Genomic DNA, 107859 nt, shown 5'->3' with positions numbered 1-107859 from the left:
CAACATATCCCAGAATGCATAGCGCGGCGGTGGGTGTGGATAATTTTGCCGAAAAAAAAACGGAAGATGAGGGGCGGCCGAAGAGTAAACTTTAAGTAAGTACTGAATATTATGTCACTTATTTATGTGCAAATGTTTAATAACGAAGAACATTAAAACATTACTGTTGGCCACATGTCGGCAAAGTCATGTGACATCAGTGACGTTTGTACTAACTTGGTTTTAAAGCCTTTACTTTAAAATATACGCCGTCCAATAGCTGAGCTTAATCTCACAGAGAATGATCAAAGCTCATGTAGAAACAAACAAATGAACAAAAGATTTTCTCCTTCATTTCTGTCAAACACAGCTGTATGACACGTTTCCAGCTGTTAGTATCATGGTTGCTAGGCAACCTGGGCAGCGCAACGGAGGCTAGACCGTCCCATCTCACAAGCCTTGCAGTTCCGGCCTTGGCGGTCTTTAAGTATGCGGCCCTTGAGGATCGTTGAGGCTGCGTACTTTAAGGCTGCAGACCCTGAATTGGGACACAGCCTGTATTTCAAAGTGGTGAAGCTGCATACTCATTGGGTAATGGCCAGGAACCCACTCACTCCAAACCCTCGACAGGTGGCAGTCACAGGGCGTTAGCCAGTGAGCATGTGGGTTCACAATCAGGCCCGCCCCTCCTCGCCACCTTCAAGTTTTTTCAGCCAAATTGGTGACCTTGGAAGCACCCATAATCGGGTGACATCACTGAGGCCAGACTGTATAAAAGACTGTAACATTACCTGCTGCCATGTTTGTTTCCTGTGGTGACCATATTTGGAGGACTGGGTGGAGTTGTCAGCCAGTTGTCTGCTAGCTAGCTTAGCATACACATACACCTTATCAGTAACATCCAATCAGAATCCTTAGATGGTCACAGCAGCAATCTTATTGGTCAGATAATCTCATTAAACACAGTTCAGAGGTCTAGCTCAGAGTTTCCAGTTAGCTGAGGTGAAGTCTAGCAGACACGTAGCAGCTATAGTGAGTTTTGTCACCATCCACCTGTCAGGCCATGCACCTATCAATGCAAAGAGGTGAGTTAAAAATGTGTCCTCCCTTCTGCTGAATCCAGTCATTGTGCAGTTGTTATGAAGGGGAAATTATCTACAAAGGCCAAAACATTTGAATTTTAACACAGGAGTCTATGAGGACTGACTCAGTGCTCCCTCTGCTGAATGCTGGAGGAACTGCAGGCTCAAGATCGGTTTGTTAGTTTACTCTCTGATGTGTTCAGGCTGTTTATCTCTCAGCCAATCAGCTTTCACTAAATAATTACGATGTTGTGCTCCCATTCACAGCTGCATGTCACCAATCATAAAGTCATTCATGACATCATCTCTGATGTCACTGTAGTCACGTGAGCTGAGCTGATGCTCCTCAGGGCCAACACCTGATACATTCATTAAATCCTGACAAAAACAAACATTAAGGACAAATAAATGAGTAATCACTCATCAATAACCACAAATGAAAGGCTTTAGAAGCTTTTATTTTGAAGTCTCATCTCAGCGGAAGTGATCCCTCTTATTGTGAAAGCAGCTTTGACGCTGGGTACGGCGGCTCGCAGGGTCCAGTCCGCGCGCTCCCGCTGACGATGGGCGACGTCCTGTGCGAAGAGCTCGAGGATTTGGTCCACTTCTCAGTGCACGACCTGCCGGCACGAGGTTATGTCGTCATGGAGGAGATCCGACGTCAGGGGAAACTCTGTGACGTCACGCTCAAGGTGAGCGAGGCGGCGTGCGAGGCTGACATTAGCCTCCAAGCTAACAGAGTGAGCTAAGGCATGCTAACAAGCTAACGCGGATTATCAGATAGTGACGTCATGGGCTGAGCTATGAACTGCCTGGGAGCCCCAGGGGCAAGGCGGCGAAGCGGCTTCCGGTCAGAGCGGTCAGTTCTTAACACCAGGGCTGGAGGTCAGGTGTGTAATCCACCTGGAGGAAGGTAGAAGTTGTGTGACGTACGCAGTTGAGCTCAGGCAGCACAGAAGGGGCGGAGCCTTTTAGCAGCGTTGTGGCGTAAGCAGGTGAGCAGATACGTGATTTCTCTTTGTTCCAAACATGTCCGCCAGGTGAGGGAGGGGCGGGACCTTAACCCTAACCCCTACAGCAGGAAGAAGCTCTCAGTGGCTCCACCCCTCCCCATCAGGGCCTGGTTCTATGGTAGCAGGTAATGGAGCGGGGTGCTCATTGTCAGCATCACATGATCCAGGTGTGCTTCTGAGGTGTTCAGGTGCAACCGAGAAACGTTTTCACCTGCGCTGCGTCCTGTGCCTGCAGCTCAGCATTGATCCTCTTAACGGCTCAGTAGGCAAGGTGCTGAGTCTCCCAGGACAAATGGTGTCCTGCAAGTAAAGCAGCACGTTCTCACCTGTCCACTCTCAGGTGACCTGCAGAAGTTTAAAAGGAAGTCAGACTGATTCAATGATGCAGGCAGACTTGGCTGGTTGGATGAAGGAATCTGATTGGCTGCGCGTTACGCTGAAGCTAGTGGAAACATCATCGATGGCGTCAGCTGACAGAGTTATGCTGAACCCTGAAATCTACTTCCTGTTGAAACGCGTGTGTTTCAGAGGGTGAAGGAACGCAATCACCTTGTTGTTTTACCTGATAAGTGGGGGGTGGGGCTTGCTGTGAAGCCAAAGTCTTATTGGCTGACTAGCGAGGAGTGGTTCTGTGAGTGTTTAAGGGCACATCCCTCAGATGTAGCTGTTTTCAGTTTTCTATTATCGTCATAGCGACAGGTGAGTAACAGGTGAGTGTGTTAATCAGTGCGTCTGTCCTCAGGTCGGGGATCACAAGTTCAGCGCTCACCGGATCGTGTTGGCGGCCTCCATCCCGTACTTCCACGCCATGTTCACCAACGACATGGTGGAGTGTAAACAGGATGAGATCCTGATGCAGGGCATGGACCCCAGGTACGCTCACACCTGTACAGATGTCTGAGAGCAGAATTATAACTGTCAGACTGTAACTAAGTTTAAGAATATAATCCACCCACTGTTATCATCTTCAGTGCCCTGTACCAACACAGAGCAGCTACCTGAACGCTGCTCCAACAGAGGTCGATCATCTTGTTAATAATTTCACCTCCTCACTACGTACAACTCTGGATACTGTAGCTCCTGTGAAAACTAAGGCCTCTAATCAGAAGTACCTGACTCCGTGGTAGGGCTGGGCCATATCATACCTTCACAGTAACACCGGTGTAATGTTGGGCAACGATAGGAAAATGAAACATGGCGATAGAATATGGGTAAAACGCGCATGCGCAGTGCCTTTGTTTTCATACGCACATGGAGGCGACGCAGAACGAGAAGAGCGAAAGCCGATCGTTGAATGAAACGATGAACCAGAACTGGTTTGTAAGAATGCTGCAGCTTCACTGGTGTGGAACTGGTTTGGCTTTCGTCCGTCAGATACACAACAAAGCACTATTTTTGGTAGCGCATGCTAGCGGGCCGCCGTTATTACCGTGTTGTTTGGAAAATACGGCGCACTTAAAATCAATCCTTTGATTTTTCTGAAAGTCGACAGAGCCCCTTATAATCCCGTGTGCCTTATGTATGAACTCTGGTTGTGTTTACTGACCTCGAAACGATTTTATGTGCACGGCGCTCAAAAATCTGTCAGATGTTTCAGTACGACTTTGCTGAGCTACGAAGCCGCACCGCTTGATGGATTGTTGGAGCATTACGGCTATCGTAGGCGGAGCCTCGTGGAGTGATACGTACTGTGCTTCAACATAATGTTACCGTATTGTGTGTGTTTAACCTCTTTTTAAGTTTTGTGGATGTTATACATGGTTATGCTGAGGATGTGTCGGCCAGTTTCCACTGGAAATGCCTTTTGGTTAAACTGTCAGCACGGAATTTGCACTGTTACATTTTATATAACTTTAATGCAGATAAAACAGCTGCTTGTTGAAGTGAAAATACATTGATGGGTTTTTGCACTAATAAAGTTGTGGAGTTGTAAAGCATTTTGTCTCGTGTCAATTATATCGTCAGTTATATCGTTATCGCAAATTTTCAAATGTATATCGTGATAAATATTTTTGGTCATGTCGCCCTGCTCTACTCCGTGGTATAATTCTCAAACACGTAGAGGGGTGGGCGGTATAAATGGTATACGGTGGAAACGATATAAATTTGGCCAATGGTAGAGATTTTTACTATACCGCACTACCATGATAGCGCATGCTGATGGTGTCATCGAGCTGCGCCTGTTTTGGTCGAAAGCATTGCAGCGACTGCAAACAACATCATCTGTAAATTATGCCTGGCAACAGTAATGGCAAAGAGACGAAGCACTTTTGGAATATGGGGAAAGCCAAAAACTGCGCTTCCTCCACTTCCCTACCATTGATTCATTAATGCTGAATTCCCTAACAACTGCTTTATTCCCATGCAGCAGTATATGAATGACTAACCTCGTATTGTGGATGGATTATCTCAGTTGTTCTCCTGGCTGAAGTTTGGTCCGTTTACAGCATCCTGCCATGCGACTGCATTTGTCTCTAACCATCGGGAACCCTCACGTTAACTTTTATCGAGTAGAAAAAAGTTGGCGTTCATCCTCCAGCTTCACTGTGCTAATGTTATGCTAACATAGCTGTGTCGCTAGCGATCACGTAGCACATCATTATATACCAGCTAGCCCAACTTCAGTAACCCTACAAACGTCACTGCTGTTTAGTTTTCTGTCTTCATTTATGTTGGAAGTGATAACAGAGCTGTACGTTTGAATACTTCAGAAATCTCTCAGTCAGAACATGCTATATTAAATCAAATCACTTTTATTGTCACATCACATGTGCAGGTACATTGGTACAGCACATGTGAGTGAAATTCTTGTGTGCGAGCTTCACAAGCAGCAGAGTTGTGCAAAATAATAACGTAAACAAGCAAAATACAAGAATGGCTACATCTGAAACTAATAAATATATGTACAATATATAATAGTATATGCATTTCTGGATGTGTATACTAAATATTTTTCTACGTGTGTGTGTGTGTGTGTGTATACACATATTTTACAAATTAAATAGAGTAAACAATGAATAGAATATATAAAATAAAATATACAGAGTGAGACATGTGCAAAACAGTGGTGTTACTGTACAGTATGGAGTGCATAATGTTGACGTTCCAGTAGTGAAGCTGAGGTGTCTATGACGTGTTCAGCAGTCTGATGGCCTGGTGGAAGAAGCTGTCTCTCAGTCTGCTGGTACGGGACCGGATGCTGCAGAACCTCCTTCCTGATGGAAGCAGTCTGAACAGTTTATGGCTGGGGTGACTGGAGTCCTTGATGATCCTCCCCGCTTTCCTCAGGCAGCGCTTCCTGTAGATGTCTTGGAGGGAGGGAAGCTCACCTCCAATTATCCGTTCAGAGCACCGCACTACTCGCTGGAGAGCTTTGCGGTTGTAGGCGGTGCTGTTGCCATACCAGGTGGTGATGCATCCAGTGAGGATGCTCTCAATGGCACAGTGATAGAAGGTCCTGAGGATGCGGGGGCTCATGCCGAATCTTTTCAGTCTCCTGAGAAAGAAGAGGCGCTGCTGCGCCTTCTTCACTGTTTTGTTTGTGTGTACTGACCACGTAAGATCCTCAGCCAGATGTACGCCAAGGAACCGGAAGCTGCTCACTCTCTCCACAGCAGCGCCGCTGATGGTGATGGGGGTGTGTACTTCTCTGCACCTCCGGAAGTCCACTATCAACTCCTTTGTCTTTGCGACGTTGAGGGTGAGATGGTTGTCTTGACACCAGTGGGTCAGGGCGCTGACCTCCTCCCTGTAAGCTGTCTCATCACCGTTGGTGATAAGACCCACCACTGTAGTGTCGTCCGCAAACTTCACAATGATGTTGGAGCTGTTAGTGGCTGTGCAGTCGTAGGTGTAGAGTGAGTACAGGAGAGGGCTCAGTACACACCCCTGTGGAGCACCAGTGTTCAGTGTGACGGGGGATGAGGTGATGCTGCCCAGTCTGACCACTTGGCGTCTGTCAGACAGGAAGCTAAGGATCCAGCTGCAGAGGGAGCTGCTCAGTCCTAGATCCTGCAGTTTCCTGTCCAGCTTCGAGGGAACGATGGTATTGAATGCTGAGCTGTAATCTACAAACAGCATCCTCACATACGTGTCTCTCTTCTCCAGGTGTGACAGGGCAGTGTGTAGTGTCAGGGCTATGGCATCATCAGTGGACCTGTTGTGGCGGTATGCAAACTGTAGAGGGTCCAGTGAGTCGGGTAGTGCAGAGCAGATGAAGTCCCTGACCAGCTTCTCGAAGCATTTGCTCACGATGGGGGTCAGGGCTACAGGTCGCCAGTCGTTCAATGAGGAGATGGTGGAGGATTTGGGTACAGGGACGATGGTGGCCATTTTGAAGCAGGCTGGGACTACAGACAGAGAGAGGGAAAGGTTGAAGATGTGCGTGAACACTCCAGCCAGCTGAGCCGCGCATGACTTGAGGACGCGGCCGGGAATCCCGTCCGGACCAGTAGCTTTGCGTGCGTTCACCTTCCTGAAGCACTTCCGCACATCCTCCTCAGACACAGTGTGCGCACTGACGTCATCCGCGGTGCGCACACTGTCCGGTCTCATGGTGTTCGCTGTGTCGAATCTAGCGTAGAATACGTTTAGATCCTCACACAGAGAGGCCGTGGTCTGCGGTGTGCTGGTTTTCCCTCTAAAGTCTGTGATCGTGTTTAGTCCCTGCCACATACTCCGAGGGTTGTCAAACTGTTGTTCCACCCTGTCCCTGTACTCACGTTTGGCTGCTTTGATCGTCTTCCGGAGTTGGTAATGTGCGTGTTTGTAGTCCGATGTGTTCACGGAGGCAAAGGCGGTGCTCCGTGCCGCCCGAACATCTCCGTTAATCCTATCATGTTTAGATGGAAGCTAGCGAGCTAACTTCTAATTCTATTAAATTTAATAAATTCTGTTTTCATGGATGCCTGGATGTTAAACTTAATTGTTACACCTGGTAAATCAGGAACGCAGATCATCTTATTAAAGATGAAAGACTGTAGACAGTTTAACTCTCAGTAATGCCACAGTGATCATGTGACTTTGGGACCTGAAACGGACGGAGTTTAGGACCCAGATTACTCCGCAAGGCTCCTGACTACAGCAGCCGTAATGCTCCGACAATCCATCAAGCGGCGCCGCAGCAACCAAAGTCGTACTAAAACATTTTTGACAGATTTTTGAGCTCCATGTATCATATAAAATCGGTTCAAGGTCAGTAAACACAACCAGAATTCATACATAAGGCGCACTCTCGATTTTTAAGAAAATTTAATTATTTTAAGTGCCTTTATAGTGTGTCAAATATGTTATACAGAAGAAAAGAATATATCGCGATATATATATCGTTACCGCACATGCTTCAAATTGTACCGTGATATGGATTTTAGGCCATATCGCCCAGCTCTACACGTAGCCTAAAGCAGATGACTCGTAATCTGGAGAGGAAATGGCGTGTCACAAATTTAGAGGATCATCATTTAGCCTGGAGAAATAGTTTGCTGCTTTATAAGAAAGCCCTCCACAAAGCCAGAACATCTTACTATTCATCACTGATTGAAGAAAATAAGAACAACCCCAGGTTTCTCTTCAGCTCTGTAGCCAGGCTGACAAACAGTCAGAGCTCTGTTGAGCCAGCCATCCCTTTAACGTTAACTAGTAATGACTTCATGAACTTCTTCACTAGGGATGGGTATTGATAAGATTTTAACGATTCGATTCCTTATCGATTCTCTTATCGATTCTTTTTTTTTTTTAAAAAGGAGAACACTAAAGTCGATTAGCTTAGAACTGTGTTTTATATCTTCTCTTTGAACAAGATAGAAATTTAGGAGTAACATGGCCTTACAAACCCAGCAGTGAGATCTTAAGAGATCCAGCCTACGGCTCTTCAATGGGGTGTCACAGGGTCCCCAGGAAAAAAAATGTAAATGTAAAATAATAAAATAAATATTCTTCTGTAGCAATAACAAAGTATAACATAAATTATTCTGTAGCAATTACACAAGAATATCCAGTAATGTCCCTGCCTACAATTAAACACATTCACTTACCAAAGTGAAATCGGGGGCATCTGCTGTGGCAAATGGGTGGAAGCCTTTGACCACAAACTGAGTCACTGCTCGGTGACATTCGTCTATCCTGCCTGAAAGGAGACGCTACCGGTAGACTGCAGCGAGAACTACCAGCATCTGAGCCAGACTCTGTGTCTCTCATCATGGTTATCTAAATGCAACGCACAGTAATAGCAGGTTTTGTAATAAGGTAAATCGCGCTAACCTAATATGCAATGCTAATTGATTAGTTACCTGCAGTATTAACGGGAGAGGACGTGGAAACGCTACCGCTGCTGCTGGGTTGAGCTTCGCTAGTCCGGAGCGGATCAAAAACACGACATTCGTTGAAAGCAATCGCGTGTTTTTTGAGCAAATGCTTTTGCATATTCGTAGTGTTTCCTCCCTTTGATGAAATCTCTACTTTGCAAGTATTGCATGTTGCCCTGTTGTCATCCTTTCTCATAAAGTGTAACCAAACTTTTGAGCGTTTGTGCCGCTCAGGCGCCGTGTTTCCTACTGGGTAAAAGACGCCACTCAACGTGATGACGTCATTCGGGGCGACTGGAATCGATAAGGGAATCGTTTTTAAAAGTGGCAAACGATTCCAAGGAATTGAAACAGTGGGAACTGGTTCTCAACAAGAACCGGTTTTCGATACCCATCCCTATTCTTCACAAATAACATTTTAATCATTAGAGAAAAAATTACCAATAATCATCCCACAGATGTAATATTATCTACAGCTACTCTTAGTACCATTGATGTTAAGTTAGACTCTTTTTCTCTAATTGATCTTTCTGAGTTAACTTCAATAATTACTTCCTCCAAACCATCAACGTGTCTTTTAGACCCCATTCCTACAAAACTGCTCAAAGAAGTCCTGCCATTAATTAATTCTTCGATCTTAAATATGATCAACCTATCTCTAATGATCAGCTATGTACCACAGGCCTTCAAGCTGGCTGTAGTTAAACCTTTACTCAAAAAGCATCTCTAGACCCAGCAGTCTTAGCTAATTATAGGCCAATCTCCAACCTTCCTTTATATCAAACATCCTTGAAAGAGTAGTTGTCAAACAGCTAACAGATCATCTGCAGAGGCTTATTTGAAGAGTTTCAGTCAGGTTTCAGAGCTCAGCACAGCACAGAAACAGCTTTAGTGAAGGTTACAAATGATCTTCTTATGGCCTCTGACAGTGGACTCATCTCTGTGCTTGTCCTGCTAGACCTCAGTGCAGCGTTCGATACTGTCGACCATAATATCCTATTAGAGCGATTAGAACATGCTGTAGGTATTACAGGTACTGCACTGCAGTGGTTTGTATCATATCTATCTAATAGACTCCAGTTTGTGCATGTAAATGGAGAGTCCTCTTCACACACTGAGGTTAATTATGGAGTTCCACAGGGTTCAGTGCTAGGACCAATTCTGTTTACATTATACATGCTTCCCTTAGGCAGTATCATTAGAAGACATCCAGGGCTCTAGACTAACTTTTTGTCAGGGTTGCACTGGTGCACCCAAATTTTTCACCCAAATCGATGAACACCGCAGTTTTGCACTTTTAAAAAAAAATTGCTGTCCATACAGACAATATTGATTTGTAAATGATTAACAATCTTGTGCTTATGCTTAAAGTGCGTTGGCACTCTTTGATAATATTGTAGACAATGTTAAACGTAATCATCACCTCGGCTCCTCTGACGACCTGTTTGCTGGGCCGTGGGCAGAGAGGACACTTGTTTTCTGGACACACTGCTGCTTTTTCAGCATTCAGAGATTGATGGCTCCGTGTCAGAGCTGGCTATGAATTTCAGACGGATCAGGCTTTCATGAAAAAGTTACCAGTTGTTCTTTTCATCTTTTCTCATTACTCACAGCTACATCCACTTCTGTCGGGCCTAGGCTGCCCTGGGCATCATCACTGATTCCTATAATCCATTCGATTTGATTCAATTTAGCCTCAGACAAATATTATCATTCTGATCATTTATCAGTTATATCCATGTATACAAACAAAGCTGTGAGACTTCATCAGAGGTGTGAGCATCACAGCTTTGTGTCAAAGTAACTGAGGATAAAACATGAAGCAGATGTTCCTGGCCTGGCTTTTTATAGCAGATGACCTTAAAATATTCTGCAGCAGAACAAAAACTGAAGAAAACCATGAATCACCATGTGAACATGAACTGGTGCTGCTGAAGGGAAGCAAAGTTACAGAGGTTTGATCACAGACACAGCTCAGAGATTGTAATTTGGGATTTAAAAATGTTACATTTCTTCGTTATTAAACAGCAGAAACGAGACTTTCTTGTTGGAACGCAGTTAAATTAAAAAACAAACAGTTTATTTATGCAGTTTAAAAAAACGGTTGACTTTAAAAACGTCTTTTTTAAGAGTGATCTGGTCAAGAGGACGACAGAAACTGCAACAAATGCAACAATAGTTCTGTAAAAATCTTTCAAGTGGACAAAAGGGACCCGGTTGACTATAATGTAATTACAAGAACACCGTTATAAAGATACTTGAGAAGCAGGTAATTTTAAAATTTTATATATAACCCCTGTGTGATACCTGCTCACCGAAGTCTATTTAGCAACATACATGGAGATGTTACACATAAAAAACACACGGAAACACTGGAAATCGGTTTTTGGCACAACGCCAGCTCTCATTTACAAGCTGTTTGCTTGAAATAGTTTTGTGAGCTCTGACTTCAGATTCTGGTGTTTAAATACGAAATTCGATTCAGGATTTAATGAATCGATATCGCTTCATTCAAGCTACTCACCTCTTTCAATCCGCCTGCACTTTCAAACGTACACACGAAGGACTACAGGTCTGGACCACAGTCAATCAAAGAGGTCCCGCCCCGTAATGTGTGTCTGTTGTTGACCACACGGTGACTTTTAGAGTTGCAGAGACTTTTTTGTACTGAACGGCATTTTTTTAGTCGCACCATTGAGAAATTAAGTTGCACTCTGGAGCCCTGACAGAGCATACATTTACACTGCTATGCAGATGACACCCAGCTCTATCTGTCCATGAAGCCAGATAACACACACCAATGAGTTAAACTGCAGGAATGTCTTAAAGACATAAAGACCTGGATGGCCGCTAACTTTCTGCTTCTTAATTCAGATCAAACTGAGGTTATTGTACTCGGCCCTGAAAACCTTAGAAATATGGTATCTAATCAGATTCTTACTCTGGATGGCATTACCGTGGCCTCCAGTAACACTGTGAGGAACCTTGGAGTCATTTTTGACCAGGACATGTCCTTCAACGCACATATTAAACAAATATGTAAGACTGCGTTCTTCCATTTGTGCAACATCTCTAAAGTTAGAAATATCCTGTCTCAGAGTGACGCTGAAAAACTAGTTCATGCATTTATTACTTCCAGGCTGGACGACTGTAATTCATTATTATCAGGAAGTCCTAAAAACTCGCTGAAAAGCCTTCAGCTGATCCAAAATGCTGCAGCAAGAGTCCTGACAGGGACTAGAAAGAGAGAGCGGATTTCTCCTGTTTTGGCTTCCTGTTAAATCCAGAATTCAAAATCCTGCTCCTCACATACAAGGTCTTAAATAATCAGGCCCCATCTTATCTTAATGACCTTGTAGTACCATATCACCCTATTAGAGCTCTTCGCTCTCGCTCTGCAGGCCTACTTGTTGTTCCTAGAGTATTTAAAAGTAGAATGGGAGGCAGAGCCTTCAGTTTTCAGAATCAGAATCAGAATGGGTTTATTGCCAGATGTTGAGGTTTACAACATTAGGAAATTGCTGCGGTGCTTCAGTGCAGACAATAAGAATTAAAGTGCTATGTAGAAAGAAAGATATGTGCATGAGATATACATGAGATATATACATGAGAATAAGAATTATGAGTGCTACGTAGAAAGATATATACATATATTCTGTGGAACCAGCTTCCAGTTTGGATTCAGTTTGGATTCAGGAGACAGACACTATCTCTACTTTCAAGATTAGGCTTCAAACTTTCCTTTTTGCTAAAGCATATAGTTAGGGCTGGACCAGGTGACCCTGAATCCTCCCTTAGTTATGCTGCAATGGACGTAGGCTGCCGGGGATTCCCATGATGCATTGAGTTTTTCCTTTCCAGTCACCTTTCTCACTCACTATGTATTAACAGACCTCTCTGCACTGAATCATATCTGTTATTAACCTCTGTCTCTCTTCCACAGCATGTCTTTATCCTGTCTTCCTTCTCTCACCCTAACCTGTCACAGCAGATGGCCCCGCCCCTCCCTGAGCCTGGTTCCTGCCTGCTCACTGGGGGTCATGTGATTGTTGGGTTTTTATCTGTATGTGTTATTGTAGGGTCGACCTTACAATATAAAGCGCCTTGAGGCGACTGCATAAATAAAAACAGAACATGAAGCACAGGCGTCACACACTGATCTGAGGTCAGTGTGTGACGCAGGCTCAACGCTGTGCTGCGTGTTTTTTCCGCTGAGCTGATGTAACGTACGTTTGTTCTGTCAGCGTCTCAGGATGGCGGTCCGTCGTGTTCGCTGCATTCCTGCAATATTTTAATTGATTTAACAAAATGTCAGTAACTGTGTGACCATAGTAACTATAGTAACCACTGTGGGTGTGTTGCAGCGCTCTGGAGGCTCTGATAAACTTCGCGTACAGCGGGCATGTTGCCATCGACCAGCAGAACGTGCAGTCTCTCCTGATTGGCTCGAGCTTCCTGCAGCTTCAGAATGTCAAAGACGCCTGCTGCTCTTTCCTGCAGGAGAGGTCAGTCCCACCCTGCTGCACACGCTCAGATCGCACGCTCCCTAGAGCTTACGTTTAGGCGAGCTAATGGCATGTTTGCTTGCAGGTTACACCCGAAGAACTGCCTCGGCGTGCGTCAGTTCGCCGAGACAATGATGTGCACGACGCTGTACGACTCGGCGAACAGCTTCCTGCACCAGCACTTTGTGGAGGTGTCACTGTCCGAGGAGTTCCTGGGCCTCAGGACGGAGGAGTTGCTGGAGCTGGTCGGCTGCGACGAACTCAACGTGAAGGCCGAAGAGCAGGTGAGTCGCCTCACCTGAGGGCGGTGGCGTGAAGCATCAGAGAACAGCTGTGACTTCATCATAGTCACTCACACAAGGTCACAGCACAGCTGTGCAGGTAGAGCACATCGGGGGAGACGGTGACCTTTGACCCGAGTGACAGGAAGAGAGCTGTCAGGAGAGAGGAAACCAAATTAAAGAACAGAAACCAAAAATAAAAGCAGGCTGCTAAGCCCCGCCCTCGCAGAGTGAAACTGTAGGGGCGAGCAGGTGATTGGGTCACACCTGTCAGGTGTCCTTCGTAAAGGTAAACCTCGGCCATGTTTCAGCAACTCGAGTGTGATGGACTCGACCGAGCCGTTGGCGAGCTTTAGCGGCTTACCTGTCACAGGTGTGCCACATACCAAGGCTCACCTCTTGAGTCACGGCGTGAAAAATGAGCTCTTGTATTAAACACGTTGTCTTCATGCTCCCACTGTGCTCCTCGTGTGGTACCTGTGCAGGTGTTTGAGGCGGTGCTGGCGTGGGTCCATCACGACCAGGACCGCAGGGAGACGCTGCTGCCCGAGCTGCTGTCAAAGGTGCGACTTCCTCTGTGTCGACCCGAGTTCCTGTCGGACCGCGTCCAGCAGGATGAGCTCATACGCTGCTGCCACAAGTGCAGGTGAGATGCAGCGAGGCCTCGGCTTCACATCTTACCTGTGTGATCGTTTCTGGGCGGGGTTAATGTCCAGCTGTATTTCTTGTCAGGGATTTAGTGGATGAAGCCAAGGATTTCCACCTGATGCCGGAGCGCCGCCCTCACCTGCCCACCTTTAAAACCAGGCAGAGGTGCTGCACGTCCATCACAGGGCTCATCTATGCGGTGGGAGGCCTCAACAGCTCAGGTACGCCGCTCACCTGAGGCAGCGTGTCTGCACGCTCCGTGCAGCTGACAGACTCTTCTTCTCCCGCAGGCGACTCCTTAAATGTCGTCGAGGTGTTCGATCCAATTGGAAACTTCTGGGAGCGCTGCCAGCCAATGAGGACAGCTCGCAGCAGGGTGGGTGTGGCCGTTGTTAATGGGCTGCTGTATGCCATTGGGGGATACGACGGCCAATCGCGGCTCAGCACGGTGGAAGTTTACAACCCCGAGACAGACAACTGGACGCGCGTGTCGAGCATGAACAGCCAGCGCAGGTTAGTACACTGATCGACTCGCTGATCGACTCGCTGATCAATACACTGATCGACTCGCTGATCAATACACTGATCGATTCGCTGATCGATACACTGATCGACACGCTGATCGACTCGCTGATCAATACGCTGATCGACTCGCTGATCGATACACTGATCGATACGCTGATCGACTCGCTGATCAATACACTGATCGATACGCTGATCGACTCGCTGATCGATACACTGATCGACACGCTGATCGACTCGCTGATCAATACGCTGATCGACTCGCTGATCGATACACTGATCGATACGCTGATCGACTCGCTGATCAATACGCTGATCGACTCGCTGATCGATACACTGATCGACTCGCTGATCGATACGCTGATCGACTCGCTGATCGATACACTGATCGACTCGCTGATCGACTTGCTGATCAATACACTGATCGATACGCTGATCGACACACTGATCGACTCGCTGATCGACACACTGATCGATACGCTGATTGACTCGCTGATCGACACGCTGATCGACTCGCTGATCGACACGCTGATCGATACCCTGATCGATACACTGATCGACTCGCTGATCGATACGCTGATTGACTCGCTGATCGACACACTGATCGATACCCTGATCGATACACTGATCGACTCGCTGATCGATACGCTGATCAACACGCTGATCGACACGCTGATCGACACGCTGATCGACACGCTGATCGACAGGCTGATCGACAGGCTGATCGATACGCTGATCGACAGACTGATCGACAGGCTGATCGACTCGCTGATCGACTCGCTGATCGACTCGCTGATCAATATACTGATCGATACGCTGATCGACAGACTGATCGACAGGCTGATCGACACGCTGATCGACTCGCTGATCGACTCGCTGATCAATATACTGATCGATACGCTGATCGACTCGCTGATCGATACACTGATCGACTCGCTGATCGACACACTGATCGACTCGCTGATCGACTCGCTGATCAATACACTGATCGACTCGCTGATCGACACACTGATCGACTCGCTGATCGATACGCTGATCGACTCGCTGATCGATACGCTGATCGACACGCTGATCGACTCGATGATCGACAGACTGATCGACGCGCTGATCGACGCGCTGATCGACAGACTGATCGACTCGCTGATCGACGCGCTGATCGACAGACTGATCGACGCGCTGATCGACGCGCTGATCGACAGACTGATCGACTCGCTGATCGACGCGCTGATCGACAGACTGATCGACTCGCTGATCGACTCGGTGATCGACAGACTGATCGACACGCTGATCGACAGACTGATCGACGCGCTGATCGACGCGCTGATCGACAGACTGATCGACTCGCTGATCGACTCGGTGATCGACAGACTGATCGACACGCTGATCGACAGACTGATCGACTCGCTGATCGACTCGCTGATCGACAGACTGATCGACGCGCTGATCGACTCGGTGATCGACGCGCTGATCGACTCGCTGATCGACAGACTGATCGACGCGCTGATCGACGCGCTGATCGACAGACTGATCGACGCGCTGATCGATGCGCTGATCGACAGACTGATCGACGCGCTGATCGACGCGCTGATCGACACACTGATCGACTCGCTGATCGATACACTGATCGACTCGCTGATCGATACGCTGATCGACACGCTGATCGACTCGATGATCGACAGACTGATCGACGCGCTGATCGACTCGGTGATCGACGCGCTGATCGACTCGCTGATCGACAGACTGATCGACGCGCTGATCGACGCGCTGATCGACAGACTGATCGACTCGCTGATCGACGCGCTGATCGACGCGCTGATCGACAGACTGATCGACTCGCTGATCGACGCGCTGATCGACAGACTGATCGACTCGCTGATCGACTCGGTGATCGACAGACTGATCGACACGCTGATCGACGCGCTGATCGACTCGCTGATCGACAGACTGATCGACGCGCTGATCGACAGACTGATCGACTCGCTGATCGACGCGCTGATCGACAGACTGATCGACTCGCTGATCGACAGACTGATCGACTCGCTGATCGACTCGCTGATCGACAGACTGATCGACACGCTGATCGACTCGGTGATCGACGCGCTGATCGACTCGCTGATCGACAGACTGATCGACGCGCTGATCGACGCGCTGATCGACGCGCTGATCGACAGACTGATCGACTCGCTGATCGACAGGCTGATCGACATCGACACGCTGATCGACTCGCTGATCGACGCGCTGATCGACAGACTGATCGACGCGCTGATCGACAGACTGATCGACATCGACACGCTGATCGACTCGCTGATCGACGCGCTGATCGACGCCCTGATCGACAGACTGATCGACGCGCTGATCGACAGGCTGATCGACTCGCTGATCGACTCGCTGATCGACAGACTGATCGACGCGCTGATCGACAGACTGATCGACTCGCTGATCGACGCGCTGATCGACGTGCTGATCGACGCGCTGATCGACAGACTGATCGACAGACTGATCGACTCGCTGATTGATGCGCTGATTGACGCGCTGATCGACAGGCTGATCGACTCGCTGATCGACTCGCTGATCGACAGGCTGATCGACAGACTGATCGACTCGCTGATCGATGCGCTGATCGACGCGCTGATCGACAGGCTGATCGACTCGCTGATCGACAGACTGATCGACTCGCTGATCGACGCGCTGATCGACGCGCTGATCGACAGGCTGATCGACTCGCTGATCGACAGACTGATCGACAGACTGATCGACGCGCTGATCGACTCGCTGATCGACAGGCTGATCGACAGACTGATCGACACTGTTGAGTCTGCGCTTACTAAGGCTATTTTAGAAACTTATTCTCGTGAAGGACGAAGACAAGACAGAACATCTTCGGTCTTTTACTCGCTAGCTTGGTCAGAAGCAGCTGTTGGAGCTCAACGCTCCTCACCTGCCTCCAACCAGCTCCTTCAAAGAGCAGCTTCCTCGTAGCCTTTTATTCCCATGACAGTTACAGTTTACACAACACAAGCACCTCCCCTCGTAAACCCCCCTATGGTGTGTGTGTGTGATCTGCTCGCCAAAAGGATCATAAAAGCAGGAAGCTTACAACACGATGGCGTGGGCCTAATCAAACCCCCCCCAGCACAGAGTGGCTGGAGACGTGCTCAGAGACAAAGGAGTGTCTTTGATCCGGCTGCTTGAACTAAGACTTTACGAATTTAAGTAACACAATGACAACATGTAGCAGTTTGACTCCAACAGACACTGTGATCAATAAACCCCGCTGATGTAACGAGCTGTGTTGTCATCCTCAGCGCCATGGGAACGGTTGTTATTGATGGGCGGATCTTTGTGTGCGGCGGCTACGATGGAAAGTCGTCTCTGAACTCGGTGGAGTGCTACTCCCCGGAAGCAGACAGGTGAGGAGTCGTTCCACCTTAAATCCTTCGATTCTGTGTAACCCGAGCATTACGGCTAACAGCGCCGCGTGATCAGCGAGGGCTGTGTGGGTCATGTGACCCGCTGCTTCCTCAGTAGGAGTGGGTTTAAAAGTAATTCCACACAAAGACGTAAACACAGAGCGTGGATCGTTCACAGATTCTGCAGGTTTCCTCACGCTGAGCTAAACTGACTGAACCAGCAGCCAAAGAAGATCCAAAGTACGCTTCAAAGAAGAAAGCCGTCCTGGCTCACCTTGAGCATGCTCAGATCTCAGCTCAGGTCGGCGTCCTCGTTAACATGGCGGTGCTTATGTTACCGTTCTCTCCAGGTGGACTGTGGTGACAGAGATGAGTGCGAGCCGCAGCGCCGCGGGCGTGACGGTTTTTGATGGCCGGATCGTTGTCTCGGGCGGCCATGACGGTCTGCAGATCTTCAACACAGTGAGTTTTAGGGTGGAGCCTAAAACTGAGGGGTGGAAACGTTACCCGTAGTTTTACACAATTTATCTGTTTATCTCTGTTTTTGCTCCGCCCCTGCAGGTGGAGTACTACAACCACCACACTAACCGCTGGCACCCGGCGGCACCAATGCTGAATAAGCGATGCCGTCATGGGGCGGCGGCGCTCGGCAGCCACATGTACGTGGCGGGGGGGTATGATGGCTCAGGCTTCCTGAGCGGCGCCGAGGTGTTCAGCTCAGCATCTGGACAGTGGAGCCTCCTGGTGGCCATGAACACGCGGCGCAGCAGGGTGTCCCTGGTGTCCACGTCGGGGCGTCTGTACGCCGTAGGCGGGTACGACGGACAATCCAATCTCAGCTCCGTGGAGATGTACAACCCCGACACGAACCGCTGGTCCTTCATGGCACCCATGGTGTGCCACGAGGGGGGTGTAGGCGTGGGCTGCATCCCCTTGCAGCCCGCCTAAACCACCTATCACAGCCCGAGGACTCGTGATTTACTGACGGCGGCAGGCGGGAGCACACCCCGCGGCGGCGTCCCTGCAGCTTTATCGGTACGATGGCTGTGCTCAGGCTTGCAAAATGACGCCGCACCTGCGGAATCATGGGAAAAACTGTAGAGCTAGCAGCAGAGGCTAGCTGCTAACATTATTCTGTTAGCGTGTGTGGAACGATTGATTACTGATTATTGATTACTGATTTCTTACTGGATGGACACAAGCAACAGGAAGTGACTTCCTCCCAAACAAACCAAGCTGCTGATTCGGACAGGAAGTCCTTCCTTAACGGTTTCTCGAACTGTCATCGATCAGCTGTAATTGATGGGAGCGATCAATACAAAACGCCAGCAACACAGGAACCCCGCCCTCTGCAGGCTGCACAGGAAGCTCGTTTGAGGAACGTGTTGCGCCCCCAGAGATATTAATAAACTCATTCTCACGTGACAAAACATGGTTCTCCAGCTTTCCACAGGAAGTGATGTTATGTAGCGTGCAGTCTTTAACGTTGCTTTCGCTGCGATGCACAGGCGGGCTGCAGATACCTGCTGCTGCTCGGCTGATGCATCCGAAACACTCGTCAAAGGGTCACCCATACTGCAGTAACCAATGAGGGTCCGTGTGGTGGTTGCGCCGCCCCTCCAGGGCGATTGGCTGGATGGGGTGTGGCATCATTTGCGCCAGCCGTGGTGGACACGCCCCCTTACTTATTGACATCTGCATTTGCGTCAGCGGATAAGCGATGGAGCACGCTCAGTAGACAGATGTATGTTGAACAGCTGGAGGCGGAGTTTAGCGCACTCTGGGGGCATCGCACTCTGATTGGTCGCAGCCTGCAGAGAGCGGTCCAGTCGATCGTGTCATTGATCTCCGTGCTTAGAATCCGTCAGTCACTGTTTACTTCCTGCTGATCTCTGATTGGACGCTCAGCCTCATCATCAGTGGGTTTTATTTGTATTGATTAACTTATGATTGATTTGTTTTGTTGTGGATCAATAAAGAGAAGTTTGGTTAATAAAGTTTATTTCTGTCTCTTTGTTTCTGACAATAATCCGTTATTGATTATGACATCTAAGCAAAAAATTAGCACAACTTTGTGTTTTTGGGCATGTTTGCTTTTGGACAGGAAGGGGCGGAGACCAGGAAATGACTCGGACCTGTTGCCCTCTCAGTGACCTGTGGCGACGCCATTGTCAGAACGCGTTGCGTTTTAAATAGTTTATTATTTTCTCTTTGAATCAGTTATTGATCCTCAACGAAGGTTTATTCTCAGGCGGGGGATGGGCGGAGTCATGTCCTCGCTATCAGGAACCTTCTACAGAAACTTTGTTTCCTCTCTGTTCTTACCGGGGGATTCGGCGAGGCCGTCAGCCATCACTGCACCCCTGTGAGGCACCACCCTCACACAAAATGACAAGCACCACCAGGACGAGCTGAGATGTGCTCACTCCTGCGCAAAGTTGGTGTTGATGCTTCGGAGCTGTGAGCGCCGGCTGGAGGGCGGGAGCTCTGCATATAGTCAAGGGCGTTCTGTGACACGCTGACGTCATTCTCACACCTTTATTTGAGTTTGAAAGAAACAAGGAGCTCCTGAATGCACCGTCACATTCACTTTTATTAACACAGAGCAACACGAGTCTCAGGTCCAGTCGGGCTCAGGCGGGTCCTCAGGTGTTCTCGGCAGGTTCACCTGAAGACCGTTACAACACGTCACATCCACACCGAGCAGCTGAAACGCACACTGCACTTCCAGCATCCTCCACACCTGCACAGGTAGACCGGGTCAGCCTGCTCAGGCTTTCCTCTGGGGTCACTGTGCTGCAGGTCCTGGAGATCCTGGAGGGTTGCTCCTGGAGTCTGGAGCAGCAGCTCCCTCGGGCTCTGAGTGAAGATCTGAACACCTGGACAGGTAAGTGTTTGTGTTAGTTTTACCCAGAATCTCCTTTAACAGTCAGACTGAGTCTAATTCATATTTCGTGTTGCTCGCAGTGCCGACATCCTTCATCAGCTGATTCTGGAAACGTCTACATCAGTCCCAAAGTGCGGCCCCACCCCCTGCAGGTGGGCTGAAGTAATAACAGAAATTCCTGTGAGAATTTATGAACACTGACACAAATATATAAATGTGTGTTTTCTACAAACTGTAGCAGGAGGCTGTTATGCTGTGACATTACTGTGACATCATTGCTGTGACCTCTGACCTCTGCTCTGTGTTGAGGTATGAACCCTGATTTTAATCAAATTTAAGGGAAATCCATCACGCGCTCCCGTGAATGCTTGGTCACATGACCGAGTGTACGAGGCACTCTGTGACCTTTAGAGTAAGTCCCCCCCCCGCACACACAAACGCATGCATGCAGACACGTGCACATGCGCACACCTCTTATACACACACACATAAAAACATCTTCGTATCTAAGAATGCTCCATGCTTTTTATTTGTTTTTGTTTCTAATGTCTCTGTAAAGCACTTTGAATCACTTTGTTGTTGAATTGTGCTATACAAATAAATTTGCCTTGCCATGCCTAAGAAGACAAAAAGATGTGACTGCTGAGAGGATTCTGATGGGATGTTACTGATTAGCAGGTGTGTGCGCTGACTAATGACCAGGCTTGCTCTGGTAACGTCTGTGTTCTGTGTCGACGACTCACAGCGTCTCGAAGCGGTTCTCCTCGCCGTCCAGGATGCCGTGGTACAAGTCGATCTCCTGCTCTAGCCGTTGCTTGTTGCTCAGCAACGTGTCGTAGTCGCGACGCTGCTGTTCGATTTCACTGCGTATGTCGGCTAGCTCCGCCTCCAGCTTGGCCACCACCGAGCCGAGATTCTGGAGCTCCATGTCGTGCCAGTGACGGGCGTCGCTCAGCGAGTTCTCCAGACCGCGTTTCTGCAGAGAGTGTATTTAACCAGTTAGTGGGAACTCGATCAGGTTATTGATCGCTTATTGATCTGTGCAGATCTTGCTTGCCATGTGGCTCACCAGGGCTCTGATAGACTCGGTCTCCGCCTGCAGACTCTGGATCTTACAGCCGGTGTCACTGCACTCAGCCTTCAGCGCCTCCACCTGTTCCTCCTCTGGACTCAGCTTGCTGCTCACGCACTGTGCCTCCTGCAGGACACACACCGCCACAGGTCAGACACGCCCACACACACACACCTTGGCACACCTGTGCAGGTGAGAGGACCTTACTTTACAGTCCAGGTAGGTGTCAGTCTCAGCCCTGCTCTTCTCCATCACTTTCTCCCAGTGGCTCCTGATATAGGCCAAGATCTGGTCCAGACTGGTTTCTATGGGCGCGTCGGGCTCGTCCACATCACGTCCCGCCATCTGACTGTACAGGATCCGCACATCCTGCTCAGAGAAGAAGTGGTCAGCTCACATGACCTTAGCCAGCTAAAGGAAGATCACACCTGCCACACGTGCTCTGAGTCTACTCTGACTTTACTGTGTCTCCGCTGTCACTCTTCTGGCTCTACTCTGACTCTACTGTGTCTCCGCTGTCACTCTTCTGACTCTACTCTGACTCTACTGTGTCTCCGCTGTCACTCTTCTGGCTCTACTCTGACTCTACTGTGTCTCCGCTGTCACTCTTCTGGCTCTACTCTGACTCTACTGTGTCTCCGCTGTCACTCTTCTGACTCTACTCTGACTCTACTGTGTCTCCGCTGTCACTCTTCTGACTCTACTGTGTCTCCGCTGTCACTCTTCTGACTCTACTCTGACTCTACTGTGTCTCCGCTGTCACTCTTCTGACTCTACTCTGACTCTACTGTGTCTCCGCTGTCACTCTTCTGGCTCTACTCTGACTCTACTGTGTCTCCGCTGTCACTCTTCTGACTCTACTGTGTCTCCGCTGTCACTCTTCTGGCTTTACTCTGACTCTACTGTGTCTCCGCTGTCACTCTTCTGACTTTACTCTGACTCTACTGTGTGTCTGCTGTCAGTCTTCTGATTCTACTCTCACTCTACTGTGTCTCCGCTGTCACTCTTCTGACTCTAATGTGTGGCTGCTGTCACTCTTCTGACTCTACTCTCACTCTACTGTGTCTCCGCTGTCACAGTTCTGACTCTAGCTCTACTGTGTGGCTGCTGTCACTCTTCTTATTCTACTTTTTTTTTATTTAAAAAAGCTTAAATTCTAAGATTTAGTTTTTCAGCCTTTCTCTAAATGGTGACATCATCTGCTGCCGCAGCTTAAATTGGGAGATTTTTGAACAGAGTTTGGTGGGACCTGCTCATGGTTGTGCTCCAGACTGCGTAGCTCCGCCCTCATGTTCTCCATCTGCTCCTCAAGCTCCGCCTTCGTCAGGTTCGCCTCATCAATCACTTTGTACAGCGAGCTAATCTCCTCCTCCACTGCCCGACGGAACGGTTGCTCGTTCTCGAACCTGCAGGGGGAGCCACAGTCACTATGCCTGCAGCTGATGGTCCTGGTTCCTGAACAGAACTAGGACCACCAGCCGCAGGACAACATGGAGGAGAGACTCACAGGGCAGGAGGCTGGTTATTGATCACCAGATGCTCCATGTTGGGGTTGTTTTTTAGATAAAGTCTATGATCAGTGCTTAAAAATAATGAATAATGTGGTTGATGATTGTGTCTGCTGTACCCTCCAGCAGCCACACAAGGGCACCATGTGATCACCTCAGACCAAAAGAAACCATCACTTCACATTCACGCTGCTGTTTACTGACAGAAGGTCTGTCACTGATCACTGCCACATTTCAGCTCACTGCTGATCACAGTGTGAGTTTGACCTCTGACCTGTCCTTGAAATCCTCAGCGTTGGCCTGCACGTTCTCTGTCTGCAGCATCAGCCGGGCGTTGTCCAGGATGGCTTCACTGACCTGCACAGAGTGTGGGAAAACAGAGCTGAGAGTGGCTGCAGCCAGCGGGGGGCATCGTTATCTCCACGCGTTACCTTTAGTGTAACGCCCCCGCAGCCTAACCTGATCTCAGGTGATCCAATAAAAACAGCAGCAAGACTCAAACACCGAATACTTAGTTTCTGTTCTCACACCTCAGAACATGTTTATCTGTGGAGGAATCAGCTGACGTAACGTGGCTGCTCGTGCACGGCTGCTCGTGCACACTTTTTAGGTTCACTTTTTTGCCTCAGGTGACTTTTGTATTTTAGGATTTTTTAGGCGAGGCACGTGGACCGTACGCGTCACTGTCACCACGATCTAAGAAAGGAGAGGCCTGAGTTGACCTTTGACCTCAGAGAGCAGCATGCCGATAGGATGAAGGATGGTGTGGAGATGGAGCCAGGTGTTTAGACCCTCCCCCTCACCTGTCTGTAAACCTCCTCCCACTCCCTCCTGAGGGGTCCCCAAGCTCCGGCGCTCGAGGCCTTGCGGTCCAGGCAGAGGCGGATCTGCTCCTCCAGCTGTTGGTTCAGCTGTTCCAGCGCTCTCACTTTGTCGCGGTATTCCATCAAACAGCTGTTCAGTCCCGCTGCCGCCGCACCGCTCCCCGCTGCTCGCTCGCTGCCTCGGGGCAGCACTGGTGTTGTGCTGCTCCTCATCCCCTGCAGGAACACGCTGCTGATGCCCAGAGCTCGCCGTGACACCCGCGTCCCCAGGCCAGAGGGGACACTCGCTAGTGGGGTGGAGCCTACAAAGACGCCGCGAGGGGCAGAGGTGCCTGCCGAGCCCATTCTCCCGCAGGAGGCAGAGGGTGGACGCTCGGCGGCCGTCTGTCCGAGGAAGGATGAGCGGCGTCGGGGCAGAGGCATGACGATCAGCACCTGCCAGTGTCAAACCGCTCAGACCCGCTCGCTACCGGGATTTATGCGAGGATGGCTGCTCTGGAAACATGGCTGCTTTTGTTCAGCCAGCGTTTGTGTTTGGAGCTTTTGTTGAAACAAAGAGTCTGAAAGAGCTGAGGCAGCAGAGCGAGCACGCGGGGGGGGGCAGGAAGGGTCCTGAAGCCTGTCTGGGTCACATGACACACACACACACACACACACACACACACACACACACACACACACACTGTTTATAAACAGAGCAGATGAGGGTTAGATCATCACTGCTGTTTCAGATCAATAAAGAATATCTGCTGTTAAACAGGTAAAGAACTCTTTAAATAAAGTTTAGTAGAAACAGCTGCGATGAATAAACTTCCTGTTTTGATAAACAGACTTGTTCTTCATGTTTCCTGGGAAAACCCTCAAAACATGACACACGAGCACAAAAATGAAGGCAACGCCATTATTCATGAAGGTAATAAAGTTTAATCTACATGTTTAAATAAAGTTTCAGCAGCATGGTTTCTTGTTTGAAGCCAGATGTTGTCGTGGTGTCGTTGGGTTCCTAAAGCTCCAGGGGTTTTAGTGGGCGGAGCTCGGGCTGAACTGAGGCAGACGCATTCAGGTCTGAAAGGCAGCGGCTGCTCCTGAACCTGCAGGTGTGCTTCAGCATTAAGGCCTTCACAGGTGTTCCAGTTACACCTGCATGCGTGCTAATCCCCACGCCCCGCACACTGCTCCTGATTGGTCAAACTGCAGCTTCCTCCCAGCCTCATTCCACCGTAAGCTCAGAGAAGGTGGAGGAGTTCATGCAGTGGTTCGGCCTCTCTGCTGTGCTCCTGTAGAGGACGCAGTCACTGCTTCTTCGTCGCTGTTTTGCCCTCACAGTCTCTCACAGAGACCTGAACCCTTCGCATCGTCTCGCTAGCTGGCAGATGTTGGCCCAGCCGTTTTTAGCTTCGTGTAATCTTTGAGTGTTTGTCGCCGGGCCGTTACCATGGCAGCAAACACAGAGCTGTTTGTCTGCGTGGAAACACCTGGGCCGTCTGTTCAGGTTTTGTCAGATTGTTTGTGCTGAATCTCAGCAGGAAGTGCTTTGCGGTTGGCAGGAAGTGGTGAATGCCAACGCAGCAGTTGAAAGTTTCCCAGCTGCTAAAAGATGCGTTGGACTTCTGAGGGTAAAAGCCCGTCTCATCCACCCTGTAAAGCAGACCCAGTCATCACTTTCAGCTTCCAAACACCTTTAATCTGAACTCTGGTTTCTGGTGTCCAGATTCCAACCATGAATCCCTTTAGAAACCTCCTGCAGCGCCGTCCTCCAAACCTTTCAAGACAAATGTCTGCTCCCATCCTTTAGATCCACCTCGGACAGAAAGCTGCGTTTGTGGATCACGGTGTCGTACCTGGGAATATCACCTGAAGCTGGAGGAACACGTGTTTGCAGTGTGAGTGAAGATTCAGCTGCTCTGGATAGATTTGAGGAAGCTTTTGGAGATCAAACTCAGCCTCGACCTCCTAACTGTGCTTGACTTATTACGACAGCAGGGAGCTGCAGGAACACCTGCAATGGTCAGGTGGGACACGCCTTAAACCACAGTAAGTCATCATCAATCAGAGATCCAGTTCATAGGATAGTAGTTTCCAGCGTCGGACTCTTTCTGGTCCAGGTTCTGAGCACGCTCAGATCTGCATCTATAAACAACGTCAAAGATAAAAAGTCGGCGGTGGCGCCACTGAGCCAAGCACAGCAGAGCGTCGTCAGTCGTTAAAGGAAGCACCGCATGTAAGTGACGCTCGGGTGAACTGGTCCTCTCAGCTGTTTACAGCACCTGGCCGCTCAGAGCTCAGGTAACTGTGCCCCTCATGGCCCAGAGGTCATGTTTGCATGACCCAGATGTCACAAAGCACCTGACTCCTGGCCCACGTGAGGCACAGCTGCGACCGCAAGACGTCAGGCACACCCAACTGTGGCCCAGAGCTGCAGATGTGGGCCACATGTTGGCCAGATGTTCAGCAGGGGCAGTGCAGATGTATGTGCTCTGTGGTCACAGTGAGAACACACACACACTGACTGTGTTAGCGTGCACGTGTTGCGTGAGTGGGCAACGTGACTAATGAGTGATAAGAGGCAGCAGTTTCTTGGTTCAAAGCCCTCTGACCAGTGTGATGGGCGGGGCTTAGCACTTCCTCTGTGAGGGCGGCTGGCTGTTTTCTTCTGGGATCAACACCTCAGCTCGCAGCAGGATCCTGGAACAGGCCTGACCTTTGCGTTTGAGCACTGTGGCGTGCCAGTCAGCGAGCTTTTCTGGTTTTCACTTCTCTGTCTGTCACATTTTGTTTTTGTCCCAGTGACCCATGAGAATATGACACCACACAGACCTGAGGTCAGCTTCCTTTTTCTCAGCCTCCCATCACTGAGCCTCAGAGAGGATGTGATGTAATGATTTTGAGGTTAGAGAAAGAGACATGTCGCAATCCCCGCTGTAAAAACAAGAGTAAAATAAGACGATGGCGTCTCACAGATGTCTCGTCTGTTCTCTCAGACTCATTCATCTGCAGAGCCCTGAAACAGAATTGGTCCTAGCACTGAACCCTGTGGAACTCCATAATTAACCTCAGTGTGTGAAGAGGACTCTCCATTTATATGCACAAACTGGAGTCTATTAGATAGATATGATACAAACCACTGCAGCGCAGTACCTGTAATACCTACAGCATGTTCTAATCGCTCTAATAGGATATTATGGTCGACAGTATCGAACGCTGCACTGAGGTCTAGCAGGACAAGCACAGAGATGAGTCCACTGTCAGAGGCCATAAGAAGATCATTTGTAACCTTCACTAAAGCTGTTTCTGTGCTGTGATGAGCTCTGAAACCTGACTGAAACTCTTCAAATAAGCCTCTGCAGATGATCTGTTAGCTGTTTGACAACTACTCTTTCAAGGATGTTTGATATGAAAGGAAGGTTGGAGATTGGCCTATAATTAGCTAAGACTGCTGGGTCTAGAGATGCTTTTTGAGTAAAGGTTTAACTACAGCCAGCTTGAAGGCCTGTGGTACATAGCCGATTATTAGAGATAGGTTGATCATATTTAAGATCGAAGCATTAATTAATGGCAGGACTTCTTTGAGCAGTTTTGTAGGAATGGGGTCTAAAAGACACATTGATGGTTTGGAGGAAGTAATTATTGAAGTTAACTCAGAAAGATCAATTAGAGAAAAAGAGTCTAACTTAACATCAATGGTACTAAGAGTAGCTGTGTGTGTTGTACTTGTTCACTGCTGTGTGTGCAGTGAAGCTGCTGAGGTGTGTTTGCAGAACAAAGATCATAAACAGGATGAGAGAAGGAAGGATGTGAAGAAAAGAGTGCGACAGCGTTTCATCAACTTCCCCGTTTTTCTCTCACACTTTATTTTCATAACTCAGAAAACCAAAACATTTACATTGGTGTGACGCACACACACTCACACACTCACACAAACACACAAACAGGGTTATATACAGCATTAGTCACATTTCAGCTTTGGCTCAGTTTCTGTTCAAACGCAGCGAGGAGACCGGTCCCGTCTCTGATACAGCAGCTAAAACGTCACATTTAAAAACAGCTTCATGTTTACTGTATAAGCAAGCCCTGAAAAGTCCTGGAAACACCTGGAAAAGTCCTGGCTCAGAAAATGATGTGGAGGTTTTACATTCTCATTACAAAGGTTTCTTTTTGTTTTCCCCAAAACTGTAAAAGCTGTAACCAGCAGGCGCGCCCAGCCTCCACCTGTCCTGTGCTCTGAGGTGAAGGTGTTCTCAGGTGAGCGGGCTATGACTGTCTGTGGGTGGATGTTAGGGTGAAGCAGCACATGTGTTGAATCAAAGCTTCTTAAAAACTCTTCCTGCGATCGAGGCGTCTGCTGTACAGCTGCCCTGGCACAAACAGGAAGTTACGCGGTGACGGTTTCTACAGCGACAGCGCCTGCGAGGTTTCGCTGTCAGACATCACCGAGGCTCGGGTGGAGCTCAGCGGGCTCCTGCTGGACTTGGTGGACAGCTGAATCTTGGTGACGGGTGGCACGCAGCGGCAGCAGCGCAGCAGGTGCACCACGTCACGGCGGAACCGTGAGCCCACGAAGACGTAGAGGAAGGGGTTGAGGCAGGCGTGCATGTAGGCCAGACTCTTCAGCACCTGCCCCGCCTTATCAAAGGCCTTCAGGTGATCGCAGTTCGTGATGGTGATGTTGGAGGCCTGCACCGCCTCCATCACCAGCACGCTGTTGTAAGGCAGCTGCGACACAACGAACGCCACCACCACCGCCAGGATGACACGCATGGCCTTGTGCTTCTGGAAGCCCTGGGTCTTGAGCAGCGTGGCGACGATGACGCTGTAACAGAAGGCCATGACGATGAAGGGCAGGCAGAAGCCCATGCTCACCTGCAGGGACAGTACCAGGATCTTGGTGTTGTTCCCCAGGTGGGGCGGGAACACCATACGGCAGTAGTCCTGCGTCCTCCCTTCCACCTTTGCGGGGGCAGCAAATACCAGCTCGGGCGTGGCAAGGAGCAGTGCAAGCAGCCACACCCCCGCGCACACCAAACGGCTGCAGCGCAGGCGCTCCACCTGCGAGTTGTGCGCCTTTGTGGTCTGCACGATGGCAATGTAACGGTCCACGCTAATGCAGGTAAGCAGCAACATGCTGCTAAACAGGTTCACCTTGTAGAGGGCGGAGTTTATTTTGCAGAGGGAGGTGCCGAAGATCCAGCTGTGCGACGCCTCGGCCGCCCACAGCGGCAGCGTGACCAGGAACAGCAGGTCGGCCACGGCCAGGTTCAGCAGGTACACGTCGGTCATCGTCTTCAGCCGGCGCCGGAAGTTCAGGTAGATCCACACCACGGCCAGGTTCCCGGCTCCGCCCACCAGGGCGATCATCCAGAAGAGCGGTGGCTCATAGTGACTCCTGAACACCCGCACCGACTCCCGGTCGCACAGCAAGTCGTCTCCGTAGTCCCCTGAGTAGTCATAGTTGTCAGAGGTGGCCGAGGGATTGAAAGCAGACGGCTCCTGATGGACAGAGACAGCACACCTGAGCACACCTGAGCACTCTGCTGATACATACTTGGATAAATCAATAAATAATCAGGGTTCGTTACCTCTGTGATCATTGTTGTGATGATGTCATCCATGGAGGTCACATTCATGGTGAAAAGGTCATCCATCTACAAACACAGGTGTTCGGGTTAGAAAAGGTGCAGCGAGTTTCACACAAACAAAACCTCCAAAAAGAGGAAACAAAATAAAAGAACAAGCTAAAGCCGCCTGGCGCCGCTCCTCCTACGCTCGCTGGTCACATGCTTTTTGTAGTTTGTGACGTTGTTGCTGTTGACTCATGTCTGTGTTGCTTCACTTTCTGCACGTTGTTTTTAGTCAGTGTAGGACAAAGGACATATTTTTACTCTCTTTGAAGTACTTTTACTCTGTTACTCTGTTACAAACTGTATTGTACTTTTAAATAGTACTACTGAGCCCTGATCCTACACTATAAAAGTACCCCCGTACAATAGCTTTACCAAAATAAAAGCCTTGGGGTGAATATAAGTGCTGTGAAACGTGTAACCGTCAAACTCACAGACATTAAAGAACTCGTTTCTTTAAATGAAGCTGAGGATTAAAGCGGATCACGTGCTCAAACACTGAAAACTCGACTGTTTGAATGTTTCAGGCATAAAAATGAGTCCTCGGTTTGACCACTTTAAAGTTTAAGCTCTTCGTCTCACATAGGTCTGCACACAGAGTACCTAACTTTGAGTGTTTGGGTCATTTAAGACTGTGGTATTAATAATTTTACTGATCCCAGAGTACTTTAAATTCTCCAGACGTGTCTGTGAGTCACAAATCTCCTGGTCCTCCTAGGACCTGCGTCCACATATGTGGACGTCACATTTTGGGTTATTTAGACCAAAATACTAAATTTTGCTCTACAGGAGCCTGATATCCACTTACAGGACATTATGCTGCTACTGTTCTATTGAAATGTAAAATGAAAGTCCTCATATGTGGATCTCATTTTTCCCAGAAACACAAATCTGGTAATTCTGTGTTTTACATTCATCGGGTCCCAAATAGCAAAGAGAAATTAAAAGTGCTGCAGTACGAGCAGTTATTTATCGTCGTGTGCCTGTTAGAACCACTAAAACCAGAAACATCATCTGAAATCTCAGAGTCTGTGGTGAGGCGATCTGAGATCTGCTCACAACTAGACTATTATGGGATGGTTAATGATGAAGTGAAAAACATCTTTACACTGCGCTCGGAAATCAAAGTCTGCAGCTCGCCGCTTTCCCCATGAAACAAAGACCAGACACAGACAGACAGGCGTGGACTCACCGTCAGGCGTCTCGTCGTCTCTGGTGTGTCTCGCTGTTTGGCGCTTTTTGCACTCTAAGTCCGTTAGACCACAAAAGTGACGTATGAAAGCAGAAGTTACATCAGCTGTCTAAGAGGAGTGGCTACGATTTCATAACGAGTAGACAGTGAGCACGAACGCATCAACATCCCTGAATGTTAGACCCCCAGAATCCAATGATCCTGAATCCGAACCCTTGAGAATAACAACAAATATTTACTTACAGCTGGTTAGAGTTGTACAAACTCTGCTATTGGCTGATATTTCCATGTATCACAGCAACATGTAAGGAGATGACTTCTGCACAGCACTGTGGTACAAAGGAGGCCTTTTGTAGGTGCTGAGCTGTTTTGAGGAGAGTTTAAAGGAAAATGAAAAGAGAAGCTCGGACACCACAAAGAGGAAGTCGGGGAAAATCAGCTGGCTGAACCCGGGAGCTCCTAAGAACTGAAAACAGAAGCAGCGTCACACACCGGGACTCGCCCGGGCTCACATGGTGAAGCCTGAGAGGTTACCCAGAATGCAGTTGGTGACATTTCCTCAGGTTTCTGCTGCTCTGTGTCACAGACACGAAGCTGCTGCAGGTTATACTCACAGATCCGCCTGGGTGTGAAACTGATCTGGGTGCAGTTTGACTTGTACAACTTTCTACCTGAGCAATCAAAGACGACATTCACAGGTGGCCGCATGGCTGAAAGCGGCCGGCCTGGGTTTGAATCCAACCCGCGGCCCTTTGCCGCATCTCGTCCCTCTGCTTTCCTGTCACTCTTCACTGTAGCCTTCAAAATAAAGCCGCCCAAACAAATATTTAAAAACAACAAAGTCACAAAGCTAAAGCTAAACACACTGAAGAAATGATGACATTCGGCCCTGGTCTGTGCACCTGGAGGAGGGCACACTTCTTCCCAGAATGAGTGTAAGTGTTGGGGGGAGGGGTCAGATTTGTTGGGCTTTGTATGAATCATCCTGCCACGCTGAACCAAAACTACACACATTTAAATCGTTTCCTGTTTCAAACATCACTCTCACTGCCTGCCGACCACTGTATCCATGACAACAAACATTCCCTAATATCAGAGACAACCCACGACTGTCTCGCTCTGACCTAAACGCCCCCCTCCCCCCCTCGCTCCGGGCCGACACGGTGCCTCACGTCTGCAGTGAGAAGTGTTGTACCAGCTGGAGTGGTAGTAGTACTGAGGTATCTGTGGTCACACACACTGAACATGTTGTTCTTCTCTGCTTATCTCTACTTCCTGTTTAAGGTGACAAACACAGACTGGCAGCAGTTTCCGTGACTTGTGAGCACATTACCTTAAAGGGCTCCTGCACACCTTCAGCCTGTGAAAGCACAAAACCGGGACACAGTTCACGTCATGTCACCTGTGCACAACACGTGCTTCATACTGACAGGTAACAACCCCCAGTACAGAGAGATGACCCCAACATCCACACCACCCCCTCCGCAATCAGTGAGGCGGAAGAACTCCCTCTAAAACAGAACCAGGATTAGGGAGGGACTGAGCCTGATTCACTGGGAATCCCCGGCAGCCTACGTCTATTGCAGCATAACTAAGGGAGGATTCAGGGTCACCTGGTCCAGCCCTAACTATATGCTTTAGCAAAAAGGAAAGTTTGAAGCCTAATCTTGAAAGTAGAGATAGTGTCTGTCTCCTGAATCCAAACTGGAAGCTGGTTCCACAGAAGAGGGGCCTGAAAACTGAAGGCTCTGCCTCCCATTCTACTTTTAAATACTCTAGGAACAACAAGTAGGCCTGCAGAGCGAGAGCGAAGTGCTCTAATAGGGTGATATGGTACTACAAGGTCATTAAGATACGATGGGGCCTGATTATTTAAGACCTTGTATGTGAGGAGCAGGATTTTGAATTCTGGATTTAACAGGAAGCCAAAACAGGAGAAATCTGCTCTCTCTTTCTAGTCCCTGTCAGGACTCTTGCTGCAGCATTTTGGATCAGCTGAAGGCTTTTCAGGGAGTTTTTAGGACTTCCTGATAATAATGAATTACAGTCGTCCAGCCTGGAAGTAATAAATGCATGAACTAGTTTTTCAGCGTCACTCTGAGACAGGATATTTCTAACTTTAGAGATGTTGCACAAATGGAAGAAAGCAGTCTTACATATTTGTTTAATATGTGCATTGAAGGACATGTCCTGGTCAAACATGACTCCAAGGTTCCTCACAGCGTTACTGGAGGCCAAGGTAATGCCACCCAGAGGAAGAATCTGCTTAGATACCATATTTCTAAGGTTTTCAGGGCCGAGTACAATAACCTCAGTTTGATCTGAATTAAGAAGCAGAAAGTTAGCGGCCATCCAGGTCTTTATGTCTTTAAGACATTCCTGCAGTTTATGGATAAACCTTCTTGATTATGTAACAGAGAGAAGCGCTCTGAGGACCACCAACGTGGGCAAACACGTGTGTATGTGTCTGTGAGTGTGCGGTCACAGCTTGTCATGCAACACTGCACAGTGTGAACTTGCTGTCACGCTATGCGGCTGATTCCTGTTTCACTGACGTCTGTCAAACACTTCCTGTTAGACAGGAAAAAACAGCCAGGTCACGTGACCTGATTTTCTCCTCATTTCTCTTCTGCTGTTAACGCATATGGTTACCATAGAGACATGTGACCCCCCCAGCATCATCTGACATAAAAACAAATAAATGTTATAAAGATAAGATAAGATAACCTTTATTAGTCCCACACGTGGGAAATTTGTTTTGTCACAGCAGGAGTGGACAGTGCAAAAGTTATGCTGGACTTAAAAGCCAGATTTAAACTAAAACAAACAAAACTTTTGGAGCTTTTATTGTGAAAGAGTGAACTGAAGTTAATCTCATGTAATCTGATAATCTGAACAGTGTGACGTCCGACAGATTTTGTGTAATCCTGAAAACAGGGAGCCGGTGTGGTTCGTGCTCTCGCCTGAGCTCTGTGCTGTCGGTTTTAAAGCCTCCTCTGGGGGCAGCAGAGCGGCCGGCGGGCTCCGAGGAGCCGAATAAGCCGTAGAAGAAGAAATAGGAGCGGATGTAAACAAAGAGGAGCAGGTGAGTTTTAGTGAGACGCTCCGCAGTCTCACCTGGGAGCTCATTTATTGATCTATTAGTGACGTATCGATTCGTTCCTGCTCTGAAACACCGTTAGCCTGCTAGCCTTCTCCGCGTCTTTGCATTTCCCGCGCGAGCCTAGCTAAAGCGGACGGCGAACGCGCTGCCCTAGATCAGCCAATCATTCCGCTTAACGTACGTTTCGTCATCAAGCAGAGGGGTTGGTACTCTAAGTACTCAGAGTAGTCAGAGTACTGGGACTGTGGAATAAAGTAGCATAACGAAGACTGCTGCTGATATCTGGACGGATGTTCGGTTCTGCTGCGCTCTGATTGGTCAGTGTTTGAATTCAGGCGTTTTTTTTTTAGATAAATCCTATTTACACTGACTGTGTCCCAGCAGGGCCAAAGGACGGACCTCACACCGTGATGTCATGGTGATGTCATAGCGATGTCGTGGGTGAAGCAGCGGTACCGTGACATCAGCCCTGTGACCCTGCAGTTGGGGGGCGGAGCTGTGAGCTCCAGCCTGTACTGTGCTGAGGTGGAGGGCGTGGGGGCGGGGCTAGTGGAGTCCTTCCTGGTGGAGCTTTATCGCTGTAAGCTCTGTCAGTTCACCTGTGGCATCAAAGCCTCCATTAACAGCCACCTGCTGCTCACGCACCGCCCCAACGCCTATCTGGACGGGGCAGAGGCGGGGCTCCAGCAGGGAGCGTCACCCTATCAGCTAAAGGAGAGTGACGAAGATGAGGACTTCCTGCTCTACAACATGCTGGACAACCTGAGCCCGGCTACCTGTGACATCAGCAGTGAGGGCGGGCTGCAGGTGGCCCACACCTGTGAGGTGATAACCTCACACACACACAGAGAACAGAATGATTTTGAGCTTTTATTTTAAAAGGTGAAACAATATGAAGTTCATAGTCAGACGGTTATTTATGATTTAGCTTTTCAAATTAAGTTGAAATGTATTTATTTTTTGATTTATTTATCTTATTTTATTCTGAAGGTGTCCTTACACCTGGTAGCCACACCTTAATCTTGTGGTTTGTATGCAGGTCACCACACTCTTTGAGGAAGAGGAAGAGGAGCAGGAGGAGGACTCCTCCATCTTCACTCTGAAGGGGAGCACTTTATCCTCTCTGGCCGACACCCCCGCCTCCCAGGAGGAGTTGGCGCAGTCCGCCCACCTGATGACCCTTGGGCTGTGTCGGATCTCTGCAGTCAGAGCTCCTCCTCTTCCTTCTTCCTCACCGTCCACACAGCTCACGCAACCACATGACAGCAGTGCCAACAACAAAGCGAAGGCTCCGCCCCCCAGCCTGCTGTGTCTGCTCTGCCCATTAAAACTGCCGTCGCGGCGGCTGCTTGATATCCATGTCAGGTCACACCGTGCCAGCGGCGGTTTCGGCTGCGTGCGCTGCAACTGGATGGCCGACAGTTGGGAGGAGGTGGAGCATCACTGGAGGAGCCGCTGTAGCCAGAGGAGGAAAAGGAGGAGGGAGCGGGAAGAGAAGAAGAAGAAAACCGCGGTGGCGGTCTGTCACAGGAAGTTCGAAAACAGCACGCTGAGAAGCGCTCCTGAAAAACCAAGGAAACACAGTGAGTGCCCAGCTCTGTACCATCGATCAGTAATCAATAAGAACACTAACACTGATCAGTTTTCTGCAGATGGATGGAGGAGCCAGCTGATTGGACGTGCAAAGCGTAAGGAGGCGGAGCTTCTTGACAGGTAATAATAACAATAGTAATAATAATAATAATAATAATAATAATACATTTTATTTAAAAGGGACACTGTACAGCAAATAAAAGAGGCATAAAACCAGGAAATAAACGTGATAATAAAAGAAAGTTTAAGAGCATGGAGAGGTTCTCTACAGTAGGCTGTCTTGAACAGGTGGGTTTAGAAGGTGGACTTTAAAAAAAGGGAATGAGGTGATGTTTCTGAGGTCGGGGGGGGATTCCAAAGTGGAGGGGCAGAGCGACTAAAAGTCCCCCATAGAAACAAGACGAGAGGAAGGAACAGGAAGAGGAGGATCTGAGGCACCAGGATGGGATGGAGATCTGTACCGAACCAGAGAGGTATGGTGGGTGGAGAGAATGAATTGCCTTAAATGTACAGAGGAGTATTTTAAAATTAATGCGAAGTTTAACCGCCGGCCAGTGAAGCTGCTTCAGAATAGTGGTGAGTCCTAGTAATAATGCGGGCAGCAGCGTTCTGGACACGCTGAAGCTTGTTGATGGATTTTTGTGTAAGAGCGAGTTACAGTAGTCGATCCGACAGGTAACTGTGGGCGAGGGTAGCAGGCGCATGTGGAGTGAAGAAGGGGCGGAGTTGGAAATATGCTGAGCGAGTGAGAGTTAAAGGATAGTGCACTGTCAAGAATGACAGCCAAACTTTTCACAGAGGGAGAGGTAGAAACTGATGAGTTCTTGATAGTAACAGAAAAACAGTTAGCTCTGGATAGCCATCATCTGGAGCCGACCGGGAGAAGCTCCGAGTTGTTGCTGTTGACTTTAAGAAAGTGGGAGGAAAACCATGAACTAAGAGAATCTGAAATGATTAAAAACCAGTTTGAATGTCTGTCAGCCAATCGGAACACAGCCTGTGTGCGTGTTTGTTTTCAGGCAGGCCAGCAGAGCTCGGGCCGCATCACGGCCGGTCACCATGGAGACCACGAGGAAAACCACAAGGAGGACGAACGGAGACGGCGAGCAGCTGACAGCAGAGAGCGGGAAGCAGACGGGCTTCAGCTGCTCGCTGTGCCACAGGTAACCACGTTACCCATAATCCCTCACTGCACAGAGTCACGTGACCTGGTGATGTCATGGCATTTCTTCTCAGCAGGAAGTTCTCCTCTAAACTGACTCTGAGGCGTCACCTGGGCGTTCATGGGGGAGAGAAACCGTTCACCTGTCCTCACTGCTCCTACAGCAGCCGGCTGAAGGCCTCACTGCTGCAACACCTGAGGACTCACACAGGTAACACACACAGCTGAGGACTCACACAGGGAACACACACACACACACACACACCTGAAGACTCACATGGGTAACACACACACACACCTGAGGACTCACACGGGTAACACACACACACACACACACACACACACACACACACACCCCTGAGGACTCACACCGGTAACACACACACACACCTGAAGACTCACACGGGTAACACACACACACACACACACACCCCTGAGGACTCACACAGGTAACACACACACACACCTGAGGACTCACACGGGTAACACACACACACACACACTAGCACTCACACAGGTAACACACAGAAAGCTGAGAGCCCTTGTCATGTGACTGTCAGGTGACGTTGTGCGTCCCGTGTGTGATCTCAGGTGAGAAGCCGTACAGGTGTGCAGAGTGTCCGTATGCGTCCATCGATCGCAGCTCTCTGCTCCGACACTACAGGACTCACAGCCAGGAGAAACCGTACAGGTGTCAGCACTGTGACTACAGCAGGTAACACACCTGACACACACCTGACACACACCTGGTGCACACCTGTGCTCCCACAAACTCTGCTGCTCGAGTATTTCGAATAATAGAAAATTAAATTGAATGTGACTCATAAATCGAAGGGTTTATCTGTGTTTTCACGAATGTTGTTTGCAGTTTGGAAACCAATGAGCAGTTCGTCCTGAAACACCTGTGTCAGGATTCATTATTGATCAGTATTGATGTGTGATCTGATTAATCTGTGGAAAAACTGATAGATTACTAAAGCAATCGGTAGCCCTGTTTTTGTTTTTCTCAACAGCATCCAGAAGAAGAGTTTGGATCTCCATGCTCGCCGCCATCACACTGGTGAGGCGTTCCCATGTCAACAGTGCGACTACTCGAGCCCGGACCGCCAGCTGCTGCTGAGACATGTCCGCAGACACCACGCCCCCTCCCAGCAAGCTGCGTTCTGAACATGCGCTGGTGTGACGGGGCTCGGCACAAAGTTTTATTTGTGGACTTTTTTAATGAAAATAAAAGCTTAGAAAAAATAGTTTCTGTTCTTATTTATTCACTCTCAGACCTTTACTTTGAAAATATGAAGGCCTTAAACACTTTTTAACTTTGAAAAGGCCTCAATGAGCACATAAGGCTGTGACAGTCAGCTGATTATTAATCAGTGAATACTAGAATACTATTTTCATTGGAAATAACTGACCAACGTGAGTGAAGCAGCTGACGTCTCACCTGCTGCTCACCTGGACTCAGTGCTCAAAATTAGCCAGAACTGAACAGGTTCTGATTAATCAGGAACCAAAAACGTAACTCTGAGCACACGTCAGGGGGACGGACAACGAGCATCAGACTTTGTGCTTCAGTAATGTGTGCAATAAAACATGTTTTAGCAAAATCTTTTTTCAAATACAATTTAAAAACAGATTCCACTCCTCATCTGCATTTCCTGTTAGCTCACACATTAGCTTTGTTTCAAGTTTCACTTCCAGCAGCGAAATTCTGCAGGTCAAAACTGCACATAAGATAAACGAAATCAATTCAATTCAGTTTTATTTATACAGCACCAAATCACAACAACAGTCGCCTCAAGGCGCTTTATATCGTAAGGTAGACCCTACAATAATACATAGAGAGAAAAACCTAACAATCATATGACCCCCATGAGCACTATGAGCAACAGTGGGAAGGAAAAACTCCCTTTTAACAGGAAGAAACCTCCAGCAGAACCAGGCTCAGGGAGGGGCGGGGCCATCTGCTGTGATTGGTTGGGGAGGGGGAAGGAAGACAGAGATTGAATAAAGAAAATATATTTTTATTAAAAAAGTAGAGTAAATAAATACAGATTACTGAAAATGCTGTGTGGCAGAGGTAATGGTATATACATGTACAGTAACTGTAAATGAACAGTCCCATATTTCAGCAGCTTGTAGCTAACTCTCGGATTAGCTAACACATATAGCATTTCTGTGAGTCTTCTGGTCCTTAAAAAAACTGTGAAGTATCCAGGTGGTCAGATGTAAGGGGCTCTGTGATTGGTTACAGAGAATTTGCACTGTCGCTTTTTTTCACCCGGGTTATATTTATTTATTCATTTATTTATTTTGTCAGGAAAAAAGAGAAGCTTTCTAAACATCCGGCTTTAAGTCTACATTTTAGAGACATAAATGAGGAGCTTTTCACAAATGTGTTTCTATCTATGGTGTCTTCTTGTTTTTCATTCAAACTGTTTCACTGACTTCTCTTATTAAAAAATGTTTTTAAAAAAATTTGTAATCATTTTTTTTATTTTTTTTGTATTATTTTTGGTCCCACGGTAATAGATGTTCCAGCCATGTATTCCAGCCTTAAACCTAACCTTATCCATAACCCTAACCAGCAGTTAAATGGCGTAAAATAATGTTTTCCAAAGCAATTTTAGGATAATGAACGAACATGTGTAGATTGAGTCCAGAGGGTTCTCATGTGTTCTCCTTTTTCCGATGTTGTCATTTAGGAACGTGTTGGGTAACTGAGAGCGTAAAATGTTGACGATTTGTCACCGAGTGTAAAATATTACGCTTAGGGAGTGAGAACGTGTTGGGTTTCTCAAATCTAAGGGGCGCCAACCAAAATTCCTCTTTAAGAAAGAAATGTTTAATAATCACATTCTGTTTCATAAGAACTGTGCTGCCTCGGCCAAATCTAAATACTATTGTGGTTTATTCTATTCTCGTGCATGTAACCCAAAGTTCCTTTGTTTAACAATATTCCTGCATCTCCACAATTTTTTCCTTCTCTAACCTAACCCTCTCTTGTATCCTTTGCAGCTCTGTATCCACCTGCAGCTTGAGATCTGTAGTCTTTGTTTACCATTTACTAATGTTCACGTTTCACTCTCCCCTCAGTATCAGATGTATCAGTAATGATTCAAGAGTCTAAATCATCTCCCCAGGGACCCTCTTCCCACTGTCCTAGTCTAAGCTTTTCTTGGTGGTGGACTTCCAGAGATGCAGACCCACCACACTGACACCGGTGAACATCCAGGGAGTGGACATTGAGATAGTGGACTCCTATAGGTACCTGGGTGTTCACCTGAATAATAAACTGGACTGGAGCCACAACACTGATGCTGTTTACAGGAAGGGTCAGAGCAGACTCCACCTGCTGAGGCGGCTGAGGTCATTTGGAGTCCAGGGAGCGCTTTTAAAGACCTTCTATGACTCTGTGGTGGCATCTGTCATTTTTTACAGTGTGGTGTGTTGGAGCAGCAGTTTATCAGCAGCTGAGAGGAAGAGGCTGGATAAACTCATCAGGAAGGCCAGCTCTGTTCTGGGATGCACCCTGGACCCAGTGCGGGTGGTGGGAGACAGAAGGACTCTGGCCAAAATAACATCTCTGATGGACAGAGTCTCCCACCCCATGCATGTAGATGTTGCTGCAGAGCTGCTTCAGTGACAGACTGCTGCATCCTCGATGCATGAAGGAGCGTTTCCGCTTGTGTGAAATTAAAGGATTTTTCTATTCTTACCTCACTGGTCCCTCTTATTACCACCATTATTGACTCTTTTCTCGGTACTGGGACTGCTCCTCCATTATTGAAAGTTCACTTCCTGTGTCTGCCGGTTTTCCTCAGATGACACTCAGCTGTATATTTCCTCCAAACCCAGTTTCAGCCTTCCACCCATCCCCCTCTGTGACTGCCTCATGGAGGTTAAATCATGGCTCTCCTCCTATTTTCTCAAACTCTGTAGTAATAAAACTAAAGTTTGTCAGCACAGCTTCCACTCTAACCATATCCCACAGGTTTTCCATTGATAGTGGCAGCTCCTCCAACCTGCCCTCTCCTCAGGTGTCGTTCCACTTTCTGCTTCAGAATAATGCTGTCATACGTATCCCTAACCTGGGCAATCCCTGCTTGTGTGAGTCACTCCACGTTGCCGTTCCCTCTCATTCTCATGGGTCTTCATCTGCCGTTCACCCGATTGTTCCCTCTGCCCGTCTCACCACTATGGGGAAGAGTCCCATCTGTTTAAACTGGCTCACCCTCTCTGACATTGACTCCAGTATTGTTGTCCAATGCTGGTTTTTACTACTTGTCTTTTATGCTTGGTATGGTTGGGTTTAGTAGGGCGCCAACAAATAAAATGTATTGAGATACTGAGATTATGACGTCTCGCTGTGACACTGCACAGATCTCTCCTCTTCATGGTTGTGTCTTTGAGCCATTTCAGTGGAAGAACAAACTGACCTCTGAGCTCTGAACGCTGAAAAACAAAACCATCCGTTTTCCCCTCTGTCCTTGACTAATGGCATGACTTAATGATTTGGCTCATTTCTAGGACTTGGACAGGAAACACTGTGACCTATAAACGAACATCTGACTGTGTTTTCACTAAAAGCTCATTAACCTCAGAAACGGCCCACATTAACCTGCAGCAATCAGGTCATATCTGATCCAGATGTTTACTTCTTCTCCGAGTGCAGAGAGTTAATGGATCGGTCAACTCGATAATGCACCGCCATCCATCGATCAGGCCAACATAAAGAGCCGCAGCCTGACCGAGCCGGCACGCAGAGCCAACTAAGAGAGCTCGAGCCCACATCCAACCGATCCGGTTAGCATTCAGCATCATCCGACGGAAATCCTGTTAACGCCACACAGACGTCCTGCCGGCATCCGGCTGCCATCGCAATGAGTCACATCCACTCGAGCAGGAAGTCAGCTCTGTGCCCTCTGGGTGGAAACTGCACTGAGCACCATCACCAGGTTAGGATGTCTAAACTGCTCCACCTGCCTGACCACGCCCCTACACAGAGTGCTCACGCCCAGTCTCACCTGTTTCCTACCGTGGATGTCCCGGACCACGCCCACTACATCATTGGCTCAGTCATCCTGTTGGTAGGGGTAACAGGCATGCTGGGAAATGCTCTGGTCATCTACGTGTTCTGTCGCAGTCGGACGCTGAGGTCGCCCAGCAACCTGCTAGTGGTTAACTTGGCGGCCGCCGACTTCCTGATGTCCTTGACACAGTCTCCAGTCTTCTTTGTGGCCAGCCTGCATCGCCGCTGGGTGTTTGGGGAGCTGGCCTGCGAGCTGTACGCCTTCTGCGGTGCTCTCTTTGGCATCACCTCCATGATAACGCTGACGGCAATTGCGGTGGACCGTTGCCTGGCTATCACGCGTCCTCTGGCGATGCTGGGTGGGGTGAGTCATCAGAGAGTGTTGGTGGTGGTGGCAGTTGTGTGGCTGTACTCTCTGGGCTGGAGTCTGCCGCCGTTCTTCGGGTGGAGCGCCTACGTCCCTGAAGGCCTGCAGACATCCTGCAGCTGGGACTACATGAGCTTTACAGCTGCTGTACGCACTTACACCCTCCTGCTGTTCTCCTTCGTCTTCTTCATCCCGCTCGCTGTCATTGCTGCGTGCTACTTTGCCATTTTCCGGGCAGTGCAGCAGGCGGGGCGGGAAATAGAGCAGCTGAACTGTGGCGAGGTCAACAAGGCATATGAGCGTCTGCGCAGCGAGTGGCGAATGGCTAAGGTGGCTCTGGGAGTAATCCTGCTCTTCATCGTTTCCTGGTCGCCATACTCTGTGGTTGCTCTCACCGCCACCGCTGGCTACGCACACCTGCTGACTCCATACATGAACTCGGTGCCAGCTGTCATCGCCAAGGCCTCTGCCATCCACAACCCCATTATCTATGCCATCACACACCCAAAGTACCGCGCTGCCATTGGTCACTATGTCCCTTTTCTTCGCAGCGTGCTACGGCTGCAGGAGAAGGACCTGCGCTCCTCTTTCAGCTCAAGCGCCACTTCGTCTCGCTGTACCACTTTTACCAGCTCGCCAAAAGGTCGACTTAATGCCGGCGTCAGGACCAATGGCCACCAGGCTCAGAACCGCCTATCCTCAGTGTCTGACAGCAAGTCGTGCTGGATGGAGAGCGATGCTGACGGCTCGAGCAGAAGATCAGAGAGGCAGGCGTTCTCAGAGGTCACCGCTAACCCCTTGGACTCCGTCACACCGAGGCAGCACGTGGGCCACACCGACGCCAGTTCATGTGACGGTGCCGTGCTCGAGGCCAAACTTCCTCTGTGATGCTGCTCTCGTGGTTCTGCTCTTACTGGTCAAAGGTTTTGATCAGATGGAGAGACGAAATGAGATCAGGGAGTGATGCAGGCCTTTGATGGTGATGACATCACTGTGTTACTCACGGTTACGCAGCTGATTGGAAACTTGAGCTTCATGTGAATATTGATTGATTTTCCTGTGATCGATTCGGTTTTCTGATTAATTTGTCAGTAAAGTTCAGTTCAAGCTAAATTTCTTCAGGTTTTTTTTTTTACCACAGAAACATGATGATGTGTGAGGCGTGATTGAAATTTGAAATCTGCAGCAGTGTTTGAGCATCAACATCTCCAAAACTTCTAAAGATCAAACCCTGAAATGTTAAAAAAGCCGGATTGTTGTTTTTTACCTTCAAATGAACCAGGATGTGTAATGCTCCAAATTATATGCAAAAATAAAAAATGAAAGCCGCCCTGTAAAGTCTCATTATTAAGCACACACTGGTAAAGAATCAACTAGTGACAATTTGTGGATGCTATATAAATTAATTTCACAGTACTGTAAAGCATGTAGAAACTCTTTAACATGGGATCTTGAGTCAGGACATTAAGAACATGCACCACTGGGTGCGATCTTTCGTAAACATAAAGTTTCATTTCATCTATATGCTGATGATTGCCAGCTTTATTTTCCTTTCAGTCGTTCTGATAGCTCCCAAATTAGACTCCTGCTTGATTGCCTTCGTGATGTTAAGTCATGGATGGCTCAAAGCTTTTTAAATTTTAATGAACGTAAAATGGAAGCAATTCTGTTCGGCCCGAATCGTTCCTCTGATATCCCTGATGTTGACCTTGCTGCTCTGACCCCTCACCTGAAGAGCTCGATTACCAATCTTGGGTTAAAAATCGACTCTGCACTTACTCTTGATGGCCACGTGAATGCGGTGGTGAAATCATCATTCTATCATCTCAGGCGTCTGTCGAAGGTTAAACCTTTTCTTTCAAGGCGTGACTTGGAGACTGTTATCCACGCTTTTATAACCTCACGCTTGGATTATTGCAACTCCCTTTTAATAGGGGTTGGACTGGGCACTCTGACACGCCTGCAACTAGTCCAGAATGCTGCGGCACGGTTTTTATCTGGTAGAAGGACATTTGAGCACATTACTCTGGTTCTGGCCTCCCTGCACTGGCTTCCAATTGAATTTAGGATTCATTTTAAAGTTCTTTTATTGGTTTTTAGAATCAGAATCAGAATCAGAATGGGGTTTATTGCCAGATGTTGAGGTTTACAACATTAGGAATTTGCTGCGGTGCTTCAGTGCAAACAATAAGAATTAAAGTGCTATGTAGAAAGAAAGATATGTGCATGAGATATACATGAGATATATACATGAGAATAAGAATTAAAGTGCTACGTAGAAAGATATATACATGAGTGCAGGTGGTGATCAGTGCCAGACATGAAATGATGCAGTGACACAGCGTAGGGTCATGTGTTAGTGGCGGGGACAGTCATGTGGTTATTGTTCATGTGTCCAACAGCAGAGGGGAAGAAACTGTTCTTGTGGCGAGAGGTTCTGGTGCGAATGGACCGGAGCCTCCTGCCTGAGGGGAGCAGGTCAAACAGACTGTGTCCAGGGTGAGAAGGGTCAGCTGAGATCCGGGCTGCACGCCGCAGTGTCCTGGAGGTGTACAGGTCCTGCAGAGATGGGAGTCTGCAGCCAATCACCTTTAAATCTTTAAATGGTCTGGCACCTGCGTATCTGTCTGATTTGCTGAAGCCCTATGTCCCCACTCGTTCGCTCTGGTCAGCTGAGCAGCTGTTGCTCTCAGTCCCCAAATCAGAGTTGAAACTGAGAGGAGACCGAGCGTTCTCTATCATGGGTCCTGAGCTAATCTTCCTCTTCACATTAGGCGATCGACATCAGTGATGGTGTTTAAATCCAGATTGAAAACGCATTTTTATTCACTGGCTTTTGATTCAGTGGTTGACTGACTTGTATTTTATTGTTTTCACTATGTTTATTATTTTATCGTATTTATTATTCTTATGGTATCTATTATGTTTCTGTTGTTCAGCACTTTGGTCGGCCTTGTGTATTTTTAAAGTGCTATATAAATAAACGATGATGGTGATGATGTTATTTTCATTTGACGTTCATGCTGCACCACAAAAACAAAAATATCAGCAGATGGTTGCATTCAAATCACTGTAGTCCAATCATCTTCTTGCCCACCTTCTTTGAGCCAATTAGCCTCCACTCTGTGTGGTTTAAATCTGTGTGACTGTCATTAGTGCAGCCCACCTGCTCCCCACCTCACAGACGCCTCAGAGCTCTGTTTGAGCCTAGATCTATCTATCTATCTATCTAGATAGATAGATAGATAGATAGATAGATCAGTAGAGCAGAAAACATTAAACCGCTTGTCCATTTTCTCCTCCTTTCTTCTTCATCACTTCCTTTTCTCCAAATCTCTTTCCTCTTCTGTCCTTCTTTCCTGTCTCCCTCTGGTGCAGTGGTGCCCCCTGCTGGTCTCCCCTGGCCTCCTGCAGCTTTAATGTCAGCTGTGCATTTGTTGTTGATGTGAAGCAGCTGTGAATAAAGTTTGAGTGGATTGAATGCAGCCTGCTAATCTGTAAGATTAGCAGTGTGTTCTGTGTTAGCAGATTAGTTCTGTGCTGTTAATCCAGTTTCAGCCATTATGGCGGACAGGAGGACCACAGTCCTGCTCTCAGGTACGTCCAAACTTTCTTCCTCTTTATCGTAGCTTCAGAGTGTGAGGAAAGGGCAGCTCGAGACTCGAGAACCTACAGATGGATTACAGTCAGATTACTGAGCTGTTAATCTGAAAACAGTCTGAATCTGTTTCTGGTTTCAGCTGAAATCAATTCAATTTTATTGATCTATATAGCTCCAAATCATAACAGCAGTCGCCTCAAGGTGCTTTATATTGTAAGGTAGACCCTACAATAACACATACAGTCCATTTTTAAGAATCAGCTTCCCCCTGAGCCGGCCCCAAATCATCTGATCACAGATTGATGTTTGTGAGATTAAACTTTAATCTGAAAGTTTTAATTGGAGGTATTGATACTCCACGTCTGATGGAGTCATGTGACTCAATGTATCAGGTGAACGAAGGCCTGAAGTATCAGAGCATGATCAGTGGGATCGGGGTCAAATGGCCTGGAGACTAAGTTAATGGACCTTTGTTTGTGTGTGTGTGTGTGTGTGTGTGTGGTCAGTGCTGCTGTTTGCGTCTGCGGCGGCGTTCGTGGAGGAGCTCGATGATTCGTGAGTTCAAACTGAATGTTGAATTTAACTGACTTTAGGTTGATGATCAGTAATCACTAATCAGGCTGATTGATCGTCTTTTCAGCTTCATGGAGACAAAAGGAGACGATGAAATCTGGCTCATCAAGGTACAGATGAGTTTACTCTGTGTAATGTGTGTACTTATTTTTATTTGTACTTATTAATAATAATACTAAACACTACGTGTCTGCAGCAGCAACACAGAATGCAGCAGCGTTAAAACACAACCGAACAAGAAGAACCAAGAACACGAAAAGCACTGCATGGTCTCGGCGGGGTGGGGGGTGATCAATGATCACTGATTAAGAGGTTGTACAGATTGGTAATTGTTTGCCCAGGGTAAAAAAAAATATGATTAGGATCAAGAACAAAGACTTAATCCAAGTTCAGTTCAAAGACAGTAGAAATCTGAGGCCACCTGAGCATACCTGCAGATTAAGTAACTGAGGGGAAACAGATGCAAGCTGAACAAGTCTGAGGATGGAGCCGAGCGGTACTCCACGTGATAAAGAACACGTCCGCACTGACTCTGTTTGATAAAAGCACAAAAAACACAGGTGACGTTCCACCTGCATCACAGTCGGGTCCAATCAGAGCAGAGCGATTACCTGATCCTACAGTCGGGTCCAATCAGAGCAGAGCGATTTTGCTTTGAAAGCAGAGAGAAATCTGATATTGGACGTTAGTAACATCCTCTGAGACTGTATTGCGGTTCATTTCAGAGTACTTGTCATGCAATTGTGTATCTTCTGAGTACTTCTTGAGTGTTTCTGAGTGTCGTCTGCCCCTGTCGTGTCTCGCTGCAGTTTTACGCCCCCTGGTGTACGTTCTGTAAACAACTGGATCCGGTTTGGCATCAGATTGGATCAGAATATAGGAGTCTCGGCTCTCCGGTCCACGTCGGCAAATCAGATGCAACTGCCAACACCGGTCAGTCACTGTAAAAATTAAAGCACTGATTTACCAGCAAATTGTTGTCTGTGACTGTCAAAATAAAAGCCCAGAGGTCAGATGTGTTCTCTCTGTCTGAAGGTTTGGCCAAAGAGTTTCGCGTCAGAACGTATCCAGCCATCCTTATGTAAGTCCTCACTGTGACGTCACACACACATCAGATCCACTGACTGAAACCGCAGCTCCAAACACCACAAGGTGTTTCATTTTACACCATCAGATGCACCTCAGTCAGGTGGTATAACAGGCAGAGATACACCATGGTCAGGTGTGACAGGTGTGACAGTGATGCAGGCATGCTGCAGATCTTTAACCAGCTGTTTCCTGTTTCCAGGTTAAAGAAGAATATAAAATATAATTATTCAGGCGTGAGAACCAAAGATGGAATAATGGACTTTGCTAATCGGATTGCTGGGTGAGTTTAGACAGCCGACACAAAATAAGGGAAAATGATGTTTAACATGACGGTGATGTCACAATGATATCACATTGGGAATCTGTCTTATTGCTCAGGCCGCTGGTTCGATCACTTAGTAGTGTGCAGCTCTTCCAGCACGCCATGAGCCGCCATGATGTCATGTTTGTTTATGTAGGAGCCACGTCACCGCTAAAGGTACACACACACACACACACACACACACACACACACACACACACACACAACTGACCTGTGGTGTGTTTCAGGGAAACTACACGTCAGTCGCTGAGCAGCTGATTATCCACACTTACTTCTTCTCAACCAGCAGAGACGTCCTACCGAAGGTCAGAAAACTCTTTCGTCTGTTGGTCAAACGTGTCCATCACCTGATCGAGCTGACCTTATCCACATGCTGAGACAAAACTTTTTAAAACACTTTAAAAATCCCCCCTATGTCCACAAGGTTTCAAAATGTGGTGGACATCCAGCAGCAGGTGTAATATTTTCCTGGAACGTCAGTGTGTTCCTTTAAAAAGACACGTTTATACTCATCATTCCCACCCTGGAGGAACATGTCTGCGTCCAAGTCTGTAGATAATCTGAGTCTGTAGATAATACGGAGCCCCGCAAGGGACATGGGAGAAAAAAAAATTACAATGAACTTTTGCGAGAGCTCTCAAAACTAACTCTAATAATCTGTGTCCGTAGATAATCTGTGTCCGTAGATAATCTGAGTCCGTAGATAATCTGTGTCCGTAGATAATCTGTGTCCGTAGATAATCTGTGTCCGTAGATAATCTGTGTCCGTAGATAATCTGTGTCCGTGGATAATCTGTGTCCGTGGATAATCTGTGGATAATCTGCGTCTGTGGATAATCTGCGTCTGTAGATAATCTGCGTCTGTAGATAATCTGCGTCTGTGGATAATCTGCGTCTGTAGATAATCTGCGTCTGTAGATAATCTGTGTCTTTATCTGTAGATAATCTGCGTCTGTAGATAATCTGCGTCTGTAGATAATCTGTGGATAATCTGCGTCTGTAGATAATCTGCGTCTGTAGATAATCTGCGTCTGTAGATAATCTGCGTCTGTGGATAATCTGCGTCTGTAGATAATCTGCGTCTGTAGATAATCTGCGTCTGTAGATAATCTGTGTCTTTATCTGTAGATAATCTGCGTCTGTAGATAATCTGCGTCTGTAGATAATCTGTGGATAATCTGCGTCTGTAGATAATCTGCGTCCGTAGATAATCTGTGTCCGTAGATAATCTGTGTCTGTAGATAATCTGTGTCTGTAGATAATCTGTGTCTTTATCTGTAGATAATCTGCGTCCGAGTCTGTAGATAATCTGTCTTTATTTCAGGCGGTGTCTCTGTCCACTCTGCCTGCTGTGGTGGTATTTAAAGATGGGACTTACTTCACCTACAGCGGTGAGTTAATTTTGATGAACGGGCCAACAGAACTCTTTCTCGTGGAATATTAAATAACAGCAAAAAAGCTACAGCTCTGCACAAATGTCTTCAGCCACCAAAACTTGTTTTTACAAAAAAAATTGAAAATCGTGTTGTACAGCTACAACACAGTAACTTCACACAATAAAGTCAAAGGAGCTTGCAAAGAAAAGCGTCTGGACTTCTTTAAGTTGCTTGAAGACGTTTCACCTCTCATCCGAGAATTTTCTTCAGTTCTAAGGTCAAATGGTGGAGAGTCCCAGATTTAAACCCAGTGGGAGTTTCCCCCCAAAGAGGGACAAAAGGACCCCCTGATGATCCTCTACCTGATCACATGAGCCGGGGTGTGGGTCACAATCAGCCAGGGTGAGAGGTGAAACGTCTTCAAGCAACTCAAAGAAGTCCAGACGCTTTTCTTTCCAAGCTCCTTAGACTACGATGACCTGGATGACTGAGAACCTTCACAGACATACTTCACACATTTAAAACATACATGGTCCTGCACACACTTTAGCTCTGAACTGTAAATATTAACTATAAAAACAATGCAATTTTAAAATGAAGACAGCAAAGGGAAACAAGAATTGTTTAGTCAGTCCTGCCTGCTGAGTTCTGGACCAGATAGATAAAATAACACCAATATTTAATATTGTTGATGAGGGAACCGATATAACCTCCTCAGAGAAGCTATCAGGACCACAAACAAGAAGCTCAGTTTACCAGGACTGAGAACGAAGAAGTCTGAAGATCCATTAAAGTGTTCACTCAGGTTTAACAGAAATACAGCTGAGCATCACCAGCGTAGCAGAGCTGTGTCAGTGCTGAATCTCACTGTGCACCCAGCTGAAGGACACTGACTGATAGTAGGGAGAATCTGTAGGAGGAGTAATGTCAGCAGGAAGAAGTGCAGGTGTGTGACAATGAGATCCATCATGGAAGTCAGGTTAAACTAGGCTAAAAGGATCCAGGCTTGAACTTTGAACTGATCACAGTCATTGGAAGTTGTGGCAGTAAAAGCAGACTGAGGAATCCTTTGAAATAAGATGTCTCACATCTTGTGTGGTTGATGTGGTTAGTAACTCCGTCATGTGCACATGGAGCTTTGTGGTTTGTATCTGCTGTCAGCTCTTCTGAGAAAACGCTTCTGTTACAAATCAGACTGACATGGGGAATTCATGCATTTGCTGTGTGCATTTCACCTGACTTAAACAAGCTGCTTACTGTCTTTCAGAGGAACGTGACGGGGACCTGAAGTTGTGGATTAACAGAGAACGATTCCCAAACTTCTCCCAGATCGACAGCTACACTCTGTATGCCATGGGAGAGACAGGTACCACAGAACACCTGAGTGCACTGTGATGTCATCAGGTACCTTCAGCCAAAGCACTGAACAACTTTGACTTTGGAAACAGACCCATCTGTTCATGGAGTTTCCTGTCAGGGAGACGTTCACCTGAACAATAATGAAACTGGAAGCAGGCGGGTCTGTTTGGGACAAAGCACTGAAATGCCTGGATTTCACTCACTGGTTGCTGATTGGCTCAGGTGCAGTGACTCCGCCTCTGTCCTGCAGGTAAGCTGGTGCTGTTGGCGTTGGTGGAGGAGAAGCACCTGTGTGAAGAAAGTCTCAGGTAACCCCATCTGCTCTCTCTCTGTTCCCTCTGTGCAATATTCTGGTGGTTGTGCAGTTACTGTCCCATCCTTAGTGACCATAGCCCCTCCACCCTTATTTATTTATGATTTTATATTATTGTCCTTGTACACACCCCCTCAATGTTTCTGTAACTCATATACCATGAATATAGTGTACTTATATTACTTATATTGTTTTTTTCCTTTGTATGTTGTTTTCTTTACTTTTGCATCTTTGTGGTCTTGCATTCGAATTGTGCTGTGCAAGCAACTGCACAATGATAATAAAAAGTATCTAAGTACTCATCTTCAGGGTAAAATTTACCTGCAACTGTGCTCTGAAGCACTTCCTGTCACCTGTTCAGGTATAAGAGTCTGTTGGAAAGTGTGGCTGCAGAGCACAGAGAGATCTACAGCAGGTCAGACTTTTATTCTGAAAAGTACAGGAAACAGGGCGCGAACTCCGATCTCATTCCCTCTCTACCTTTCTCCGCCCACTCTTGTCTGACCCCGCCCCTTCAGGGAGATGTACTTCGGCTTCATGGCCGGCTCTGATTACATCAGCGGCCTGGTGATGGGGTGAGTTTTCACCTCTGACATCAGCTTCACTCCTCTGATTGGACGCCTCTGACTTGTCATTGTTTTCAACAGTGAGATCATTGTGCCCACATTCATCGTGGTGAATCTGTCCAATGATGGCTACTTCCTGCCCCCTGGCACTGTGCAAACGGAGCAGAACCTGCTGGACTTCCTGGACGGCGTGCTGAACGGCAGCATGCAGGTGAGTCAGGTGAGGCTCACCTCCAGACAGGAAGCAGCTGCTGGATTCTGAACATCTGTCTGCTCTTTGCCTTAGGGTCACGGAGGAAACGGCGCCCTTCAACGAGTCCGACGCCTCGTTTATGATACCAGAGTCACGCTGGCAGTAAGTCACATCATCATCATCATCATCATCCTGCTTCCTGTTTAATCAGTCTGACTGTATGTTTCTCGTACACAGCCCGTCTTCAGCCACGCGCCGCTGCTCGGCTGCTTTCTGGTCGCCTTTCCACTTACCATCGGCGCCTGCTTCTGCTACCTGTGCTTTAAGGCCCGCCCCACTGTGGTCGATGAAGATGGCACGCCACTGTTAGCGCCTCCGCTGGGAGGCCACAAAAAAAGCAAGAAGAAGTCAGACTGATGGCAAGGACTACCGAGAGGACCTGAGACCAATCCAGAATCACGGCCTAGCCGAGGACGTTTTCCTCTGATCTGTGACAACTCGGCCTGAATCCCACAGTCATCGATGGAAAAAGTTCTGTTAGAACAGCTGCAATAAAACAAAAGCAAAGAAAATGTGTTCTATGAAACTTTGTTTCATTCAGAGTGCAAACACAAACCAGCCTGTGTCCCGCTACAACACAGGTACGCACAGGAAGTACTCGGTGTTACAGGTTGGCGGTAAGATGGTGGGCACGTGTGTGTTTGTCGCCTCACCTTTACTCGCCCCGAATGTTGTTTTCTTTTGTTGAACACATCCCCAGAACCAGAAGTCTGACATGCCGACCGAGAAAAGAAGACAAACCTGGTATAGCCTCTTCCACATGTGAACACGACTACACGGAGGTTGCAGGCAGCAGTAGCATCCAGTCCACAGCTCCTGCCTTGAAGCTTAAGAGCCATGACAAAGATCCGACTCTGCTCTTGTTGAGGCTATACAAAAGTTAACTACTAAGGTAGACCGTTTTGATGAACAGCTGAGAGGAACTCGGTTATCGCTAAGCTTTTTGAAATGAATGCTGCCGCAAAAGTAAAATTCAAGCACAGGAGAAAGAAGTATCCGGACTTATCAAGTAAAATGATTTGATGCTGAGGTCGGTTTTATCAGACTGCAGAACTCGAGAACACCAAACTGAGGTTTGTAGCATAAACCTATTCGCTGGAATGTTCAAGACTATTCAACTACACAGCAAAAAGCATTGAACACCGAGCAGGCGAAGTTTCGAGTTTCTCGTGCACGGGAGAGAACCGGACAAACGCCGTTCCTTCGCTTGACCCCAGTCGCTCTCGTCCGCTCCCTCGTAACACTGCTCTTTATTGAGGTCACATGAATATGCATAGGTTCATTAACATATGACGTCTACACACACACAAAGAGTACCGTGTGTGTGTGTGTGTGTGTGTGTGTGTGTGTGTGTGTGTGTGTGTGTGTGGTCAGAGTGTGACCCCATAAAGACTTCCCTAAACCTGCTGCTCATCTAAACAAAGGCACTTAGACTTAAACAGATATACGTGTGTTTGCTATACCATATATCAGAAGAGAAGATACGACCTTGCTCATGATCCAGAGGGGTGCGTGATCTATGCCAGAACACTCTGGAGAGGAGTGAACGCACCCCCCTCTTCATGCTACACAGTTGTTACAGACCTCCTAGGATGAGACAAACAATTATATACTTCTAAGCATATACAAATATATATTTCTAGGCATAAATGACAATCCAGCAATACAAATCTGACACAAACATTTCACTCTTCTGATCAGCCAAACGCTTCTCTACAGATAACTGCATGATGTTAAAGTTATTCCATGTCACTACGCTTCCTGTAAACTGTAATAACTTGTGTTTATTTAGCTTCATATCTAAGACAGAGACAGACTCCACCCTGGGCTGGGAAACCTTGAGCTCAGGGCCCTGTTTCAGGAAGCCGGTTTAGTGGAAAAACTGAGTAAGTATACCCTGAGTTAACGAAAACTCTGGGTTTTCGGTTTCACAAAGCGAGTTCAGCTGCAGCCTGAGTGAGTCACTATGACGACACACTCCGTGAAGCTAACCTGCCCCCTAGCAGGTTTACTACAACTAACCCTGACTGTCTCCGCCCCTTTGTCGGAAACCTGACAGTAGGAAGTGTCGGACATGGCGTGCCACTTCCTTGAAGAGCCAGTAGATCGTGAAGCCCAAATTCTCCGCAGAGCTCTCCGCCGGGAGAGAGTGATCAGAGCGCGTTTGGACATTTTATCATTTCCTGATGATTTTCTGTGCGAACGTTACCGTTTCTCAGCACAATCTATAAGTTATTTGGATAACATCCTCAGGCCATATATTACGCATGTGACACATCGCGGACATGCTCTCAGTTCATTGCATATTATTTGTATTGCACTTCGGTTTCTTGCAAACGGGAGCTTTCTGTATAATATTGGTGACGCTGAGCACGTTTCCAAGGCTACCGTCTGTCGGGCAGTCAGGAATGTTACAGTTGCACTGAAACGTCTCCTGTACACGTCTGTGGTGTTCCCCGGTCACAGACCCACAAGATTTATCAAAGAGGGATGCCACAAAATTGCAGGTATCAGGATGAACAAAACTTAATTTATGATGTGGTGATACTTGGACTACTACTTAAATTGCACATTTATTTTCAGGGTTCCCAGGCGTGATTGGCTGTACAGATGGCACTCACATTCCAATCATTGCTCCTTCAGTAAATGAAGGAGACTATGTGAACAGGAAGTCTTTCCACAGCATTAATGTGCAGGTACATAGTTCCCTGTAGCATGTCAAACTAACAAATTATTTCATTATAGTAATGGATGCTAATTTGTGTTCTCTGCACTGTGAAGATCATATGTGATGCTGCCAACATTATCACAAATGTGGAAGCCAAGTGGCCAGGCTCTGTCCATGACTCACAAATATTCCGTGAATGTACACTGAGCACAAAATTTGGACATGGTGAGTTGAGAATACTTTAAAATATATAAAGACCAATTGCTTCAGGGACATTTGAACTGAAGTGTACCCTTCTGTCTTAGGAGAGTTCACTGGCTACTTGCTTGGTGATAGGGGGTATCCATGTTTACCCTATTTGCTTACCCCTTACCCTGACCCTGAACCGGGCCCACAGCAGCGATATAATCTGGCTAATTGCAGGACAAGAGCCAGAATTGAAATGACTATCGGAATGCTTAAGGCCCGGTTCCAGTGCCTGCAAAGACTCAGGGTCACCCCAGAAAGGGCATGTGACATTATTGTGGCATGTGTGATTCTTCACAACATTGCCACAATTAGAGGAGAACACTGTCCTTCTGAACCAAACATCAGCAGTGATCCAAACCATGAACATCCTGACCCTCCCACGGACATACAAGATGGAAGAGCAGTCAGAGACACCATATGTCACAATCATTTCCTTTGACCCATCACCTCAACATGTTGAAAGAAGAATAAACAGATTTTTTGTTCAACTGGCTTTATTGGTCACCTGTATTTCCTGTACACAAAGTATTAAAAGATGTAAACCTCATAAAGTGTCTCTGTTGCTTCCTCCTCTGTAACAGCTGTCAATGTTTCTTCATTATTTTCCTGTAGTAAAGAAATAGACAACATTGCTGTTCTACTGTAAACTCATAATCTGTGGAGTATTACTCACAACTGCATGTTGGTCTGGCTCAACAGGAGGCTGCACCAGATGCAGTACACCATCACCATCAACTGATAGAATATGAGGTTTATACAGGTCACTTATAACTTACAAGGGACCAAATGGCAATTAACAAACATACCAAGCACCTTACACTTCATTGTCATTATGCTCTCAAAGACAACCAAGGCTGAGGGAAGGCAAAATCAGTAGGAAAATAACTTCACTACAAAATAATCCATTATGGTAAAGAGTTTATCAAATGAATGTGTCGCACTGCAAAGGTGACTGTGAAGAAAGGATGTATGCACATCATGTATTATTTTGAATTTACCCCTTATGTAGGCACTTGTGTCTTGCGGGGTTATTGCCTCAGAGGATGTCCCCGCAGAGATGCCTTCGGCCACAGGGCGCCCACTGTTTTGGCTGAGGGCCAACTGCTCAGCCTCTGTGAGTGGTGGTGGTGGAGGACCCCCACCTGTTTTTCGGGCCTCCGCTTTTTTCTGTTGGCTATAACGGGCCACATTTGAGCATACAGAGTAAGCAAATATGTACTTGTAATGTGCTCAGATAATTTCAATAAGTGCTTACAGAAAGAAAATTAATGTAGCCTCTAACTGCAATTGATTTACATCGGACAAACAGACCAAGCACTATGGCTCATAATACAATTACACCTTACCTGTTTGGACTATATTTTTATATTTCATTTTTACTTGCTGCCAGGCACGTTTGGGGCCTGTTGGGTTGCACCTGCGCTCACATCACATCACAAAATAAAATGTATAAAATAACAAATAAAATAACATATGATAAAATAACGTGTTAAATGGGTGGAAATCCCTCGATCAATGTTTAAATTAACACTCACGCATTGACTCTGTCGGCTATGTTTTGCCATGCATGCTCCCTTTCTTTTGCAGCTGTGGCTGTGTTACTTTTTTCCGCGGAATTTGCATGTTATCGGCATATGCTGCCATCAGAATTTCGGCCTCAAGCGCTGTGAAATACATTGACCGCGCCTTCTTTCCCTCCGTCTCCATGGTGACTCGCTTAATCTGTGCTCCGCTTATCAGGGCTTTATGTATCCTCGTCCGCGCGCTTCACTTGGGGTTAAAGCAACTCCGCGTTGACTGAACTAATTGTTATCAGCCTTTCTGAAACGGAATATTCCGAGTTGGACAGTTCGGGGTTACTCAACCGTGAGTATCGTTTTTCACTCTGAGTTTTCCAAACCGGCTTCCTGAAACAGGGCCCAGGTGTTAGATCCTCGGTGCTGCAGGTAAAAACATGAAGGAAACATGAGGCTGCCATGTTATATCAGGACGCCCCCTGTATGCAGAGGTGGGTAGTAACGAGTTACATTTACTCCGTTACATTTACTTGAGTAAGTTTTTGAAAAAAATGTACTTTTAAAGTACCTTTTGTGCACGATACTTTTTACTTTTACTTGAGTACATTTATGAAGAAGAAACGGTACTTTTACTCTGCTACATTTGCAAAATTCAACTCGTTACTTTTTTAAAAAAATAATTAGTTTAACACATGCGGCCAGTGACATTTCTGGTAACTTTTTTACCAATCAGATGTGGCCATGCAGTCACATGACCAGTTTGAAACTGTGGCGGGCAGAGCGGCCCGAGCGTTTCAACGTAGCGGACACTAGTGATGGGATTTCCGGCTCTTTTTAGAGAACCGGCTCTTCAGGTTGTTTTGTTGCTTTAATTAATTAATTAATTATCAGCAACAATATAAAATTATGCACAAAAGGAATTAGTAATGTAAAAAAACATGGTTTTCTTTATGTATGTTTATATATAAATATTTATGGGGGCCCCTACAGACGAAGCACGTACAAACTCCAAAACACATTTCTAGTGTTAACTTCCAAAACAGAGCTACTAGATCACTCAAATTACACAATCGAATTCATATGTCTATTGTTTTTGTATTAATACACAAACATTTATTTATATATATATATATATATATATATATATTTCATATTCAAATAATTAAAAACAAAACTTCATTTACCTGTTACTACCACACACCCAATCCGATTGCTGGTACTTCCTGGCTTGCCTCTAGGTAACAAAAGCTCAACACGGCCCCTGGCATCCTGGAGCACTTCCGTTGCGTTTTAGTTTGTATGTGCTTTGTCTCTAGGGGCCACTGTAAATATACTTTTATTTATTCACTCCACATAAAATACACATAAAAAGAATGTAGCCTCGTGGGCAGTGTAGTCCAGCTGTAAGTAAGCTGTTAAGACTCGACTGTACACTGTGTTCGTGTTTCCTCTGAAACAATAAGTTCTGTTGGAGCAGCCTTTCATCACCTCTCTCTGTCTCTCGCTAGCAAAGTGACCCAGACAACAAAGTAAAGCTAGTGTTTGGCTACGAGCCCGACACGAACCCGACGTATCAGCCAGAGGTCCCTTTACTACGGTTCGGCGCCGCGGACCTGATTTATATACGCGCGGAATAGTTTTCTATACGAGATCGCTGCAAAAAGTGCAGCTTTACCTAATGTCCACCTACTGTTACTCATTTATATTAAGGTTTAAACATGTAGTTGGTGTTGGTGTGGAGAGTAACCTTCAGTAATAGTAATAAATCACACAGCAATAGTTCATTCATGTAGTTGTAAAAAGCTTGATAATATATGAAGTAATCCAAAGTATTCAGAATAGTTACTCTCATTGAGTAACGTAACAGAATACGTTACAAAATAAATTTTGGTTCAAGGTTCAAGGTTCTTTATTTGTCACATGCATAGTTATACAAGTATAACACACAGTGAAATGTAGCCTGACACGCTCCTCGACATGTGCAAAAAATTGGGGGGGGGGGTGTAGAGGAAGAACATTATATATATATATACATACATATAGTATATACACTGGGTGAATGTGCAGTAGTAGCAGCAAGCAGGTGAATTCTGTACATTAATATGAATAGATATCTGACTATTTTACAGGATAGACAATATAAACATATTTAAAATGAAAGGAATTGAAATGTACATTGTGCCTGGGTTTAGTGTCTGGAAGAGTCCTGTCTCAGTCAGTTATAGATGATGTGAGAGGGCGGGTGTGTGTGTTTAGGGCACGGATGGCTTGGGGATAGAAGCTCCTCTTGAGTCTCTCTGTCCTTGCCCGGAAGATGCGGAACCTTCTACCAGATTGCAGAAGTTGGAACAGTTTGTTGCCAGGATGGGACGGGTCCTTCAGTATCTGCTCTAGTCCGGCATCTCCTGGTGTAGGTGTCCTGAAGCGGGGGGAGAGCAATCCTGCAGCAGCGTTCTGCTGTACGGATCACTCTCTGGAGAGCTTTTTGGTCCTTCACACAGCTGTTCCCAAACCACGATGTCATGTTCTGTGTGAGGATGCTCTCCACAGCGCCTGTATAGAAAATCCTGAGGATCTTTGGAGAGACCCTGAACTTCCTCAGTTGTCGTAGGTGATAGAGGCGCTGCCTAGCCTTTTTGGTCTGGACCTGAATGTGGGCAGCCCATGTCAGGTCTGAGGAGATGTGGACACCAAGATACTTGAAGGACTGCACTCTCTCCACTGGAGCTCCATTGATGATGATGGGCTTGTAGTCTCTGTGCTGACCCCTTCTGAAGTCCACCACCAGCTCCTTGGTCTTGCTGACGTTCAGCTGGAGGTGGTTGTCCTGGCACCACGATGCCAGATTCTTCACTTCATCCATGTAGGCCGCCTCATCGTTGTTGGAGATGGCACCCAACACCACTGTGTCGTCAGCAAACTTCACAATGGTGTTGGAGCCGTGGGTGGCCACACAGTCTGAAGTGTAGAGGGAGTAGAGCAGCGGCGCATGTAATCTGTAATCTGTAGTGGAATACATTTTAAAGTAACCTTCCCAACACTGGACATTACTAACGATCACTGATCATACAAGCACACTTTGATCAGTTCGTATAGATCATAATGTTGCGCTCATACAGCGTTCTGTGTTCTTCATGTGACGCTCAGGGTTCAGCTGTGAGTTTCACTGCTGCTGATAAAAGCTGTAAATAAATATATATACAGGTTCTGAATGAAAAGAAAAAACACTTAGAATGGACATTTACATGATCTGCTCCGCTTTGGCTACTGCGATTATGTTTTCATGAATGGTCGGATGGACAACGAATTATGGGACGCCATTTTCTCCTCCCTTTTCATAAAGATGGTCCAGTGTCTCCTCTGCTAAAGGAGGTCATAAAGGAAGCATTGAAGCTTCTTCCCCTAGTGTATGGACAACTGAAAACAGCTCTGACTATGGCTGCAAAACTAAGGAAAACTGACCTTTGGAATCCCAGAGTGGAAAAAAAAACGTGAAACACACACAGGAAGTACCAAATACTGCACTTCCTCTAGGGTCAGCAGAGGCCCCAGCTGGTTAAATTTTATAGCAGAAATAAACATGTTTCCATTTTTAATTATTTAAATTAGAAACAAATAAAAAGAAAATTACACATCAGTGCATAAAACTGCAATACGTCACTTCCTGTCGTGGTGGGGCTTTTATTTTGAAGGTCATGGTCAGAGTCAGAGCGGAAGCTTGTGAGACGCCACCGTGCTAACAGCTAACACCGGGGTATAGTTACCTGAGCCAACAGGAGCACACACACCTGCAGCTCCGCGCGGATCGACACTCACACATACACACACACCGTCCCTCATGTTGCTGCGCCCCTGAAATAGCTTCTTGAAGCTGCCCGTGCACGCGGACATCTCCATGGCGACCGAGGAGCTCTACGAGGTAATGTGAGCTAATGCTAACATGCTAAGCGGCGGAGTTTATGAAGTTAGGAAAGTCGAACAAATTAGGCAGTTATCGACTGATCGAGTCCGAGGCAGACGGTTGGAGAGAAGTCCAGAGAAAAACTACAGCTAGTCGCTAGAGGGGCCGCACGTGAGCACAGTTAGCGCAATGGTAGCTGTCTGTTAGCCTTCCGGTCTCTCCCTGTAACTGTCCTCGCGAGCCTGCTGGGAGCTCACACTTGAAGTGGTCCGTGCCCTCCGGCGGAGGAAGTTTTGATCTGATTAGTGAACAATACCTGTAATACGTCACAATGTGACGTCACCAAAGTAGTGGCGTGATGCTTATTGTGGGCTCCGCCCTCTGTGTCCTCCAGGTGGAGCGGATTGTGGACCGGCGCAGGAACAGGAAAGGTCGGGTCGAGTACCTGGTCAGGTGGCGAGGGTACGGCGCTGAGGGCGACACCTGGGAGCCCGAGAGTCACCTGTCCACGTGCATGGCGTATGTCCACCAGTTCAACCGCCAGCACGCCGAGCGCCACAGAGACGGCGCCTTGCTGCGCTCCACACGCAGCACGCCTAACCTTCACTGGGGCCCCGTCCACAAAGCGCCCTGCAAGCCACATGCCTCTCGCGGCGACGTCGATGCGGACATCCGAAGCGGTTCGGGCGACCGTAACCAGGCGAGATCTACTCCGAGCCCAACTCAGTTGCTCCCTGCCAACCCGCCCCGCCCCCTACAGCAGCCGCTGCCGGCTGACAGCTTTGGGCTGATGTCAGCGTCTCCGGCCGGCCCCGCCCGCCGTAGCGTGGACTTGTCAAAAACAGGCATCAAGATCCTGGTCCCAAAGAGCCCAATGAATGGCCGCCCAGACGCCGAGGAGTCGCCCAGCGAGGCGGCACACAGCCTGGAGGCAGGCGAGGCTCAGCTGGTCCCACCAGAGGTCGCTCTGCTGGAGAAACCGCCGTCAGGGATCCAGCTGGGGCCTGGAGAGGAGCGAGCGCGCATGGGGACCCGACCCCGCAGTCAGAACCCACCGCCTCGAGCCCCCATCACGCCAGCTGCCATGCGCTCGCTCAGTGGCAGAGGTGAGTCCCGCCCAGGGGGGGGGGAAGCATGCTACCGATCAATCAGCCATTACCAAATGGTGTAATCAGTCAGCCGGACCACCAGATCGATCCTTAGACTGATTGATCGGTTACGAGGCGGCGTCACGCTCAGGTGAGAGCAGCTGTGTTTCTAACAGCCAGTAGGAGAGCTCCTTACAGCCTCAGCCTGATAGTGATATATGAGAACCATATTCATTTTACAGTAAACTCCGCCTCCTTCCTGGTGATTGGTCGTTGTCCCATGACCTGCTGTTTTGTCTGTGGACAGGAAGTGGGCGTTCTGATGTTCTGCATTCTCTCTAGGAAATTCGCCACTGATTGAGGGCGTCGCCGTTGGTGGGATGTCGGGTCTGCAGAGTGCTGTTGCCGGGGCGACCACGGTGACAGGGAAGCGGCGCCTGGAGGAGCGCTCAGCGTTCGATAAACGGCTTCGCTTCAGCGTGCGTCAGACGGAGAGTGCGTACCGTTACCGTGACATCGTGGTGAAGAAACAAGATGGCTTCACCCACATCTTGCTGTCCACCAAAAGCTCTGACAACAACACGCTCAACCCGGAGGTGAGGCCCCGCCCCTGCGGTCAGACTGCCCCCACATGCCCAGAAATTCACCTCTGTCTCGTCCCTGTCAGGTGATGAAGGAGATCCAGAGCGCTATGGCAACAGCGGCGTCGGACGACAGTAAGCTGGTGCTGCTCGGCGCCGTTGGCAGCGTTTTTTGCTGCGGACTGGACTTCCTGTACTTCATCAGACGCCTGACGGACGACAGGAAGAAGGAGAGCATCAAAATGGCCGAAACCATCAGGTAACACGCGGCAACGCTGAGCGGCGTCTAAGGCTGCAGCCGTTATACAGTAACGCAAACGTACGCCAACGTTTGCTTCGTTTAAACTCTGTAGCGCTCTGTCGTCGGCATGGAAACGTGGCCAAAACCAGACCTGCAGTAGAAACGTATCTGCGAGCAGCTTGAGGGTAAAAGCTATGACATCATTCAGTGGGCTGAATGATGTCATAGCTCGCGCCCGTGTTGTTGTCCAGTCCTCCTGGTTATATCGATTACAGAGCCGAGTGTTTGTGTGCGAGGCAGAAATGATCCGTCTGCAGGTTTCCTCTGACAACAGCCTCGTGTGTAAATACAGATGTTTTTACAGAAACGCAGTAGGCTGCCTTCCTTCATGGTCTCACGTAAAGCTGCAGCTCTTTAGGCCTTAACTGTGGCCCCACCCTCCTCTTCCCTCAGCCTGCCGGATATATTTGGACAACACTCTGTCCCAGTCATGGGTAGGGATGGGTACCGGTATCCGGTGCCATGATGGCACTGGTTCTGACATAAATGGTAGTGACCAGACCGAAAAGCAGCGCACATTTCGGTGCTTTATTTTCCTGAGATGTGACACACTTTAGATTCCAGCCAATCATTTTACGTTTCCGAGGATAGTAGGCGGGGCCAGGTACGTACGTTCTTTTATGCAGAGCTACAGATAAAAAGGCCCAAGGCGAAGCGGTCAAAAGTCTGGCTGTACTTCACAGCAAAAGATGCAAACTCAGCAGCAACAAGTGCTTTAAGCTGATACTGTGATACTGTCAAAGGAGGTAACACCAAGAATCCGATGAAACACCTGGCGACGCATAGCGTTTTGTTAAAAGCCGAGAAATGCGCCGTATTTGATAGCTTGCTGCGAGACCTCGCACCGAGTGCATCTACTGCGGGTGTGGTGCCTGTTATCAGACCCGGAGTTAGCAACATCCCCCACAAACCCGAAGAGGAGAGTCCTGGCCCCTAGCCCTGCCAGTGTAGCAGGAATGATGAGGATGATGATGCAGCAGCAGCCGTTCTTCTCTGCGTGAGTAGCTTAATGTTGTTCGTGTGTAATTTACGTTGAGTAGGCTAACCACGTTATTACATTAATGCATGTAAGGTGAACTAGCAAACATCATCATAGCTACATGCGGCTGTCTTCTTGTTTGATGGCAGATACTCCCTTCACCCTGGCCAAAAAGGCTAAAATGACCAAAGAAAAAGTGGAAAACAGTTAAACATGAGAGGTTTTTGGACAAAGTTTGTTTTTTCCATTGTTTAAGCTTCCAGCCAAGAGTGATACCATATATGCCCCATAGCTGCAGAAAAGGCTAACATTGTTATCTTTTTACAAAAAAACAGCTGAACGTGAGAGGTTTTTGGACAAAGTTTGTGTTCTCCATTCTTTAAGCACCGGCACCGTTTCAAAAGTACCGGTTTGGCACCGGTATCAGATAAAACCTAAACGATACCCATCCCTAGTCGTGGGATTGTTTCCCACTCACTCCTGCCGCCGGGTTTGGAATAAATATAATAACTTGGGTGGTAGATTCATTCTGATGGATTGTTTGTGTGTTACTGTATCCTCTGTACTGGTGAATAATGGCACTCGAATAGTTCTGTAACTATTTCATCTTCTCTCCTGGTGTAATCGAGTACCTGTCTTATATTCATTTTGTAATTGACCAGAATAGCCAAACGCCTGCATCAGTACAGGCACTGAGTTAGCTGGTAGTCCCAAATAAATCAGAATGCCATCAGTATAGCAGGCTAATCAGTATTCCCCTGAATATTAATACTTTGTCTTAAATGTTGGGCCAATGGTTTGACTGAGAGCCTCCTTTATAACCGCTTTGCTTCACAAAAAATCGATTTTTCAGTATTTCCTGTTATTCAGGTTTTTTTTAAAACTAATATCCTCGACTGTTGTTTTCATTTTATGTTTTTTCTCCAATTGTTTGCAAACTAGGAGCTGGTTTCACAGAAGAGGGGCCTGTAAACTGAAGGCTCTGCCTCAGACTTGTAAATACTTAGATTTATATCTTCTAAAGCAGGGGTGGGGAACTCCAGGCCTCGAGGGCCGCTGTGCTGCACATTTAGATCTCACCCTGGGCCAACTCACCTGAACCACACGATGAGTTCGTTACCAGGCCTCTGGACAACTTTAGGACATGCTGAGGAGGTCATTTAAATCAGCTGTGTTGGATCAAGGACTAAAACCTGCAGGACACCGGCCCTCAGTTCAATTCAACTTTATTTACACAGCACCAAATCACAACAACAGTCGCCTCAAGGTGCTTTATATTGTAAGGCAGACCCTACAATAATACATAACCCTCGAGGAGTTGGACGCCTGTAATCCATCCATCGATGTTTGCTTAATTGAAGGATTGTTATAACAGAGTTATAACAGGATGAAGATGCGTTTGTCATGTTCCCTGTAGTTGAGCTGCTTTTCTTTCCTCATTTTACTTCATCGGGTTTGACAGACCATTAACATTAAAAGGAAGGACTGGTATCGTGCCAGTAGTAGACCCAGTATACACATGTAAACATTACAGCTGTATAAAACATGAACTCTTTAAATGATCAAGAAAAAGACATGTGCTGACCTCCAGCTGTGGGGCCTTCAGGGGCTCTCTCACCCTCCAATAGGAAGGGCCCTCTAATGGCGTCCAGCCAGTGGCCATTGTTCTAGCAGTGTTGGTGCTCAACTCTGTTTTACTGCCTTACTGCTCGGTCAGCTGCTAAACTCTGTTTGTGTCCAGCCGACATTCCTGCTGTTAGCGTTTAAAACTCAGGCTTTCCCCGAAAGGCTTGTTTTTCTGTCTGTGCGCCCTGGCAACCGCCGGCTACGCTCCAATCAAGTCTCCGAGCGTTTGAGCGTCGCTGGTTGAGTCATGGAGCACCATTCCCTCAAACCTCACCAAAACCTCATCTTTGCAAGCAGGGTTTGAAATCCTCTCTTTCCGCCCTGCCTTTGCTCCAACATGTTCCCTTTGTCGCGTTGAAACCTCGGGTGCATAATCACGTGCAGGTGTTTCAAGCCCACGTTCCTGCCAGGCTGCCGTGGTCGTGGCGATGGGCTCTTCCCACCTGTAGCTCAGTTGAGTCCAGCTCCAGTCTTTGTGGTAGTAAGCGATCCACTGACTCCAGCGTCGACGGAGGTTCCTCCTCTCGTCCTTCTTTAACCACAGCAAGCCTCTGCCTTGGGCTGTGCCACATGACCACAGTCTCCTGACATAAGACATCCCGATAACCATCTCTGTCCCTAAATGTGCTTTTCCTGTGAACCCCGGGTAGCTCGACATGTGCGGTGTTTCCAGCTGGGTGTCGAGTGTTCTGACTGCGTGAAACGATACATTTTTGAGTCTTTATTCCACGGCGTGCTGCGGGGAGGAGCCTGCTCTGACGTTTGAGTCTGAGGTTTACTTGGAGCGCCTGACGGCTCGTTTTTGCTTCTCGTCCGTAAACTCTGCATCCTCCTGAGAAGAGCTTTGTGGTGTTTGAGTCTGAGGTGGGCACCGGCTTGTGCCATAATGTGCATAGTCCAATTTTCTGGTCCGTGTCAGGCGTTTCATAACCAAACGGTTTCCCTGCTGCAGAGGCGGCCCCCCGTTTAGGACTGAGGTCCTGGGTTTGTGTGGACTGGTCCTTCTGTTTGGAGCTGCCTGGTTCTGCCTCGTCTTCCCTGGTCATGCTGGATTCTCAGCTCCCATGAAAACATTTCGCTGTAAACGGTAGATTTTATGACACCATGAAACAAACGGTAGTGTATAATATGACAGACGTTTTCATTCGGTCATGTGGCACCGCCCTATTTCTCCACGCTTGTCGTTATCCTCTGCGGCCGAGATCTGGTCTCGTAGCTCGTGTTTTATATACAGGTGCTGGTCATTAGAATATCATCAAAAAGTTGATTTATTTCACCAATTCCATCCAAATTTTCATTTATAGCACGTTAAAAACAATACATGGCTGACAAAGCGCTGAACAACAGAAATATGGAAGGTACGATAAGAATAATAAACACGACAAATACCAATAATAATAACAAGCTGGGCTCTCGTCACACCTGCGCGGCGCCACAGACTGATCGAGCCACGCCGCGTTGCTGCGTCATTCAGGCAAAAGGAGCCCAGCTATGTATCGAGAGCTGCTCATGCTCAGACTGTTCAGTTGGCCACGATTCCTGAAAACACTTTGTTTGTATTGGTCTTCAGTAATATTCACGATAAGATGCTGAATCTGGGGTTTTCATTGGCTGAGAGAAGGAAACACCTGAAATATGTCAGTCTGTGTGGACTGGACGTAAACATCTTTCACTTTTTCAATGGAGTTGGTGAAATGTTATGACCAGCACCTGTATTTCCTGCTGCTCGTTCCTCTTGAAGCCCTTTTACCTGGAACGCCGGGGATGCGCTCTGCTGTGCCGCCATCCCACGGCAGTGCTGACGTCAGCTGTTAACAGTAATTAACATCTACACTGTCAGAGCAAAGAGAGTCATTGATAAACTGGAACCTTTTATTGTGAAAAGCCCATGTTTTTGTGCTTGTTTGTTCTGATTCCTCGATGGAATAATCGCTGCATCGGTGAGCTGGGCGCTTTGACCTCTGACCCTTGTGCCCTCTTTCTCAGGACCTTCATCAACACCTTCATCCAGTTCAGGAAACCCATCGTGGCGGCAGTGAACGGGCCGGCCGTTGGCCTCGGCGCCGCCATTCTGCCACTGTGTGATGTGGTGTGGGCCAATGAGAAGGCGTGGTTCCAAACACCGTACACAGCGTACGGCCAGACGCCCGACGCCTGCTCCTCCTTCTCCTTCCCTCGCATCATGGGGCTCGCTGCGGTCAGTCAGCTGCTTCCTGCACTGTTAAATGTCCTGCATGGTTTGCCTCGCAACTCCTCCTCACTTCCTGTGCTGTGTTTCAGGCAAACGAGCTGCTGCTCAGCGGTAGGAAGCTGACAGCTCAGGAGGCGTGTCTTAAAGGGCTGGTATCTCAGGTGCTGTGGCCGGGGACCTTCACACAGGAAGTGATGCTGCGGATTAAAGAGCTGGTCGCCGTTGACTCACTGGTCAGTTCCTATCTCTCTTTCTCACACACACACACACATACACACACGTTTCCAAGGTTACTGTATTGATTCCTGATCAGATCTGGTCCTGATTATTTAAAGCCTCCAAACAGGTTATGTGGTGGGGCTAAGGTCAAAGGTCAGCACTGAAGCGTCTGCGGTGAAATGTCACAGTGATGCGTTTCACCCCGACGTCAGACGCTGACCCTCATCAGGTGGCCTAAAACTCAAGGTGGGCGGGGTCAGCCGTGGGCTTTTTAAAAAGGGGGCCAGGCTGGTGTGGTGGTGCACACCCACCCACAGGTGCTGTCCTCTGTGACTGATGTCACCTACACTCAGATCACAGATCAGTACACAAACTCATTGATCTACTTGCTCCAGTCACAGACTCTGTCCTTCGTGGTGTCACTTCCTGTCCTGCAGGTCCTGCGGGAGTCCAAGGCCCTAATGAGGAACACGAGTCGCAGTGCTCTGGAGCAAGCTAACGAGCGCGAGTGTGAAGCCCTGAAGAGGGTCTGGGGCTCCTCACAGGGAACTGACGCCATCTTGCAGTACCTGCAGAGGAGGACCGAGCTCTGCTAGGACCACAACTGGAACTGTGACCAGGACTTGGAGCGCTGACTGAAGCGTGGCGGATTCTGCGAAAGACGCCAACATGTCCGACTGAGGACGGTGCCTCCTCTGCTCTCTGTAAACTAGCCGCAGAAGGTTAGCTGGCTTGGATCCAACTCCGCTGACGGTCATCCTGTCATGGATCTCTATGCTCCTCCCACTGTACTGCGTGTTAAATGCTCTGTTTACCTCCTGTTTCTAAGCTCCGCCTCCTCATGACATCATGCCATCGGACTGGACAGAAAGATAATAAACATGGCAATCAGACTGTGAGGGCTATAGTTTGTGCATAATTACCCCCAACTTACCCCCGTGCCAGCTGTCAGCTCATGACGAAGGATTGGTTTTGTTTATTATGGTGCTAACCGATGTTAGCAGGCACTAAAAGAAGGTAAAGGTTGCAAATGGAAGCTAACAGGAGCACATGGATGCTAAAAAGTCCTAACAGGAGCTAACGTAGTCTAATAAAAGCTAATAGATGCTAACAGAAGCTAGCAGCATCTACAGAGCATGATAATGATCAGACATAGTTTATTTTCCAGTTAGCAGGAATCTGGCAAGGACAAAGTGATGCTTGTATTTGGCCTCAGTTGGCTCCTTGTGGAAGCCAGCCTGTGACGGGTGGGGTTACCCAGTGATGGGGAGAGCACGGAGACAAACTGGGCGTTTTAGGAAATTTTAAACGTTTCAGTTCAAACTTAAATTTAGCCTGACAGACCAAACTGAGGGCTCTCCACCCGCAGAAGCCTTACTGTCTTCCTCAGGGCTCAGCTTGGCTAACAGGTTCGCTGCTTCTAGCCTGTATGCTAATTAAAGCTAAGCTAACATATTTCCTGCGGCCAGCTTTCATGCTAAGCTAAGCTAGGCTAACAGACTGATGGGACCTATATGTGGGACTGTCTCCTTACCTGAGGTTGTGTTTACCTGGGGTCATGCGGGGTCAGGGTTAACCCTAAATAAAGTGTTTCTGTCCCTGACTTTGACCCTGGGGTCAAGATGTTGTGTTGCAGCGCGCTCTTCTAGACTGTTTAGCCTGCAGGGGGCGCATACAGGTGCTACAGCGATGAATTGTGGGTAAATGGTGACCTCTGGCCGGTGGGCTGACTGTCTCAGGGTCTCCGTGTTTCTTTGCCAGAATAAACTCAGAATGTGTCACATGACGCTGTCTGGCTCTGTTTGTTACCTGAAATCAGCACAGACTGTAAACAGAGAGGGCCATGACCCTCAGCAGGGGTGCCTCTTCCATGAGAAAAGGACTTTTGACCTCAGTCAACTCACGGTGTGGTCCAAAAAGTCCATCCTTTTTTCTGTACTTATGGCATGTCTGAGCCTCCTTTCCTTGATCTAGGCAAAAATATCATTGAGGTCAAGGAAAGAAGGCTAGGAGAGTTGATAAGGAGTTAGGAAAGGATTGCTAAGAATCTGAACAACCTCCCAGCGTGGTGTTGGTCTGTTTCCTGAAGGCGCTTTAAAGAGAGCAGCCTCTGAGGAATACCAGTTACAAACAGCGTTAACGGTAAAAAGCTCAGAGACTTTCAGGAGAATAGTTATGTCACATTGTGTTTGTTCATAAACCTGCTGCTAATCAAACTGAGGCAGACTGACTGTGTCATTTAAAGGCTGCATGAGAATCCTCTGCAGGATGAACAGGTGAGTTTGCTGCACTGTGATGGGTTTACACACACACTCTTTGGCATCGAGCTAACACTACAGAAGAGGAGCAACGCTGTCAGCTCATTTCTATTAGCTGACACTTATCAGCTCAACAAACATGCAGTTTGTCTCACAGTGTGTTGCAGCTAAAGGTCCAGCTGCTGTATTTGACAGGGAGAGAAAAGACAAAGCTACGTTCACTCAGAGGTGGAGACAGATTAGAAGGACAGGAGAGGAAGAAGGACGCTCATTTAAAGCTCACATGGAAGTCCTCGTGGTTTTAAATCTGTCACATTGGCTGTATCCCAATTCAGGGTCTGCAGCCTTAACAGTCCACAAGGGCCGCGTACTCAAAGACCGCTAAGGCCGGAAGTGCGAGGCTTGTGAAATGGGATGGTCTAGCCTCCGTCGCTGCCCAGGTTGCCTAGCAACCATGATACTAACAGCTGGAAACGTTTCATACAGCTGTGTTTAACAGAAATGAAGGAGAACATCTTTTGTTCATTTGTTTGGGCCAGGAGTACCAAAAACAATTAAATAGCCCATTAAATAATTAAATGTTTAAGTAATGAATTAAAAAGGAAAGAAATAATGTAATATTTTAAATGAAATGAATGGGCATTTAATTCATAATATATGTATTTAATGAAATATTTAATTTATTTTGGCACTCCTGGTCCTCCATACTGACGAAGCGATTCATTGACCACCAAATGTATACCGTCTGGGAAGAAGACAAAGAGTGTGCTATCAGTGTGGAGGATGGAAATCAGCCAGGACAACTACAACTTAGGCAACACAATATACATGATATACATATATGTACACACGGTTCAGGGGAGGCTGACACACCTGAGCTCTGTCACCTGGTCATGGCTCCCTGATAAAAGCTGTGCTAGGACCTGAGCTAGCCGGTGTGTGTGCTACAAGCAGTGAAACAGTGCAAATAAAAACACGTGCGACTGCAAACACTGTTGGTGTCGCTCCATCAGCTCCAACACGTATCAAGCACAGAATAAACAGACTGAAGTTTGTATTCCATCTGTCATCATTGTGTTAATGTAGCACAGGGTTCAGCTAGCTGCACAGAAACCTCCAAAGAACTACTTTGTTACTCTGAGTACATTTCAGAGCCAGTACTTTTATACTTTTGAGTAAAGAAGTTGAATCTGTACTTTTATTGGAGTAATTTTTAACAGCAGTATTTGTACTTCTACTAAAGTACACAATGTCTGTACTTTTACCAGCTCTGCATGGCTAATTACTAAAGATCAGCTGCCTGAAGGATGAACGAGACGTAGGACGTGCGATTCGTAGGACTGGGGTCTGAAAGGATCAAAGTTCCTTCAGGTACTGTCTGAATATCAGGCACACAGCAGGATGGAGACTCACTGGCATCGCAGTCGACACTGCGCCGGTGTCATGGTACTTGGGTGATACTTGGGTTGCTGCCTTCTTATATATGTTCCCTGCTTGTAATGAAACATGCTGGTCGGTATTCTCTTCGTCCGCATGGTTACTTGTTGCTTTCTGTTCCATTTGCCCGAACTGAACTTGGTAAAAGAGCTTTTGTCCATTTAGCACCTTCGGCCTGGAACAAACTGCAGAAGGAATGGAAAATGACTGAATTCATTTCATTAAGTGATTTTAAATCTAAACTACGAATCCTTGAGGCCAAGTCCATAACATGCAACTGTTTCAATTAGATTGATTGTCATTTTAACTGACTTTTTATTTTATTTGAATTTTATTTTTATTTTATTTGTATTCTTTCACTTATTGTTGCATGTGTGTTGTTGCTGCCTGTGTTTGAGTAATTTCTGTAACTGTGAGACATCTGCTGCTGCCTATCTTGGCCAGGTCTCCCTTGAAAAAGAGGTTTTTAATCTCAATGGGATCTTCCTGGTTAAATAAAGGTTAATAAATAAATAAATAAATAATGGTCTGCGGTGGGTGGCTGGAATTTCCATAAGGCTCCTGAACTGACCTGGGATCCGCCCCTGGGCAGGGCCAACTCCAGCTCCTGCACACCTGGGGCCTATTGCAGGCAATCAAGCCAGAGGGATTTAAACCACACGTTGATGTTCATTCACTGCCAGTTCGTCATCAACACATGTTGGTAACAGGCCTTATACTTCAAGTTCTTGCTGTGATCTATCTTGTTAACACGACTCTCTTGTGCTGCAGTTGCTGTATTCATCTTGGCTCACGCTCCACCTCCGGACTCAGGATACCAAGCAATCATTCTGAAAATCTCTCTGTGCCTCACCTGCCTGCCCTCACACTCCATCTGAAGCCCCGGATCTCAGGCCAGCCTTTCCACGCCACTCAGCCTCCCCTGGATTCTCATCACCCCCCTCTCAACACTCCATGTCCCCTACTGCAAGTGAGAATTGCTACTCTTACAACTGGCCACTTCAGAGCTGCCTCCACCACCTCCCTAACTCTATCTTCTCTCTTCAGTGTGACTGTTCCCTGCTCAGCTCCACTCCACATCTCAGGCCTCATTCCCTCGCCCTAGCCACGTTCCCCAGGCCACGCCTCGTCAAGCTCCACGTCTTATTGTTTTTTTTGTCTTTGCTACGTTTTCTTTTTTGCACTTAAACCTAATAAATTGTTACATCATCTGCTGTCTCTGCTCTGGGTTTCTGCACCTGAGTCCTGTTCAGTACAGGCCACTCGGCCCCGTGTAACGAGGTGTAACGGCCGGTGTAACGAGGGTCGCATTTAAGAGTTTGATGATCACGTGACTTTGTTTTCTGCCATGAGCAGAATGGAGGAACGACGCTGCTCGTGAGCACAGGCGGTGCTTCCGCCCAAGTTTGGCTGATTGCTTCTTTTGACCTGAATACATCCTCATGTTCTGATTCTGCGTTAGTAGTTTTGTATTGTGACTGTTATTTGGAGCTCCTACTGTCCTCGCCATCTGTCTCCGTGTTCTGTTATCCTGTGTCCTCAGCCACGTCCCCGTTTTATTCTCAGTCTGTCTCGTATGTTTCACGTTCAGTTGCGCTTTCCTCTCATTACTCTGAGGGTAAGCGGCGTTCCCAGCTGTTTCCCATTCTCTCGTCATCCTCTGCGAATATTGTCCGAGTCTCTCGCTGTTCCTTGCTACACAGCCGTTGTCATGGCGAACTTCTTTCTTACTTTTGTGGTGCATTGTTCAGTTGTGATGCGTTGTCAGCTACACAGGAAGTGGTCAATAACCTGTCGCCAAAGACTAATCAGAAACCCCCCAGACACAATGACATCAGACTGACTTTATTCAAGCACATTTTATCGACACGTTTCTCAGGGTCTCAGAGTGGGCGTGGCCTCAGCTCAGCTTATTTAATCAAAACGTTTCTACAACGAAACCAATCAGAGTAAATTCTGCCCGCGCACAGGTACGCAGGTGCGTCAGGGCGGGCAGACGTCATGTGCTCCCGTGGCGAGGTGGAGCTGGTAGGTGTGGTCGTGGAACATCATCAGCGTGTAGAAGTTCTCTCCGCCCCTCAGGAAGCCGTGCTCGTGGTTGCTCCAGGATACCGGACTGTCAGCAAACCCGCGAACCGTCATGGACACCCAGGACGCCAGCCGAGGCTGCTCCACGTAACGTCTGTGGGACAGGTGAGCACAGGTGAGTCAGAACAGTCTGACAGAGGGCAGAGGTCACAGAGTCTGACAGGTGATCACCTAAGCTCCTGCAGCAGACGGTGGATGTCGTGTGGCAGCAGCATCCCGCTCACGGACACGCTCAGAGCGTGGCGATGTATCGTGTTCGGTTCGGGACAGACAAACGACGACAGGAAGCTGCTGGACGAGTTCTCGCTGACACCACAGAAGAAGAACTGTCAACATTGAAAACGTGACACAGCAGCGATGATGTCATAGCCCATCAGGAGGTCTCACCAGCTGATGCCAGCGTCAACGGCTCCTAGCCACTCCAGGAAACTGTGAGGGTCACATGACCGGGGGGCGGGGCAGGAGAGGTCCGTCAAAACGCTGCAGTTGACCTCCGGTCTGTGCTGCGACCAATCACATCGAGACAGGAGGGGCTGAAGAGAGGCCCCGCCCCCTGAAGAACACAGAACTGTGAGCAGAGTATTGTGGGAAACACACGGCAGGCTAACCTTGGTGATGAGGTCACTCACCTGGATGATGTGATAACAGGAAGTCTGTCTGCAGCTGAAGGCGGGACTTAAGACCTGTGAGGAGCCTCAGGTAGCTCCGCCTACCAGGAGCCATGCTGCTGTCAGTTAGATCCACAGATACCACTGCAGCAGACAGAGTAATCAGATTACAGGTGAGCAGTAATGAAATTATATGCTAATCAATAATATGTAATAGGGCTGCTCAATTAATCGAATTTTAATCACGATTACGATCTGGGCTTTCAACGATCATTAAAAATGACTGAGCCGATTATTAGCCCCTCCCTCATTTATCCGCGACACCTTAAAGGCCGGTCCGTGAAAATATTGCCGGGCATAAACCGGTCCGTGGCGCAAAAAAGGTTGGAGACCGCTGATTAAGAGGACCCGAGGGAAGCTCGGAAAGCTAAGCAGAAGTTATTTGGAAAAGAGAGGTAAAAAAAACTTCAGTGGTGTTGCACACTATTTTATATTATTTTTTAAAGTCATTGTTAACCCTTTAAAGCCGGTCAGAGCAGCACGCTCCGTTTTGTGTAACTATTTTTAAATCCCTGTAGAACCTGAACCGCTAAGCTAGCACAATTTTTTTTTTTTTTGCATATGAAACCGGAGGAGTTGTACTTACATCTGATGCCATCAGCTTGTCCTCGGTCACGGTTTCCTTCCACATATAGCTTTGCAAAAATTGCATTAAAAGCGCTTGCAGCAACAAAAACATAATATTCCAGAAACACGCTTTGCCGATCCTATCAGCTGTTCGTAACACTTCCCACAGTGAAACAGACGTCAGCGCGAACTATCACATGTCCGCCATTTCCTGCTCGAAACCGGAAGTGACGTCATTTTCGCGGGAATGTAGTTTTTTTACTCGTAGGCCTTAAAAGCCTATACTGGTGTTTTTATAAGTCATGTTTGACTTTTCTGAATAGTTTCTGGGATGCTTAGAACTCGAATTGCACAGCTGGAAATAGTTTATTTTGATGCACCTGCTGTTTTCTTTGCAAATTTGCATCATAGGATTGTTTTTTCGTTTTTCCTGCAGTGTATAAAAATTAATGTATCTCCAAAATAAAACTATGAAGACACTCAAAATAAATTTCCTGTTGTTGTAAACTATTTTTTGCAACTTTTTTGTATTTAAAGTTTTGAGGGATAAACCTCTTAAATTTCTCCAAGTAGAAAAAAACCAAAAACGATTTTCAATTTTTTTGTAGTTTATTGCACTTTTTTGCAATTAATGTAGTTACTATGGACTTAATGCATACATATTATTAAAATATGGGCTGTAACAGTTGTATAGCAACTTGAAATGCTCCCACCAATGGCACTACAGCATGTAAAAATATAATATAAGCTCTGGTGGACTTGGTTCTATGGTAGGTCTTAAAGGGTTAAATAAATATCGTCAAATAATCGAGATCTCAATTTCAGTGAAAATAATCGTGATTATCATTTTTGCCATAATCGAGCAGCCCTAATATGTAATGTAATCCGATTACAATATCGTTTCAGAGTAATGAGACTACAAACGGGAAGAGGACAGACCGAATCTGGTGGCAGTTCTGTGCTTGAATCTGGACGGTTTCCCCTCGAAGCCCAAAATCTCAAACGAGTCTTTATCCAGAGAGAGGGTCAGGTGACCTGCAGACACACGGCATACTTTAAGCAGGAAACAGGAAGTGATGTCACATCCCTGCAGCAGACAGTTTTCTGTGTCAACTAAAACATGCTGAGCTGATTACCATCAGTCAGTAATTGGATTACCATTTACAGGTTACTGATCGAGTCACACCTGTCGCTCCCTTTAGACCGCCACACTGCGATTCTGTGGTCACGGTGTTCTGGGAATCCATCCTACCTGACAAACCATCCTACCTGTTGTTTCTACGCAATGCTCAACACGAAATTCAGTGGCGAACCGTCCTACCTTTGTGAATACAAGCTACAAACATACTCTGATGGGTAAAATTATGTGCCAAACCGTCCTACCTTTGTGAATGTGATGTACAAGCATACTTTAACAGCTATAATTCAGTGGCGAACCATCTTACCTTTGTTAATAAGAGCTAGAAACATACTCTGACGGGTATAAATACGTGTAAAACCATGCTACCTTTATGAATGTGAGCTACAAGCATACTCTGATGGGCAAAGTTAAGTGGCAAACCGTCATACCTACTTACATTTGTGCTGGAATTACTGTGTGACAGCAGAAATGTGCATAAACTACTTACGGTAGGACGTTTTGCCAAAGTAGGACGTTTTGCCAAAGTAGGACGTTTTGTCAGAACAACGGCTTTATGGCGGTACGCACTAACAGAACAATACAGCAACTTCCTTTAAAAGGCGGAGTCAGGCACCTGCCGAGGTCACAGGTTACAGAAAAAGCAACGTGTTGTCATTGAGTCGGAGGAAAGGCCAGATTAAAGATGGCGGCTCATTAAAATGTAATCCATTTTTGTTTTGCTCGCTGCCATGTTGTCATTGCATCACCGATTACATCACCAGGATGTTAGAGGACGGCGCCCTGGCTCTAAATCAGCAGTCACGCTAATTACTCAGGAAAATGGCAGCAGGTGACGGCGACAGGTGACCAATGACAGCTCTCGAGCCAGTGAGGAGGCGGAGTCAGAACACTCTTATATCTGGTCTTTGTCTGAAAATGACCAAAGACCAGGAGAACGACAGAACTTTGGAGAGCTGCAGTTCAATCGTCGGCTCACTGAGCGGCTCCTCCACAACAGGAGGGAGTACAGCAAACGGTGACGGCGGCTGAAGGTGGAGGTGCTGATGGATGCCTGGACTCCTGGTTGTGCTTCAGTAAGAAACTGTTTATGATGGAGTAACGTGTGTGAGAAAGCGTTAAACCATCGTACAGTGCTGGATGATTGGTGTGCTCGGCCCGCCTCGCAGCGTGCAGCTACGTCTCTGCTAACAGGGCGGTGTGGGAGGGCTTTATCACCCAACGAGGAACAAACCCATCAAAGACGGCGGCGCACTCCGCCTCTCCTGCACACCGCCCTCCACAAACCCGAACACGAACCGCACCACCTGCCAAGCGACCAATCTGCCGCCATCAGGGAAACCTGAAACCTGCATCAGTCAGCGGGCAGATGAGACTCCATCTTCATCTCACCAGCGAGATCTTTCACTGGCCAATCAGCACGCAGCATTCCTGTGAGCAGTTCTGTCACATATCATGGAGTCCAGAAGGTCAGAGGTTCTCGTCAAATCAGGATCAACTACAATCTCCTGCAGATCTCCGCGGCTGAGAGGAGGGGGGTCTTTCATCAAACATCTGTTCTTCTGAACCGTTACAGAGGTGGGCGGAGCAATCCTGTTTGGAAGTTCATCCTGCTCCCTGACGACTCTGCAGCTTTCTTCAGCAGCTTCTTGTAGTACAGCTGTTGTAACCGTAGCGATACGCACAGATCCAACAAGCCAATCAGTGATTTCAAATCTTTATGTTATGACATCACATGGCTGACAGACACCGTGTGATTTAAAAACGCCACAGCATCCCGCCTCCACGCTCGAAAACACTTTGTTCCAGCTCTGCTCAGGTTCTCCTCTGGATCTTCCTGTCGCCACAAAGATGTGAAAAACCTGCCGCTTCGGTCTGATGTCACTTCCTGTAACGCTCCGCCTTCGCAGACAGACATTTATGAATGTAAAGACGAAGTTTGTCGTTTTCCTGGAGGAACCATTTCTGCGACGCCTCTGAACGAGGAGCATGTGTCCGCGTGAGCGCGCCCACTGTCTCAGTTTACCGTTTCGCCCCGTGACGATGACGTTCACTGTTAATGGGAGTGTTGGAAATAAAGGTTGGTTTACAAAAAAAGAAACGTTACCGTTTGGCATCAGTGCGACGCAGGTATCTTCATCGATGCGAGTCCTGTAGGACAGACCGAACACGGCACCTGAAATACAGACAGTCACGCAGTGAGGGCGTGGACAGGTGAGGGCGTGGACAGGTGAGGGCCTGTGTATGCGAGTCTGTTGCTATGGGTAGATATAAATTAGAGTTCAGAGCTGAAACTCAGAGACGGACGTCACAATAACTTGGTGACGATGACGTGATTCATATTTCTGCTCCTCTGGATTAACATGGAGCCTGTGCTCTTTATTCACCCGTTGCCATGGCAAAATTACAGAACTGACTCTGATCAGCTGTTTGGGAACCTTAGAGGCTTCTTTTCAAACTCTCTTCCTGGAATGGAGCTCAGGTGCGCACAGGTGTGTTACCGTGGTACACGGCCGTCTCCAGGAAGTGTCGGTCCAACAGCTCGTACACCGGCAGCTTCCTGATCAGGTAGAAGCTGCTGAAGTTGTTCAACACGGAGTCCAGGTGAGAGGGGGCGGAGCTACACTCGGGAAGCAGCACAGACACCTGCACAGTTGAAACAGCTGATGGTTAAAATCAAATATTTCAATTCATTCAGATTTTTTGTACTCAAAGCAGAAACGATGAGTGTAGCAGCGCAGTGTCAGGCACACACGGTTGGATTGAAACATGTTTCCTCACCTCACCCAGCCCTGACCTCAGGTGACCTCAGAGTCAGCCGGGTTTCTGTACTCTGAAGATGCTTCACTTACTGCTACCTGGGGTTTATCACCATTGTCAGGTTTATATTATTGGATTGTCAATTATGCTTAGAAATATCTAATCATACATGCTTAGTTTTATAATCAACGTCATGTTGGTAGAGGTTTGATCCTCAGGAGTCTGCAAAGACTTTGTGTGCGTGTTCTGGCATTCACACTCACATCCTGGGGTCATGGGAAGAGGTCGTATCTTCTCTCGTTGATATATGGTGTAGCAAACACATCTATGTCTGTTTTAGGCGAAGTGCCTTTTGTTTAGATGAACTGCTGGACTTCCAGACCAGCAGGTTTAGGGAAGTCGTTTATGGGGTCACACTCTGACACACACGCGCACACACAATCAATCAATCAATCAGTCAATCAGTCTTTATTTATAAAGCACTTTTCATACAAAAAATGTAGCACAAAGTGCTTTACATAGTTAAAAGCAGCCCACCCCACCCTCCAACTCACTCCCCACACTCTCATTAACATAAATGATGTGAATACACACATACCACCCACACCCACACACGCGCACACTTAAAGAGTAAAAATTGGGCTGGGCTCGCATGAGCCAAGTGAGGAAACACTATAACAGGGAGCCGTCTGCACCGGGAGCCGGTCACAGACCGCAGCCTCCAGGCTGGGCACACAGCAGGAGGGAGGCAAAGGAGCCCCCCAGCCAGGCTGAGAGGACCCCCAGAGACCCAGCAGCCACGGTCAATCACAGCCCCGGTGCAGAGAGCGCCCTCTGAGGAAACACTGGAGATATGACACAATAGGATATATACACAGGGTAAAACGATAAAGTAAATAAGAACAGGATACAATATAAATATAAATAGAGTAAGAAGATTAAAAAATGGATAAGAATAAAATCAATAAATATTAGGTAAAGCCTAAATTAATAATAGAATAACAGGATAGAATAAATAAGCATAAAATAAATAAACGCTAAGTAAAAGCTAAATTAAAAAGGTGGGTCTTGAGCCTGTTCTTAAAAACATGTACGTTCTCTGCGGCCCTGAGCTCCTCCGGCAGGCTGTTCCACAGACGAGGACCATACCACTGAAAAGCTGCCTCTCCGTGAGTATGTGTCCTGACTTTAGGGACAATTAAAAGGCCAGTGCCAGAGGACCTCAGGGTCCGCGAGGGTTCATATGGTACTCTTTGTGTTACGAGGTAGAGGACGAGAGCGACTGGGGTCAAGCGAAGCGTTTGTCGTGGTTCTCTCCCTCATGCATGAGTAACACGAAGAACTTTGCCTACTCGTGTCTTGCTTTGCTGTGTAGTAGGATTGTCTTGAACGTTCCTGCAAATAGGTTTATGCTACAAACCTATCAACCATGGTAAGTGATGCTGTACGCAGGGGTACTCCAGGAAGCAGGTTGGTTAATTGGTTTAGTTTGATTATTGTGACATCGACTCATTGAATCAGTTTTAAATGTATTTTGGTTCTCAGCTTAAAGCTCACAAAACTACTTCAACACCAGCAAACAGCAGGTACACGCATTCCACACGAAGACGTAAACACAGAGCGTGGATCGTTCACAGATTCTGCAGGTTTCCTCACGCTGAGCTAAACTGACTGAACCAGCAGCCAAAGAAGATCCAAAGTACGCTTCAAACATCCTCATTCATCCCCTCGGACTTGGGCTCTGACTTCCTGCACAGCTCTCTCCCTCTCAGTGTGCTCACAGACCACCCGAGCTGCTCCCACAGGTGCTGGGTGGGGTTGAGGTCAGGACTGCAGATCCATAGTCTCCACTCAAAAATCAGTTTCTGTTTCAGAGCTCCTCACAGCACAGAAACAGCTTTAGTGACGGATACAAATCATTTGACCTTTCCCAGGACGTTCCAAGCACCGTTTAAGCACCGTTTCAAAAGTACCGGTTTGGCACCGGTATCAGATAAAACCTAAAAGATACCATCCCTACTGCTGCTGCACCCGCACACTGAGGCCTGCTACACACACACACACACACACACACACACACACACTGAGGCCTGCCACACACACACACACACACACTGAGGCCTGCTACACACACACACACACACACACACAGGACCACTCCACCCACACACTGAGGCCTGCTACACACACACACACACACACACACACACACACACACACACACACACACACACAGGACCACTCCACCCACACACTGAGGCCTGCTACACACACACACACACACACACACACACACACACACACACACAGGACCACTCCACCCACACACTGAGGCCTGCTACACACACACACACACACACACACACACAGGACCACTCCACCCACACACTGAGGCCTGCCACACACACACACACACTGAGGCCTGCCACACACACACACACACACACACACACTGAGGCCTGCCACACACACACACACACTGAGGCCTGCCACACACACACACACACACACACACACACTGAGGCCTGCCACACACACACACACACACACACACACTGAGGCCTGCCACACACACACACACACACACACACACTGAGGCCTGCCACACACACACACACACACACTGAGGCCTGCCACACACACACACACACACACACACACACACACACACACTGAGGCCTGCCACACACACACACACACACACACACTGAGCCCTGCCACACACACACACACACACTGAGCCCTGCTACACACACACACACACACACACACACACACACACACACACACACTGAGCCCTGCCACACACACACACACACACTGAGCCCTGCTACACACACACACACACACACACACACACACACACACACTCAGGACCACTCCACCCGCACACTGAGGCCTGCCACACACACACACACACACACACACACACTGAGCCCTGCCACACACACACACACACACACACACACACACTGAGCCCTGCCACACACACACACACACACACACACACACACACTGAGCCCTGCTACACACACACACACACACACACACACACTGAGCCCTGCTACACACACACACACACACACTGAGGCCTGCCACACACACACACACACTGAGCCCTGCTACACACACACACACACACACACTGAGCCCTGCTACACACACACACACACACACACACACACACACACACACACACACACACTGAGCCCTGCTACACACACACACACACACACACACACACACACACACACTGAGCCCTGCTACACACACACACACACACACACACACACACACACACACACACTGAGCCCTGCTACACACACACACACACACACACACACACACACACACACACACACACACTGAGCCCTGCTACACACACACACACACACACTGAGCCCTGCCACACACACACACACACACACACACTGAGCCCTGCTACACACACACACACACACACACACACACACACACACACACTGAGCCCTGCTCTACCCGTGACTGCTCTCCTTGCACTCCATCAAATGAACATGAAGCCGTCCGCGAGCCCACCGCTGTGAAGCTAACGGCTCGGAGGTGAAAGGTCAGAGGTGAATGGTGAGAGCGTCACCTGGTGGTTGAAGTGCAACTGCTGCACCTGCGCGCTGATCCGGTTCTTCGGGTCCAAGAAGCTGGAGCTCTCCGAGACCAACAGAGTCCGCGGAGTCCGGTCCAGCTCCGACGACGTCATTTTCTTCGGCTGCGAGTTAACTGCACGTGTTTCCGGCCGCGGCTTTTCAGCTTAGAAGTTTCCGGTAGCGAACCGGAAATGTTCGTTGATTTTATTTTGGAGGATATTCCGGTGTTCAGACTTTTTTTTTTAATGAACTTTATTTATAAACAACAGTATAACATACAAGGCACCATTATTAATTCAAATATCCTCGACTGAGCGCTACAACGAGAAAAGAAAACAATAAACACAAAGCCAAAAAGAGTTGACAAAAAACGAAAGAACAGTCATTGAAGGAAACCAAAGGCACAAATAATATGAACAAAAAAGGGCAATCATGATCATTAAATAGGGAGGCTTCTTTTGAACATGGATTAAACTTATTAAATAATACAACACGTTTATGAGCTTTCTTGTTATTCACAAGTTTCTCAGCCATCTGTTTATACATGGTTTAGCTTCAAAGTATCTGCATTTGTGAATAAATTTTTTTCCCAGTAACAAAACCGTCCTAATCATCAAGTCAAAATCTGCATTCTCAGCAAGTATTCCAGATTTTATTACCGTCACCGTCAAATGTGGTAACTGAATTCTCCTGGACTGTAGCCAGCTCCACATGTCAGTCCAGAAGGAGTGCACTGATTCACAGTAGAAAAACAAGTGATCCAGACTTTCAACATCATCTTCACAAAATGCGCAGGCGTTCACGTCTAAGTTAAATTTCCGTCTTAAGAATTCATTGGTTGGATAAACCTCATTAATGATTTTAAAGTGAATCTCTTTAACTTTAGGGGAAAGAGGAAGTGAGATATACTTTTTTCTTATCGCCTTAACCTCCATGGTCTCAAATTCTTTATGAATATAATTTCTTTTAACTGGATTAGGGCAAACTTCATTTATCAAAATATTCCTGATCACCTTGTTTGTAAACCTGCTGTCACCAAATTCAACTCCAGCTATGCAGAGCTGCCTCAGTCAAGGAGAAATTTTAGAGTGCACAATATCTTCTTTTATCTTTGATCTCAAAGGGACTGGGATGGCTTTCATCAGGGATTTATATCTCTTAGCAGTACATCTTACATCAAATTTGTCACAAAACGTCTCATGTTTTAATAAGACCCCATTCTCATCCATAAAATGAGCTACAGCCCAAATCCCTTTAGATCTTCATTCAAGGTTCAAGGTATAGTATATACATTGGGTGAATGTGCAGTAGTAGCAGCAAGCAGGTGAATTCTCTACATTAATAAGAATAGACATCTCACTATTTTACAGAATAGACATCCATGCATTCGCTTCCGCTTATCCTTTTCAGGGTCGCGGGGGGCGCTGGAGCCAATCCCAGCTGTCATAGGGCGAGAGGCGGGGTACACCCTGGACAGGTCGCCAGTCTGTCGCAGGGCACCCTGGGCTTTCTCTAGGTAAGGCGATCGTGGCTCAAGAGTTGGGAGTTCGTCTTGTAATCGGAAGGTTGCCGGTTCGAGCCCCGGCTTGGACAGTCTCAGTCGTTGTGTCCTTGGGCAAGACACTTCACCCGTTGCCTACTGGTGGTGGTCAGAGGGCCCGGTGGCGCCAGTGTCCGGCAGCCTCGCCTCTGTCAGTGCGCCCCAGGGTGGCTGTGGCTACAATGTAGCTGCCATCACCAGTGTGTGAATGTGTGTGTGAATGGGTGGATGACTGGATATGTAAAGTGCTTTGGGGTCCTTAGGGACTAGTAAAGCGCTATATAAATACAGGCCATTTACCATAAAGATCGTCTAATTTAGTTTGTAACTCCATCAATTTATTCTTCTCTTACATGTTTAGTTTTTCTGCACTGAGTTATTTCACGAAGTAAATTACTTTCATATTCCCGTTTTCCCTGTTCAGTTCTTTGCAGAATTTTATAGTGAATTCTCTGATTTTGAATTTAACAAATTCCCATTTCTGTATATTACCCACTACTGAGTCATCATTTTTTATATCTGTAATTGTATGTCTAATTTTATCACAATACTCGTCCTTATTTAAAAGGCTGGCATTAAATTTCCAATATCCCCTGCTACTACGTCTCATCCTTGTTGGTGCTTTGGAGATTTTAGATTGTGAAGTACACCTCAAAATTTAATCGCTCACTAACCAATAATCAATTCTTGACCTGCTTCCTCCATTAGGTTTAAACCATGAATAACTCTTAACTCCAGGATTCAAACTTCTCCAAATGTCTGTAAAATTATTATCACTAGAGACGTTCTCAATAATGTTATTCTGTTGCCTCCTTCCTAAGCGAGGAGGCCATCTGTCCATCCACTCATCTGGTGTCATGTTCCAGTCTCCTCCTACTAGGATGTAATCTGTGGGGTACATAACTTTAAACTCTGAAATAACTTTTGTTAGATTTTCCAATAGACTTTTATTTTGACCCTCGTTATTATGTCCATAAAGATTCATGACAATTAGAAATATACCTTTGCACTTCAAAACTACAGTCAACCAATGGCCCTCTCTATCAGCTTTGTAAGTTATGATCTCGCCTGGGAACTTATTAAAACAAATCGCCACACCTCCAGATCTGTGAGATCCACGACTGAAAACAATCTTTCTCCCCGCTGGCTGTTCTCACTATTCAATTCAATTTTCAATTCAATTTTATTTATATAGCGCCAAATCACAACAGCAGTGGCCTCAAGGATGACAAACCATCCTACTTTGGCAAAACGTCCTACCGTAAGTAGTTTATGCACATTTCTACTGTCACAGAGCAATTCCAGCACGAATTTAAGTAGGTATGATGGAGTGCCTCTCAACGTTACCCTTCAGAGTATGATTGTAGCCCATATTCATGAAGCCAGGATGGTTTGCCACTTCATTTTACCCGATAAAGTATGCTTGTAGGTAACATTCACAAAGGTAGCATGGTTTGGCACTTAATTTTACCCGTCAGAGAATTTTTCTAGCTGTTATTCACAAAGGTAGGATGGTTCGCCTCTCAATTTCGTGTTGTACGCATGCGCAGAAACAACGGGTAGGATGATTTGTCAGGTAGGATGGATTCCCAGAACACCACTTCCTCTGGAAAAACGGGACACATTACATCAGAAAAAGTGTATTGATGAATGACTATGAACACGGTGGTCTCAATGTTTTGGATTTTACTACTCTAAACAATACATTTAAGATTAATTGGGCGAAACATATCCCTAAAAATCAGGTCTCCATCTGGAATTGTATTCCTCACTACATTTTCTCTAAGTTTGGGGGTCTAAGTTTTGTCTTAGGTTGTGATTGTAATATAGATAAGCTTCCAGAAAACCGTCGATGTTTCACAAACAAGTTCTATTAGCTTGGTCCCTTATATATAAACACAACTTTACACCCCATACGTATTCAATTTGGAATAATAGGAACATAGTGTATAAAAATAAATCATTATTTTTTTCTAGGTGGGTTGAGAAACAGATTGTTTTAGTGAATCAGCTGTTTAAGCAAGATGGCGCCGGTGTGCATGGCTGACCGTCTCCGACCACGTCTTCGCCTCAGCGTTGTACTTCTCGTTGTTTTATCTTTGGTTTTATGTTCTCTAGGTGATTGTACACTAATAACTTATGACAGAGACACGCTCCTGAATCTTCGGTTTTCCTGTTCTCAACGACCTGACTGCCTTGGGACCGCCGGTGCCGCTATCCCCCTGATGCCTGTCTCCCCTACCTATGTGACCTATCCTCCTCTTCCCATGCTCCGTAGGAAACGCTTCAGGAAACGGGGTAGGAGGAGCGGCGTCCGTGTCCGCGTTAAGGCTTATATCAGAGCCATGGCTATGGACTTCCCTTCTACAAGCCGTGAGCTATCCTGTTTCTTCCACTATCTCAGCAGCCACTCTGCGGCTAGATTGCTAACCCACCGTTGGATTTGCTCCGTCGGCCTTCAAACCTACCCTGCTCGCCCAGTGGCTTACCACTCTGCCCGATTTTGGATAACACCGCCTGGCCGCGGTGTTCAACATAACAACCTTTGCTCCTTGCGACGGGCTACTACAAAGGTCCTGGCCCCCCGGATTCGGATGGCCTTATTTAATGTCAGGTCTCTTTCAAATAAGGCCTTCCTCCTAAATGACTTTTTTCTCACCTCGGGACTGGATGTCCTATTTCTAATGGAGACCTGGACTTCTCCGGGTGAGTTCATCCCCTTCTCTGAGCTTCTACCTCCTGACTGTGCCTTCTTTAGCTCACCTAGGCTAACTGGTAGAGGTGGTGGCTTAGCCTCGGTTTTCAATAATAAACATGATGCACGGCTGCTATCCTCTCCAACCTATTCCAGTTTTGAAGTTCAGCTATTGGAACTGACGGGCTCTCGGACCACTTTGTGTGTCGTGGTCTATCGTCCGCCTAAATATCATAAGATGTTTATCTCTGAATTTGCTGATTTTTTGGGATCCGTTCTTTTTAAATATGATTCTGTTATTGTTTCTGGAGATTTTAACATTCATGTCTGCTGTATGAATGACCAATTGGCTAAAGACTTTCTTGTGCTGACTGATTCTTTTAATCTTATTCAGTGGGTGAATGAGCCTACCCATGTTCAAGGCCACACCCTTGATTTGGTTTTTTCATTCAATGTGGACATTTGCATTAAGGAAATCAGGAATACTGGTCTCTCTGATCATTCCCCGGTCATCTTCGATGTAGACCTGGGTGATACTGGACAATACCTAAACTCTCCTCTTTATCCTACGCGCACTATTAATGCTAATACTGTGGTCAACTTTATTACGTCTTTTGTTAACTCCCCATTTAGTATGCTGGATTGTTCTTCCCCACACACACTTGAGAACTCTACTAATACTCTTTTAACCACCTGTTCCTCGATTCTTAACATTGTTGCACCCATCAAAATGAAACGCCCTAGAACTTTCTCACAATGCTGGTTAAATGATTCTGTTCGTGCCCTACGACGTATATGTCGGCGTGATGAGAGGAAGTGGAGGAGTGATAGACTTCAGTCTTCTTATGATATTTTACGTATTAGCCGCTCGAAGTTCCAAACTGCTGCCAGAACGGCTAAAGCGGCTTTTCTCTCTAAAATTATTACCACTAATGGTGATAATCCACGAATTCTATTTAAAATTTTTAACTCTGTGGTGAACCCCCGTCCCTCTATGCCACTGCTGTCTTCCCCGGGTCTTTGTGGAAAATTCTCAAACTATTTTTTAGATAAAGTTTTATCCCTTAGATCTACTCTTCCTCTGGTGACTGATTGTATGTCTACTCCTGATTGTTCGGCCACTTTTTATCAATTTGAACCCGTTTCTCTCTCCACTCTGAAGCGTCTAATTGATAAATTGAACAACACTAACTGTGTACATGATGCTCTCCCATCCCGTATTGTTAAGGATTGTTTCAGTGTAATTGGACCTTGTTTATTGTCCATATTGAACTTCTCCTTGCTTTCTGGCTATGTACCTTCAGCTCTCAAGCATGCCATAATCCAACCTGTTCTAAAAAAAAGGAACCTTGAGCTTAGTGATTTTGCCAACTATAGGCCAATTTCTAAGCTTCCCTTTCTGGCTAAAATACTTGAGAAGGTGGTTCTGCTCCAACTGCAGACCTACCTTGATGAGAATAATATAAATGATAAATTTCAATCGGCCTTCAAACAACATCACAGCACAGAATCAGCATTGCTTCGTGTTTTCAATGATCTCCTACTAATGGCTGACAACGGACGCCCCTCAGTCTTAGTGCTTTTGGATCTATCATCGGCATTTGACATGGTTGACCATAATATCTTATTAGCGAGACTTGAGCACACTGTAGGCATCAAGGGCGCTGCCCTGGATTGGTTTAAATCCTATCTCTCCAATCGGCTCTCTACGGTACATCTGGCTACATCCTCTTCCTCGGCTGTACCTGTTTGCTGTGGTGTCCCCCAGGGATCTGTGCTGGGCCCTACCCTTTTCTCATTATACTTGCTTCCTTTAAGTGCCATCTTTGAGAAATACCATATTGCTTATCACTATTATGCAGATGATATCCAGCTCTATTTTGAGCTAAACGACGATCTTGCTCTGTCTCTGAATAGCCTCCGAGAATGCATGTCTGAGGCCAAGAAGTGGTTGTTGTCGAATTCTCTTATCCTTAATGAGAAGAAAACCGAGATTATGATTTTTGGTAGTAATGCCCTTCGTGCCAAACTCCGGGATGCCTTTGGTTTTCTTAGTTGTTCTCTCTCTGATACTGTCAGGAATCTGGGTGTCTTATTTGACAGCTCCTTTTCACTTGACAAACAAGTGTCTGCTGTTGTCAGATCTAGTTTTTAGCAGCTTCGTCTTATCTCTAAGGCTAGGCGCTATATCCCGCATAAAGATCTCGAAAAGCTCATCCACGCCTTTGTAACGTCGAGGCTAGACTATTGTAATTCACTTTATTGTGGTCTCCACTCTTCCCTTTTACAGAGATTACAGACAGTTCAGAATGCTGCAGCTCGCATTCTAACTAAAACCAGCAAGTTTGCCCACATTACTCCTGTCCTTGCCGATCTGCACTGGTTGCCTGTCAAATATCGTATTCAATTTAAAATTTTGTTGTTTACTTTTAAAATTACTAACAACACTGCACCCAGCTACCTTAAGGACCTTTTAAACCCTTATGCTCCTGCTAGGGCTTTAAGGTCATCGTCACAGTTACTGCTGGCTCAGCCCAGATCTCGACTTAAGACTAGAGGTGATCGATCGTTTGCTCTTGTTGCACCTGTGCTGTGGAACAATCTCCCGATTGGCATCCGGGCATCTGATTCTATTCATTCTTTTAAATCACAGCTTAAAACATATCTTTTTAAACTTGCCTTCTCCACCTTTTAATTGCTGGTTTGTTTGTTTGTTTGTTTGGTTGCTGTGACCTATTGACCTCTTGTATTAATTCCCTCCTATCTTTCTATTGGTGTTTTTTATTATGGTGGTACAGCTTTTATCTTGCTATTACCCATGTGCTGTAGTCATTCTTATTGGTAGCTTTTATCTATGAACATAACTCCTTATTTTTATTTATCCGTTATCAATGTTTGAACCTTTTATTGTTTTATGTAAAGCACTTTGGTATGCCCAAGGCTTTTAAATGTGCTCTATAAATAAAGATTGTTGTTGTTGTTGTTGTTGTTTAATCCTAATGAGCAGCTTATGTCTTATTCAGAATTTTTAAACACCTATAAATTTCCAGCCACACCCAAAGAATATGCCATATTATTTGATGCAATACCTACGGGTATTATAATGCTTTTTAAAGGTATTCAACCTTGCATATCATTGTTTCTCTCCCCAACCCTTTAGATTCACACATAGGAAGAATCTGTCTAACAAACCACAGTAAAAGTAATAAGAATATTCGTGCTTTGTTCCAGACAGAATCTCTAACTGTCCCACATGTGGTCTCTTACTGGGATTCCTTTGTCAGTGACATTAACTGGAAAAGAGTATGGACAATTCCTAACAAGTATCTGGTAACGAATAAAGTGAAGGAAGTCTCATTTAAAACACTGATTTATCCTGCTAATCATTACATGACGAAGTTCAAAAGGGACATAAATGTGAACTGTGGATTTTGTGGAAGCCATCCTGAGACTGTGCAGCACCTCTTCTGGATCTGTTCATACGCTGGAACATTTTGGAAAGACTTCAGTAGATTCATTGCTGGACATCTCTACAAAGACTTTACTGTGAAACGGGAAAATGTTGTATTTTGTTTCTTTTGAAGGCAAAAAAAAGAAGAAGTTTACTTTATAATAAACTTGTTAGTTATCTTAACTAAATTTTATTTTCACAAATGCAAATACAGTAACAAAGAGCCTAATTTTAAACATTACTATAATGATGTTTTATGTTACATAAAATTGATTCGTGGATCACTTAACAAAAAGGCTGTGAAAACTATTACTGTTTGTAGTAATTACAAATTATTTTTTTTTTATAATTCAAGTATTTATTAGATTTTGCATTTTATGACAGCAAATACAGAGATGCAACAACCAAAAGCAAGAAGCAAACAAACAAAAACAAACAAGATAAATAACTAAAATAAATAAATAAATTTAAAAAAAAACCACAACGAAACAAAACAAAACAAGTGAGGTTTTAACATATGTTGTATTAAGCTCAAATGTCCAAGTCAGGTAGACATGTAGGTGCAAAAATTGTCCCACTGTTCCAGCGCAGCTTCCGTCACATGGTGTATTTTTCCCAGCATCTTTTCGCATGCAACATTCCCAATCATTCTGTCTTTCCACATTTTAAGCGTTGGAATATGAGAGTCCTTCCAGTGTTCCAAAATGACACGGGCACATGTTACCAATGCAGTACTTAACAGGGACGTGCAGAGGGGGGGGGGCTAGAGGGCAGGGACGTGCAGAGGGGGGGGCTAGAGGGGCTTGAGCACCCGCCCCTTTCCTGATGGGTGCCCATTTTTTATTTATTTATTTATTTTTTATGTGTGTGTGCGTGCGGAGTCCTGTCTGTGCCCCTCAGCAATAATATTTAACTATTAATCACAGTTTTGCTAAATAAAAGGATCTGGCTTGCATCAGTCACATGATCACATTTAACCAATGATCGCCCTCGACGGCAGAACGCGCTGGTTACGAGCCGGGAACGAGCTCACAAAGAGCACGCGCATTTTTTGCGGTCCGGAGCTGTAGGAGAAACACAAGTTAACTCAGAGACACAGACTGATGCGACAAACCCAGTAAGTAGGTGTACAGCGTACACTGTAGTGTGTAGCACACAGGAGTATCGGCTTATTACGTACACGTTGGTAAGCTGTCTTGTTGCAACTGACTAACTGAAACAAACGAGCGTGCTGTGCGTGCAACAGCGCGACAAACATTACCTGTCCTTTTATTAACTGCACAAGTAGTGCTGGTCATAGCTGCTGGCTACCTGTGTAAGGCTGTCATGGGTCTGTAGCTCTGTCACCGTTTTAGGGAACATATTTAGTTTTAAAGTATTTAGAAACATATTTAGTTTTAAAGTAAGTTTCCGGGCTTTTCCTGCCTTTCTGGAGGGATTATATTTCACTGAAAAACTATCTAATATGCATGTCCACATAATTGTGCATTATTATAATTATAATATATTAAAAAAAACACGCTGTATTTTAAAGAACATACATTAAGAAGCAGATTATAATAGATTTATATTTTAAATAAGACAAAATTTGGATGTTACAGCAGTAAAATGATTGTATCTCTACAGTTTAAACATGTAATAAGCTTTGCCCTGCACAGAGTGGATAGTGAAACAAATGGAATCATCATAAATACATTATTTCATATTTATTACTTCCCCCTCCTCATTGCTTTATTATTGTAGCTCTAGTAATGAATAATAATGTAAGGATTCTGGATCAGCACCATGATACCCATAGTATATACAGTATTCTGAAGAAGGTCTAAAATGTCACTGTGTGTGCGTGCATGTGTGTGTTTTATGTATATGGATTTAAAAAAAAATATTACTCATGATATAACATTGTGCAGACATGGCTGGTAAGGACATGAGGAGGAAACAGCAGGAGCTGTATGAGGCTACTAAAGGCAGTGCTATAACATTTTTCTGTCATCATTTTATTATAGATTAAGTGCTGGAGTTGTTAGGTGTGGATAATTAGATTATAGTTTATTGCAATAGCAAGTTGTGCCTTGTTCTCACATAGACAGCAAGTGGAGAGTGATATATGAAATGATGGAAGGAAGAAGAGAAGCAAAGAGTGATTCACAGGCAGAGCCTAAATTATTTCTCACAGTTTTTTGTTGCCTTATGGTTCCAAGCGCTGTCACCAATCTTTGCATTTTGTTATTATCTCATGACACTTGTTTAATCAGCTACCATCTCTCCTGTGGACTTTTTACTGTCTACAGTCTCAGATCAGCACAGCCCTGCCCTTCCCATATTAGATTCTTGATGAATGTGTGTTGTTGTTATTCAGCATGGTTCAATGTGCCCCTTTTTAACTTTGAGCACCCGCCCCTTTAAACCTCTCTGCACGGCCCTGGTACTTAACACTCTAAACTGGTGTTTACTTAATTGCGGCACCTCTCCTTTGTCTCCTAGTAAACATAATTTAGGTGATCTGGGTAGGTTACAAAGTGTCCACCCCTGCAAATAATTCAGTACAGTGTTCCAAACTGGAAAAACCAGCGGGCATTCCCAGAGGGCATGTATCAGAGTACCTTTGGCTTTTTGGCATTTCCAACACAAGTCATCTCTACCAATCCCCATTCTATACAGCCTTGAAGGAGTATAATAGTATCTGTTAAGAATTTTGTATTGAATAAATTTTCCCCTGGCTTCCCTAATGTATAATCCATTGTTCGACAATATAGAATCCCATGTATCTTCATCCATTGTACGCCCTAGATCCCTTTCGCATACTTTTTTCAGGCTCTTATTTATATTGTTTTTAATCCATGGGCAAATATTATACCATTTCGCAGCTGTGCACAGAAATGGGGGTAGTAGCATGAAATTCTCTATCGAGTTACTTTCACATGTTATTGTAACTCCTCCTTTTAAACAGTTTCTTATTTGCAAATACTTCCAGAAATGACTGTTACCCTCTAAACAAAACTTTTTTTTAATATCCTCATACGACATGAAAACACCCCCTTCAAATAGGTCACTAACAGTTCTGATACCTCTTCTCAGCCATTGTGTCCAGTAAACAGTCTGCTTACCAATTTTAATTTTAGGATTATACCACAAGGGGGCATACTTCTGTACATATGGCACAAGTTTGTATTTCTTATGCACCTCCAACCATACCATTTTCGAAAATTTCAAAATAGGGTTTTGCGTCTTACCGTGATTATTCACTTTTTGTGATAAAATATCAATTGGTGTGAATGGAGATGCAAGCTCTTGTTCTATTAAAATCCAGTCTATATTATTTTTCCCTGCCCAATGTTTGCCTAATCTAGCCATTTCAAAAGAGATACTATAATACTCTATATTGGGCAGGGCTAGTCCCCCTTCTTTCTTAGATTGGGACAGTCGATTTATGTTAATACGGGGTTTACCACCCTTCCAAAGAAAATCTTTTATTATATTATTGTAGCTTTGCAACATCCGTCGCGGGATACACATAGGCAGCATTCCTGTATAATAGTTGATGAGCGGTGCCACAACCATTTTAACTGTGTTCACTTTTCCCCACAATGTCAAATTTAGTTTACTCCATTTACCCAAGTTTTTATTGATCTTGTTTAATAATTTTCCCGTACTGTTAGCCATAATATCCTCAATATTGGGGTCCAATTCAATTCCAAGATATTTCATTCCCTTGTCCACCCACTTAAAGTTAAAGCCCGATATTAAGTTATGACTGCAAGCCTGGGAAACTGGCATCGCCTCTGATTTATGCCAATTAATTTTGTACCCCGAAAACATTGAGTATGTATTAATCACCTCTAATAGTTTTGTGATAGAATTAGTTGGGTCTTGGTTTAATATCAGCACATCATCTGCATACAGGAATAATTTGTGTTCTCTGCCTCCCCCAAATACACCTTTAATCTCTGCATTTTCTCTGATTTGAATAGCTAATGGCTCTAAAAATATTATAAATAGCAATGGGCTTAAATTGCATCCTTGACGTGTTGATCTGGAAATACTAAAAAAAGGAGAAAGTACCCCATTTGTAAATACAGCTGCCTCTGGACCAGAATACATGGTTCTAATCCATCTGCAAAAATTGTCACCTATTCCAAACTTTTCCAGGGCTGTGAACAGAAAGTTCCACTCCACCCTATCAAAAGCTTTCTGTGCATCTAAAGATATAGCCAATACAGGATTTGTGTTATTTCTATTCAGCCACAGCAGGTGTAGTAATCTCCTCATATTATCAGAAGCAGATCTATTCTTGATAAACCCTACTTGATCTTGATGAATAATTTGTGGTATTACAACCTCCAACCTTGTTGCTAAAACTTTGGATAGAATTTTGCAATCCACATTGATTAAACTTATTGGTCTGTAATTACCTGGATCAGTTAAATCCTTGTCACCTTTTGGAATTAGTGATATTACTGCCTGATTAAAACTTGCAGGGAGTCGTCCAAATTCAAAGGCTTCATGTAATACTTCAGTTAGAAAAGGACATATCAAATCTATAAATTTATGGTAAAATTCTGCTGGGAATCCATCTATTCCTGGTGACTTCCCAGCTTTCATTGCACAGATAGCTTCTTTTACTTCTACCTCAGTTAGTGGAGTTTCCAATTTGTCCCTACCCTCTTGTGAGATTTTTGGTATTTTCATTTTATCAAAGTATGTACTCAGCAGATCCATACTTACTTTGTTATCGGACGTGTATAAATCTTGATAAAATATTTTTAAAATTGTGTTAATCTCTGAAGAAGATGTAACTAATTTATCATCCTTTTTAACTGCCGTAATAACATTCTGATTGTCCATTTGCTTAAGTTGTCTGGCTAATAGCCTGCCTGTCTTTTCACCATTCTCATAGAAATTAGTTTTAAGACGAAAGAGGGCATACTCTGCTTTTTTGTTATAAATTTTATGAAGATCATATTTAAGCTGGCAAATCTCTTTAAATTTATTATCATCAAATTTTCCTGCTAATTGTTTTTCCAATTTACTTATATTTTCCTCCAAAGTTTTTATCTTTTCCTTATCTTCTCTATTTTTCTTAGAACTATAGCCTATGCACTTTCCACGAATAAATGCCTTCAAAGCATCCCATACAATAGCCAGCCTGTCCGTAGATCCAACATTCACCTCTAAAAAATATCTTATATCCTCTTTTAGGGTTGATACAAATTTTTCGTCCTGCAATATGCTTGAGTTTAGTCTCCACCTACCCGTTCTGTTCTTTTCGACATTTAGATTTATGTGCAATTCTACTGGTGCGTGATCTGTTAAAGCAATCACACCAATGTCACAGTTTACTACTAAATTGACACATGATTTAGAAATCAAAAAATAATCTATTCGGGAATATGTCTTATGCGAATGAGAGTAAAAGGTGTATTCTCTTTCCATAGGGTGAACAAGCCTCCAAATATCTACCACACTGAGATCTTCTTTTAAAGCATCTATCGCTGTCCCAGTTCTAGTACTTGAAGTTGCATTAATGGCACTTCTATCAATATATTCATCCATCACATTATTAAAGTCTCCACCTAACAAGATCTGGCCCTTCATGTTCCCTAGCATCTTGTTAACCTCATCCATAAAATTAGGTTCATCCCTATTTGGGGCGTAAATATTGCACAGAACAACCTGAACTCCATTAATGAGAGCCTGCAGAGCCAACACTCGCCCGTCTTCATCCCGGCTTTCCTTCAATAATACAAAGTTTAGTCTTTTATTAATGAGTACCATGACACCACGACTCTTGCTTGATCTTGAGTTATGAAATACTTTCCCAACCCAATCCCTTTTTAATTTCAATGCTTCATTTTCATTCGCAAAATGCGTCTCCTGGATGTATGCAATATCAGCATTATGAGACTTGAGGTAGCTAAGCACTTTTTTTCTTTTGACTGGTGTGCCACAGCCATTTATATTCCATGACACAATATTAACGTCCACATTCCCCATGACTATGCCATGTTAAGGTATCTATAAGCCTTATATCTTCCAACCCATAACCATTTAACCTGTGCTGATAACCCTGCTTGAACCAGAACATAAGTTTAAACAAGAACAGTACCTCACCTATAGAATCTCTATCAAAAAAATAAAAAACAACGAACATAAAAAAAGAAATAGCGCCGTCCAAAAAAGGAACATGACAGCGCAAAAGCCCCGTGGGCAAAACTGTCTCTGGTCCGTGATGGTCCCGTGGACAGTGAACTGCTGTCCTCCTGCTGTCCCGTCGACACCCCAGGGAGCCCGCCCCCGTCTTATGAAATTATTAACGATGCGCTCCCATGCACGTAATTTAGCTTATTAACCCCTTACTCCACCACTTCCTGAAAGTTCTCACGCACGAATTTCTCTGCCTCCTCAACGCTGTCAAAGCTCTTCTGCTGGCCTTTCCATGTTAATCGAAGTTTTGCTGGATGTGCCAGAGTGTGCTTTATCTAATGCTGCCATAGCTTCTTCATTACTGGGGAGAAAAGCTTCCTCTGCGCCGCTCGCTCCGCGGTCATATCTTCATAAAATGACAAACGACAGTTCTCCCACAGTATTCCTTTCTTCTGTTTAGCGGTCATGATAACTTTTTGTCGTGCAGTGTAACGGAGAAATCTCACCAGCACGATTCGAGGTGACTGACCAGGTCCCAGGCGTGGTCTCGTACTTCTGTGGCATCTTTCCAGCTCATATTCCTCCCAGCTCATATTCCTCCCAGCTCATATTCCTCCCAGCTCATATTCCTCCCAGCTCATATTCCTCCCCTCGTAGACCTAGGCCATCCGCGAGTATCTTCATCACATAATCATTTATGCTGCCACCACTTTCCAGACCCTCTTCCAGACCGATAAGCCGAACATTCAGTAATTACAAATTATTGAATGTATGTAATTCTTTGTATTACACCCCCTGGCATATGTTAATTTTGTTCTGGTTGTATACATGTTCTGTATACTGTTTCTTAATAAAGTTTAATAATTGAAAAAAAAAAAAAAAAAGGATTCCCAGAACACCTGTTGTTGGGTGAAAGCTAGATTACCGCGTGTGTGTTTGAGAGTGGGATCGGTAGATGTGATGTGACGTCATCCTCTGAGCCGCGCCGCTCTCCGTAGTCACGTGGTCGAACACGGAAGTGGCGTAAACACGAGGAGCGGCGCAGCACAGTCGGTCCAGAAGGTTCAGCGCTCACCTGTGCACGTGTAAGAGGCTTTGATGTCATGGCGGAGTCGGCGTGTGTACCTGGGCAGTTTGATGACGCGGAGGAGGACAGGTGAGTTCGTTTGTTTGTTTTGATAATGCGCTGTAAACAGTGAGGCTGTACCTGGCTAAATCACCATGGTAACGCGTCACCACTCCATAGCAGGATTCAGTCTTATCCAGGTAAGCTCAGGTGTAGCCTGGGTTTCAGCAGCTGATGCTCTGATGCTTTCATGTGTGAGCTTTTCTGTCGCGGTTACTGACGCACCTTACACACACACACACACACACACACACACACACACACACTCAGTGTAAGTCTCCATGGCCGTACTGTTGGTGTTTCAGTCCCATACAGAAACCAGCCTCTCACCATCAGGGCTTCTTGTTTCAGGCCAATATTTGCAGGTAAAATTCATTAATATTTACTACATAAATACAATCGACAGGCTTCAGGGCACAAGAACAGAACCACAACTTTAACCCACAGAGGAGCTCTGATAGCTTCACAGAGGGGACCAGTTCACAGCTCGGGCCTCTGCCTTCCTGACCATCGGGGCACCAGGGCTGCCTCCTCTTTCATCATTACATCTTGTTTGCTGTATGAGTAACTTTCGCAGAGATTTCAGCAGCTCTGACTGTGTTTTTGTTGTTTGTTTGTTTTTGTTCTGCAGCGTCAAATCAGTGGAGCTGACTCGCATCAGTGATGCACTGCCTTCATCAGAGCAGCAGGATTTCAGTGAGGAGGAGGAGGATGAGGATGATGATGAGGATGAGTGGGCCTGGAGCTCAGCAGCAGATCTGGCCAAAAGATATAACCAGGCAGCGGGTGGCTTTCAGGTAAGACAGGAAGTGAGTAGAGGTGGAAGAACCAACAGCCTTCCAGGTGTAAAAGGAGATCAGCTGATGATGTATGTGTTGAACGCCTGATTATGCAACAGAGGAGCTAACAGAGGAGCTAACAGAGGAGCTAACAGAGGAGCTAACAGGGACTAACAGAGGAGCTAACAGAGGAGCTAACACAGGAGCTAACAGGGACTAATAGAAGGACTAACAGAGGGACTAACAGAGGAGCTAACAGGGACTAATAGAGTGGCTAACAGAGGAGCTAACAGGGACTAATAGAAGGACTAACAGAGGGACTAACAGAGGAGCTAACAGGGACTAATAGAAGGACTAACAGAGGGGCTAACAGAGGGACTAACAGAGGAGCTAACAGGGACTAATAGAAGGACTAACAGAGGGGCTAACAGGGACTAACAAAGGAGCTAACAGGGACTAATAGAGTGGCTAACAGAGGGACTAACAGAGGAGCTAACAGGGACTAATAGAAGGACTAACAGAGGGACTAACAGAGGAGCTAACAGGGACTAATAGAAGGACTAACAGAGGGGCTAACAGGGACTAACAAAGGAGCTAACAGGGACTAATAGAAGTACTAACAGAGGGACTAACAGAGGAGCTAACAGGGACTAATAGAGTGGCTAACAGAGGGACTAACAGAGGAGCTAACAGGGACTAATAGAAGGACTAACAGAGGAGCTAACAGGGACTAATAGAAGGACTAACAGAGGGGCTAACAGAGGGACTAACAGAGGGGCTAACAGAGGAGCTAACAGAAGGACTAACAGAGGAGCTAACAGGGACTAATAGAAGGACTAACAGAGGGGCTAACAGAGGAGCTAACAGGGACTAACAGAGTGACTAACAGAAGAGCTAACAGGGACTAACAGAGTGGCTAACAGAGGGACTAACAGAGGAGCTAACAGGGACTAATAGAAGGACTAACAGAGGGGCTAACAGAGGAGCTAACAGGGACTAACAGAGTGGCTAACAGAGGGACTAACAGAGGAGCTAACAGGGACTAATAGCAGGACTAACAGAGGGGCTAACAGAGGAGCTAACAGGGACTAACAGAGTGACTAACAGAGGAGCTAACAGGGACTAACAGAGTGGCTAACAGAGGGACTAACAGAGGAGCTAACAGGGACTAATAGCAGGACTAACAGAGGGGCTAACAGAGGAGCTAACAGGGACTAATAGAAGGACTAACAGAGGGGCTAACAGAGGGACTAACAGAGGGGCTAACAGAGGAGCTAACAGAGGGACTAACAGAGGAGCTAACAGGGACTAATAGAAGGACTAACAGAGGGGCTAACAGAGGGACTAACAGAGGGGCTAACAGAGGAGCTAACAGAGGGACTAACAGAGGAGCTAACAGGGACTAATAGAAGGACTAACAGAGGGGCTAACAGAGGAGCTAACAGGGACTAACAGAGTGACTAACAGAAGAGCTAACAGAGACTAACAGAGTGGCTAACAGAGGGACTAACAGAGGAGCTAACAGGGACTAATAGAAGTACTAACAGAGGGACTAACAGAGGAGCTAACAGGGACTAATAGAGTGGCTAACAGAGGGACTAACAGAGGAGCTAACAGGGACTAATAGAAGGACTAACAGAGGAGCTAACAGGGACTAATAGAAGGACTAACAGAGGGGCTAACAGAGGGACTAACAGAGGGGCTAACAGAGGAGCTAACAGAAGGACTAACAGAGGAGCTAACAGGGACTAATAGAAGGACTAACAGAGGGGCTAACAGAGGAGCTAACAGGGACTAACAGAGTGACTAACAGAAGAGCTAACAGAGACTAACAGAGTGGCTAACAGAGGGACTAACAGAGGAGCTAACAGGGACTAATAGCAGGACTAACAGAGGGGCTAACAGAGGAGCTAACAGGGACTAACAGAGTGGCTAACAGAGGGACTAACAGAGGAGCTAACAGGGACTAATAGCAGGACTAACAGAGGGGCTAACAGAGGAGCTAACAGGGACTAACAGAGTGACTAACAGAGGAGCTAACAGGGACTAACAGAGTGGCTAACAGAGGGACTAACAGAGGAGCTAACAGGGACTAATAGCAGGACTAACACAGGGGCTAACAGAGGAGCTAACTGAGGAGATGAGTAGTTCCTTGGAGGACTGTTTCTGTGCAAAGCTAACTGAACCTTGCGTTATATTAACATAATTATAAAATAATAGATAGATGGGAATACAAATATGTCTGTGAAGGTTCTCATGGGAATACAAACTTTAGTCTATCTTTGTTTATACAGCTTGAATCAGAATAAAAAGCATAGAAATAAAAACAAGTCTCTATTTCCTGTTGCCTACATTGTAGAGGGGGACTTTGTCTCCAAACAGGAATATGTGTACAGTCAGAGGTTAATGTGGATTCAGCAGGTGGAGGAACCTTTAAATCAGCTGTCATGTCTCAGTGTGGGGGAAAGACTGAAAGTCATTTCCACTGAGAGCTCCAGTAGTTTCTTAGTGTGCAGGCTGTGATCAGCTGACCTGCTGCTCTCTGTGGATGTACACACCTGGATTCATCCAGATTTGAGCAAATGTAAAATTCATATTGTTGAGTCGGGGTTCTTTCCATTTTAATTCATTACTTAAACATTTAATTATTTAATGGGCTATTTAATTATTTTTGGTACTCCTGGCCCTCCATACCTTGGTATAAGCTAACTGTGAGCATGAACCCACAGCCGCTGTGCAGCAGTCACACACTCTACTGTAAACCCATCAGTGCAGCGAACTCACCTGTTCATCCTGCAGAGGATTCTCATGCAGCCTTTAAATGACAGTCTGCCTCAGTTTGATTAGTAGCAGGTTTATGAACAAACACAATGTGACAGAATTAAAACCACGAGGACTTCCATGTGAGCTTTAAATGAGCGTCCTTCTTCCTCTCCTGTCCTTCTTTCTAATCTGTCTCCATCTCTGAGTGAAGTAGCTTTCTGTCTTTTCTCTCCCTGTCAAATACAGCAGCTGGACCTTTAGCTGCAACACACTGTGAGACAAACTGCATGTTTGTTGAGCTGATAAGTGTCAGCTAATAGAAATGAGCTGACAGCGTTGCTCCTCTTCTGTAGTGCTAGCTCGATGCCAAAGAGTGTGTGTGTGTGTGTGTGTGTGTGTGTGTGTGTGTGTGTGTGTGTGTGTGTGTGTGTGTGAAATCAAATCAAATCACTTTTATTGTCACATCACATGTGCAGGTACATTGGCACAGCACATGTGAGTGAAATTCTTGTGTGCGAGCTTCACAAGCAACAGAGTTGTGCAAAATACAATAATGTAAACAAGCAAAATACAAGAATGGCTACATCTGAAACTAATAAATATATGTACAATATATAATAGTATATGCATTTCTGGATGTGTATACTAAATATTTTTCTACATGTGTGTGTGTGTGTGTACACATATTTTACAAATTAAATAGAGTCAACAATGAATAGAATATATAAAATAAAATATACAGAGTGAGACATGTGCAAAACAGTGGCGTTACTGTACAGTATGGAGTGCATAATGTTAAAGTTCCAGTAGTGAAGCTGAGGTGTCTATGACGTGTTCAGCAGTCTGATGGCCTGGTGGAAGAAGCTGTCTCTCAGTCTGCTGGTTCGGGACCGGATGCTGCAGAACCTCCTTCCTGATGGAAGTAGTCTGAACAGTTTATGGCTGGGGTGACTGGAGTCCTTGATGATCCTCCCCGCTTTCCTCAGGCACCGCTTCCTGTAGATGTCTTGGAGGGAGGGAAGCTCACCTCCAATTATCCGTTCAGAGCACCGCACTACTCGCTGGAGAGCTTTGCAGTTGTAGGCGGTGCTGTTGCCATACCAGGTGGTGATGCATCCAGTGAGGATGCTCTCAATGGCACAGTGATAGAAGGTCCTGAGGATGTGGGGGCTCATGCCGAATCTTTTCAGTCTCCTGAGAAAGAAGAGGCGCTGCTGCGCCTTCTTCACTGTTTTGTTTGTGTGTACTGACCACGTAAGATCCTCAGCCAGATGTACACCAAGGAACCGGAAGCTGCTCACTCTCTCCACAGCAGCGCCGTTGATGGTGATGGGGGTGTGTACTTCTCTGCACCTCCGGAAGTCCACTATCAACTCCTTTGTCTTTGCGACGTTGAGGGTGAGATGGTTGTCTTGACACCAGTGGGTCAGGGCGCTGACCTCCTCCCTGTAAGCCGTCTCATCACCGTTGGTGATAAGACCCACCACTGTAGTGTCGTCCGCAAACTTCACAATGATGTTGGAGTTGTTAGTGGCTGTGCAGTCGTAGGTGTAGAGTGAGTACAGGAGAAGGCTCAGTACACACCCCTGTGGAGCACCAGTGTTCATCTCCTCCACACATCACTCACTCACTTGGACACTAGAAGGGGGAATTATGTTAAAATGCTCTTCATAGACTACAGCTCTGCATTTAACACCATAATTCCCTCCACACTCACCACCAAGCTGGAGCATCTGGGACTCAGCTCATCTATGTGTCAGTGGATCTCCAACTTCCTAACTGGCAGACCACAGGCAGTAAGGATGGGCGGACATGTCTCAGCCTCCACCACTCTCAGCACTGGAGCCCCCCAGGGGTGTGTTCTGAGCCCCCTGCTGTACTCTTTGTACACATATGACTGTGTGGCCACTACCAGCTCCACCACCATCATCAAGTTTGCTGACGACACCGTCGTGGTGGGCCTGATCTCTGATAACAACGAGACGGCCTACCTGAAGGAGAATAGGAATCTGGAGAACTGGTGCCAGAGGAACAACCTCCTTCTAAACGTCAGTAAGACAAAGGAGCTGATAGTGGACTTCAGCACTAAGCAGGAGAGGAACTACCAGACCCCCGTCACCAACGAGTGCCCAGTGGAGAGAGTGGACAGCTTCAAATACCTCAGAGTTCACATCACGCAGGACCTGTCATGGTCCTGTCACATCAACACCGTGGTGAAAAAGGCCCGTCAGCGTCTCTACCACCTCAGACGCTTGAGAGACTTCCAACTGCCCTCCAAGGTGCTCAGGAACTTTTACTCGTGCACCATAGAGAGCATCCTGACGGGAAACATCTCAACCTGGTTCGGGAACAGCACCATGCAGGACAGACGAGCTCTACAGAGGGTTGTGCGGTCAGCTGAGCGCACCATCCGCTCCGAGCTCCCTGACCTGCACTCAATCTACAGCAGGCGGTGCTGGACCAAGGCCAGGAAGATGGTGAAGGACCTCAGCCATCCCAACAACAGACTGTTCTCTCTGCTGAGGTCAGGAAAGCGATTCCGCTCCCTGAAGACCAACACAGAGAGACTGAGGAGGAGCTTCTTCCCGCAGGCGATACGGTCTCTCAATCACACCACCACACAGTACTGACCCACACATATGGTTCTTACACACACACTGGACTTTCTGGACTTTGGTTTTGCACAACACTGGTCACTATATTCTTCATTTCCAGTTAATACTTGTACAGCTGCTGTTATTGTGTATATATTTATTTATATTTATATTTCTTCATACATTCTTATATAGTTCTATATTGTGTATTTTGTTGTACAGTTATTTTATTTTCAACTTTAATTTATATATTTTATCTTATTCTTCCCAGTTAAATTTACCCTTCATTCTAATTTGTGTTGTACAGTTATTTCATTTTTAACCTTAATTTATATTTTATTCCTTCATAGTTAAATTTACCCTTTTTAAATTTTCATATTTATTTCCTATCTTTTTCATAGCCTTTTCCTTTTTTGTTTTCTTTAGGTCACGAGCAGTTGTCCAAGCATTTCACTACATATCGTACTGTGTATGACTGTGTACGTGACAAATAAAATTTGAATTTGAATTTGGGGGATGAGGTGATGCTGCCCAGTCTGACCACTTGGCGTCTGTCAGACAGGAAGCTAAGGATCCAGCTGCAGAGGGAGCTGCTCAGTCCTAGATCCTGCAGTTTCCTGTCCAGCTTCGAGGGAACGATGGTATTGAATGCTGAGCTGTAATCTACAAACAGCATTCTCACATACGTGTCTCTCTTCTCCAGGTGTGACAGGGCAGTGTGTAGTGTCAGGGCTATGGCATCATCAGTGGACCTGTTGTGGCGGTATGCTAACTGTAGAGGGTCCAGTGAGTCGGGTAGTGCAGAGCAGATGAAGTCCCTGACCAGCTTCTCGAAGCATTTGCTTACGATGGGGGTCAGGGCTACAGGTCGCCAGTCGTTCAATGAGGAGATGGTGGAGGATTTGGGTACAGGGACGACGGTGGCCATTTTGAAGCAGGCTGGGACTACAGACAGAGAGAGGGAAAGGTTGAAGATGTGCGTGAACACTCCAGCCAGCTGAGCCGCGCATGACTTGAGGACGCGGCCGGGAATCCCGTCCGGACCTGTAGCTTTGCGTGCGTTCACCTTCCTGAAGCACCTCCGCACATCCTCCTCAGACACAGTGTGCGCACTGACGTCATCCGCGGTGCGCACACTGTCCGGTCTCATGGTGTTCGCTGTGTCGAATCTAGCGTAGAATACGTTTAGATCCTCACACAGAGAGGCCGTGGTCTGCGGTGTGCTGGTTTTCCCTCTAAAGTCTGTGATCGTGTTTAGTCCCTGCCACATCCTCCGAGGGTTGTCAAACTGTTGCTCCACCCTGTCCCTGTACTCATGTTTGGCTGCTTTGATCGTCTTCCGGAGTTGGTAATGTGCGTGTTTGTAGTCCGATGTGTTCGCGGAGGCAAAGGCGGTGTTCCGTGCCGCGCGAACATCTCCGTTAATCCAGGGTTTTTGATTTGGGAAGGATTTAACTGTTCTGGATGGGACGACATCTTCCACGCATTTCCTGATAAATCCACAGACTGAGTCTGTGTATTCATCAATGTCCCTAGCAGCCACGTGAAACATTTCCCAGTCCGCGTGATCAAAACAGTCCCGCAGCGCAGACTCCGATTGGTCCGTCCAACAGTGCACCGCCCTCCGGGTTGGAGCTTCCTGTTTCAGCTTCTGCCTGTAGGTGGGCAGGAGCAGGATGGAGCGGTGATCTGATTGGCCGAATGGGGCGCGGGGGAGGGCTTTGTACGCATCCCGGAAAGAGGTGTAGCAGTGGTCGAGTAGCCGGTCTCCACGTGTGTTGAAAAGGATGTGTTGATGGAGTTTTGGTGAGACTTTCTTCAGGTTTCCCTTATTAAAGTCTCCGGCTGTGATAAACGCTGCCTCTGGGTGTGCGGTTTCCTCGCTGCTGATCGCGCTGTACAGTTCCCTGAGTGCACGGTCAGTGTCGGCTTGTGGGGGAATGTAAACAGCCGTAATAATCACTGCTGTAAATTCCCTCGGTAGCCAGAATGGCCGGCACTTAATCATCAGGTACTCCAGGTCCGGTGAGCAGAAGGATTTGACCGGGTGCACGTTCGCATAATCACACCAGCTGTTGTTGATCATGAAACACACACCACCGCCTCTGCTTTTCCCAGTAAGATCCTGTGACCTGTCCGCGCGGTGCACAGAGAACCCCGGCAGTTGTATTGCGGAGTCCGGTACTTTGTCCGATAGCCAGGTTTCTGTGAGGCAGATCACGCAGCAGTCCCGCATCTCTCGCTGGAATGAGATCCGTGCCCGAAGCTCGCACAGCTTGTTCTCCAGAGACTGCATATTAGCCAGTAATAAACTGGGTAACGGTGGTCTGTAAGTGCGCCGTCTCAGTCGAACCAGAACGCCAGATCTTCTCCCTCTGCGTCGGCGTTTGCGGCCTCCAGGGCCAGAGAACAAAGGCGTCTCAGGTGAGATGAATGGGGGGTCTGCAAACGGAGGGTCCGTGTTGCAAAACTTGAACTCCGGAAAGTTATAAGAAAGACCGTCTTTTATGTCCAGTAAGGTTTGTCGGTCGTACACAAGGAGACAAGTGCTGCTCGTGAAAAAATAAAGGAAAAGTAAAATTAAACACAGAAGAAAGCCGTTGCTTGGGGGAGCTCGCGACGAGGCTGCCATACTCGGCGCCATCTTGTTCTTGTATCTTCGTGTGTGTGTGTGTGAGACGTTATAACCTGAGTTATTTTTGTGCACAGAGTCTCCGACTGCAGTCCAACAGACAGAATCCGTCCAATAAGAAGCTGCCGTCATCAACGCCATCTGACAAAGCTCTGAGGAAATATGAACACAAGATCAACCTGGGTAAGAAACACACACACAAAATGCAGATTTTGGTCCTCACAAAGATAGCTAGACAGGAACATACTCACACACAGCTTTTTAGTTTCGTGAAGCTCTTAAACGACATCGATGTGGCATTTCATCCGCCTTTCAGAGCGACCTGTCTGCTCACAGCTGATTGTCAGTATTGATTGTATTGATTGATCACCTGCACCCAACGGCCTGCTATAAGCCGCTGTGGAGGTCTGGAGCCAGTGAAGCATCATCGAGTCTGCGTCTCTGGTCCAACGTCGGTGTAGGCTTTGTAGTTATGATCAGGAATCGATTGAATCGACTGATCGTCTTTGTTTTCCGGCAGACAAACTGAACTACGCAGACTCAGTGATCAATAAAGTGACGACGATGCAGAAACAGAGAGAAGCCGACACGTGAGTGTGAGAGCAGCTGATGATGCTGCCATCAGCCGTGGTGTTCCTGCTGTGACTCACATCCTGATTGGCTTCTCTCCACAGGTACAGAGTGAGGGACAAATCAGATCGAGCCACAGTGGAACAGGTGAGTTCCTGTAGCGGCTCTGGCCTACAATCTAGAGCACCTCGAGGCGACTGTTGTTGTGATGCGATGCTACCACTTTTACTGAGTTCTTTAGGAAAGAAATGCCAGGAGGTGAAAGATAATCAATAAGGTGAAGATCAATAAGCAGCTGATGCTTTCTTCTTCTTCAGGTGTTAGACCCTCGAACTCGAATGATTCTCTTTAAGATGCTGAGTCGAGGAATTATCTCCGAGATCAACGGCTGCATCAGCACCGGGAAGGAGGTCAGACCATTCACTAATCGCTCGATCAATGCGCTGAACAGTTACACGTGCGCTGATCAATACTCGTCCCTCTCAGGCAAACGTTTATCACGCCAGCACAGCAGCCGGGGACAGCAGAGCCATCAAGATCTACAAGACGTCCATCCTGCTGTTCAAAGACCGCGATAAGTACGTCAGCGGGGAGTTCAGGTGAGTCCGGCACCACAGAAGAAGAGCGCTCAGGTACACCACGAGCACTTCCTGTTGCCTCCAGGTACAGCAGGAGACTCCTTCAGGAACAGTTTGTCCTGTTGGACAAACTGGCAGGTCCTGATGGAATACATGGAAAGGTTCTCAGAGCATGTGCTGACGAACTGACCGGAGTCTTCACTAAAATCTTCAACCTTTCCTTGTCATCAAACACCGTCCCGCCCTGCCTCAAAACCTCCACCATCATCCCCATCGCCAAGAAGACAGCTGTGGCCAGCCCAAATGACTACAGGCCTGTTGCACTTACGCCTGTAGTGATGAAGTGCTTTGAGAGACTGGTCTGTCAGCACATCAGGGCCGGTCTGCCTCCCACTCTGGACCCCCACCAATTTGCCTACAGGACAAATCGTTCCACCGAGGACGCTATCACCATAGCGCTCCACACTGCGCTGAGTCACCTGGAGCACCGAGGAAGCTATGTGAGAATGCTCTTTCTGGACTTCAGCTCAGCATTCAATCATATCATCCCGGAGATCCTGGTCCAGAAACTGTCTCACCTGGGACTCTCCACCCCCATCTGCCTCTGGATCCAAGATGGCGGCGCGCACAGACGCAGCGGCCCGGAGCTCCTACACTTTTGCACTTTTGGTGGTACTGTGTATTATTTCACACAGTCTGGGGTTACTTCAATACAACAGAGATGATCTACTACAACTAAGCCGTGGAGATCTTCAACTAACATCCGAGTATCTCATCCCCCCGGAGATCCCCCCGGAGATCGTTAAGCAACCCCCGGGGCTACCCGCAACAGCAAGCCGCAGGAGGAGACGTTGCGAGCGGAGGCAGAAGAGAGGCAAGCGGGGAGGCCTGTGGGCACGGCTAAAGACTAGTCCGTTTAAACCACCACTCCCGATCATATTCCTCTCCAACGCCCGTTCAATCCGTTACAAACTGGATGAAATACGACTGCAGATCGCCACTCGACGGACTTTTAATAACTGTTCGTGCATGATTTTCACTGAAACCTGGCTGGACAGCGCCATTCCCGATGCGGCTATCGATCTAGCAGGCCGCACCGCCTATCGAGCCGACAGGTCTGCGGACTCGGGTAAGAAGACTGGCGGGGGGCTGTGCATCTATATTAACAACCTTTGGTGCACGAACGTCACGGTAACGGAAAAACTGTGCAGTACAGAGGTAGAACTGTTGGTGTTAAAGTGCCGTCCATTCTATCTCCCTCGGGAATTTTCTGCCGTTTACATCTGCGCTGTTTACATTCCACCAGATGCTAATGCTAAGCTAGCGTTAGCACAATTGAGCAGCAGCATCAATAACAGCCTGGTAGCACACCCGGACAGTGTCTTTATTGCGGCTGGGGATTTTAACCACGCGGACCTGAAATCTGTACTTCACAATTTCCACCGTAATGTGAAGTGTGCTACCAGAGGAGATAGAACGTTGGACCAGGTGTACACCAACATGGCGAATGCGTACAGAGCCCAGGCTTATCCCCACCTGGGTCTGTCAGACCATCTCTCCCTTCTGCTACACCCAATATACA

At 46.7% G+C, this 107859-nt stretch overlaps 9 protein-coding genes across 11 annotated transcripts in view; 6 read left to right on the top strand and 3 right to left on the bottom strand.

Annotated features, from left to right (window-relative positions):
* Window positions 1–1606: 1606 nt before the first annotated feature.
* On the top strand, window positions 1607–19704 carry klhl18 (kelch-like family member 18). Its single transcript, XM_085377471.1, has 10 exons — window positions 1607–1753; window positions 2817–2947; window positions 12741–12881; window positions 12967–13165; window positions 13648–13808; window positions 13895–14031; window positions 14101–14323; window positions 17638–17742; window positions 18093–18204; window positions 18304–19704. The coding sequence occupies exons 1-10, from the start codon at window positions 1625–1627 to the stop codon at window positions 18688–18690; spliced, it is 1725 nt and encodes a 574-aa protein (XP_085233597.1). The 5' UTR covers window positions 1607–1624; the 3' UTR covers window positions 18691–19704.
* Window positions 19705–20530: 826 nt separating this feature from the next.
* bfsp2 (beaded filament structural protein 2, phakinin) lies at window positions 20531–24503 on the bottom strand. The gene is made up of 7 exons (XM_085377459.1): window positions 24013–24503; window positions 23484–23566; window positions 22951–23107; window positions 21909–22070; window positions 21699–21827; window positions 21373–21605; window positions 20531–20621 (listed from the first exon to the last, which is right to left on the bottom strand). Exons 1-7 carry the CDS (start codon window positions 24454–24456, stop codon window positions 20531–20533), a joined length of 1299 nt encoding a protein of 432 aa, XP_085233585.1. The 5' UTR covers window positions 24457–24503.
* A 3366-nt stretch (window positions 24504–27869) lies between these two features.
* Window positions 27870–30883, bottom strand: ccr9a (chemokine (C-C motif) receptor 9a). Its single transcript, XM_085377466.1, has 3 exons — window positions 30844–30883; window positions 29610–29675; window positions 27870–29520 (listed from the first exon to the last, which is right to left on the bottom strand). Exons 2-3 carry the CDS (start codon window positions 29673–29675, stop codon window positions 28423–28425), a joined length of 1164 nt encoding a protein of 387 aa, XP_085233592.1. The 5' UTR covers window positions 30844–30883; the 3' UTR covers window positions 27870–28422.
* A 3010-nt stretch (window positions 30884–33893) lies between these two features.
* On the top strand, window positions 33894–37909 carry LOC146612686 (uncharacterized). 3 transcript variants are annotated; one of them, XM_085377426.1, is made up of 8 exons: window positions 33894–33928; window positions 34328–34771; window positions 34986–35529; window positions 35599–35659; window positions 36559–36702; window positions 36776–36912; window positions 37293–37416; window positions 37715–37909. In XM_085377426.1, exons 2-8 carry the CDS (start codon window positions 34379–34381, stop codon window positions 37866–37868), a joined length of 1557 nt encoding a protein of 518 aa, XP_085233552.1. In that variant the 5' UTR covers window positions 33894–33928; window positions 34328–34378; the 3' UTR covers window positions 37869–37909. The 3 variants fall into 3 exon arrangements, with proteins under 3 accessions (XP_085233552.1, XP_085233553.1, XP_085233551.1); XM_085377427.1 differs by having other exon boundaries at window positions 33906–33928; window positions 34331–34771; window positions 36779–36912; XM_085377425.1 differs by having other exon boundaries at window positions 33906–33928; window positions 34331–34771.
* A 3672-nt stretch (window positions 37910–41581) lies between these two features.
* On the top strand, window positions 41582–42985 carry opn4.1 (opsin 4.1). The gene has a single exon (XM_085378911.1). It carries the CDS (start codon window positions 41582–41584, stop codon window positions 42983–42985), a length of 1404 nt encoding a protein of 467 aa, XP_085235037.1.
* Window positions 42986–45660: 2675 nt separating this feature from the next.
* On the top strand, window positions 45661–51906 carry LOC146612684 (protein disulfide-isomerase tmx3a-like). Its single transcript, XM_085378912.1, has 16 exons — window positions 45661–45694; window positions 46205–46253; window positions 46339–46381; window positions 47081–47204; window positions 47307–47352; window positions 47560–47640; window positions 47739–47838; window positions 47910–47987; window positions 49007–49073; window positions 50326–50424; window positions 50668–50725; window positions 51092–51145; window positions 51249–51305; window positions 51378–51507; window positions 51583–51651; window positions 51727–51906. Exons 1-16 carry the CDS (start codon window positions 45661–45663, stop codon window positions 51904–51906), a joined length of 1269 nt encoding a protein of 422 aa, XP_085235038.1.
* Window positions 51907–59705: 7799 nt separating this feature from the next.
* On the top strand, window positions 59706–68645 carry cdyl (chromodomain protein, Y-like). Its single transcript, XM_085377340.1, has 7 exons — window positions 59706–59902; window positions 60279–60990; window positions 61315–61568; window positions 61640–61812; window positions 66446–66656; window positions 66740–66883; window positions 67307–68645. Exons 1-7 carry the CDS (start codon window positions 59879–59881, stop codon window positions 67463–67465), a joined length of 1677 nt encoding a protein of 558 aa, XP_085233466.1. The 5' UTR covers window positions 59706–59878; the 3' UTR covers window positions 67466–68645.
* Window positions 68646–72409: 3764 nt separating this feature from the next.
* Window positions 72410–81519, bottom strand: rpp40 (ribonuclease P/MRP 40 subunit). Its single transcript, XM_085378058.1, has 8 exons — window positions 81399–81519; window positions 77527–77671; window positions 77133–77201; window positions 74827–74922; window positions 73282–73404; window positions 73040–73205; window positions 72824–72958; window positions 72410–72746 (listed from the first exon to the last, which is right to left on the bottom strand). The coding sequence occupies exons 1-8, from the start codon at window positions 81516–81518 to the stop codon at window positions 72548–72550; spliced, it is 1053 nt and encodes a 350-aa protein (XP_085234184.1). The 5' UTR covers window position 81519; the 3' UTR covers window positions 72410–72547.
* A 14733-nt stretch (window positions 81520–96252) lies between these two features.
* riok1 (RIO kinase 1 (yeast)) overlaps window positions 96253–107859 on the top strand; it is a 20826-nt gene continuing 9219 nt past the window's right edge. Inside the window, exons 1-7 of the mRNA XM_085377416.1 lie at window positions 96253–96391; window positions 96993–97158; window positions 105207–105312; window positions 105650–105719; window positions 105804–105846; window positions 106017–106109; window positions 106186–106298. Of these exons, the coding sequence (XP_085233542.1) occupies window positions 96339–96391; window positions 96993–97158; window positions 105207–105312; window positions 105650–105719; window positions 105804–105846; window positions 106017–106109; window positions 106186–106298 (644 nt within the window). The 5' untranslated portion in view covers window positions 96253–96338. The remainder of the gene's footprint in view (window positions 96392–96992; window positions 97159–105206; window positions 105313–105649; window positions 105720–105803; window positions 105847–106016; window positions 106110–106185; window positions 106299–107859) is intronic.

This window comes from Diplotaxodon limnothrissa, linkage group LG18 (assembly GCF_057381915.1).
Source record: "Diplotaxodon limnothrissa isolate DT_005_m linkage group LG18, D_limnothrissa_male_GT1.1, whole genome shotgun sequence".
Taxonomy (NCBI): Eukaryota; Metazoa; Chordata; class Actinopteri; order Cichliformes; family Cichlidae; genus Diplotaxodon; species Diplotaxodon limnothrissa.
This window is presented reverse-complemented; position numbering and strand designations above follow the sequence as displayed.

Coding starts and splice junctions, on each gene's coding strand:
- LOC146612686 (XM_085377426.1), top strand. CDS start 34,379: ATGTCGTGGGTGAAGCAGCGGTACCGTGACATCAGCCCTGTGACCCTG. Junction 36,703..36,775: donor AGCTGCTCGCTGTGCCACAG/GTAACCACGTTA, acceptor ATTTCTTCTCAG/CAGGAAGTTCTCCTCTAAAC. Junction 37,417..37,714: donor CAGCACTGTGACTACAGCAG/GTAACACACCTG, acceptor TTTTCTCAACAG/CATCCAGAAGAAGAGTTTGG.
- opn4.1 (XM_085378911.1), top strand. CDS start 41,582: ATGAGTCACATCCACTCGAGCAGGAAGTCAGCTCTGTGCCCTCTGGGT.
- bfsp2 (XM_085377459.1), bottom strand. CDS start 24,456: ATGCCTCTGCCCCGACGCCGCTCATCCTTCCTCGGACAGACGGCCGCC. Junction 23,567..24,012: donor GGGAGGAGGTTTACAGACAG/GTGAGGGGGAGG, acceptor CACTCTGTGCAG/GTCAGTGAAGCCATCCTGGA. Junction 21,606..21,698: donor CCGAGTCTATCAGAGCCCTG/GTGAGCCACATG, acceptor CACTCTCTGCAG/AAACGCGGTCTGGAGAACTC.
- cdyl (XM_085377340.1), top strand. CDS start 59,879: ATGGCGACCGAGGAGCTCTACGAG. Junction 60,991..61,314: donor GCGCTCGCTCAGTGGCAGAG/GTGAGTCCCGCC, acceptor CATTCTCTCTAG/GAAATTCGCCACTGATTGAG. Junction 61,569..61,639: donor ACAACACGCTCAACCCGGAG/GTGAGGCCCCGC, acceptor CGTCCCTGTCAG/GTGATGAAGGAGATCCAGAG.
- klhl18 (XM_085377471.1), top strand. CDS start 1,625: ATGGGCGACGTCCTGTGCGAAGAGCTCGAGGATTTGGTCCACTTCTCA. Junction 1,754..2,816: donor TCTGTGACGTCACGCTCAAG/GTGAGCGAGGCG, acceptor GTCTGTCCTCAG/GTCGGGGATCACAAGTTCAG. Junction 13,809..13,894: donor CGCTGCTGCCACAAGTGCAG/GTGAGATGCAGC, acceptor ATTTCTTGTCAG/GGATTTAGTGGATGAAGCCA.
- LOC146612684 (XM_085378912.1), top strand. CDS start 45,661: ATGGCGGACAGGAGGACCACAGTCCTGCTCTCAG. Junction 47,353..47,559: donor ACGTATCCAGCCATCCTTAT/GTAAGTCCTCAC, acceptor TCCTGTTTCCAG/GTTAAAGAAGAATATAAAAT. Junction 50,726..51,091: donor CTGTGTGAAGAAAGTCTCAG/GTAACCCCATCT, acceptor TCACCTGTTCAG/GTATAAGAGTCTGTTGGAAA.
- ccr9a (XM_085377466.1), bottom strand. CDS start 29,675: ATGGATGACCTTTTCACCATGAATGTGACCTCCATGGATGACATCATC. Junction 29,521..29,609: donor TCACAACAATGATCACAGAG/GTAACGAACCCT, acceptor TCTGTCCATCAG/GAGCCGTCTGCTTTCAATCC.
- rpp40 (XM_085378058.1), bottom strand. CDS start 81,518: ATGACGTCGTCGGAGCTGGACCGGACTCCGCGGACTCTGTTGGTCTCG. Junction 77,672..81,398: donor AGTTGCACTTCAACCACCAG/GTGACGCTCTCA, acceptor TCAACTGTGCAG/GTGTCTGTGCTGCTTCCCGA. Junction 72,959..73,039: donor GTTGACGCTGGCATCAGCTG/GTGAGACCTCCT, acceptor CTGTGGTGTCAG/CGAGAACTCGTCCAGCAGCT.